The 129,378-nt window shown below is 43.4% G+C and overlaps 5 protein-coding genes across 12 annotated transcripts in view; 2 read left to right on the top strand and 3 right to left on the bottom strand.

The window, feature by feature from the left end:
• Positions 1-23,571: 23,571 nt before the first annotated feature.
• On the bottom strand, positions 23,572-69,141 carry RIMKLB (ribosomal modification protein rimK like family member B). Of its 3 annotated transcripts, none has more exons than XM_050972359.1 (7): positions 68,930-69,141; positions 67,214-67,715; positions 60,891-61,108; positions 36,556-36,786; positions 34,541-34,627; positions 31,433-31,636; positions 23,572-29,973 (listed from the first exon to the last, which is right to left on the bottom strand). In XM_050972359.1, the coding sequence occupies exons 3-7, from the start codon at positions 61,063-61,065 to the stop codon at positions 29,510-29,512; spliced, it is 1,161 nt and encodes a 386-aa protein (XP_050828316.1). In that variant the 5' UTR covers positions 61,066-61,108; positions 67,214-67,715; positions 68,930-69,141; the 3' UTR covers positions 23,572-29,509. The 3 variants fall into 3 exon arrangements, with proteins under 3 accessions (XP_050828316.1, XP_050828309.1, XP_050828313.1); XM_050972352.1 differs by having other exon boundaries at positions 60,891-61,111; positions 68,930-69,139; XM_050972356.1 differs by lacking the exon at positions 68,930-69,141 and adding an exon at positions 68,723-68,808 and having other exon boundaries at positions 60,891-61,111.
• Positions 69,142-82,507: 13,366 nt separating this feature from the next.
• MFAP5 (microfibril associated protein 5) lies at positions 82,508-93,905 on the top strand. The gene is given in 10 exon segments (XM_018908309.3): positions 82,508-82,728; positions 82,730-82,875; positions 83,262-83,324; positions 86,001-86,048; positions 87,333-87,356; positions 89,752-89,787; positions 90,534-90,569; positions 91,338-91,425; positions 92,290-92,363; positions 92,936-93,905. Coding segments are annotated over 10 exon segments (762 nt in total). The 5' UTR covers positions 82,508-82,600; the 3' UTR covers positions 93,055-93,905.
• An 11,021-nt stretch (positions 93,906-104,926) lies between these two features.
• AICDA (activation induced cytidine deaminase) lies at positions 104,927-111,274 on the top strand. 2 transcript variants are annotated; one of them, XM_050974420.1, is made up of 5 exons: positions 104,927-105,047; positions 108,125-108,272; positions 108,945-109,215; positions 109,383-109,498; positions 109,795-111,274. In XM_050974420.1, the coding sequence occupies exons 1-5, from the start codon at positions 105,040-105,042 to the stop codon at positions 109,846-109,848; spliced, it is 597 nt and encodes a 198-aa protein (XP_050830377.1). In that variant the 5' UTR covers positions 104,927-105,039; the 3' UTR covers positions 109,849-111,274. The 2 variants fall into 2 exon arrangements, with proteins under 2 accessions (XP_050830377.1, XP_050830370.1); XM_050974413.1 differs by lacking the exon at positions 104,927-105,047 and having other exon boundaries at positions 108,017-108,272.
• Positions 111,275-114,654: 3,380 nt separating this feature from the next.
• On the bottom strand, positions 114,655-122,624 carry LOC103812486 (C->U-editing enzyme APOBEC-1-like). 3 transcript variants are annotated; one of them, XM_018908308.3, is made up of 5 exons: positions 122,506-122,600; positions 121,083-121,110; positions 120,352-120,740; positions 117,597-117,715; positions 114,655-115,282 (listed from the first exon to the last, which is right to left on the bottom strand). In XM_018908308.3, exons 1-5 carry the CDS (start codon positions 122,525-122,527, stop codon positions 115,256-115,258), a joined length of 585 nt encoding a protein of 194 aa, XP_018763853.1. In that variant the 5' UTR covers positions 122,528-122,600; the 3' UTR covers positions 114,655-115,255. The 3 variants fall into 3 exon arrangements, with proteins under 3 accessions (XP_018763853.1, XP_030090496.1, XP_030090495.1); XM_030234636.2 differs by having other exon boundaries at positions 120,352-120,974; positions 122,506-122,534; XM_030234635.2 differs by lacking the exon at positions 121,083-121,110 and having other exon boundaries at positions 120,352-120,974; positions 122,506-122,624.
• A 6,164-nt stretch (positions 122,625-128,788) lies between these two features.
• LOC103812485 (C->U-editing enzyme APOBEC-1-like) overlaps positions 128,789-129,378 on the bottom strand; it is a 7,839-nt gene continuing 7,249 nt past the window's right edge. For all 3 annotated transcript variants that reach the window (XM_018908305.3, XM_018908307.3, XM_018908306.3), the window contains exon 4: positions 128,789-129,378. This exon is cut by the window's right edge and continues 910 nt beyond it. The gene's annotated coding sequence lies outside the window, so the exon portion shown is untranslated.

Raw genomic sequence — 129,378 nt, 5'->3', positions numbered from 1 at the left:
ATTTTGTAAGCACTGATGGCAGCCTGTACAGTGGGTAGTCAATTGTCCTGGTTAACCAGGTTGGTGTCCACAAAAGCACAGTCGCCACGTAGAGTGCTTGCTGTGAGCAGTCCACAAACTACATCTGAGCCTTATGTGAGACAGCCTGAGCTGAGATGTACAAGGGACTGTCCTAATAATACAGGCAGCTACAGTTCTGTGGCTGGAAATATATCCCAGTGCTATTTAACAGTGCCAATGCAGCCTAAGCTTTCCATACCTGTGTCCCAACATGATGTTACTCAACCAATCAGTTGGGTAAAATCACCTGGCAAAACCAGCAGGATGCACAGAAATGTTCAGCTAACTCGGGAGCCCTGTTCCCAAGGCTCTCCATAGTCTGTTCCCAGGTGGAGCTGGAAAGGCTGATGTGCATCATCAGGGCTGCACATTATGTACAGGATGTTAGTGCTAACTAGTATTGCCTTTGTCTCAAGTGAACATCTCACCGTTCAGTTGATTGAGATAACTGGCCAGAGACTGATCAAGTCAACTCTGAGTTGGTCTAAATCACTGTTAGGCTCCTTGGCAAGAGAGACTAGACACTTTTTATTTTGATGAACACATTCTCCCCATTCTTGTCTCTCTGTGTCCTTCTCAAAGAAAGAGGTCACCTTACTGAGAGTGTCAGTCATAGAATGGGTCAAATTGGAAGGGACCACAGTCTGGTCCAACCTCCCTGCTATAGCTGATTCCTCCCAGAGCACATGTCATCTGGTCAGTTTTCAAATATCTCCAGTGAGGGAGACTCCACAACCTCTCTGGGCAATCTGTTCCAGTGCTCAGTCACCTGAACACTAAAAAGTTCTTCCTCATATTTGTGTGGAATTTCCTGTGCATCAGTTTCTGCCCGTTGCCTCTTTTCCTATTGCTAAACACTTCTGAAAACAGTCTGCCAGGCAAACTTATAGATTTTTTGTCTAAAACCAGACTTTCCTACAAAAAACAAGAGCCAGATCTATCACAAATCACAGCCAGAGAGGTCCTGATGCTGGCAGATTTCTGGCAGGACCTGCACCCACTGGGGCCAGCACTGGGGAGATCTCTCTGACCCTGTCCCACCATGCCCTCTTACTGTGTTTGCCCAGGTGTGCTCTCTAGTCCTTGTTTAGCTTTGGCAAACCTGGCTTTTGGTCACATGAACATACATTTGAAGGATCTGCATCAAAGGCAGTGACTGACAGCTGCACAGGTGTCACAACTCAAAGTCTCTGCAACAGAGAAAGCAAAGCAAGGTTGTGCAGCCTTTCTAGTCCTTCATTTTCTTTCTCTAGATGGACTCCAAGAAGGCCTTTGTGACAGAAGTGTTGAGCCGAGATTCCCATGGGGAGTAAGGGATTTATTCCTCCTGAAAACACACTTCAGCTGGAGCAAAGGACATAGTCCACACTGGCAATGCAAAACCACATAGGAACCTCCTCTCCACAGTTAAAAGCTGAATCAAAAACTGAAAAGGAAGAAGAGAAGTCTCAGTAAAGGTCATACATATGATAAATTGATAACATTGTCCATGGTTCAGAATGAGGTAAAGGACCTTGGAAATCACTCCTGTGTTCTAATATCTTTGAAGAAAAGAAAAAGGCAGTGGTCTCAATGAACTGCATGAGGAGAGTACCAGAGAAGTACCCATGTCCTCAGAGCACTTTGATGGGAGACTGTGCAGAGGGGAGGAAGTCCTCACTTTCTTTGAAGAAGCACATCTGTTGGAGAGCCTGTAGTGCAGAGTAATTCATCAAAGCAACTGAATCACTCTTCATCCTCCTTTAGACGCTTATCACCAGTGTCATACAGGCCTTGGGCCTTCTCTGTTGTCTTCTTTCTAGTCACAAATTTAGTGCTCCTCATCACTGACATTTCCAACTCACCTCTAACCCACACACATGCTCACTCCATAACTGCTGTGTACATTTTCAAACACAATCAGATTTGTTATCCTTGTGTTCTGATAGTGAAGTAAACTTTTGCATTAAGGATATTTCATAGTTCCTGTAAGGTTCATAAAAATCTGCCAGGCCTTAGTATTTCTGCAATCTTACTAGCATCCATAACATAATGGAATCCCTTTAAAGAATCTCTCCACAATGGCAAAGTGGACTGCTGCACCCTCTTTCTGCTGCCTTGACAGCAGATTTGTCCATTGCACCAAAACCAAGCAAGGGATTGAGAACACACCTGGACAAACACAGCAGAAGGAGCAGGAGCTGACTGGGTCAGAAAGCCTGAAGGCAGCATAGTGTAAACTGTTCTATGCCTTTCTCAATGCTTGGCCCCTAGACTAAGATCATTCAAAGAACTGCAAATCTCTTTTCTTTTTCTTTTTATTTTCTTTTTTTTTTCTCCCGGCTTTTAGACTGTAGGCTTTGATTTCTTTAGTTGGAATTCAGTTTGGGCAATTTCAAAATGATGCCCAAGGAATTTTGGAAACTGTCATAAGAAGGTGCTCAAACCACAGGCAAGGCATGGATCTCTACACATGTGAACCCTGAGACCTGCAACTTTGCATACTTCTCACAAAAGGAGCAGTAACAAGAGCACCAGCTAACACTCAGAAAATCCACACATGCCATTGAAAGAGTCTATTCCCTTCTGAACTTCTTGGCCCCACACCAAACCCCTAGCTCTTCCTTCATCTCTTTTACTCACCCCACCAAAGGGAGGAAATCTCAGAGCACTCTGGGAGTGGTGACTTCTCAAACCACAACATCCTGACTTGTCTGGTCATCAAGTAGATTAGCACTCACAGAAGTCGAAAATTGTGTACAAATTGATTAATTGGCTCAGCCAAGCCCACAACAATTTCCAGATCTTAACACAGTGGCTTAGGAATCATCTCTAGATTTAACAAAGAATCAAAACCCAAACCAGACCCTTGTGGTAAAGTCTGGGGTCCTACATAAAGCAAGTTGCACCTTTGAAAACCGTGGTGAGGATTTAACTACTTGTAATGTATCCGTGGGAACATTTGTCAGGTTTCAGGCTAGATTCTTAATTCTGACCAAGCCACTTACTTTCTCAGTTAACTGGCAACTTTGATTACACCCAGTGAACTCCTCAGTGGAAAAAACCTAACAAAACTCATCTTCTGTGGGAAGAGTTCTAGCAAACTGACCTGAGACATTGCAGAGAAGAAACCAGACCCCGGGATAAAGGCCTGCAAGACTAAAGAAAAAAAACAAAAACATGTGATTTTACAGGCTCAGGGTCAGACCTTAGAACCAGTTTTCCATGTTCCTTTGCATTATTCACTACCCTGCTGTAGTGACACCCCACCTGGAGTGCTCCATCCAGTTCTGGGGACACTGGTGCAAAAACTACATTCATCTCCTGGTGCAAGTCCAGAGGAGGCCACCAAGCTGATCAGAGGGCTGGAGCTCCTCTGCTATGGAGACAGGCTGAGAGAGTCAGGATGTCAGGCTCCAGAGAGACCTTAGAGCAGCCTCCCAGTACCTAACTGGAGCTTATAAGAAAGGTGGAGAGAAACTTTTTAGCACGGCCTGGAGTGACAGCACAAGGGGCAAAATTTTAAACTGAAAGAGAGTAGATTTCGTTTGGATATAGGGAATAAGTTATTTACCATGAGGGGGATGAGACACTGTTTTGTTTTAGAATACAATCAAGTAATTACAGTAAAAAAGTTAATAAAGCCCTACACAGTTACTACAATGTCTTAAAGGCAGACTATTGAGTAAGCAAAAGCCAGAAGTGAATGACCAGAAAACACTTTACAGAAGTGTTCAGCCAGTTTTTAACAAGAGAGGTCTGTTCATGCCTCCACAGAATATTTCCCTTTTTTTTTCCTGTTTGTTCACCTGGTTCAAAGTACTGACTAGCCTATTCAAATTGAAAAAGCCTTTGGGGACTGCAAAAGCATGGAAATTTCTTTTGCCCTCTGTATCTGCAAATAGGAACTAGTCGTGAGGAGCTAAGCTCTATGATTTCTGAAACATTGAAGAACACATTGACCAGAAAAAGAGAGAGGGGAAAAAAAATCAATCAGGTAATTATTTTTTGAGAGATAAATCTTGCCTTGTTTAAATTGAATCCATGTAAATGTCAAATATGTTTAGACAAGCTTACTTTCAGTGAATCCAAAACATCTAAGGTAGCTTTATTTAATGACGAATTTTAGGTGCTGAGGGATTTGTGCAGTAATTGAAGTCTAGATTCCATTAAGCTGTACAGGAATGAATTGTGGATTGAAAAAAATATATTTATCTCATTATATTCTTGTCATGAAAAACTACAAAAAGGGAATGCTCTAAAACATTAACCTAGCAGGGTTAATCAAACATGCACAGCCACAGCACACACCTTTGGATAGCAAAAATAGGTTTAAAAAGCAACATTGACAATATTTGTTCAGCATGTACTGGCTCAAAAGAAGATGAAATTGATTAAATAAAGGCTTCTTATTTGTTCATTGAAATCTATTTAATCAAATAATTTATAGCACTTCAATTGGCATCAGTTGACCTCGGAAACATTGCAGCTGTGACTCCAGCTCTCTTCCCAGCACTGAGACCTGCTGTCTGTTGGTGAGGGGCTGGGAACAGAGTCAGAGAAGGAAAGAGGGATGGAGAGAGAGAACTTCAGAGCTTGGACAAAGACAGGAGGAAGTCAGAGTCTAATCAGACAGATCTAACTCTATTTCCTCCTAGAGTCCTTGTCCAGCCCACCAAGACATGCCTTCCTCAGTTATGCCATCTAATTCAGAGGTGTTCCTGCATTCAAAAGGATGCAGTGCCCTTCACTTCAGAAGCAACTTTCCATACTTCCAACATCCTTCTTGAGGTCAAGGAGTCTCTGAAGATCCACAACAAGCCTGTCATTCACACTACCTGGAGAAGAAGTGCAGTGCATGTCCAGTTGGAAACTCCCCTCTCTGAAAATCTTTCCCATTCCTTCATCCTCTATTAATGCCATGAAAAATACAATGAGATCAGACAGCAAGAAGTGCAGCAGCAAAGAAAGGCAGCTAGGGATATCTAAACAAGGAGTGCAAAGGTCACAGCTAGTTACTATGCCTGGAGGAAGAGGAGAACCAACAGCACAAAGAGGTGGAGAGATGCTGTGGGATAGGAGGACAGCTGACTGCATCCAACAACCACCTCCAGGGCTGTCTGAGCTAAGCACAGAGCACAAAAGCTGCATTCAGGACCACTTTTGCCATTGCCCACAGCATCCTGGCTTTGGCCACCACTGCCTCATGCACAAGTTCCCCTCCCACTTCTCCCAGAGAAAAAGTGATCCACAGGGTCAGGATCACAATCCATCCAGAGCCCCTGCTGCAGCACAGGCCAGCACCCAAAGCACCCCCCTGGCTTTGAGGTGTCTTCCTGGGGTGCTGCACTGTGGCTGCAGCTGTAAATAGCCCCTCTGACAGTATGCCCCCACCTCATACACATGATTCCTATGTGCTAACTCCTCTTGAAAACAAAATGGAGGAAAAGAAATACAGACAGACACCAGCTATGGAGAGAGAGCATGACTTACCGAGCGTGAGATTCATCTTGGCCATCCTTACGCAGGTACATCTGAACTCATTCTTTAGGCCTTCTGCGACACCATGGCAGTGACTACCTATTCCTTGTAGGGAAAAACCCATGGGGCAAGTGGAATGAGAGGAGGAGGCTTTCACTATCCCTCTCCTCTGTTTCTGCCTTACAGAGAACAGGAAAGAGAGGGTGAAACTGGAGAGGGAAAATTGTATCTACTCAAGTAGCTCTATCAAAAATTTCTCAGCACAAGACTGTTAGTCGCTTTTCAAAACCCCTGCTACAGTCCCCCAAAAAAGTTATACTAAATCACAAAAATGTCCAACTTCTCCCTCCCTTAGGCCTTTTGGCTGCACTACCCATAGGAGAAAAAAATCTCCTAACTGCTCTTTGTGGTTCCCATACCACATTATATCCATTATATCCACATTATATACGTACACCCACTGGGCACCTACCCTTGTCCTCAGCCCCCTAAGTGAAGAATAATACATGAACACTCAAACCAAGCTGCCAGCCTCCTTCCCTTCCTCTTCCCACGGTATTCCCTGTGCCTTTGCTATGCTTTTGCCATCAGACCTTTCACCCAATATCTATCCAAAGCTGAAAAGCACTTGAGGTAGGAAAAATTCCTGAATATTACCAGGTAGATGCTCTCAGCAGACCCAGCTCTGTCTAAAACTCACCAGCACAGTAGAACAACTCCTGTGCTGTGGCTGCTATTCCCAGTGAGCTTGAAGTGGCAGAAGATCACAGGTATGGGGTTTGGTGGCTCATTTCTGTGAGATTTAACAGACAGCTCAAAGGTACTGATTGCCTCACCTAGGACACATGGCTACAAGACACACAGAGCACAATGTCCTGGGATCTCTCCCAGATACCTTGGTTTGAGGGAAATCAGATTGTCACCAGGAATCAATTCAATCTGGCTTTACAGCCCTGACTTTTCAGGTATGCCAGTGTGATGCTGGAGAAGCCAGGGCACAGTTTGAGTTTTTGTCACTGTTAGGCCCCGCATGGGGCAGGTGGGACAGACTGAAACCTTTTCAGATGCTAATAACTCCCAAAGAGACAGCAAGATAACTGGGAAAGAAATGAGTAAACAGTTAAGCAGCTGGATGAACAGCTCGTTTAGCCAGAGGAAAGCAGTTGCTGGAATGAGGCTGTTCAAAGGGGAGGCTGCAAAAAGTTGAGAGAGAGCAATGGAAACAATTCTCCACTGCTCAGAATGAGCCTTTTCCGAAGATTATCTACAGATTTAAACTTTGGAGGGCCAGCTGCTTGCTGAGATTCAGGTCTTAAAAGTAAAATTCTGTTATATTGATGTATGCAGGTTACTTTCTATTCATCTGCCTTCTAGTAGGTGCTACAGTAGCCTGGAAGTTCCAGGATTCCAACAAAAAGTTGCTTTTATCCCTCTTTTTGCATTCTGAATGTACACATATGCCTAGACCTGTGATTTCCTTTGTGGCTTTTTTTAAGTGTTCTTGCATATTTGCACAGCACCGTAACCTTGAACGACCACTACTGCAATTTTCCAGTCACAAATATTTGGAAATCAAGAGCTTGTTGGAGTTTATAACAAGGAAGCTCCTCTTTCAACACACTTCAGCCATGGCTAATGAACCAATGAACACAAGTTTCAGAGATAAATTATAATTCTATGTATTGACAAGTCCATACCAGCATATTCTGATTTTTCCTGTCCTTGCATGTAGGTAGAGTTATTTCTGGGAAGCACCCCAAGAACCACGAGAAGACTTCAAGAAAGTTCTTAACCCCATTGCAAGGCTGACAGACACAGTCCCCACCAGCTGTTGGATGCTGGTTTGTTTTGTTGGTTTTTGTTTTTTATTTTTAAAAATCTTGCAAATAGATACATGAGACTTTCTCTTAACTTTTTAACTAGTACTGCCTGATTCTCTCAGCTAAACAAAACTGGATGCTCTGAAAATGGTGCTACTCTTCTCACTGGCACCCTAATTCCATACTGTGTGTCTCCAGGCATGTTGTCAAATACCAAGAATGTCTGTCCAGCCTAAATGATCTCTTTTGTTTCAACTTGTGTACAGGGACTTGGAATTCAGGCCCTTAGGACATTAGACTTGCCATGAAGCCACATTTCACTATTTAATTTATTTTAACATGCAAGCAGCTCTGGCAGAATTGCCTGAGGATTTCCAGTTTAAAGTGAGGCAGGACAGTGAGAAACACAGATAAAAGTCAGAATGGCCAGGGAGAGGCAGATAAAGATTATACCTTTTTACAACACTTTTTTTTTTTTTGCCCTGTCATGATTTTACCTTCATAAGAAGAGCATGAATTTCAAGACAGGGAAGCAGAATCACAACTTAGAAACTATATGAAAATTGTTAAGTTCAAGGCAGCAGTAAAATGTTTAGAGTAAAGCTGAACAGGCAGAGTAGGTAAAGCTGAAGGGTGATAGCAAATTCAGGCTGAATGTCAATAAATCCTATTTAGCAATAGGACTTCTCAGCAATAGTGGTAAGAACAATAAAAGCCATTAAGAAAACTGCCCCTTCATTATTTGAGAAGAAGACCCTATACTGAAGTTTTTAAAAAACATTTGAGTTGAAGTGTGGTCCACTCAAAGACCCCTGTGTGTTTTATGACAGGTGCCCAAGACCACATGCCAGGGACAATAGATGGGATGTTTTGCTTGCAGTGTCTCTTTGCACAACTTTTTCCCTGAGCTGCCTTTTCTCATTCTCTAATGTTTTGTCCTTTGCCTATCTGCCTCCACTCCAGATCTCCTTAGGAGGCAAACCTAGCAGGCAACAGGTGGAATAAAGTTTCTGACAAACTGGGATTCCAAGAAACCTCCACTGAGCACTTAACCTCATAGTTTAAGGGAAGAGTCCCACAGTGACTGCAAATAAACTCTGGGAACTTTATATCAATTTCCCAGGGTTGTTCCAGCATATGGAGGAAACTGTGGCCATCTTGTTTTACATGTTCAGTCCCCAGCATCTCCAGGTGCTCTTTGCTCTGAAACTGTTCACAGCCACCGTAATGGCCATAGGGGAGAGTGGAAAGTGCTTAAACTATTGGCTGTTTGCATTGAACAACTTGTCTCCACAAAGTAAGGCACCCAAAAAGGGGAGGAAAAAGGGACCCACAGACCCTTCTAAGAGAGCATTCATATACACTGTGCTGCCATCAGTCATGGGTACAAGACATAGAGTTTCATTGCTGTCATGGTACTTGTAACTGGCATCACAGGTCTTCCCTAGTGATGTCTAAAAGCTGCATATTCCTAAGGACAGGTAATTTCTTGAGTAGTTTTCCTTAATTCAGAGAACCTAAGTCCATTGCTTTTCATTCAAGACTTTGCCTGGAACTAACTATTGATACTTTTACAGTTTAATTTCAGTTGGGACTTAGAAACTACAAAGGCATGCTCAGAAATTGCAGACAACAGACTTGGAAGACAGACAGCTCTGAAGGCAAAGCACTTCTCTGCCTCAAAGCAAAATGAGATCAGCTGCAGACAAATAATGAGATGTTGAATCAATTAACAAGAACAAAAGATGTTTTTGAAGTCGAACAACAACATCAGATAATAAAAACCAAGGGAGCATTTTACTATAGAAATCTTTACTGGGCTTTTAGAATCCTCTTTCTCCTCGTCTATGGCTTAAGCAAAATACCTGGTACTTGGGATTTCTGCCCAGAGCTGGCTCCACTCAAATACTGAAATGTGGATAATCAGGAACTGTTGGGCAGTTTGCTCCCTAGGAAACATCTGCTTTCCGGAGTAAAGGAATGTCACTAATATAGCTGTGCCTTGCAGGCACACATGCCCTCTTTACACAAGGGCTGAGCCCTTACTGTTCCAGAAGGGATTACCTGAGGAGATTCCATGATTGTGGCTGCAACTTTTACTTCTGGGCAAACTTGGGGTTCATTCCACGTGTGCAATAACCATAGGGTGTCTTTGCACACATGTAGAACATGGCAGAAACTGTTTCTTACAAAGGCCAGAAATTACTTGAGAGTCCAGCTTAACTCTAAGCAAAACTGCAGCACCTCATTAAGGTTCCTTCTCCTCACTGTAGCCAGCTGGTTTCAACTGCAGTTACTGGTCCTGGCTTACATTCTCCAGGGCTGCATTTTCCTTGCACCAAACACTTTGAAAGCTTCTGCCTCAAAGTGCAGGCTTTCCCAAGGATGAAGGTAGGGAACTGTAACATTGAATTTCAACAAAATTTCCCAGAGATCCTTCCTTATACCTGGCTCACGTTGGAACTGCAGCTTGGAAACAAGCACAGGCTCTCTCAGAATGTGCAGGAGTTTTAGAGGCTGCTGAAGCCCCTCTGCAGTGCTGACTAACCCACCACTTGTACCATCCCCATGCATCAACTTGGCAAATCCCTTTTTAGCACTCCAAAAGTGAGGAGAGATGTAGCTTCAACAGCAAGAAGCAAACGCCTGTGTTGAGACAGGTATTAGCCTTGTCTGCTCAAAGCCTTCACTTCATTCTCTGCACTAGCACTCAGTAAGTGAAAGGCAGATGATGCTCAGCTGCAGAAGTGCTAAAAGCAGCACCCAGAGGCACACAAAAGGGGTGGATGACTGCAGGACAGCCTGCAAGCAGCGACTGTGAATTGCCAGACTTGGCCACAGAACTCTCTAAGAACCAGAACTAGCAGGACTGAGGCTACAGGGAAAGCAGGGAAATAAATATTGTGAAGTTTATATATACAGCCAGAAGCCAAGAAAGAGAAAATCATTCAAAGGCAGGGGACAAGGAGCATTCAGCCTGGAAACCAGTGGGAACAGGGAAACAATTGTGCTGAACCACCTCTCTGTTCAGCTACAACTTCTCAAGCACCCACAGACACACCAGAGCTGCACACAGAGCAGCTTAGAAATATTTCTGCATCAAGGATAATGTGTACCCAACATATTTTTGTGTCCCACTCCCAAAAAGCAAGGAGTAGAATAAACCTTTCTGTCTTCTCCTAATTTCTTATTTTTCTAGAATGTTAAAGTCACAGGCCAGGTACAAGAAGATGTGTCATGGGATTTTCACTTGCTGAAAACCAGTAATAGATCAGTAAGTCTTGGAATTCAAAAACAAACCTTTTTTTTGTGGATCCCACTTATGGTGATGAGCTACAGCCTGGTCTTGGCAGTGTACTGAGCTGGGATTTCAGCTGAATACTACCCTCCCTACAACTGGCAGGTAATGCTTGCAGCAGCTCTGGAAACTGCTTAGGAGACCATGCAGCAGAAGACTGAGCTTGTTTATGGAATAAGCTATTCCAGCTGGATGTGTCTGCTGGCCTTTGATCCAAATGTTCTGTGCTGTCAAAAGAAGGTATAATCAAAGGACCTGCTAAGGGGTCTCATTTTATTTGAGTCTTAGGGCTTAAATTGTCAATTCACAACGGTGTGACAGTTTTGCTAATTTCAGAATGATTAGGCTCATTGAGAAAACACTCAACTACACGAAACAAACTTAAAAGCAAAGGCATTCCTAAGTCTTGGTCATCGGAAAAGTATGACACCATTTTTTAAGATAAATATGGGATTAAGTTTCGTGGTTCTGAATAGAATACTTTGGAAACTTTGATTTTGACATACAGTTTGTCTTTGCAAGCTGAAATAACAACCACTAAAAAGTCATCTTTGTTAATAAATAATAGACTGAAGAAGAAAATAGTGGTTCAAACAATGGTTTTGTGAAGGGTTGAAAAACCTGAAGTGCTGTAGGGATGAGACACTGGATTTTTATTGCACTGGTAAGTAGCAGGCAGATATTGCTATTGAATGTAACTCTCTCCTACCGTAAAATAAGTTCTAACAATGGCAAACACTCTGAAGCAACTGAATGTGAAGATTGTCTAAAGCACTTTCTTTTTCAGCTTTGAAAAATATTTCCACTTAACTGTTCTGGCACAGAAGAGCTTTGCCGTAGCATTGTCTAGGTATCTGTAAAACAATTTTGTTTTCATAGGTGTCCCTCAGAAATATTCCACACTATGGGCTGAGGAATACCAGTCTTTATGGAACAGTAATTCTGAATTCTGCACCACACTATCATTTTGAGCAGCAGTAATGACTTCTGCTGATTGTGTAGACAGAGCATATAAAACCCAGAGTTCACAGGCTTAAAGTGGCATTGATACCACTGAGCACTGTCTCCTCTACTCCTTTCCTGAACCCCACTTACACTGAGAGGTGATGTGTAACAGCTAAGGAAATCTCTGAATTACCTGCTATTGATATTGAGCTGTTCTGTTAAGAACAAAAGGAAGACAATCTGCATTGTCTTTGGTCAGAAGAAGGCCCACCTTGGAGGAGATAGGTATCTATGGAATACCCAGAGTACTAGAGGTGCTTTAGGATCAAAATACACCTGCAGAGATCATTTGTGGAATAGAGAAGCTGTCTTGCTTAGATGGTCTGCCAACAGCTTGCCCTCCCTGCAGAGATGCATAGCCAGTGAATTTACTGCATCTATGATATTCAGGTCTCAAAACACATCAGCTCTCTAACTTAAATAGTTTCATTCCCTGTGCTTGCTTAATGCTGCCAGATAGTCCAGGCTCTTACACACAGTGCTTTTTTTTTTTTCAGAGAGCCAGCTGTATTCTGGGCTGTACCAAAAGCTGTGTGGGCAGCAGGTTGAGGGAGTAAATTCTCCCTCTCTACTCCACTCTTATGAAACCCCACCTGGAGTGCTGCATCCATCTCTGGTGCCCACAGCATAAGATGGATGTGGACCTGTTGTTCAGAGTCCAGAGAATGCCACAAAGCTGATCAGGGGGCTTGAGAGCCTCTGCTGTGAAGACAGGCCAAGAGAGTTTGGATTGTTCAGCCTGGAGAAGAGGAGGCTCCAGAGAGACCTTAGAGCCCCTTCCAGTACTCAGTGGTGCTACAAGAGAGCGGGAGAGGGACTTTTCACAAGTGATGGCATGCAGTGATAGCACGAGAGGAAATGGTTTTAAACTGAAAGAGATCTGGTTTAGATCAGATATTAGGAAGAAATTATTTAATGTGAGGGTGGTGAGACACTGGAACACAACAAGGATCAGTTTTAAACTGAAAGAGGGTAGATTTAGATTGGATATAAGTAATAAAAACTTTATGATGAAGAACAAGTTTAAATGTTTCTTGGGAGTATGAGAAAGAAGTAGCTTCAGAAGCTTGGTTTTGAGGAAAAAAACCATCAGCAGTATTAACTCCACACCAGCAGAGGGAAACACAGCCTCAAGAAAACTAACTCGCCCTCTAGGGAGATGTTTTACACCGATCACATCCACTGAAAGGGACTGATTTAGCCAGGGATAAATTAAACCCCTTGTGATGCAGTTGGATATGCTGTCTTGTTGCCTATATTTACTAAGTGCACCAACAGAAATGAGTAAAATAGATCTCTGCATTAAGATGTATCTGTTAATATGTGATTCAGACATCTTGGGCTTGATTTTTCCATGTTTGTGTTTCCTACTCTCCATTAAGTTAATGGGTCCAGTGTGCACTTGGCAAAACAAGATCCAAGTCCAGCACAGTTAGAAGTGACTTAGGGATGTTGGAATTCACCTCCTTCACCACAGAAGATGCCATTCAAACACCAGTCCCTGGTAGGTGCCTGTGACAAAACCACAGCTGGAAACAGACACAATTGGCAGCTCTTCTGACACACCAGTGAGAAAAACAAACCCTGCTGGCCCACACCCACTCCATCCAAAAGAAAAGTGCAGGTTTAGGATAGGTTTTATCAGAAGTTCAGTGACAGGGGAGCATTGCTGCCCTGAGGAGGTGTATCCAAAACTCTGGGAGGGATTCCAGAACCAATGGGGAAGATAAGAATTGCAGAAAAACTTCCAAGAGTAGGATTGCATATGAGCATGAATTTCACCTCTCTGAAAGCACCTCACCATTCTGGGCTCGCAACAGCTGCTTCCAAATCCCTCCAGACCAGCTTGCTTCTCATCCTCACTGTTCCAGCTCCTAAGGGTTACATCTGTTAAAGGACACTTCCAGAAACACATAATTAAAAGATGCTGAACTCCTCCAGGCAACCAAAGCAACACATTATGTATGACCTGCTTGCCAACTCTACACAAACAAAACAATGCACCACAGTGTGTTCTGCTCCAAGGCACACTGAATGCAGTGACATTAAACACCAATCATGTGGGCTAAAGGAAAGAGATGGAAATTTAATCAAAAGTTGATGGCTATGACTAGTAATTTTGAAATACTTGGATGCCTTAAAAACTTGTTCAAAAATGGGTCTGCAGCGTCCTCAATGCTAAATTCCTGGGGCTGCATCCTTGCTTTTGTTGCTGGCATCTTCAGCTGCACGTAGCTCACTGGGGGCTCCCTTCATGACAGAAAACTGCACCTAAGCCCAGGCAGGTGGGTCCCTGCTGCCCTTCCTGTCACTGTACAGCTGCTCAAGAACAAACATTTCCACCTGCAAACGTGGCGTGACTCTGGCAGTAATTCCCTATAGGAAGGTGAAAAATAGGATGCATGCAAAGAATAGTGGCCAGCCAACAGACAGAATCTTGTTTGTTTTTCATCTCCTTCCATCCAATGGACTCTACAGCACAATGGATGGCTGTCACTGCACCACAGATGAGTTACAACTCTAGTTACTGACATGCTCTCTTCCTGTGCTCTGTCACATTTGTCATCTGCTTTGGCTATTTGCCTTCCAAAGTAGGCTCATCTTTGGTACAGTCTATAGTAACACATGCTGAATGCCAGCTTCACCTCGATGAGTAACTAAACTTTCAACACAGCTAACTCAGATGGTATAAAAACCAGAAGGGGCTCCACACCAGTGATGCAAAACACAAAGGGACATTAAGCACGGCCCACAAAACTGAGCAGAAAAATGTAATTCTGTGCCCCAACCTGATCCTTCCAGGAGAGGTAACAGATACATAGATATCATTAAAACAACAGCCAGTCTCAAGACTTTAATTTGGTTGCAGGAGAGAAATCTGCAACAGCTAAAAACTGTTGACCTTGGAAATTAAAGCAAAAAAGCCTCCTACCAAATCACAATGCAAAAAAGATGCCTTAGTAGAGCAATGGGAGAAACAGGAATAGAGTTTAGACAGGAAAGCATCAGTAAGAACCTGTCTTATTCTTTTGCTCCTACACCAGTCACCTGCATCTAACCGAGGCTGGACTGCTTGAACATCTCCCACCCAAAGGGACTCCATGACAACTGATGGTATCAGAGCCAGCAATGTTATAACAGAAAGTTGCACACATACCCCTAGCTAAATCTTGAAATTTAGACACTGAAAACACTTTCTTTCTTTCCCTCTACTGGGCCTCCTCTCCTATTTCAAGGGTTGCTTGTTCCAGAGTGAAGTCTCATAACTGGGCTGCAGTTCATTTCCATTCACTGCTCACAAATTCAGCTGTTTTCAAAATACATGAGCTGTAGCTGTTACTAAGACTGGACTAAGACAAGAGATCCCCAATCCAAGACACGAAAGTATTCAGGCTGCAGAGAGCACTTTGAATGATTCCGAGAGCACTTCTTCCCTCAGAGTTTTACCTTGCATATCGAACACCAGAAAGCTGTGCAGAGGGATGTTATAGGGAAGATTAAGCAGATATTTTTCCCTGTAACACAGCACTGTCCACAAGTCTGGAAAGAAGGCACTAGAAAACTGTGGAGATTGGTTTTTTATTGTTCCAAAAGCCCAAGTTCTCCACCCTCCCTCATCCCCACAGAAATGTGACTTCTGGTCCATTACTGACATCACAGCTGGAAGGGATACTGTCCCTTCTTTCCCTGCTTCCTATATCATACTGTTAGGTACAACTGTTGTTACTGCTAAGCTGCTGAGCATGGATGGTTACCAGGAACGCTAGAGAGCAGCCTCCCAGTCTTTTCCCTTGAAAAAATATCGTTGTATCCCTTTTTCTCCTGACTCCTGGGGGCTGTAGGGAAGAAGCAGCAGGTTCTTCCCTAGAGCTGCTATATACGCTCTCCAGGAAGAAAAAGATGAGCAGAACTAGAAGGAAGACTTTTGCCTTCATTAGAAATCTTCAGAAGTGTTGTTATAAAATCTACAAATTATTATTTCAATTAAAATGCTGATAAAAATATGGAGGCGTACTCCATCTCTGACAGAAACTCATGTTAAACATGTGTTTAACATGATTTTGGAGCCCAGTACTACTTACTCAACTCCCTTCCACCCACTGGGAGAGTAGATCCAAAGCAAACATTCAGGAGACCAAGGAGCTTGCCTGAATCTCAGCCTGAGGCATATGCAAAGCACAGAAGAGCACAGCAGCAGTGACCTGGTGATGGCCAATCTCCGTGACCAGCCCATGTCTAGGCTGATGTAGGGGTGAGCTTATCAGCCTGTGCTTATCAGACTGGCCTGTGCACCACCAGCTAAACTAAGGGAGTCAGTGCAGGGGAAAGAAGCACACGGGGGCAGCCTCTCTCCCAAGGATTCCACCCTTGAGGCTTTTGAGGTGACCTGGTCATTGCACTGCACGCTCTCCCTTCTCAACATTACCATTGCAGCAGGGCAGCCTCCAAAGCTGTGTCTGGAAAAATACTGAAGTGATGACAGCATGGGATAAGAGGGTCAGAGAGATGATGATGCAATGTCTGATTCCAAACCTAGATTTTGCAGACCACCTAAAGGTAAATGCACAGTGATAAACAAAGTTGTCTAGACAGGGAAAGAGTGGATTAGAGAAGCAACCAAGGTGATAAGGCAAAATATAAGGAAAATTACCCAGAAAAATAAAAGAAGACAGTGGTCAAGACATAGCTGTCTGTTTACATCATGCACAACTGGGAATGCAGTCCAGACAAGTTACAGAGGTTTTCCAGATCTAATGCTAAACAAAATTACAACCTCTCTCCAAGTCTGGCCTCAACACAAATATACCCCACCCCAAGATCTCAGCACACTAAGCAAAGCAGGGTTTTACAAGTACTCCACTTCTGTAGCTGGCACAACAGCACAACTGCAATTAACAGGAAATGCAGACATGCAAAAGGAACTGTTTACACCTTGATCATCACCAGCACAGGTCAGTACTATCACTACTGAACTATTACTACTCTGTTTTCACTATACTGCACAAGTAATATCAAAATATTGTATCATGGATATCCAATTACTATTTAATTGTTGATACCCAGTACTTAAATTCAAAGAAAGATAAGACAAAGGAAAGCAAAACTTGACAAGACACCAACAGATTCTTGACCACAGCTCTTGAATTGGAACTTTTAAGTGAGGTTCATGAAGAGATGGATTGCAGGACCAATCCCTCTCAACAAAGAGAGAAAAATGAGTGCAAAAGACAGGAACTTTCTGCTCAGTATTGCAATTTGCTAACTTTCCCTCGCTAGTAAGACATTACACAGTGATAAACTTCTTTTAATTTCTATTTTACTTCTAACACATTTAGGGCTGTGAAATACCAAAAGGAAATGTGTAGTAACAGAGCATTTCTCACTCTGAAAAAAGGAGAACACACTCTTAGAGCAATACAAAGAATGGTTATCTGTGATAGACACTGAGTAAGAAATATTCTTAGGCTACCATATGTGCATGTGTGCTTTGGACAAGGATAAAAACATGTCTGGCCAGTTAAGAGCAGAAAAAAGACCAGGGAAAAAAAAAAAAAGAAAAAAAAAGACTACGAAGGCATGAGCAGCAAACTACTTGAGGCAGCAGAACAGAGAACACTGCTGAACACCCACAAAAAAATAAGAGAACTGAAATACATACAGGGCCTGGAAGCAGCTTAGCAAGCTAGGATATATGAAACTAGGAAGGAATTTAGAAACTTCTCAGCTGTTCTACTTTTTAAGCATGAAATATTAAGGCAGAAGAGCACTTAAGGAAGCATCAGCTTATGCATCAGCACACAAACAGGCACTGAACCACAAGAGATGAAATGGCCATTACTGTGCTGGGCAGCCATTTCCACCAGCTTATAGAAATGCCAAAGGAACAGTGTGACACACAGATCTGCAAAAAATCCAACCATAAACTGCAGCTACTGCAGCAAAGGCATAGCTGCAGACAGGCTACCAGCCACATTCCTAGGTACATTCATGTGTAAATTAGAACAAGCACACAGAAAACAGGAATTAAAATTTACATGAAATGAATATCCATGAAAGGAATAGGAAAAATGCCAAGGATAAGAGGTGTTTACTGAAAATGTACCAACTCAGCATCTTGCTTCCCCTTTTTGCTTCATTTTTATAAATTTTGTACAAATTTCAAGTAGGCACATCATGGAAATGTCACCAGTATATGTCTAATTCTTTATAGTGCTTCACTAATAACAAACCAAGAGAGCCAAATGCCAGATCTATAACCCATGGTAAGATAAGCTGTCTTCAGAAACAACAGATAGTAAGAATGTCCATGCCCATCCATGTCTGTAACAAGCCCTGCCACTGTGGCTTCAAAATCCAAAGGCACATTACCTCTGGTAGGTTAACCAAGTTGCTTCTCTTTTCCTCTAGCAGTCACCAAAGTGACCATGCAGTACAGCATGATCAGTATGGTGACTTCACTTTTGAAACTCAGGAGACTTGTATCCTCAGTGACTTAGATGAACTTGTAACATTACTGATAAAACAAACATTACTGATAAAACCCGATGCTAAAGTTTCTAAGGCATTTGGGAAGATTAATCATGTCAATATAAAGCATTTAGAACTCTTAGGAATTAAATCCTGGAGGGCAAAAAAAAGATTAATAAAGTGAAGAATACCCAATAGGTTTTATTCTTCTGGCTTAGACACAGTATCAACAGATTTCTCAAGTTAACCAGCCCTTTTTTTTGGTACCAAAAAGAATCTCACACTCTCATAGATTACAATTCAACTTTTTTATTCAATTCTCCAAGTTAGCGGGACAGGGATCATCACGACTGTTAACACCCCATGTGGACATCACTCCGTTGCACATTCCTGCTGATCCATCCTTTCTTCCCTTCATTGTGAAGGAGGCATTATCAAAAGGCTAAGTGTTCCCATGAGAGGCAAGAGAAGACCTGTGGCTGCTGCAGAAAAACCTAAAGAAATAAATCATTGAAGAAGTTAGTCTTTGCTCTAAAATATGAACATCAAAAATACAAGCAGACATCATAAAAAAACCTCAGTTTCCAGCACCTATCTGGCTTCCCTGATAGCTGCAACACAGACACACCAAGGACTAAGCCATGGGTACCAAACTCCTCTTCTGACCTTGGGAAAGGCCTTTCCAGGTCAAGGAGTGAGGAGCAGTGTGGGCTGTGTTCTGAAGATAAAATCTAGTTCCTGTTACCTTTCCAGTGGATAGAGTTCAATCTCTGCACCTGGTGATCCAGCATCTTCCACACACCTTAGACTCCTGTGGAAATATTTCATGTGGAGGAAAAATTGTGTAAAAGTTTAGCAAAGTCAAACTGCAGACTTTTCCTGCCTAGTTCTCCCACTGATAAAACTTCAGTACTTGCCATCCAGTAAACAACTATTTCCATTTGGGCATGGACAAGCATTCCTACATCACATTACATCTGCACTACCCCTCCCATAAAATGTTGTAAAGGTCAGTGGGCAGGGTAACCGTAACAATTGTGTTATTTGTCACCTTGTGTTGGTTAGATGCATGGGAAAATATACACATAAGCACAGCGAGTTTCCTCCTAAAACTCACAAAATGCAAGTTTCGGGCCTAATGCACAATACCACTGAACAGAAATCATCCAGAGAATAAAGACTACCAGGCAGTGCCCTGCACAGCAGCAGCAAGGAAGGGAAACTGCACACACCCTCTTGGACAAACCACACTTCTTGTAAATGAAATATTTTCATCTTGTAGATGAAATATATACAGCTGCACAGTCAGTGTGACATTCCCATTCCTCATCAAGGCGTAACTGAAACATTCATCTGGACTCCTGGCCTCCCACTGCATTGGTATGACAGAACCAAAAGGGTAACTGCATACAGCTACTGCTTAGGCTTCTTTCTCTGTTTCAGAGCACCTTCCCGTTCAGTACATGTAACACCATGGACAGTTTTCAACTCTTCAGTTTCTCTCTCCCCAAAATGTAACTGTTTTACAACACAGATAAACTAAGCATCAAGGAAGCTCAGCAGTGTCACTGTTTCCAGGAAATCTGCATAGAAGAAATGCATGACGGGCCGAAGACGTAGCAACAACTGGGTTACTGGCTTATCTAACATGGATCTTCCCTCCCTCTCCAACAACAAATGATAATTTGTACATAAGGGATTGCCCTCTGGAATTTAAATTCTGGAAATTAGCATGTGTGCCTGGAAACGTAAAAATGTGATAAATTAATTAATTATTTAATTTTATATATTACAACAGTGAATGAAGTTCACATTGGGCATGAGGAGGCATTTGTTCACAGAAGAGTTGTCTATCATTGGAATAGGCTGCCCAGGGAGGCGATGGAGTTGCCATACCTGGAGGTGTTTAAGAAAAGACGGCATGTGGCACTCAGTGCCATGGTCTACCTGACAAGATGGTATTTGTTCAAAGGCTGGGACTTGATGGCCTCAGAGGTCTGTTCCAACCTAACTGATACTGTGATTCTGTGGAATTAGTTTCTTGCTATTAGAACATTTTATTGAAAAAAATTCCAATGACCTTTGAATAAAACATTTTTTCCCATTCCTGTATTAAAAACCTCAATTATATTGTAATTTGTCTAGTACAAAAATACTTTTTCTTAGCTGTTCTGCTTCCTATAGAAAAGGATAACAGTATTATATAGTAAACTGTCCAAAACCAGTTCCCTCCTTCCAAATAACCAAAAAATATCTATTACTCTAAGACAGAATACTGTACATAGCTGCATACAGCAACCTGCCACCAAATAAAAGAGCAGACACAGAAATTCACATAAATCTTTTATAAGCCCTTCATGCATAGACTTGGCAGAGCTTAATACAGACATATTACTATGCAGACTGTATATTCTAGTAACACTTGTACTGTTTCTAAAGGGAACAAAGGAGGGATGCAGAAATACCTTGAAAATGCCTTGCATGGGTGCAATGTGAATTTTAACTTTTTTATCAGCTTAATCCATCACCTACTATTCAGTCAGCATGAGGAACGTATTCATTTCCTCTTTTCACAAATATCACCCTTTTCCTGCCTGTGAAAGTCTATTACAAGAATGGAAAATAATCTGTCTTCTTCAAATCTCTACCACATCAAAGCTGCAGAAAACAGGATGCTTTGGGGTATGTCACATCTAAAAGAAAAAAAACCAAAACCAGAACTCTTTTGTACTGACAGACACATGGAGAACTGTGGAGGATCTGAAAATGTTCTAAATGCCTTCCTGTTTATAACAAAAAAAAATTCTTTCCTGACCAGTGACTAAGTTACCTTGGTCTCTGCTCATCAAAAAAGCTGACATACATTTATGTGCCTCTCTCTCCTACTATACTGAGAAGCAGCAGTTACAGGCCCATGTCCAGGGCCAGAGGAACACTCTTCTTCCAAATGTTACTGTCATGTAAACTCAGTGCAGTAGCACCTTTAATCTACATGACCACCCATTCAAGTAGGCAGGTGCTACATTTAGTTTGTGCATCAATGGAACTTTCAGCTCCTCTCCCCAAGATCCAGTTCCCAAGGGCCAGTATGCCTAGCATATATTACATGTGGGAAGTCTGGTGAGATTGCTCTTCACAGCAACAGCTGGTGATGCTCAAGATTAGCAAAAGCTGTTTTCCTGTCTCATTTCTATCTCTAATGACAGACTGACATAGGCTTCAGACTCTACTATCAGAAATTATTTCTCTTCATCACATCTCCAGCCTGACTGGATTTAAAACCCTTTCTCTATGAGCTTTGTCTCACATACAAACTTTGCTTGTTATTGTATTTAACAAGATTCCAACCAATTATCTATCCAAAATATTTTCCATTTTGTACATGCAATCGCATTTCACTCTGTAAAAATTCAGTTCCGGGATTTCCAGCCTGTGGTCCACAGAATACTTTGAAAGGCTGTATGATAACTAAGAAGTTAATGAGAAAAGCACACCAGTTGTCCACGGTCCTAAGTGGTACCTGATGTGCACTGGAGACTATTTAGCTGCCTGGATATCAAAATCCAGATCCAGCTTAGCTCCTGTGTATAAGTGTTCTTCCTGATTTTAGTGTGACTACCCCAGGTAACAAGAGAAAATAGAATTTGGAATTTACTGACTAATATTTAGCTGTAAATGAAGTAGAAACATTTATGAAAATACAAAAGCTACTGCTGTATTCTGCGTATTACTATATATTCTGAAACAATTCCTTTTTCCCATGTTTCTCCATATTATCAGCTGATCCAGATACAAACTTCTCCAATGTCAGGCAGTTTATCAGTGCTTCCTGTGCTGCTCTCTCCTCTTACTTTCTTTTCAGAGGAAGCAGTCATTCTACTAGAGAGTCAGTCTTTAATCTCTAGTAGAACTACTTAGCATGGAGATTTTGTAACAGTGGAACATCCTGATGACATCTGCAACAATAAGTATTTATGGTGTCTACATCAGTGGTCTCCAAAGAGGAGCCCACACTCCCCAGGAAGCTTTGCAAGACAATCTGTAAGGCTGCAGGGTGAAAATGTTTTTTTCACCATTAATGAATACAGTTAAGTAAATGTTTCAAAAAATAGTCTTCATTTAATCTTTACCTCATCCTTTTTTTAACTTCTTATAAGTTTACAATGTATGCAGTAATACATGTATGTAACTTGGGAAAACTATTGATTGGACCACATGTTCAAAATGTTTTTTCTGATAGGAATGTGCAATCAAAGAAGTTTCAGAGCCATTGAGAACTGAAGAGATGGCTGAAACTATCAACTCTTAACCACAAATTCAGAAACATTATATAATTTGCAATTACCACTTCCAAAAAGAATTTTAACTGTTGGTGATTTGAACCTTTTTTTGCTACCTTGAGATTTAGGAAATCTCAAAAAATACCACTGTTCTTTATTATCATGGCATTTCTAAGGCATACATATATACACACATTGCTCTTAAGTAGCAACTCTCAGCCTATGAGTCTGATCATTGGCTGATGGTAAGGATGTTTTTTACCTTCATAAAATTCCATATTTTGCAGAATCTTTCTCATTTATTCCTTGGTTTTTAAACTAGGTTACAATAAACATTTCAATGGCACAAATATGAACAGTCTTCTGTGGAGCAGAGAATGACTAGAGAAATATTCCTTTCAGCCTTATTTTCCATTACTCTATATATGTGGTGATTTTGGTGAAGTTTAATTTTTTAAGACAAGTACTGTGCCTTATAAAGGCAGAGGGGAAACTGGAATGTTCAATCAAAGATGAGAATTAGGGCATCAGGTAACCAAACACCAACTGAGAAAGATCAATGTGCCTCTTGTATTACAAGCAGTCTTTTGATGGTCAGAATTTTACTCAGAGGTAAATCAGACTCACCATTCAAAGGGACAGTTCAGGGACTCTGCCTCTCTTCTCCACTCCCCTTACTCCAGTTAGTACTTTGAAATCCATTTCTCCCAGTACTGGAGGTTTCTCAGGTCACAGTCATGAGTGTCTTCTGCTGCTGCTGCTGCCACCTACCAGTTTTATTATTCTGTTGCAGCAGAAGGGCATATAGAAGAAGTTCTGGTTCAGCATGCACATAATCATCATCCCTTGTCTAAGAAGTCATGGCCTATTCAAGTTCTACATTTCCTCATACACTAGGCAAAGCACTGGGCACAACCAAGATCAACACAAGGCTTTGAAAGCCATTCCATCAAGAGGAAGTAGCAAGATCTGTAAAACTACCTTTCAAGCAATATTAAATAATAAAACTTTAAACATTAGAGAATGCAGTAAATTTTGGTAAACTCTCCCCACCAAAGATGAATTGCAGACTCTGCAAAGAACTAGTACTGTATTTCTTTCAAGAAAATCTTCACATAGTATGTATCTAAAATCAGGTTAGAGATGCAAAACTGTGATCCAACAAGAATTAATGAATAAATCTGAGGAAAAGAAATTTTTATTTTTAGACATTATTACAAACCCCAAAAGACACCCAACCACATGCCTGAAAGTGTTACACCCGTGTCCTATAGCAGCTGATGCACAAAAATATACACAAATAAAGGAATAGGCCTGCCCAATGCTGAGACGCAAGAAGTGGGTGTGTCTGAAAGGAAAAAGCATTGGAAACATAAGTATAACAGGTTTGTAAAATTACCTTGCAAGTAAAATTAAAAGACACAAATTATACACTCAATTATACCAGTGAAATCTGATATCACTCCACTGACTTTCACAGAGTGATTCCAGGTTTATCTCAGTGTAATTGAGAGCAAAATTTGGCTCTAAAATTATTCCCTCCCACCTTAATTTGAAGCTACAATTTGTTACATTGCTGGTAAGTTTGCTTTCTTTCAGGAAAATAAAAACTGAGACTATGAAAAATTAACCATTTTACGCTGGTATAGAGCAGTTATTATTGTACACAGAAAAATAATCTGAAACAAGTGCTAATTCTTTACAGATGTCATGGGAAATATAATACTGCATCAGGAAACTTGGAAGCCTGTTTGTAGGCTAATATTCGTCAACTTGGAAGGGTATTCCAATTGTCTGATATTCTACCTCTGTGTAAAATACAAGATTCTCCCCCTTTAATTAAGTAAAAAAATATTAAGTACCCAGTACTTTTACATTGTTTGAGATTAAGGGAGAGAGTTACCAGAGAAGTATAAAATGTACAAGTGCTTTGATACAGCAGTAAGGGCAAGATAAAATGTGTCACCCCATCCTCCACAAACAGAAATCATCAGCTCAACAGTCTTTTTCTGCAGCACACATATTCGTCCATCTGTCCTCTTTACAGGATCCTGCTCTATTGAATTTTAATAGAATTAACATTCTTAGTACTAGTTTTTCATTCCTATCAACTACTTAACTTCTGCAGATATATTTTATGTTCATTTAGCAAATGGAAAGCAACATATCTATCAAAAATCTCAGCTAAAACAGTACACTTGAAGACAATCTAAAACTGATAAAGAGGAAGGGGAATTAATGTCTTACAAAACTATCCCTCATACAGTTGCACGGGGGACTCACTTTTGTCTCACCTCAGCAAAGCACAATGACAGTTTTCTTACAAGACAACAATCATAAGGAGGGAAATAAGGAAGTAAAGCAGGGTTTTCTCTAAATCCAGTTAAAGAAATCATTCAACAAGTATCACCAAAATGAACTGATGGAAAGAAAGGAAGGCAGACAAGTTAGCAAACTTATGAAGGTTAGAGTAAGAGCAGAAAAGTGTCAATTTACCTGACAACAGGTCGGTTTTGGATGTCACCAAACTGCTGCATTTACCATTTTACCCGCTTGCATTACTGGGGGGAAAAGTTTAGGAAGGAACATTCGCAAGGATTTTTCATAAGTTCTCACTCTTGCCATCGGAAAGGGGAGAAGGGGTTTTCTCTGGATTGTTTGACTTTTTTGGCTCCTGAAAAGTTTTGCAAAGAACAGTAACAAAGTGTGAACTGTTAGAACACATGTAAAAAAAGGGAGAATAAGTCACCCAAAGCAGCACAACAGCAAATCCCACCCAAAATCCGCACAGTTAATTTATATCATTGTTTTAAACAAATAAACAAAACAAAAAGTTTCCAACTCCAATTAGAAACATGGGAGGCTTGGAGACTTCCAACAGCAGATCCACCATCAGAATGCTCCAAAAGTCACCCTCAAAGGTTTTAAGAAATAAAACAAAGGAAAAGGCAGCAAACACCTGGTTATAAATACTGCAGTGTTCAGTTTAAAACAATTCCTAAAACAGTGAAAAAATTAAAAATTAAAAAAGACAGTAGCAACAGAAGTTACCTGTCCGAGCACCTACTATTCCATAGAGAGAACAGGAGTGGGTCGTGTGTCTCACACCAGCCATAAAGCCCATAAACCTTCTCAAAAAGAGTGAGCCATGAGAAAGATACTGTACAATCTGTTTTCAAAGTCTCTCTAAGCCCTTATGGTCCCTTATGTATTTAACAGACAGATTTTTGCAATGAGGGAATTTAGCAAGCGTCACTGGTTTCATTTGTTGGATTTTGTAGTCCGGTATAACATCTGAAGAAGTATCTCCTTTGCGTCTGACATACCCAGATGTTCCAGAAGTTATTTCCTGAGTAAATATCACACAGCAAAGATAGCACACGAAGTGGGAGAAAAGGCTTCTAGACTGACCGTCAAGCTCAGAACAAAAAATGTAACAGTCAGTGTAAACATCAAGCATTGACACTGTTTTACAGATAAGGTGTTGTAACATTACAAGAAAAGATTTTATAAAACACATTAAAGCATTAAATACAAAGATTAAGATACAATCCATACATTGACAGCAAGACATCAATTACAAACACAGTAAGCTGAACAGAATAAAATCTCCAGTGTTACAGAGAACAAAATTTCATCAGATGTAGTTTAAGAAACTTATTCTTGCAAACGAGTTTCTAAGTGGCTCTTGTATCGCCATCAGCTGTATTGGCACCACTGTAATCCACCACTATGTTGATCATTTTTTCAGCACATGCTTCCAAACCCACATATGGAGGTAGTGTTAGTGCAACTGTATGGAAATTTAGCATGTGATTTTTCAGCACACGGAACTGAAGAAAATAAAGTGTATAAAGCTGACATCTGTGGAGTTCACCTTCAATGGGAAACACTATCCTGGTTTCCACGGACTAGTTTGTTGGTGTTTTTCCCTTTGAGTAAAAACACAACACCCCCCTTTCATCCCCAGGCCATTCTTTGCATTTCACTGTTTCAGGAGCAATGGGTTAAGTAGGGAGTAAATACATGAGACAAGTGTGCCCATTTGTACAAATGAACCCTCAAGCAAGGTTTTCATGCAGCATCAATACCCGATATCCAAACACATGCACAGGATGTTTCAAATCCTGTCTCCCTCTGTGACCACTATGCATAGACTTATCTCCAACTAGTAATGGAAGCACCAACCAGAGGAGCAACTTATCAGAAGGGAGTCAAACTGCAAATCTCTCAACCTACTTGGTCTTTTTTAAAAAACCCTTTAGTTTACTTCACAAATTTTACAACTGTGAGGTGTAACCTAGACATTCTGAAAGGGTGCTGGAAATGTAAGGTTCCTGTGAGCTACAAGATACTATGGGGACTCAAAAAACCAAGCCAGAATATTTAGTTAACTTTCATCTAAAAGATGTTTCCTGTGATAGAAACACAGAGGCCTTTGTATACCAACTAGCACCTGTTTACTCCCTGCTGTTATTCCACATGTGCTCAATGTATGTCACAGCTAGAAAGGGAAGGATTGATCCTATCAGCCTGTCAAGGAATGCAGGCACCTACCAGTAAAAAGGAAGAGACAAAAAAAGAAAAAAACAACAACAAAAAGAGAGCCACCCTCCACCCAAAATTCCCCTTGGATAAACAAGCAAGGGAAGTAGAGCTCTTGGAAGAGACAGTTTACTGCTCAGTGACTAGAGAATTAGGTTACTTTCATGTTCTGCCATTCTGTAACTCTTCACAGAAATTGAAGACCTTTATATTCTTCAGGTATAACCTGTGCACTTGAAGGCTCAGTTAGAAGGATCTGAAAATACCTTTACTGCTGAAGATCTTTTTTTTGCTGGACCAGCTGGTCCACCCTCCTGCTTAACACCAACAGTCAACCTTTCACTTGATTTTAATAATAATATTTAATTCTACAAAAAAAAAAAAAAAAGCCATTTTATTACATTCCTTTTAAAATAAAAAAACCAAACTGTACAAAGAAGCATGATCAAACCTCCATAAAGTAGGTTAATACTGTTCTGTTTATTGCCTCTTGAAGACTCTCTGCATAGTGTCCGTGAGTTGTGTTTAAGGTCCAAGTGAAGGTAAAACAGCAGAGCAGCAGAGAGGTGAGGAAGGGCCACAGAGGTGGGCAGTGCAGAACCTCAGAGGGTACATGGGACATGCTCCATCAAAGTATCCAGAAAACAGCAGCATTGCACACACACAACCCCCCTCCAAACAAACCTATTTTCACAAGATGATTTTTCAATTGTAAACGTTTTACTTTTTGTTTTTAAAAAAGAGGCTTATCTTTATATATATATTTATATATATATATAGTTCCGGGGCTTTAGGAACCCCAAGAATAAGAGGGGAGTGAAAAGGGAGAAGGAGGAGGAAAAGGAGGAGGAAGACAGGGACTGAAAAATGGACTCAGTATCTGTTTTGGTTATCTGTTTTCCAAACCAGCTCAAGGCTAATGACAAAATGCACAGCCAGAAGGATTAAGGAAAATCAGGAAGTCTGGAAAAAAATTAGGAGCTAAACAGCCAACACCCTCAAAAAAACAAAGCAAAACAATTGTGCACACACAAACACACACGAGTGTGTGCACTCACACCACACACATGTAAGGGCCTAGGATCAATCCCTTAATTGTTTGTGGACATAGGTTATTTTTTTTTCTTTTTTTTTAAACTCTGGCTGAGCTCTCTTTTTTTTTTTTTTTTTTTTTTTCCTTCTTTTTTTTTTTTTTTTTTTTTGCCTTTTTCAAATCTGCCACGTTTTCCAAAGCTAAGAACTGAATATTTCTCCCCAGTTATACTCTTTGGATTTATGCCAACATCAGGTTTTTATGTTCAGTGGGGAAAAAGTAAGCCTGGTAAGTACTGTATGAACTGCAGCTTTATTCTAAAGTTCTTCTGGATGACTAATCACTTTTAACCAGCTCTTCCCTTCTTCACACCTTACCACATTCCTCCCTCCAAAAAAAAGCAAACAAAAACAAACAAACAACCCCCCACCAATGTACAGGCTATAACTCAGTGTTTTCTTAACAAACAGTCTGCGGTGTTTTCACTTTGGCCACTGTTAAAGATGCAGGCATAGAGAAGGGAGTGTTGGACTAGCATGTATTAAAGAAAAAGGAACATTAACATTGCAGATCTCTCTCAGAAAGACTAAAACACTAACAAATACAAGTCAATGCACGTTTGCTTTAAACTAGTGTAATTCTTTTTCACATTTTTAGATTAAACATCATTTTGCATACCAAACATTACAGTGCTGTTTATCTCCTCCAACCATGCAAAAAATAGTTAAAAACGTGCCTCTTCTGCCCACAAATAGAATATGGCCAATTCCCCTATATACCTTCCAAAAATCAGGATTTGAAATGAGAAAAACAGAAGTATCCTCCTTTAAAACCTTTATAAAGGAATTTAGACACAAAGCTGCCACTTAATACCAAGATGGTACAATTTACAGATTTTTACAGAAAGTTCACATTAAGTCAACTGACACTTCTCCCAGCCTCATCATTTGGAAGGCTGTATCCTGCAAGGTCAGAAAGCGATGACTTTAAAAGGATCCTGAACTTACAGCTCCCATCTGCAAGAGTAGGAACAGTAGGTGTCCAGGAATTTTGAAATACTTGGTATTTAACACCTTCAACTCACATAAAGAATTTGAGGCACTCAGCAATTTACAGGATCAAGCCTTACAGAGGTAGAAGAGACTTAACTGGTGCAGTAATTCACAGAAGTTTCTAGAGAGCTGCCAGACAACTTTCTGAAAATCTTCAAGTGTGAATCACGCTTCAATGCTTGCCTGTGAAGACACATGAACTGCAATATATCTGGGGACCAAAGCAGCATCCAAACAGAATTGCTGCTTGGCTATAACTGAGCATCTCCACTGTAAAACTGATGAAGAATGAAGACAATTTAATGTTCTGCAAATGAGCAGGGACAGCAATCACAGCACGTGTGCCTTTTACTTTTGCTTTCTCGACTGACACACCCACCCCCCTTTCCTCATTCCTCTGAGCGTCTCTGATAAACAGCATTGCAAGTTGGTTTAAAAAAAAAAATTTACAAGAGAGAGTTCTGTTGGTCACCTATTTACACGTGGCATCACTCCACAAGGAGCTTGATCTCATTGGCTAGTAGCTGGTTCATGTTGAAGAGAGCCCCCGGGAGCTTGGTGAGCAACTCTCTCTCCGTGGTCTCAGGGTCGCTGTCGACAGAGCTGGAGCTAGCACTCATGTTGTCGACAGCGGCCCCAGCTGGAGGGCCCAGCTCTGGCTCGCTAGTCTCGCTGGCCGTGGACACCACGGAGAGCAAGGACATGCGCCGCGTCAAGCGGCCGGGGGCCAGCAGAGAAGCGGCATAGTCCGCTATGATACCAGCTACATCTAAATTACAAGCCTTGTCAAAGGCAATGAAACCTACATTTGCATTGGCCTCGCAGACGTAGAATGAGCCGTCGTCCTTCATCAGCAGGTCAATGCCGCACACATCCATCCCCAGGATGTTTGACACTTGGACTGCCAACTGCTTGCCTTGTTCGCTCAGCGAGCACATCATTCCTACACCACCTGGAAAAAGTGAAAAGAACTTGCTGTCTGCACTCAGGTCGCAAGGGACTGACATCCTTCTCAACCGGGCCATGCTTTTCGATTGGGAAGCTTCAAAGTCAGCCTGCAAGCACTGCTGATGACTTAGAAAGTGACCTCCTTTCCACAGTGACTACTAATGAACTTGATGCCACACCAGAATTTCAAAGGACTCCGACCTGCCTTTGGCAGGTCAAGATTATGATTTGTTTAAAAACAGTCAAGCAGTGACTTTTTAGCCAAGAAAAAATACACATTTTTATGATCCCAGGATATTAAAAAAATGAACTAACAAACCACCCTTGTTCATTCTAAGGTAGAGGCTTTCCTTACATGTTTGTACGTGATCAGAAGAAATATTTCAGCAAAATTAAACCTAGAGCTCTTGGTAAGACTACAGCTCTAACTGAGGATATAATTGAGAGGAATGGGGATTAAGACATTATCATCTGCTCACATACCTCTCTACTTGCTATCACAGGTTACTGTCTCTAAAGCAAGAATTAGTGAACATTTATGTCTGAACCTCAGCTCGTCAGGTTCACAGTCTATCACCTAAGTATTAACTCACTGAATCTTCATCTATCACAATAGTTAAATTGAAAAATAACCCAAATAATAAGAAACAAACAAAAAAAAGATTAGCAGAAAAATCTTTCAGGCTGTATTCCCCCTGGAAATCTTTCAGGCTGTATTTAAGAAGGAAGTAAAATCTCTTAGGCATTTTAACTAACCAAAACTGCACTATACATGAACACATTTTATCCCATCCCTGCTCAGATTCAGTACAGTTTCAGCCAGGCACATTCAAGCGTCCTTCCTCCTTTTACCCTCAGAAACCCTCAAATCCAACACCCAAACCTATGCAGAATCTCAGTTCTGAGCATGCTACCATCAATGCAGTAACCTCCTCTTTCTCCCAGATATGGTCCTTGCGGGAAGAGGTAGCATGGAGGAACCTGACAGACTTAAGGCAGCACAGAAAATGAACAGTGCAATCCAAGTGATAATTGCCTTCAACAGCTTCCTCACTTAACATTTTCTTCTACTCTCTTGCCAAACAACTGACTCCTCCACCTCTCTTAAGTGTTGCTTTCTGTCTTCCTTCATTTTCTGTTCCTCTCAACAGGATGAAACAAATGATAACATAGCATTAGCATCGAACTGCCACTACCACATCAGTTGCTCCATTTGTGTTCTAGAACTTTCCCCTGTTTGTCATCATCCCATCTATCAAACGCTTTGAGCAAAGATCATCTCTCCTTTTCTGTTTGCTCAACATGCTTCTTACTTAATCCTTACTCTTGTGTTTCCCCTTTAAACCCTCAGCAGCAAGCACAATGAACACAAAATAACACCTGCAGCTTACTTCAATCAGCTTTGTGATTTTTCAACTGGGTTGAAATATTCTGATCAAAACTATGAGCAATGCTTTTCCTACCAAGTGAGCAGTTACTCTGCATCCTCCCATCTGTCGAGCAGCGGAGCATGGTGCCCACCACACGGCCTCCCACTACGATGACGCGCACATCCTTGCCATGGGACTCCTTAACGTATTTTTGAAATAAGTACGGGGCATCGTGACGGATCAAATGGCTTAGGTCTGCCAAATGGTGCTTGTCTCGTGCCAGGAACACAGCTTTACCTGTATGGGGGAAAGAACATCGGGGTGTTGAAAGCAGCTACCCATCTGAGCTGCATCAATGATTCAGCACGAGAAAGTAAAACCTCTGACCGGCACACTGCCCATTCTCAGAGGCCCCATCTGTAGCTTATATCCATTTACAAACTCTTCCATGGACAAGTGTTCCACTGATTCAGTGCGTTTAAGTATTCAAGTACGGACAGAGCTGAGGAGACATGAGTTTAAAAAAAAAGAAAAAGAAAGAAGCAAGGAAAAAGAAAAAAAGCTTTTGATAAAGGAGATGGTCTTGCAGTTTCAACTTCTTTTGGTACAAGTCCTTAGTGAGAGGAAATAAAAGAAAAAAATACTGAAAGAGCAGCCAACATGTAATTAATAACAATTTTGTTCATCCAAGAGGACAGGACCCACAGCCTACAGCTTTGACACACAAGAACCAACAACATGAAACTGCTGAACACTGGGCATCTAAGAACTCTGAAGTCTCTAGTGTGCCACTGCAGAACCACCCACTTCTCTGTTAAGAAGTTCCCAAGAGCTGCTCTTCCCAATACTTAAAAGGGCTCACAACTCCAGAATAAAGTTTGCAGTGGAACAACTACATTCAGAGGAAAACGTTCCACTCCACAGTATCCAAGATAATTTAGCAGAAGATTCCACAAGACATAAAATGAATGGATTAGCCCACAATTGAAAAAAACCCTCTTGACAAATCACTAGGTTTTCTGCAAGAAAACATCAGTAGGACTTGGATTTTTTAACCTAAATGAAGTAACTTCATTCCCTTTTATTTTTAGACCACACCAAAGACTTCTTTGTTCTTTTCCAGTAGTATTCATACTGGTTAAAGTCATCCCTGAACTACTTTCTATCCAATTTCCAGTCTCACAAGATTGCATCTCTTGCCATCTTTACCTACATTTCCCAACTTCTTTTCCCCTTTCTTAAGGGCTCCATGTCATATTAGATTTATGTTTTGCAATAAGGCTGCACACTTTACCTTGAAGCAGAACTGTCATTCAATTCTGTTACGGCACTAACAGAGTACAAACATAAATTGATAAACTGTCCTCCTTAAGTAAGAGAACAGAATTGCAGCAGTAGCAGAACTAGGATAAATAATGTGTAAAGAATTCCACCAAGTGGAATTCTATGCCCTTCTACAGCAGCCTCTGTTTAGATAGGACTTAAGGTCTCCATAACACAGAATACTGCTTGAGGAACATGGAATTTCTCACAACAGAGACATGAGAATGTAAGCTTAAAATTCACAAAAAGAAAAAACCTCCATGTCCTTTCTCCCACTCCAAACTTTAACTCTTCTACAGGCAATTAATAATCCTACAGTACTCCTGAAATGGAAAAGGAAGAATGATGCATGAAGAGGAATCACTTAGTTCTTGCAAATTATCCAGCATCATGACATCTTGGTAAAACCAGGATTGGCCCATTTGCTGCAGCAGCAAACTGCACAGAAAACTGGCCTAGAAGAGTGTCACTTTTACTCATCAACCTCTAACCACATTTGCCTATTTATTTTACATATAATTTGCAAATGGATGCTCTTCAATTAATTTGAAAAAGTTTCCCCAACTCTCTTAATGTGAAAAGATATGTACTTTCCATAAATTTGCATTAAAATGCCTGGAGTTTAAAGTGCTCTTAAGCAAAACTTGTAAACAGATTTACAGGAATCCTGGCTAAAAAAGGGAGAAGAAAATCAATAGCTGAAACTCTACAATTATTTAGTAGATCTTCACTAGAGGCAGTGTTAAGTCAAATCTCCTGTTTCAGATATTCCACAGCTGTCAAAATCACCTTGCTGCAACATCAAACTCCCCACCTTGGCTTTAGAGCTCCACCCACACTCTAAAACCACACTAACAGGTATTGCTGCTATCAGCAGCAGGTCTGATCTTCCTCAGCCCCAGTGTTTTACTCCCTTCCATTACATCAACACAAGCATTTGTGCAAGTGCTAAGTCATGTTAAAAATTAACTGGAGTAAAAATAACCCATCTAGGTCCATTTGACATCAGTTCCTAAATCCATTTACTACATGGTTACAGAAGCACTCATGCCAGCAAAAGAGAAGGATCAGAGCCGCAGAGAGTGAGAGCAAACTGATAGCAGAAGGGAAGAAGTGGTGTCCTCCAGTTATGATTTTGTTTGAAGTAACTCCTGGTTTTGTGCTTTAACTTCAGTTTTAGTCTCTTTATAGCTCTAGTATTTATTCAATTTGTTTTTAAGTATATTAAAAACAGACGAACTTCCGGTGCAAACAACCTCTGAAATTGATTTAAACATGGTTTCCTTTAGTAACCACTATTTAACACTAAATTAAGTTGATGTTTGTTTTATATTCAACACTTAAAACAAAAGACTAGAAACAGAGCAATTTAATCTGAACCTGCAGTAATACCACCGACACTGTCAGAAGCATATTTCTGAAAAACAGAGATTCAGTTTTACAAACAATATGTAAGATTTTAATTAAATCAGAATCCTAATTATAGACAAAGTTGAGTGGAAAGAAGTCACTGAATGAACTGAGATTTCATTTTTTAGGCCTATTTTAAAACATCCCTAAAATCCACGTAGGCTTCTTTCAACTTCACCAAGTCCAGACCTCCCATTATTCCAGTTCAAAGCTTTCCTCATAGAAGTCACCGGTGCACCATAATTTTGAACGTTTTGCCCCCTGCCTTTGCAAGACTGGGTTCTACTATAACCTTTTCCCAGTGCTGCAGCCTATTCAACATTCAGCATTCAATGGTGGTAGAATTTAGATGGATTGGAAAGAAGTCCAACACCTAACAGACCTTCTTAACTGTCATTCCTTGATGAGACAACATCTTGGAGTGCTGCTTAGAATGCTCCTTGCCCTCACCCCTGACCTCACACCCACCTCGATGACCCCGCGTGTTCTTCACCACCATAGGGAACTCCAGCACTTCCGCCTCATCAATCATTTTGGAAAAATTCTCATGACCACCTGGCAAAAAGAAAACCAACAACATTATGTGCCACCAGTCTGACGTGGCCAAGTTTGGGATGTAATTGCCATACACTCCTCCCACCCTTACAGCTTAGATAATGCAGAGAAATCATCAGTTAGGAGGACCTTGGTCATGGAGCACAATCAGACTTTGAAGGTGTTTGTGAGGTGTGGGATACCAAGACCTACTTCCTTTTGAACTGAAGACACAAATTGACAAAGGCCTCTTGATCACAATCCCAAAAGGCTCAATCTGATCTTCCAAATCCAAATGCCCCAATTCTACTATCTTGTTTCAGTTTATCCCTTTTACTTTATCAACTTCCATCTTTTCAAAAGTCTAACAGAAAAACAGCAGACACATGACACTAGGAACAGTTCCATCCAAACTACTAACCAGGAAAGCAACACAGAACATGATGAGAAGGCATAATCCACAGAGCAGTAACAACCTAGACCTTGTCAGTTCACCTCCCCACTTCTGAAGGCTTAAGTCTCCTATATCTCATTCTTTCTATATCCTGAAGTAGTACTTCAACCTTTTAATCTCATTGCATCTCTAAGGACCTTAGAGTGTAGCTTTTACTGGCCATTCACACAATTATGGTTGATACTTCAAGGTTACTTGAGTTCAATTTAAAGAAGGCTGACCACAGCACAAGAAACACAGAAAAGTCAGCAGACAAAGGGACGAGCCCCCTCTAACACATCACGCAGTCAAGTGCAGAAGTCAAGTCAAGACTCAAAGTCACAAAGCCAGCAGCAGCCATCACGACCCTGCCATGGAGTTTAATGCATGCCATGGAGTTACATGTCATCCAACACACCCTGCTTTACTTGGCCAAGACATCTCTCACTGATGACTTGATACTTGTGGTTTAAAAAAACAAAAACAAAAAGAAAAGAAAGTCATGCTTCTGTCAAATCCCAGAGGAAGACACCAACAGAAGTGGGAGGGAGTTATGATCAAACAGGTATGTTCTGCAATTATTAAGCATCATTCATGGTCTCTCCATCCCCCAAAAAATCAAAAACTCATTCCTTTCTCAACAAGTTAGTGCAACCACATGTACAAAGAAAGGGTATGTTTCTTCTCAAATGTGTTTTCATGGTAATTGATGGAAACAGTAACTCATAGTAAATGACAGAAATCCATGGTTTTGTCAATTTTTTTTCTCATTTTGCCATGTTCCCATTATAAAAGCCTATTGATGCAATCACACAAAGGGGAGGAAAGCACTGGTATTCCCAGAAGAAACAGAAGGTTGAGAGGTATCTACAGTTCTTTAACAGATTGTAATTAAAAGCAGAAATAGCATCAGGGTAGCTCAATCAAATGGTTCCTCTAATCTAGCACTCTGTCAGGAACCAGAGATACCAAAGATTCCAGAGGCAGGCACAATAAACTATAATTAACTGTTTTGGCAGGAAACAAAGCCTAAACTACTGTTAAAAGGTGAGCACAAGGGCTCATACTCCTTGCTACTCTTGTCCTTTCACAAAAACTAATGTATTTGCAGACACTTTTATTCATATAGGAGTTTAATCTACTTTCAGGTTGTACCAAAGTCTAGTTTCCTACAGTACTTATGACATTTAGTACTCCAAGCTCTTGTCTGTTGTTTTGGGCAACTGGAAAAGAACAGAAAGTATTATAGCACTAACAGCCAAAGTCAGTTACTAGGAAGGCTGTACTCTTTCAAGTTCAAGTAATTTTTTCAAAGCATCAAAATCTAAACAACAAAGACAAAACCAGAATCTGGGTGTCACGACTTTAACTTCCTTTTTGGTTACTCAACACTTAGCTGTGGAACTGGCCTCATGTTACTTAAATTTCTATGGATTTCCAAAACTTACATCTTTTGCACTGCAAAAGCACAAGCTGTCTAGGCAACTATGCTACCTTTTTGATCCAACAGCCTTACCATATGAAAAAGTGTCTGGAAGAGGCACACCATGGCCAGCAAGTTCTTGAAATGTCCAGAACTTGTTGACACAGTTGAGGATGGCTTGAGGACGATTCATCAACCGACAGCCCATCTTCTCTAGGTGGCGAAGGACTGTGATGTCGCTGTCACTCTGGACCCAAGGTGTTGGCACACGCACAACCACCACTTGTGGGTAAGCAGTAATGAGCTCCCCTTTCACCCGGAGACCTAAAGAAGGAAGAGAGAAAAACATCCCAGTCTTAAGTCATAAGGTCTCCAGGAGAAGGTAAACAGGCACAGAAATACTACACTATCTGTGATCAGAGATACCAGACTTCAACAGTGAGTGTTAAAACAGCACCACTCTCCCTAGCACGCATCTTGTCAGCTGTGCTGTTTAAGAGTGACTCATGTCACTCTTAAATCACTTAAAACTAGGACCAAGCAAAAACCAGACTTTATTAGGGCATACAGTCTTGGGCTCCTTCCCAGGATGATGGACATTTGTTTACAGGTTGACACTCCACCCTTTCTATGGGTGTAAGCTGCACACTACACTCACATCAGCTGTGTCAACAGCTCAGGAGGTTCCTGCCTCCCACCGCTGGTTCTTGCCTACAGGATGCAGTTCATACCTTTCCCAGTCCCAGCTGTATTGATCCCTCTGTTTGTGGCACCACGTTACACAACATATTGCCAAAGTAACAGAGACTAGATACGATCCTTAAAAAAACACAAAAAACCAGCAGTATTTTTAACAGGTCAAGTAATTTCAACAATCTGATTTATATTAAATTAAGTAGTCGGAAATAATTTTATCAGCTAACAGGGAAGCACCCTGTGACAAAGGCAGGAGCTAGAAGGAAAGCCAGCTTTGCCACCAAGATCAATATTTTACTTAATCATGACCTATAGTTTTACAGGCTAATTCTCTGAAAAAGAAACACTGAAAGAGGAGCTGTAGGAATAGGCATATGACAGGATTGGACAGGCAGGCATCAAGCTCAATGGAGATAGTCTGGCATTTGAGGACGGGAAAAGACAAACAAGGTTTGATATTTACTTTATTTGCCTTATGTTCAAAGCAAAAATTTTTAACTTCAGCAAAAAATACTCAGCTCACACTGCTGTCAGCACCTTAAGGGTTTAAAAAAAAAAAAACCAAAAAATTGTGAGCTGAGAAATCACAGTGCATCTGCTTCTTGTGCCTACCAAAGGCCACCTGTAACTTGTAACATCTAACCAAATTTTATTACCTGATTACTGTATTCCAAAGATGCTACATTACAAATACAGACTTTCATCTACTCTGCATGAAGGCACCTATTGCCAAGCCATGTATTTCATTTCAAGGTGCGTAAGAATTAATTTAGGGAGAACTGGGAGGGAGGGGGGAGAGAAGAAGGGGGGTTTCCCCCCCTCTGTACTTCCCTTTTTTCTTTTCTTCTCTCAACCAGGATGTATTTTAGACCTTGCATTAAACATAATGAAGCAACCACCTAACTCCCAAAATGGAAGTTGAAATGTGCTGCCCAGTCCTCAGGAGAACACAGAATCACACTCTGGAAAGGCCAAAACAGAGCCACGTCCAATACAAATCCCTTTTTCCAATCCCCACAGCCATAATTGCACAGAGATGAGCAAACATAAGCAGACGGGTGCTCTGGCTGCTCACCTCATTAGCACCAAGCACTGCCGCATTGCAGCTGACATGACTCGCGTGTTTAAGCAAGCAGGCTCCAGACACACACACACACCCCATTTCAGAGAGGCATCTCAAGCAAGATTAAAAACAAGACACTGCTACAAACCTAAGCAGACTGTGAACAGCACAAAATGGACTACCATCTCCTTTAGCCAGAAAAGGAGTACAGATTCAGCAAGCAGAAGATTTTTTTTTACTTATTAGTCAGATTCCACCTTACACATGTATTTTTCTATTTAGGTCCATGCCCAATTACACCCACTTTTTGCCAATGTAATTGCATGCACATCCTGATCCGCATGCAAGCTGTGCAACAATCATTCTGAAAAGGACTGCATTTTCTACATAGCCCCAAATTGCCACCGTTATCTGTGTTGTGAACCAAAACGACACAGTTTCCAATTCATAATCTCTCAGTCTATTTTGTAGTTTTGCTTTAAAGTCACGCCACATGCTGAAGTTTTGCACCATGGATTCTGAAAAAGAAAAACAGCAGTTTGAGGAGATGTGTTTGTCTCACCTGGAATTCTTCTGAGTACCTGTGTAAGAACTGACTATCAGACTGGTGTAAATTTAGCCAGATCACCATCCCCCCTGAACTGACTTTGGAAGTACAATGATGTTATCAACAGAACAGTCTGAGCTTTTGTTTCAGATTCATTCATGTTCTCTGGTCTGGATACTGTTCTCCCCAGAACAAAATTTCTCTCCTCTTACAGAAGGCAGTTTACAAACAAAAAGAAGAGCTACTAAATGAAATGTATAATTTGAATCACTACTACTGATATGCACCATAAAAATTAGCTGCAGTCTCCCAGCAACACAGTGCTGCAAACAGAAGCAGCTTTATTATAGTAAAAAGGAGAAGCAGATTCTGCCATTTTGGAACAAGCATGCATTCAGCATTCCATCTGAGACCCAGCAGTTAACAATCAGGTTAATGGTCATTATTGCCAAGTGGTTTGATAAAATAATATTTATTCACTGTAATGTGCTGAAAGCAGCAACATAGAAGATACTAATGTGTACAGGTAATTTTTTTCCACAGGACTGATTCATGAATCTAAGAAGAATAAGGGGAAAAAAAGACTACAGAGATGTTACATAGTGATAAAGAGGTAATTTTTAATTTTTTTTTTAATCATAAATGTTGCTGAATTGAAAGAGACCCACAAGGCTCATCATGTCCAACTCCTATCACTGCACAGAACAGCCCAAATAACCACACCACGTACCCAGAAGCATCACCCAAATACTTCTTGAACTCTGTCAGGCTTGGTGTTGTGACCACTTTCCTGGGAGTTCCAGTGCCAAAACACCCTCTGTGTGAAAAAACTTCTAATATTCAAACTAAACCTCCCCTGACTCAGCTTCAGGCCACTCCCTCGAGTCGTGTCACTGGTCAGCACAGAGAAGAGATCCGTGCCTCCTGCTCTGCCTCTCCCCACAAGGAAGACACAGACCATCAAGATCATCCCTCAGCCTCCTCTTCTCCAGGCTGAACAAACCAAGTGACCTTTTTCAGTGTCACACACAAAACTGCACACAGCTGAGATGAACCCTCTTTTCTTTGCAGTTATAGGGTCATCCTGATCCCAAAACAGTAAAGCAGGTTACACTCACTGTTGCCTGTGGACAATGAGCTGACCTCACAAACACAGAGAAGGCAGACACTCAGATCATACAGGAATACATTGACAAATAACAAGTTAATCCATTCATTGACATTTTCAGTGGATGCCCATGACACTGCAGACACAGCAAAGAGACAGCTATACAGTACTCTGAAGTACCAATAATATAAGCCAGGAAAGGAAAATTCAAGCTTATCCAATACAGTGAACTTTCTCATCATACAACAACCATTTTACCAGAGCCCGAGGAACAATTTTTTAGGTTATCACAAAATATTTGGGTATTCTTTGGTTCTATGATGCAAAGACTCATGAGTTGGAGCATCACACAGTAAAAACAGATGTAAACCCTGCTCTTGAACAAGACCTATTCTTTCACTCATTTCCAGCTGTCTTTGTTCTTCCTCTGCAAGCTAAAATTCTCCAAAATGGAACATGGTACGCCTATAACATTAGACACCAATCATCACAGCATTCAGACAAAGTACAAAAGGAATTTTTGCAATGTGAACTGTAATCACCTGAGAATACATCTCACCAGTTACACCATATCCCTCAAAGTCAGAGCCTCAAGTTTCTCACAAAAACAGCTCAAAGTAGCACATGATAGAACTGAGTGGGTAAATGCATGATTATTCATCAGTTGGCCCAGACACTCCTCCTGCTTTTCACTCCCAAAGAACAGCAGGCAAGCTTAAAATGCAAAGCAGCTGGTCTCTGCTAAAAAGGATTATTTTGACCCAAAAGGTAGAAGCCATCACATGACTCTTGAAAACCACAGAAAACAGACAGAGAATTAAACTGTACTAAAGACAGAATAAAGAGTGAGAGATGACTTCTGCTGTTACCTGTGAGATCAGAAGATGTGCATCTACACCTTTAGAAAGTTCCTGAGACACTAACCTCCAGCACAGAAGAACCTATTCACATAGGAAAATACTCAGGATGACAGATGTCTCTCAGATACCTTAGTACAGTTTTAGGGCGGACAAACATACTCTGGGAAAAAAACCACAATGATGGGTGGCTAAAAAGGATCGAGATTTCAAGCAACTGTGTGTGGCTTCTGAACATTTTAATTCACATCCAAGCAATATTTTAAATTGCTTACATTTTTGAAACTCATTATATTCCATTTGCAGCCTACACAAATCCCTTCCAATCTCTACAAGACTCATTCATCAGCAGATTAGTAACTACTGCAAAGCAATAGCTCATGTCCAGTTTGCATGTTACAAACAACTGTACTTTTAGTTGAAACAATGCAAATGCTTTCACAGAAAGAATGTAGTTTCAGAATGTAAGTCTAAGATCTCCAAGACTGTAAGGACATCAGAAGTATTTTCAGATGCTTTATATATCTAGTTATAGCAAACATCAGGCACTTTTAATAAAAGATTAAACCTTAGTAATATTAAATAAATTTATAAAAGACGAAGCTTTTCACTGTGCCTGGAAACAGCTGGTACACTGCCTTGCTGCCCCCATGGAAGCTCATGACCTATCAAATCCATTTCTGATCAAACAGATCAAAAGAGTAGGAATGAGGCACAAAAGGTGCATCTCTCAAATTGACTTCCTATATATATTTCACAGAATTTGTCTGAGAATTGTGTGGCTATAAGAAGTTCCCAAACATGACAACACAGGTAATGTACATGTAATTCCATGTACAACATGGGTAACTAGGAAAAAAATCCTCACTCTGTGGCCTCAGCTGCCACAGGCTGCCATTGTAACTTCAGCGACTCTGTCTCTAGCAAAACCCCCAATAAACACCACCTCTCTGAAATACATAAGTAAAACAAAGCAGGAAAAAAGTGTTTCAGTATTCAGACAGATCCGGTGTGTGGAATACTTCTAACAGACATACCAGCACATAAGTGGTTGGTCATCGTGCATTCAGCACTACAAAAAATGAAATCTGAATCAAATTTCACTAGCATAAAACACACTAGCTCCCACCACATTTCCAACAGGAGCTAGCAGGGTCTGGGAACTTCCAGATATATTACCCAGATTTTTCCTCAGAGATCTGTAGGCTACCCTGAAAGTCTCCAGCTCTCAGAACTTTGTTATACAAATTTATTCATCCACCCATCCATGGAGCTGCTAACGTTTCCCAAATGAACAGTCACTCAGCAAGCAGGCTATAATGAATTCAACTCAGTCAGCTGGGAGAAACAGGCAAGCCTTCTACCACACAAACCTTTCCTCGTATTCTGATGATATTACATCCTGCTACTTTGCTCTTCACAATTCATCAGTTGTTCTCACAGACATCAATGAATTTTTCTACAAGCCTGGACTCACTCCTGCTCTCAAATCAGTGCATTCCTATTTCATTTGTCCTCCCAATATCTGTCACCCACAAGACACTGCATAATATTTGCATTAAATCATTATAAAGTGTTTAATAATTACTTACAGTTTACTTGCAGGGAATTATATGTGTTTCACCCTAATTGCCATGTTAAAGCAAGCTTAAAGCTCAGAAGGGAGATATCCCAAACCTAAATAGCAGATTACTGCAATAACAAGTTCTACATTCCCTCACTAAACTCCATCACAACTAAATCTCTAAAATTTTCAAAACTCAGCATACTTCAAATATATATTCTGCCAAGACTGTGTCAGAACTAAGGAATAATTAACAAAAGTAGAATTAATATTCATGAAATACTACTCTATATCTCAAAAGCTTGCTGCTGTATTAATTTAACTTTATGTATCTATCTTATAACCCAACTATAAACAACATAAAATTTCCAGAAATTGGGTGATAAACTTTTTTTTCCCAACTTCTTTTTTCAAACTTTCTTTGAAAAACATAACTTCATTGAAATATGTAAGTATTTTGAAGCAATTGGCAATTCCTGGGGGTTTTGCCAAAGACAGAGGCAGTCACTGAAGTTAAATTCCTCTTCTGAGAAGTGGCTGCTTGTGGCAGCTGTATGCTAGATAAAGTATCACACTTCAAATGCAATTTTATTTGAACCAGAACTTAACCTCTGAAAGGCAGCTATGCACTGAAATTTTAGAGAACCACAAATTTATTAACACCAAACTGAACTTCCCCCTTTGAAGTTGCACAGGAATTTTTCCTATATCACTTATCACCTGACAGCCACAGTTTATTAGTCTGAACATTAAGTTGTCACAATTCCTCCAAAATGTCACTGCCTGTAAAAGCCTCTTTGGTATCTAGTATTACCAAGCTATTTTTTACTCTATTGTCCACAGAAACAGACTTCTCCAATAGTTCTGCGCTGACTGTTTTAAGTTCAAATTCTCTCCCTTCTTATCCCACTCACTAGTTTTTTCAAACCAAATTAACAAGTGCAAACATTCAACCCTATGTGTTTAATATGACCTCACCCTACGTCTCCACAAAAACTTAACCAGAAAGGCTTTCCCACCAAGATACACTTCCATAGCTAGCAGCATCAAGGAAATCACACAGAGCAGAGACAAAACTGATATCTCTAGAACAGTACTACGCCACTGTATTCTGAAAAAAATGTATTTTGGAAACCAGGAGCTGTAAATTTAACAAGCCCTTATGATGAAACCTTTACCTAAACCCACTGCTCAGCACAGATCACACTTCAAAAAGCAGACATCTGTTTATAAGCCAGACAAGACATTTTAGTTTCTACATGGTTTAGGTGAGGCTTCTTGTATCTCATTAGGACTTTTGTACAATAGTTCCACAAGGCCATCTCAGAACATTCCTGGGTCAAATAAGCATGACTGACAGAGTTTTAGAAGTCTAAAGCATCCTCAGCTGAAAGAATGTCCACTTGGGGCAGGTATCTGTCCTGTATCATCCATCCAGAGCCTACCAACACTGAGAACCTTAGAAATAACAAGTTCTGGAATCCCTTCCCCAACTCAAACACAGGAAGTCATAAACACTAAACAATCCCATCCTAATTCAGTGTTACAGAACAAGAACAGAATCATAAAATCATTAAGGCTGTAAAGTCCAACTAGTAACCCAGAACTGCTAAATATATGTAAACTAACCTTACTGTAAACTAACTCCACTCTTAACTCAGACAGTCTTTCCCATGTTTTACATATGCTGTTTCTGTTCATTCTGAATAGCAGGTGAAGAAAAAAAGTTAAGGATACACCTGAAAAAAAAGGCTGATTGAAAGGATCTTTCCAAAAGCAGAAAGAAATCCCAAGGAAGGTTTCAAGCAACCCATAACAGGTTCTCCTCCCATCTGAGATTAATCAGATTTTTTTTTTCCTGTAGTATCAAAAACTACTAAATACTTTTAAAATGCCTACCATAATGCACCTCATCTCTGCCTGCTACCAAACAATACCTTGTGACACCAGGAGATGATGTTTATTTACTTAAGCAAAGTGCTGAAGAAAAGTGGAGAAGCATCCAATGTGAGTTTCAATTTGTAATGAAGACACAGACCCTTCATATCTGTTTCCCATAACAGAAAAGATACCTAAAAGAATGTCTACACTGTCAAAAATTTTTAATAAATTCTATCCAACTCCCTCTCCTTTCCAATTTTTCCTAAATATATTTAGCCGAGCCTGGATTCTGAGGACTGGAAAGATCCCCTCAGTTTATTGTTTTGACCTGTCACTGCAGTCTAAGGCCTTCCTTGTCAAAACTGCATTCAATTCATGAATTGGAAGCACTTATTTTGGAAACAAATGTATCCTTCTTAAAAGAAGGAATTTAGCTGTCGTGTTTTGGGAAAAAAATTAAAACTGACTCTAAAGCTTGCAGAAATAATATCAATTCCTGTCAATTAGGAGAGTCTGTTGTTTTAATGTGTCAGAGAAAAACTTGTACTTGAACATACAGTATACAACAGTTCAAGTGTCATCCTGAGTACAGTATTTTCCTCCACGAACACCTTCAGTCCCCTAAAAAAGTTGTTCTAGACCAAAAGCTGTAACCCAAAATGTCTTAAGTTTTGACAGATATTAACCATACACAAATCAAGAGAGAGAATGAAGAAATCCATTTTTCCTACACCTCTGTAAGCAAACTAACTGAGCTTGTCTCCTCTTTCTCACTTTAGAGGGTTAAAATATACTGCAATAGCTGTATAATGCCCATAATACAGATATAACACTGCAGTATTATTTTGCACCTGATCTGGATGCAGAGGCTTCCACCTAGTCACAAAAACATGTCAACTAATTAAGATACTTACTTAGTATGCTCCCTAATTAATACACTCCAGAAAATCTATAACTTTCTTGAAAGAAAATGTTCCTCATAATTACACAGTCCTTCCAACCAGTCTAGTCAAATAAAAAAATTATGTATTGGTAGTACCGTACTCACAGATGGCATGCTAAAGCAAGTAGAAGGGACATCCCTCCCACTGTCAGCTTGTTTTGACCTTTGAAGGCAACACATTTGAGAGATCAGCCAATTTACCACTAATCCCTAGACTGTAGGGGTAATTCTGTGTTTACCAATCCCTACAAGCTGGTAAGTACCTTTATAAACATTTCATCTACACTACATATTCTGAAGCTCTCTTGTCTGAAATAATCACATGCTCAATTAACAAAGAAATAAAAACCACTAAGGGTCTACAGCTCTCATCACAAACAAGTCAATGGCAGAGAAGAGAAACAAAAGCTTTTTTACCACTTCAGGTATGATAAGTCTCCTTAGTTCATTTAGCTCTTCCACAGATTACTCAGCCTTTAAATATCTGCAGATTACATTTTTCCTCAAGTTCTTCCATTTTACGGCAACACAATCATGGAATTTCATTACCGAATGCCACTCTTGATCTGTTCTTAGTTACTGAATTGCAATTTATATTCATTCCTAGACTCTGCCTCTAACAAAAAGATTAAAAATTCTGAAAGGAAAAGGTCTGACAGCATGCTATGAACCTTGGAAGACCTAAGCAAGAAAGGGGAAGAAATGAGCACCTCTTTAGAAATTCCTGTGCGGAAGAAAGCACTCACATAAGGTTGTGGTTCTAAGACAATTTTGACTTAAATCCTGTTGCTGCCAACAACAGTTGGCAGTTTTACTCTCCAGCTCCATGCAATCCTATACAATGGCATGTAGTACCACCCACTCCCTATCACTCAAACACAGATCCACTGGTGAGCTGGTAAGCTTCCCTCACCAGCAGGAAACTCTTCTGTTCTTCTGCGGAATTCAATTTCTTGCAGGTGTTGCAAGCTGAACAAGCTCACTGCAGGATCTGATGAATACAGGTGTCAGTTGCAACAGAGAAATCTGGATCACCACAAGGACAGCAAGGATCTCAACAGTTTAAATTGTCAAAATAGTGCTGTTTTGAGATTAGAATTATCTATAGTGGGGTGGGTATTCTTTCTGCATTTACAACTCGATGGTCACTATGCTAGCCCAGCCTCCAGTTTTGTAAAACCAAACCAATCACGCTGATTTCTGCTTCTCCAACTCCTGTCCTATGCAGGTAATACATTCTCCAGTGGCTTCCACTCTCTGAAGTTAAGAAAAATTTGCAGCAAAACTGCTACAAAGGCCCAGTTGCCAGAGTTCTTCGAGCAGGACTAACAATTACAAGCAATAAGACATGCAGTTTACATGTACAGAATCCTTTCTGCCTGAAACCAGTGAACTTATTCAACTCAAAGCATCCACAAAGGGCATGCACTTTCAGAATCCTGCCTCACCTTTAGTCCCAAGCATGTAAGGAGGAGTGCACAAAGAACCATTTCAGTCTTAGGCCAGAATGATCCTGGGAAGATTGACAGAAAAACAAAAGGAAGCAGGATATGAACACGCACATTTCAAAAATTTCCAGTCAATACTAAGTTATTTCTCCTTTCTACCTGCACTTGCCATGACTTCAACCCATAATCCCTCCTCAGTTGGCAGCTGGATAGTTTGCATGCCTGAGGTACTGTGGTGAATGGATAAAGGCTCTTTTAGAAGGACAGACTGTGAATATGAGAAGGGTTTGTGCCCCACACAAAGGAGCAGATCACATGCACGCAGCTCTGCTTTGGAGGGCACAGAGCTAGACAAGAGCCCAGCAACTGATACAGCATGCTAACACATTGTGACCATATATTTGGACCACCCACTCCATGAGGGTGGTCTAACTTTGTAACAGACTGAGAGGCTGCGGCAGCTTCATCCTTGGAGATATTCAAAACCTGACTTCATACACCCCAAGCAACCTGATCTAACTTCAGAGCTGGCTCCAGCTTTCATGTTGGCTGCTGCAACTAGAAGGTTGGTCCAGACGGCTTTTAAAGGTCCCTTTCAAACTCAATTATCCCTGTGCTTCTCTGGGGCCTTCTTCTGCAGTATGCCTGGGCTCTTAAGTTACTTCTTGTTATGCCCAGGTGTAACAGCAGGATGCTTGCTCCACAATGCCCTATTTCATATCTCCAACTAGATACCTGAGTTCACTGAGCAACATCCTGTCTTCCTTTTGCATTATCAAGATCATCTGACAAGTTCTTTTAGTCATTAAAAAATTAAAGATCAAGTTCTTCATGCTAGATGTGGAAAGTGCTTTTATAGGTATGACAGTGGTAGGGGAGAAACAGGACCCAAGGCCTGATTATCTGACAAGGAAACTTGGAAAGAGATCAGAGAAGAAATTTAACATATGGTAAAGGCAAATCCTGTCTGTAAAGTAAAGTAACAAAGTGGGGAAAGAAGTTGTAAGATTTTATTGTTAAACTCTAAAGAAACAACTGAAAATGGGCCTCACACATCATAATTTCATTTTCCTGGTGGATGTAGTCATCCAACAAGACAGGCCTTCACAGAAAGATGCAGGTGCAGAAAGCTGTCAGGGACACAAAGGGTAGTCCTCTTTAGGTCCTGAGTTGAGCTTGAGTCTAGTTTTGTGGAACATAAACTACTTCGAACCTTAAAAGGATTTTTAAGATACACTTACCAAAACTCTGTTTCACTGGGAATAAGAAAAGATGGACTGCACACCAGCCAAAGGAGAGTTAAACTTTTACTCTGAGTCTACAGGATATCCCTGAATGTTGTCTGAGTCAGGGGAACAAAGACACATAGTAACACTAGCAGGAGAACTTGGTATGGCCTCTTCTGTTTTTAACAACAACCTTCATTGAAGAAAAAGGCACGACATAGAAAAGAAAGCTGCCCCACAACACAGAGAGGCAAGATCTGCATGGCTCTGCTCTCTAGAACAGTGTGGTTGGTGCAAGGAATCTGAAGCTCATAAAAAATAATTTCATGATCATAACAACCAGCTGCCTCTGCCACTGCAGGCTCAGCCAGGCTCACTAGTGCTCCCCTCCTACTTCATATTAAGAAAAATCTTAACTCAAAGCAGGGCATCCAGCCTGACCACAGAACTAAGAATGTAGTTCACCCTCTGAGTCTGTTCTTCATCCAGGAACAGAAGGCCCAACACTTCATGTTGATGTCAAAAAGTAATATATTACTTTTTATATATATGAATATATCCTTAACCATGAAGAAAGGCCTGCAAGGCACCTCATAAAATATGAAATATAAACACTGAAAGCAGTGCTGTCAAAAGAATGCAATCTGAATTCCGAGAATGGAATAAGCCAATTTCCAGAGTAGCTGAGTACAATAACAATGGGGACATGCCAATTTACATATTCATGAAACAAGGAAAAGGGAGAACAAGGTACAAGAGCAACTCCCCCAGGTATTTAGGTAAAATTCCTTGGTCTCACTGACAGAATACATATTATCTTCAAGGTAAATTTATCCATGAACTACTATTCAAAGACAAGAGTATTAGGTCACACAAGTAATTAGCTATCATTCCAGCACTCCTGGTTTCCCCTACATCTACATTTTTCAAAACCTGGATAGTAAACAGTGTTGATGCATCCAGCACAGTCCCTATGTGCACACACTTTATTTACAAAGAATGTAGGCATTCAATACTACATTCAAAAGCTACTTTAAGAGAAAACTATTGCAGCCACAAAGCCAAGCACACAAAGGTTAGAAAAAGCCACAACTAAGGATGTCTGTAGCACTGATCTACTACCCCATGCACATACTGTCTTCAATTACAGAAACAAACATTATTTTTCCCTACAGCAGATACCTAACGTGCATAGAAGGTACAGCACTCATTTAACAAGTAGTGACTGAGAATTGTATTTTCTTTTACATTGTTTAGTGAGTAATCCATGGATTGGTATACTGAAGTCCTTGCTTAAAACATGCCACTGTTAATTTCTTCCTGAGTTTTATGTATTGTGCTTATCACAGTAATATCTAAGTCCTTCACAATCATCATTAATTTTGATAACACCATAGGAAATCAGTGACTATTCTACTGATCTCCCATACGGGGGAGGGAAACCCAGAGATAAGTGTTGACAAAGGAATTCTTGATCCCAAGTTTGAGACACCATGATTTCTCAGTTGCTCATGCTGCTCTGATTGACTTCATTTGTGGATCTAAGCATTCAGCTCTTTCACAAAGCTGATCCTAGCATCCAAAGTCTGGGCACTCAGAAAATGCAAAACATGCAATTAAAGGCAATTTCTGAGCAGTTCAATTTAAATCACCAGACTAACATTTTTTTCTTCCAGCAATGTTCTGCTTCAATTGTCACAAATTTTTGTAATCACAAAAAAGGCATCCTACAAATTGTCCTCTCCACCATATAGCAAGTTACATTTCCAAGCAGAACACCATGAACTTTAAGGAGGCTGACAAAAAAGTAGCAAGCAATTAAGTAATTTAAAATGTAGTAGCTGAAAACAAATATACAACAAAGAAGACGAAATTCCAAATATGATTTTGCCAGTTTCTAAGTTTAGGTCATTTGCTGCTGCTACTCATAACAGAATTTTATCTTCATACTTGCAGATAATCAAAAGCAAACTTCATCCCTTGGCATCTAAGTAACACCTGACATGGTGGAATAGCATGTGAGGGTGAGACCAGCTTGCTTTGCCTCAAATTCTCACGCCCCATTCAACATCCCCCCCCATAGCATGATCTCCCTAGACATTCTAGTTAGTTTCCAAACCATGGATTTCTCCTACTGTCGTGTAGTTTCTCTGCCTGCAATTTTGAATACCACTGTAACCACTCACTTGCCTGCTTTGCCTTCAAACTTTTTTTCCCATTTGAGTCTCCTGGTTCAGTTTGCAAGTTTCAACACAAAACCCATGCTCCCACCACTTCCAATCTCCAATTTCCTTCATGAGGAAAGCAACTCCTTATCTAGCAAGAGTTTCTTTGCAATCACTTCCTGTTACTGTTTCTTGTTCCAGCATGCTTGCCAAGTGCCTTCACACCACATTTTTCTTCACTGGCATCTCAGTCCCCAGTCCCGAACCAATTTCAACCATCTTGCCCCCATTATATGTGGATAGACCATTCAGGTCCTTGTGTCAGAGAGAAGAGGTATAACCAATATAAAAGAAGATCCCTACTTTAAATTGTGTCTCCAGACCAGCCTATTTCCTCCACCTCACAGCAGACAGAAGGCCGCAACACCAGAGGATCTTTATTTTCCATAACACACAATTATGTTTCAAATGTTTTAGCTGTGAAGTTTAAACAAGTCTCTAAGATGCTTAAAAGATTGTTTTTTGAAATGGCAACAATTTGGGACAAATTTATGTCTACTTTCACTAGCAAAAGCCACTTCAGCCAAACTGAGTTCCTGTTCCAAGCTTGTCCTTCCAAAAAGATTCTTACAAATTTGGGGTAAAACATTCTTTTTTCCTTGAAATGTCCTCCTTCCACTGCATGACTTGGCAAAAAAAATCACAAGACAGCCTCAAAAAGACATTTAAGATTTAAGACTCAGATGTATTATTAATAAGGAAGGACAAATTCTAAGAAAAAAAATCTGATGCACAGATTTAGCCCACTGTATATTAAGATGGGTGATGTGAGACCTATTCGCAATGTCAAAAAAATCCTCATTCAATGTTTTATCAGACATAAATACACCACTTAAAACAAAATCAGTACTAAAACTCAAGACATCCTTGCCCAAACTAGGTGAAGTAGTAGTTTTGTACCAGTGTCACCTGTCTGGCCAACAGATGAAACTATGTTTTTATTTTGTTTCATACATAAGACAGAAAGCAAAACAATATGGTCTTCTTACTGGAAAGCAAGGAAGAAGGCATTATAAATTAGGACTTGTCATCCTTTTACCATCTTGAGTGTCTCAAATTATACTTTTAAATAAATCCTGACTTTACCAGGAAGTAAGCAAAATGTCAGGAACTCAGCAATTTCAGCAGTTAGGTCAACCATTCAGATGTCAAAGCAAGTAACTTTTATCAGGGGTGGGGAAACCAAAATAATCTGTTCATTAATTCAAGACCTTCACATTACTATCTGGTGCATAACAAGAGCCTTGGAAGAAGCAGCTTGACTTTTCACACTAGATTCACAAAAGGATTCTGGCACTTTTCACAGCCAAATTGGTAGTGAAGATACCCTTTTACCTCATCATTCAAGGACAGTTACTTGGATATGGAACCCAAATACTGACACAATCATCAGACCACAGAGCCTTCCTAAGCTGATCTCTCTCTGTATCATATCACTCTGTGTTACATAAAGCGTGTAGCTATCACGTCAAAGATGAAAATATTCCATCTCTAAGGTCAGGGCACAAACCTGGGAAGAAATATACTTGTACTTACTACTTCAATCAAAGACAGATCCTAAACAAGTCTAACATTGATGCAAATGCCCCAAACTCCAGATTCTATGTACTCACAGCTCTTTTCTCCATGTGATGGATCAGTAAACTCCTGGGAAGGCTCAGCAGAGATAAGAAAACATGATGTGCCTATGAAGCTCTAGGAAAATATGGGAAGTGACTGACTACAACTGCGGCTAAGCAAGTTTTCTTATCACATTATGACTAGAGGGGTGGAGCACCCCTTCCCTAAGGAAAAGTTAAGAGAATTGGGAATATTCAGCCTGGAGAAAACTTTCAGGTGACCTAATTGCAGCCTTTTAGTACCTGAAAGGAGACTACAAGAAAGATGGTGAGTATTTACAAGGGCATGTAGTGACAGGATAAGGGGGAATGGCTTTAAACTGAAAGAGGGTAGGTTTGCTTTAGATGTTAGGAGGCAATTCTTGATTATGAGGTGATGAAGCACTTGCACAGGCTGCCTAGAGAATTTGTGGCTGCCCCATCCCTGGAAGTGTTTAAGGGCAGGTTGGACAGGGCTTTGAGGAGCCTGATCTAGCAGAAGGTATTCCTGTCCATAGCAGGGAGGGTGAAATGAGATGATCTTTAAGGTCCCTTCCAACTCAAACCATTCTATGACAAAAGAGACAGAAAGGTGGCTTTTAAGATAAAGGTTTGTAACACTTAGGAGATTGTTTGACTCTCAGCTGAGTGAATCAATTGCATGTGTAAAGTTTTTCCAGGAGTGCAGCAAGTGCCTGAAAGTCTCCCCAAGGTAACTAACCCAGCATGGGGCAGCATATCCAGGGCTCAGGCCAACCTACAGGATAAAAACAGAATGACTAGCCAAAAAAGTTTTGAAGAGAGCAATGGGCATGAGTTGACTTAAACCCCTGTATGCCTTCCCAGGGACTGGGAATACCCAGTGTTGTGATAGTGAGCATATCAAAAGGACCTGTAATGAGAATCACCTTTGCATTGTGCTCCAACAGCTCTGTCTATGCTGTATTCCTAAACTGCTTGACAAACAACTCATAGCTGTATATTTTGAACAGCTAAAGAGAACACTTACACAGCTTTTTACAAAAGACTTCTTCTTCTGTCCTTGAAAAAACTTCAATTAAAAGGAAATCATCCCCCTCAAAGTTCCCCAGCATTGTATCACCTCAACAAGACAACTGACATGACACCTAGAGGATACTTTCAAATCAAGTTCTTACAACTCAAGGGAAATATTTATTGATCTTCTGACTGCTGTGTTTCCCTACCAGATCTAATTATTCTTTAGACAGAAACTGCCAAGAAACAGGATTTGATAGCATGGATTTTGAGCACATTATTTCATGGGTGTTACATTACAGCTATTATGGTGAACAAAATCTTTGACCCTAATAACTGTGTCAGTGAAGTCCAATCTCTTTCTCACCTAAAAAATCAAGAGCACTGGCATACCTAGTCTTTTTACTTCACACCTTAACAAAATGGACCAAATCACTAGTGTGTCTCTTCCAATATCTGTTCTTCCATGCTTTACTCACAGATGTGACAAGATGGGTAAGAGACACAGTCAGAGTCCCCAGCTCAATACCTGCCCTATACTGAAGTATAGAGCAAGAAAACCTTTCTGTATAATAAGAAAGGTTTCCTACAAGTTAACACAGTTAATTAGTGTAATTCAAGCAGGGTTCCTCTGACAACATAAGCAGAATATCTTTGCTGTCAGGTATTCTACTCAAGTTGTCAGAGCACCTGTAACACATTCTGTTTCAACTTGCTTAACTTTTGACAAATAAAAAGGCATTTTATCACACTTTTAATCCTAAAATGGACAAGATCTTTAGAGAGCTGGAAATCATATAAGCTCTACCATTCAAAGAATAATTATTGTAAGGACACCATTACAGATTTTTATGACATTGTAAACGTTAATTATTTACAATACAAGGAAATAAAAAAATAATTGATCATTTCAGCAGTGACATTCTTTTTGTTGTTGTTCTGCACTTCATTCCACTCTTTCCATACAGTAAAGGGCAGATACAAAAGGAAATTGTAATTCCTAAAACTGATATTTCACCAAAAATCACACATAAGAGTTTATAAAAATAAGAAAATAAAATGACTCATCCATGGACACTGGTATTCCTAGAAGCCCCTATCAATCCAAACACAGGTCTGCACACTGGAAGACCATCTCAATACTGGTTAAGGTTCAGCAGTACCAGTCTCTCTCACATTCACAATCACTGAGAATCAATGTTAATTCACATTGAATTCACACTTATTCATCAATTCACAAATGGAAAACCACCAGACTTGAGAAAAGTGGACAAAGTCAATTGCTTAAAGAACAAGTGGTAAGAGTACTTCTCTGATCACAAATCTGGGAAAGCAAGCATACCCATCAGTTCCACAAAATAAAGTTTTTCACATCAATACTTGGTCTATCTTCTAATCTCTCCCACTCCAACACAGTTTGCCCTTCTGATTTAAGTGCTAAAGAACTATTTGTGCAGCCATGCTGTTTCCTGACTCGGAGAGCTGATGAAGTCTAAAAAAAACACCTGCCACCAAGAACACATTGGTTTAAAACTACATCAGTATGCAGACCCAGTTCACAATACAACTGCTCAGAGAAATGTGCCAGCAAAACTTGCTTACGTGACACAGCACTGGAAGAGGGATTGTTGGAAAAGTGACACAGAAACCCCCAGCCAGTTAAAGACTGTCTTGTGAAATGTTAGGCAAATTTTCATTTCTTGACTAGGATGTATGGAAACACTTCTTTCATCTTGTTTTTGTCCCTTTTTACATTGTTTATCATCCAGATGGTCACTCCTGAGAATTCTTACAATTAAAAATCTGGCAGTGCTTTCTGGCATTTTCAGATATGATGATATGCACGTATGTTCAAGATGATGTGCCCTACAAGTCTCATTTTCCTGGCTGGCCGCTCTAGAACACATGCAAATGACAAACCTCAGACCTTAACACAGCCCTCTGAAATTAACATAATAAAATATCTTCATGCAGAAACATTCCTACCCCTCTACCTTGCCAAGGTGGCTTTGGACTGAGCCCATATCTACAACTTGTGACATACTGAAGAAACAGAACAATTTTGGGAAGATCAAATTCACTGTTAGCCTTTGTTATTTTAGCATCAGTTTAAGATGACAATCATTCACATAAGAATAGAAATCCCTGACAGGAAGGAAGTAAACTGCAAGAACACCCAGGATGGTTACAGAGTATAAATCCTTTCTTTCTATATGCATTGTAAGAAAGTTGTCTTTAGTGTCATAGCTCTGAAAAAAAAAACCAAACCAATTCTTCTTAACATACATGGCAACTGTTGAAAGGCACTTTATTATTGTTAAAATACAATAATAAAGTAAATGTTACTTTTTTTCTAGTAGAGATGTGTTTGTCTTGGGTATGTAACACTGGGGTGTCACATACTAGATTACACCCACTAAACACAGCTACCATTTCAAAATCTCCTCTATATAGTCCATAGCTGCCTAACAGTAATGCTTATGGTTTTAGCATCAATCAGACTGGAAGTGATCAACTTCCACAGTGAAAGAACATCAAAAATGAAGTTTCAAGTGATTCTAAGCCCAGCACTTTCCACAGCACAAAATCCACTTCATGTCTAACCACCTTCCAGTCCTTTGCACACAATGCAGTTCCTTCTCCCGCTCTCACTTGAGTCACAAACCAATTTCCCAACTCTGCAGAGGAAGTAATGGCTGCTCTGGCTGTAGTTAATAGCAGGAAACAGGCCAACTCTGCAGTGCTCAAAAAGGCACCTTGCCAAGGCTGCCTGCTTCTGTTCCATCACTCCCAAAGCCATTGCTGCATGCTGCAGGAAAAGCTCTTACATTAAGGTGCACTGCTGGACTAACAAGTGCCAGGGGACTCCTGAAACAGCCAGAAGGAAGAGAACATGACTATGCTCCCTCTTGTATGATAGAAGACAGTCTTTAGGTGACTTAAGAAAATATTAGGAGTTTTGCTATTTTGATATGGAAACCATTTCATATATGGAAAAGCCCTCTCTTACCATGGATCTAGCTGATTCAAAGTGGTTTTTCTACCATTACATGAAAACACAAAAATTTGTTATCCACCCTTACCTTTTTTCCCCAGCTTTCTATACTTTACAGAAATCTTTCAACTATGCCAATTCCTCCATGTTTATTTCAAATTATGTCTAATCCACTGTGTGAAAAAAAAATCAGAGATCACAACTACTCATTACTAGTTCAAACTAAATAAGAAATGAAGGACAGATCATATGAAACAAAATACTAAAGACTTATACAAGACATTGCCTTCTATTGCAAAGTTCAGGCCCACACTGGAAACCCTAAATCAGATGCCTAAATCAGCACACCAACCTTTACCAAATTAAAAGAATCTATCTTCTAAGTACTTCCTCTGCAGAAAAAATGAAGGTAAGAGATCTGTTCCCAGATGCTACCCATCTGACTTAAGAAAAGTCAGCTGACTGTGCACAATGTATTACTGTTTTAGAATACATGACTATTAAAGCCTTTTTATGCCTCACCTAAGCTGACCATTTGGTTCCACATTCCCAAAGGAAAAGCCAGGTAAGTCATAGGAAAAGTTAATACTTTGTTTTCTACTTAAGTCACTCCAGCATCTTCAACAGTTTACTTTCCTTAAAACTATTTTCCTTCACAGGACAGTATCAGAAAATATGGAGATTCCAAAAATCTACAATAAAGGTATTGGTAAATTGCTGACACAGTGAATTCCAATTTCTGCTGTTCTGGTAGCAAAAAAAAAAATAATGAAAGTATTACTATATATCATTTTAACGAGGGAAGGATCCAAATTTCCCTAACATTTTCTTCACAAAAGAATAGCTCTTAAACCATGCTGTCCTACAGGTAAGGTGTGGAGTCTGTGGGGAAAGGTACTACTCAATTCTAGACACAGGGAAGAAGAAAGAATATTCAGAATGAGGAGACAACCCATGGGTATGTTTTGTCTCTTGTCCACAAAGTCCCCCCTATAGGGTGGGATTTTCCTACCAGCTTCCTTCACCTCCACCTCATCCCACACTACACATCCCTGCTCACAAGCTGTAATTTGTTTAGCTGCAAACTCCTCAAGCCTGTTACATCACTGCATTAGCAAGCTTAGACATATAGCTTAAAAGTACACATTTTGACAGGACTCACTGCTAAGACTTCAAATAAATGTCTAAAACATGTCCTGCAGAGTTTTGTTGCACTACTTGCTATTTGTATTTGTATTTCAAATAAATATAGGAATTGCCAAACTAGATTAGAAAACTAGACATTTCATTTTGTAATCCCTACATCTGGTCAATACCAAATGCCATGCACAAACAAAATAATCCTAAAGCTGACACTATCAGACAACCCAACCACAAGAAAATTCCTGTTTTGAAGTATTTCTGAAGCTATAACTAAATCAACATAAATACATGCCATTCCCTGAAAGAACAACCCCATTCTTTCTTGCCTGTGTACCAGAACTAGGAACTGTGTGACCACAAAAAGGGTTAGTTCAACAATCTATTCCAACAGAAAACTGTTAACTATTTGCTGGAGTTAATCTTCCATTGGGTTGGCCAACTCAACTCACACAAATGCAAGGTCCTCCAAAGTGGCAGACAGAGAAGAAGCTTTTTTTTGAAGTAGCTGAGGTACAACATGAAAGCAAGCCAAGAGAGACGTGAAGTCCTTTACAAGGCAAGCAGCAACAGCAATGCTGGAAAGGGACAAGAGGAGCACAGCTGCTCTACTCAGCAGTAGATTGTCCTAGACTGGGTTCGTTTCAAGAATTTAGCTCTTAAGAAACTTGGGCTACAGCTACACAGAGCAAGTTTAGATCAAACCAGCCCAGTATCACCCTCCACTTTTTTCAACACAAAGATTCTTGTCCATTCCTGTGCAACAATGTTGTGCATGTCTGATTCAGTAACCATCTCAGCACACTCAACCCACCAGAGAAGCAGAAAAAAATAATTTATACAGCTCTACTCTTTCACTTTTTTTTTTCTTAGCTTTTGCCTTGGAAATCTACAGAGTAGTACTACCACTGTGGAAAAGATAAAGGAGTGCATGGCTTGGGTAAGCAGACACCTATTCAAGTAAGTCATAAACCACAGTTAATTTCAAAAAATACTTGTTGAACTTATTTCCAAAAGTGTTTAAGCATAAATCAGTTTAGGAATTTCCTTTTAGACTAAAAAGGAAAAACTTGAATTCTACATCTTTTAACTTGCATTTACAATTACTTCTGGACTCATGCTGTGTTGAGGTATCTAATGTGGATCTTGAGCTGCACACAGGTTCACCATGTGGCTGGTGATAGAGGGACTGTATGGGGTGCTTGGGATTTTGGGTCATTCTGAGTTTCAGCTGTGGAAAAAAAAAGAACTAGCAGGGATTGCTGGTCCTACACTGTTGGTTTGCTTTGGGAATCCAGCCATACTTCCCATCCAGACCTGCAGTACAGCAGAGACCTGCCCCAAGGAGCAGCTGCTGATGAATCCACTGATTAATACAACTCCCCCCTCCTCCCCCTTTCTCTTTGGCCATGGCAAATCTTATCACTTCTGACAGATACAAATTTTGTAAACCTCAGCATCACAAAAGCTTCTGACTTTGGCCTGGGCATCAGTGATACCTGCATGAGTGTGCCCTACTGTTAAGGCACAAGATGTGTGGTTTGTGGAAGGGACAATTTTCACATGTATGTATCCCACGGTTCTGCTCAATTTTCCTAAATTTAGAAGTGCCTTTTCCATTCTACCCCTGTGAAGTAAACAATTTTAAGCTTTTTAATATGCTGAATTTTTGGCCTCTGAAGTCTCCAGCCACGTTCCTGACAGTCAGCAATGCCACAAGAAGAATTACTGACTATCATCTAAGGAAATACCACATTTTTGGGGTTTTAAATAGCACCCTGTAGTATACATCTTGACCCTGTAAATTTAACATTCTTCTAGCAATTTACTTTAGAAATTGTCATGGTTTTAAGGGACCAAAAAAACTCTAATCAAAGTGTGAATATGTGGGAAAAAACCCAACTATTACTTCCTCCAATATCCTGTATTACCTTCAGAGTTTGAGCCTTGAATTGCCAAGCTTTCAAGACAAATAATAATAGAAAAGGAAGCAAAAGCACATGATTAGCCACTGAAGATACATTCTCTTCATTAACTCCTCTATGTCATAGGAAATTTTACTCAACCTGGATCCCTCAAACAACAGCAGATAACAAAAAGAGTACAGAATGCACTACCTCCTGGGTTTTGTTACAGGACATCTTTTCCTAGGCCAACTGAGGTTTTTAAAAAGTAAAATGAATCACAAAGCTTTTGCTTGTGTCCTCTAGCAGAAATCTTTATCAAAGCATGTGCAAAAGCTCTAAAAAAAACACAACTGAAAAATTAAGAGGGAAGATTTTTCATTGGTCTCCAAGAGAAAGAATTGTTTGATACAAGACAATTCTCACCCCTCAGAAAAAAAAAATAAACAAAACAACACAATTAGACAGACTAGACTACTTATAAAAAAAATCTATCCACAATCTCTCAGCATTTTTATCACACTCTTTTTCAAATGGTCAGTTATTTACATCATATTAAATGAACACTTTGTATGAGAATAATTTCCCTTTTTTTGTATTTTGTTCTAGTAATTTTCTTAATTTTTCTTGTTCTTGTACTACACATTCTTCAATATTAGTTTTCCAACTTGCATTACTTTTATCTTTTTCCTTGCAATAGACACAGCACTAGGAGAAATTAGACAGAAGAGAGCAGAAAGGTCCACAATTTACACTTGCCCTGTTTAATTTCCCAAAAATAGACAGAAGACAGAAAAGAAGAAATCACCAAGAAATTAAAACCAGTACTGAAATGCTGAAGGACTAATTATGCATCTCAGAGACTGCAGCTACAGTCCAGGATGTCTGTGTTCCTATCACACACTGTCCAAAGGAAAACACGCTCAGAGCTCAAACTTTCTGACAAGAAGTTACCTTGATCTGAAGACATCCTACAGAATTTCTATCTGTGATAAAAATCATGAGACTCCTCAGATTAAAAGACAAAATAGGTAAACAGAAGTTTAGAAATACCAGAATAAAAAATACTGGATTTACCACGCATGTGTTTTATACTTGATTGATTCATGCCAAAATAGGGTACAAATGCTGACCAAAGTTCTTCCCCAGAGTCAGTTTTATAATTCCCTTCCACATATGAGTTCCCAAAGAGGAACAAGGTATACATGGCAGCGTCTTCTTCATGGCTGACGGTACTTTCATATTTTCTTCCCCCATAGAATTACTCTAAAACAACTTTCAGAAATGTTATTCTTCACTGGGTCTCCAGCAATACATTTTTTGACTGGTAAATGGGGCAGAGGAATGAAAGACTTAAAGGTAAAAAAAAACCCACTGAAATCTCCTTGCTTTAGGAAATCCAAATTAAAAAATGATGAAACAAATAAATTATAAGCATTACACAGCTTGACATTGGTAGTATTAGTATCTTCCCATCACATAAGCTTACTATCTACAGTAATAGATAGTAAGTAATAAGATAGTAATAATCCTTTTACTTAACATTTCTAATTCAACTTAACATTTTACTTTTCCTTTTTAATCACCACATGAAAAAAAAAAGCTAGAAGGAAAACAGAACAGAAGTCTTACCATTTAGTTTTAAACACTGTAAAGTGTAGTAATAGCTCAAATTATTTTATGCACATACTTCTTCAGCACTGTTCTTTTTTGGAATTCACATAACTCCACATCTGTACAGCAGCATGCTTTAGTTACATCACATTAGAACCTCTAGTTCCATGACACTTTGTACTGTTCATTGAAAATTCCTTTTAGATTATTTCTAGTGTTTTCTATTTTGGAGCCAGAACACAAACAGAAGAAAAAAGTCCCTCTGAAACTCTTAAATGAGACCCACAAAGTTCAAGTACTGAAGCAAAAATTAAGCTCCATGATTTCTTATTAATTCAGGGGTCCTATACCTGGACTCACCAAAATGAAACAATCCTCCTCTCTTTTCTGCAGAGTGAAGGCAAAAGTGGTTCTAATGCAAATTAGCAAACTGAATAATTATATTTGATTAACATAATACATTCTAAATAAAAACTGTATGGTGTACATCTACATGATTTAGATGATGAATGGCAGGTAGTCTGGCATACATGGACTTTGCTATTAAATAGTACTGATGCTCCATTTTACAATCTTTTTCCAAGTACCCCTTCAGCACACTCCCAGCCTTAGCTCATTCTCACCAAGATTTCCATCCTCAATGGTCAGCACCACTTCATCCATCACCAAGGCCCGGAAATCCAGCTCCTCTTCACAGCACTTGGCCTTCAGTGCTCTCAGGATCTCCTGCTGAGGGTAATCTTCTCTGATGCGGCGGTCTGTTAAGAACCACAGCCTGGGAGCAACTGAACTGCACATCTTGGACTTGTCTTGCAACCCTCAAGGCCTCCTTCCAATGGAACTGCTAGACAGTGGAGAAGATGAGACTCTGTTAGAGTACACAGGCTCTGACCTTCATGATCCCTGCTCTACTAAGTCCTACTTCCTCTGCACAAGTCATTCCATTTCAGACTGCAACTTCCAACCTCCAAGAAGCAAAATAATATCTACACCTACTCTGCAACCAAAAGTATCAACAAAACAAACAAATCCATTTACATTCTTAAATGCTAGAAATTAGGTCCTGGTCCTCATCCAAGCTTTCTCCTCAAGAAGTACACAAAGATGTAACTGAAAACAATTTGAATGGCCACATCTGAAGGCCAGAATTTCAGCTTCATGATTAGGGAAACTCCTTCTACTGAAATAACTCTGCCCTTCTCCTAGGCACTGCTAAAATACCCAGTGACAGACTTGATTTGTCTCTTTCCCCACATATGGAAGAGTGTGACAAAGTCTTTATGTTAAAAAAGCAGGCCAGAAGAACAGAAATTCATTCCCACAGAATGTTCCAGGTAACTATTTAGGACTGTTTTGCTCTCACAAATATTTCACATCTGCTGTGAGATATACTTAGAAATATATTAAGTAGTATTCAGAACACATAATAATGGAAAAACCAACGGAACAAGGAGCACGGACAAAATGTCAGAACATTAACACACGTAAAATAAAGCAAAATCAAGGCCAGAGTTTCAGTGGTAGCCCTTTCTTGGTTCAAATGATTTTTTTTTTAAATCACCTTTATACATAAACAGCACTAATGAATTCAGGACTGAGAACCAAAAACACAGTTCAAATTGAAGAATTTCAATAGGGTTAGAATGGATAATAGCAAGGTACTGCTCCTTTTGCTTTGGAGGACTTGGACTATTTTTGACTGAATATATTTTTACTGAATTATTTTTAAAGCTGTAAACCAGTTACAGATACAAAAATGGACTATTCCTTTATATTCAAGAAAAACAAGCATGGTGTAGGGAATAGGAATTCTGGAGAAAACCAGAAGAGTTTTCTGTGCCACCTTTCAACTTTCCTATAAAATAAAGATGCCAAAATCATAAATTTCACCAATATAACAGACATGAGTTCCTAGCAGAACAGAACTCTGAGATAGAAACAGGAGTTTTGCCTGGTAGGCATAATGACTGCTGCCAACAGACAACGTAAATACAAAATCACCTTTAGTATATAATTGCTATCACTAGATATTACAAAGAATTTTAGTTTCTGCAGCAGGTCTTAGGACAAAAGGATTGTTTAGTTACAATCATAAGAACCAGCTCGGTTTTTCTAACATTAAAAAACTATTTTTTTTCTACCACAACAACCTTTTTTTAATAAGAAAATAAAATTTTAAGTGGACATTTTTATTCCTGGTACTGAGAACCATAGTAACAACACACAAAGACTGTGATTTTTTTTTCATTGATTTGGTAAATGAGGTGCAACAATAAAACCAAGGACTACAGTTCTTCATACTAACAGACTGGAAAAAGGCAGAAGCTATGGAAACACGATCACAGATCCAGACCAGCCTTTCAATGCAGTCAAGATGTTCAAGGTAAAGCAGGAAAAAGAGTGTTTGCAGAAAAATGGGTGTGGGAGGTTATAAGGAATATCTTTTGATCTCTTCAAGAACATCTTTGTTCTTCAAAGCAGCTTAAAGTGGAAAGGGCAAGATGAGGCTTGGGCTGGCAATGGCTGACATCTCTCAGACCCTGCCCCACTTATGTCTCCCTCAACAATGCATGTCTGGACGGGGTAGTTTACATGGAACTTCCTGGAACAACATCCTGTGCTGGGCAGCGGGACAGCCTGTGTTTCTGGGGCAGGAATGCCCCCGCCGCAGGCCCAGCCCGGGGCCCGGGCACTGCCCCTCAGCGCTGCCATTTGCAGAGGGGCTGGCGAGGCCCAGCAGCGCCACCTGCCGCCCCTGCCGGGCAGCGCCGCTCTGCCCCCGACCCGGACGGGCACATCCCACACAACCGCGGGAGAACGCCGAGGGCATGGAAAAACACACCGCACACGCTTCCTCAGCGTAAAGAGAAAAAGCCATAAATCAGAAACCATCACGTATTTCTGCCTGCTTGGGGTTTTAGTTTGGGTTTTTGTGGTTTCAAGCTTTTTCTCCCTCAGTACTGGTTCTAACACTAATACAAGAAACCAAGTATTTTCTCCCCAGTTTTGCTTTCTTTGCCAATCTGCTTCAAGTTTTCACAAATCTCTTCTCTATGAGGCCCCACCTCCACCCCCTTAAATACACCATCACCTCTCCCTGACTGTCATTTCAGCACTTAATTCCTTAAAAATCAGCCAAGGGTCAGAAAAGAAAGAAAAAAGGTATATCCTTCTCTTTCCTCCACCTTCTACTTTTGAAAGAAATTATCACATTGTCAAGAAGGGCTGTCCATAAATCAAATGAGGATACTAAACCAGCAGGTGTATAAAAATGCCTTGGGTTTGGCTATTCATCTCTCTCCTAATACTACATCTCATTTGCTCAAAATCTGAATGGTTTTATAACTATATATACAAAAGTTCCCATCTTACCATAAGAAAGGCAGACAACAATCTCAAGTCTGCAAGTAATGACTGAGAAGCTCACTTTAGAACAAGCTACAAGCCAGCAGCAGAGACAGAAACTAGCAGTCCTAAATCTTGGATCCTTCACCTCCAACCCAATACCATAATTTTTTTCTACCCAAAATAATTTATTTTTCTAACGTTCTGCTCCTAAAACCAGAATATATTCATCAGTTTTAGCCTCGCCTTATAATCTATTTTGATTGTGTAAGAAATCTCACATAACAAAACTTGCACTTACCCTATTAACCCAAACATCTTAAAAATCCCTTCCACATTATCAAGAAAATGGTTGGTAGGAGGAAAGCTGGCCTTGCAGTCAGATGCACAAAAGCATTATGCTCTGAATTTGGATACTACTGCCAGAACTCTTCCCTGAAAACCAGCTCCACCCATTTCAATCTAAAAGACACATCCTCAGACAATGCTGGGTGTGCAGAGAATACTTCCTAATCCATGAGAGCATCTATTGCAGAGTAACTATGGTATATATAAGGGGAAGAGCAGATGTTTAAACAGCTTCAAGATGGCCACTTCAAATGCACTTTTCACTCAAAGCTACTACAGTCAAAGTAAGTACAGTCTTTCAATAACTACTTCACAGATTTATGAAATTCGAAGGCAAAAAATAATCATAAACTTAACTGCATGTAACAGACTGGGAGAGGAAAAATGGGTGGTATCAAAGTAAAAGGTCTGTAATAAAAATCAAACTGTGTGTCACACCGGCCAAGCAGACCCTGCCACAACTGCTACAGGAATACACTGTGTGGAACAGATTCCTTGCAATTTATAGAGGGAATGGAAGCTCACCTCAACTTTCAGCTGTGGCACCCTTATCCTGCTTAAGCCAGGCCTTACTCCAGCAATCACACAGCAGCTTCCTTCCCTCCCCAGTACATGCAAACCTATTTCCTCCCACATTCCTAAAATCTGCAGTACACCTCTAGCAGCTGCTCTAACAAAAGCACTCACTGTGCTCCTTTTCGACTTTACATCATATATGAATATGTTTTACTGAAATAACAGGGAATTCAGCCAATCAGATCAGCTGTCTAGAGAGATCTGGCAATCTTCTCTGAAGACCACTCTTTTTGCCTTGAAGGTGGTGTTCTCCTCACAAAGAAGATCAGAGACCTCCCTCTCCCTCCAGGAATGGGAGATTGGTCTCCATGGCTCATTTACTTGCTCTCCTGTCTTTAACACCCAAAAGTAGGAGAAAAATAGACTAGTTTCTTTTTCTTTTTCACCACAATGTATTTCCCTCAAGATGAAGCAAGAAACCATTTTTAGGGGATACTGATTAATTTATGTATTATTGATAAATGTGTAAGATAAAAGGTATCTAGTATGCAAAAAAAATCAATATTCTTTTTGTTCACGATGCAACTACTCAATGCTTTTGTAAATTAAAAAGTCTAGGTTGTGTCTTCCCTATGGGAATAATGAATGGAATCCCAGATGTTTATAGCATCAAGGATCAATGTGATCTAGCTATTCCACCTGCTCGATCTGTGATCTGATGTTGCAGCACACTCCCACTGCCTACAGTGGGATCTGGGAAACACCTTAGTGGAACAGTTATTACCAGCAGCCCCTCCCAGAATAGGCCCTTTTTTAGAGCTTGGCTCAGACTCTCTCAGTTACAGCACTGTGCAGATAACACAAACGCCACAGATTTCAGTGTTTAAAAGAGAGGTAAAACCTAACCTTAGCTTTAGCATACTTCTAGGCATGTTTAATCCCTACATCTGAGATACTGACAATAAAAATCTCAGGGAATTGAGAAGGAATGAGCAAAAGACTGACAGTCACAACTGCCATAGGAAAAGGAGAACTAGGAAAAAACATTGCTCCAAGCACTCACCTCACTATGAGTAACATTAACACCACCATTAATGTTTATCCCTTAATACTCATTTTCAGAACAGTGCTATTCAAGCTGGAAAAGGTATTTTGACTTCCTTTTCATCAAATATTAGCTAAGGCCTGAAACTGAGTACACACTTCCAATAAACCAATCATCTCTCCCATTACAGCAGTTTCTAGAATGGCTGGAAGGATGCATATCAAGACAGTGAAGACCTAAGAATGGATGGCAGATGCTTGCAAGTCATTTCCTTCAGGAGACACCTCAAGGCAGATCTGAATTATAAAGTCAATCTTAGATAGCAGACCAGTTAAACAGCTAATGAACAGTTGTCCAGCACATGACCCAGCATGTAATCCATCATACACTGTCATGGAAATCTCTCTCTCATCTTAATGAGAAGAGAGCAGTATCTGAAACATCCCAGAAATAGGACTTTCTATGTCATAGGGAGAGCAGGTCTGCAAACAGTTCACAGCTGTTTCGAGCATAAAGCACAAGTGATTTTTTTTCCACACAAAGATACCAGAATGATGATCATCTAAAGAAAATGTTACGAAATATGTATGGATGATGAATATATCACATGGTGATAGAGAAAAGAACTGACATCTTCAGAAAAATAAATCCAAGATAAGTCAACTCATTCCTGACAATGCTGCTTCATGGTGATGCTTAAGGCCAACATCAAGAAAAATTCCTCTTTTACGTACCAGAAACTAGTTTTCCTAAGATTGTCACATAACTGAGAATCTTTGGAAAGAACACATTTTTAAAAGCTGAAGAATCTGAAAAATTAAAATATTTATTTAAATGCATTTTATATAATATATTGAAAAGCTGCAGCACAATCTGTCCACTGCTGCTGCATTATCATCCACCCTCTACACATGCATCGGAGAACTGAAAGTCTCTGCAGGCAGGTGAACCCCAAGCACACCTCTTTGAAAGCACATCACAGTAGTCACCTCCTTTTCCCTTTGAGATTTGTAGACTGCAACAGCCAAAGGATATGGGAATATATTAATTGTTCCCATTCATTCCCACCCCTGCAGACGGGCAACTGCACTCCACATGATGGCTTTCATCTCCCTGTCTCCACCTTTGCACTGAGTGATGTTCAAGATGCTAGCAGCAATCCTCCCAGGCACAGCTGCCTCTGAAAGACGGACATCCACACACATCCGACCCCCCCCCCCCCCCCCCCCCCCCCCCCGTCTTTCCTCCTCTGTGCTCACGCTCGCAAGTAGAAGGCAAGATTCCTCATTCACACGCCCCACTTCCCCATAACCACCGAATAATCCGTTCCCTTTCGCCCCGCAACATGAGCCCAATACTGGTCAGTATCAGCCATCCTTCTACTTTGGTCTTGGTATTTTTTCCAACAACAGGCTCTCAGCTTTTTCACGCCCCTCCACTGTCCCTGTGCGCACGCACGCCCGTGTGCAAATAAAACACACCATTTCCTCCCACATCAGCTGCTTTTCCACCTGTGCCAGGTTCCCCCGCAGTGTGGTACAATACCCCCTCTCCTCCCCGATCCGTGTGTACACAGCCAGTTTTCCCTCCTCCCTTCCCCCACCCCACAGTCTCCGTGCATGCCTCTCCCAGCGCCTGGAGTGGGGGAAGGGAAACATGCACTGCGTGAATGAATGGGCTGAAGAGACTTACCAGAAATTTGGTGAGGAAGGAGTGGAAGACGAAAAAGACACTAAAGATGGGTGTTTCCTTCAGCGTGCCAAGTGCTGCTTCAGTTCTGGCTCCCTTAAGGAGGTCACGTGTCTTGCTAGGTACCCCTTTTCCTGGATCCTCTACTAACCAAAAAGGGTGGCACGGAAGTCTTCTGGATGCCTCCCTGCACTACACCCCAAAGGAGGGAAGGGTACTACTGAAGCTCCCAAAGCAAGCAAGCAATGATAGCGTTCTCCTGGTCCTGTCAGGCACTGTCTAGCGGATGCCTCTGGGACCAGGGTAGATTTCTGAGGGAGGGAAGGGGGAGTAAATGAATCTTTAAAATAATTCCCAAATTGTTCTCCCCTACGGAGCAGGGAAGGATGGGAAGGAGTAAAATGAGTACTGGTGAAGAGCTGTAGCTTTCTATGTAAAAGAAACTCAATCCTTGTGTCTCTGCTTCCTCAGAACTAAACCCCTAAATGACTGAAGTCACCAACACCTAGGGAGGAAAAAGAAAAAAGAAGAAACATCCCTATTAGACATAAACATACAAAGGTATGAAATAAACTAAATCCCAAAGGAAGAAAAGGTGCTATTCAAAACAATAAGGAAAGTCAAAAGAAAATGGTAACATGAAAATAATTAGGGGAAATGTGCAACTTTAAGTATTTTACACAAATATACTATCACAGAAACCAGTTTTAAGGGGGAAAAGCCCACAAAGCTAAGCAGTTTGTTCTTTTACTTAAGAATGTACGTTCAATGGATAGATAAATCCATGCCTACACGGGAACATATGAGGAAATTAAGTTTCCAAACCTACAAAAACTATTCCTATTTATTTGTGAGCCTTTAAACCTTTAAACCTCTCCCCCAGAATAACCCTTAGGATTCAGATGAGACTGAAGAAAAGTACGTTTCAGTTCAGAAGCGTGTATGCCTATGCATTAGGAGCATGTACACCCATGCATTAAAACCCACTCTGCCACAGAAAATGAACAGCGGTTTATAAACGGTGACAAGAAAAAAAGATAAAAAACAAAAAAACCCAAACCAAAATAACATGTCTAGAGGATGCTTGCTTAAATGATGGAATCAATCCAAGATTAACAGAGTGGCACGCTTGGAACACGGAGCTCCTGGTAAGATCTGAGGCGGTAAAGACACCGATGTGCCACCAGCTCTTTTTTAAACACCGGAAAACAAAAGGGGAGAGGAAACCTAGTTGGGAAGATCTTGCTGCCAGACCCAACGCCAGCCACACACCCCCCTGGCTCCATCACGTGAAGATCAGCCCCCACAGCCACCGCCGATCCCCACGGACCCGTGCGGGGACGCGGCCGCCGAGCGAGCCCGCGGGGCGGCGGCCCCCACCCCGCGTTCGCAGCGCGACCGACCCGCCCGCGGAACGCGGGTCCCGGGCCGGGGGCGCGGCCCCCCGCCCCTCCCGCCCCTCTCCCCTCGCACCACGAGCGGCAGCCGCCGCCGCTCCCCTCCGCCACCCACCTGGGCGCCCCGGCGGGCGCGGCGGGGAGGCGCGGGCAGCTCGCCCCGCTCCGCGCGCGGGGGATGCAGCACAATCACCATGGGCGCAGCGCGGCGGGGCGGGACGGCTGTGAGGGGACGGTCCCAACCACCCCCCCGCCCGCCCCCTCCCCGGGCACGGAGGACCCCACCCCCGCGGGCTCGCGCCCGCTCAGCCCGACATCTCACCCGCCCCGGGCACCGCCGAGCCTGAGGGGACCCGCGGGGCGCCCACCCCCACCCCCTCCGGCACCGGGCCTGGGAAGGAGGGCGCGGGGCGACGAAGGCTCCGGGGAGACGCGCCCCTTCCTCCCCGCCGGCGGCGCGGTCCTAGAGGGAAGCGAGCGACGCGACGCGACGCTCTGCTCGTCCCCCCCCACCACCACCCCGCCTTCCCCCCTCCTCGGTGTCCCTCCTCCCCGCGGCTGAGGCGAGGAGGCCGCGGCTGTTCCCTGCACTGAGCCCCCCGCCCGCCGCCGCCTCCCGCGCTCGCTCCCGCCGCCTCACAGCGAAGCGGCGGCGGTGCCGTAACGGCCGGGCCGGGCTTGGCACGCGCGGGGCGGGCGCGGGGGAGCGCGAGGGCGGCGGCGCCGGGATGCCTCGGACCGGACCGAGCCGAACCGGACTGGACGGGCCCGAACCGGCTCGGCGCGAACCGGCTCGGCCCGAACCGGACCGGCCCGCACCGGATCGGCCCGCACCGAACTGAACTCGTGAGCTGCGGCACTACCGCTGAGATGGCTGAGGGCACTCGTGTCTAACGGCTGAGGCCTCCCACAGAATGGGTCAGGTTGGAAGGGACCACAGTGATCGTCTGGTCCAATCTGCCTGCTCCAGCCGGCCATCCCAGAGCGCATGGCACAGGATTGTGTCCACACAGTTCTCAAATATCCCCCGTGAGGGAGACTCCACAACCTTTCTGAGCAATCTGTTCCAGTGCTTGGTACCTGCTCAGCAAAGAAGTTTTTCCTCATATTCAGGTGGAACTTCCAGTTTCTGCCTATTGGCTCATGACCATCAAGCAGAGCCTAGCTCCATGCTCTTGGAATACCCCCTTTAATTGATTATAGACATTGCTAAGGTCCCCCCCTCTTCTCGAGGCTGAACAGGCCCCACTCTCTCAGCCGTTCCTTGCAAGAGAGCTGCTCTAGTCCCCCCATCATCCTCATCCTCCCACCGACCTGCTCGAGGAGCTTCATGTCTCCTTACTGAGGAACCCAGACTGGACACTGCTCTCCAGATGCAGCCTCACTAAGGCCAAGTAGAGGGGCAGGATCACATCCCATGGCCTGCTGACAAAGCTCTTCCTCATGCTCTTCTTCACACCCATTCCTCCCCTTCTCCCCCACCTGAGACCAGGCTTCGGTCCAGCTCCTACTGCCCTGGCAGACCCCAGCCCAGGTCCTGCCATGCCCACCCAGTTGCTCTGTCCGTCAGTGCAGCAAAACATACAACAGCTGTTGGGCTTGTTGCTGCTGCTGTTGGCATGTGGTGTGCAAAGCCAGACCCCTTGTACTTCGTGTGACAGGTAAAGGTGTGACAGAATCACAGAATCAATTTGGTTGGAAAAGACCTCTGAGATCACCGAGTCCAGCCTTTGACCAAACACCACCATGGCAGTAGATCATGACACTGAGTCCCACATCCAGTCTTTCCTTAAAGACCTCCAGGAGCAATGACTCCACCACCTCCCTGGGCAGATCTTTCCAATATCTCATCACACTTTCAGTGAAGAAGTTATTCCTAATGTCCATCATAAACCTCTCCTGGCACAGCTTTAGCCTATGTCCTCTCACCTTATGTCCTGTGACATGTCCCCCATGCCACACATCATACAGCATCATGTGCCTGACATACCCAGCGTGTAGCCAGGGCTGCACCATCCCTTGCTGCTGTCACTTCTCTAAAGCAATAACTGCTGGCAGCAAACAAACATGACACATCCCCTTTATCAACTGACACACCTTGTTGATCAGTTTCTGTGGCACACCTACTCAGTTTCCTCGGTACCACACCCTTTTCATTCACTATATTGTATCAGCTGTATATTTCACATTTTCCTGTGTGAACTTCTCCTTCACCCAGCTTTCAGAACCTCTAGATGCAACACCCACACTGCACACCAGGGGAACAACACGTGTGTTCCTCAATAACCTGTGTTGCATTTCCAGCTTTGCAAATATGGGATACAGCCACCGGTCATTCCCAAACACCCATCCTACCACAAATGTTCCCATTCAACCTGCTGTCTTCTACCTCTTCAGCATGTGGCAGTGCTCTCCTACCCATCTTAATTCTCTCACCCAAATGACAGTTTTGTTCATTTTTTTTCTACAAACATCTGGGTCCTACTCCCCAAACCTCACATGTGATTCAGTCAGCTCTTCTGAAAACGATTTGCTTAATGAGTATGAGGCAAGGCTGCCTCACAGATGATGTCAGAGGCCAAAATCCCTATTTAACAGACATCATCCAATGCTCTCTCTTCTGCTGTGTTACTTGCCAAGGCTTCTGGCTTCTCACGGCTGCAAGCTGGAGACCACTTCCAAATTCAAGCTCCCCTCCTTCTGACTCTGTACAACAGTATAAGGAAAAAGATACTATCACCCACTTCAAAGCCAACTTGAAAGCACAACTTGAGAGCAGGAGGCAATTGTAGGCAAGTACCAGCAGGGTAAACTAGCAATAGATAATAGATATAGATAAAGAACACCAAAATGCTAGACAGCATTTTTGTTGTTTTGACAGTAGCAAAATACTACTTTTTGTGACAGAATTACTACATTCTGAAGCCTTCTAGAACAGAGTTCCCATGTGCATGAAGTTCGCACTTTCAAAAGTTGTAACTTCAGGCTGTGAGGTGCATGAGGTTTGTTTACACAGAGAATTTGCTAACAAAGAGCTACTGTGGTATCGCTGCTCTGCTGAAGATTGTGCAACAACTGCACATTGCCAGCATGCACATGTATTTCAGAGTGATAATTGCATGCTGGTTTTAAGAGAGCATAAAGCAAAGAGGAAAGAAAAATGTCTGCATTAGGATTTATATAACTACAGTGACACACTAATAGCAGATTTTTTTTTTTATTTTATATTTCAGTAAGCAACCAAGTGGTAAGGCAGGTGCCTCTGCTGCTCAAACATGGTTAGCAGTTTGTGGAAAGAAGAGAATTGCACAGCTGGGGAATTCAGGAATGTAGATTTTTGGCCATACAAATGCATGTTTGGTTATAAGACATCTGAGAGGAAGTCATTCTACAAGTACAGGAAAAACACTCGTTATGGTAACAGTAAGATATTTGATCTCAAACCATTTGGGGTACTTCAGCTGGGTCTTACAATTATTAGTAACAATTTATTCTGCCAACTACCACTTACCTCCATAGAGCTCTCTCAGGCAAAAATGTAGCCCTGTATCCTTTCTATTACTGTTCATTGAGCTGCTGGAATTGTAGGAGTTGAGCTTTGTCACAGGTTGTATACCTTATATCTCTAGAACAATTTCCCATCATCTGGAAAATTAAGTGACTTTGGAATGAGTCATGAGAGTCTTTTGCCCTTTCTTGGAGAGGTAGAACAGAAGAAAGGGTCCATTTATTACTTAGGATGTGCCAATCTAGGATGTGACTACTGCTGCAGAAGCTTTTGAGTTCTTTTTTTAATAAAGAGTTGTCACTGCAACTGAGTTGCATGTAGATGTTATAGTTTCCAAGAATTAGGCAAGACCTTTTTTATTTTTTGTATTTTTTTCTTTTTTTTTTTTTTTATTTTTCTTTTTTTTTTAATTTTTGCCAGTGAAGGCAAGTCTCTCCTGTTATCCATAAATCTATTCTCAGGACAAAATTCTTACTATTTCATTGTGCAATAATGATATTGGACAGTGCCCCCAATGTCAGTGGTCCAGAAAGAATACCAAGCTTCATCCTTTAGGGAAGAATTATAATTGTAGTATCAACAAGGAATGGATGCCTCTGAACACTAACAAATCCTGGCACCTTTCTTTTGAGATTTTTCCCATGCACTCTGAAATGCATAATGTAAGGACTGGTCCAAAGCCTTAACGTATGCAAAATCTGATTTCACGGTTGATTCCATGAAACGTCTTTTGTCACTGAGTTCACTACAACTGCAAACCAGCTGTTTAGTCCTGAAGCCAAAACCTGCAGGATATTATCCCATTATTCACATTGTAAAGTTTCATATACTGTCTCTGGTCGGGTGTGTGACCTTGTGATGCAACAATGATGGAAAGTCCAGCCTGCAAATGCTGCTAAGCCTAATTATTTATACTCATTTTCCTGTGTGCTGACTGTGTGCTCCCCTGTGTCTTCAGTAACTACTCATTTGGTCAGCTGAGTCTCATAGCAATGTTTCTGCTTCCCGCTTGGATGACTGAATGGTAAAAAAAAAATATAAGGCAAGGTATAGGCCTGTGTTCACACATGAATGCTTGGGTTCACATGTGAACACAGATGGTCCAGTGAAGGGAAACAACTTCTGGCCTGTGTTTCAACAGGAAAATGGCCGTATCATTCTTGTTTCATACCATGACTATGCCAAGTGGTGCAAAATCATCTTTCATTTCATACAACCCCAGCTTCTCGTTGGTTCTGCTGTTGCACTAATTCCTGTTCTGAATTAACTACTGTAAGATAGAAAATGGAGAAACTACTGCTAACACAAAGGACTCCCAGCTAAGGGGATCTGCAGAAAGCTCCAGGTTTCACTGACGCAGTCCCACACCATGCCCTCCAGAATGTGGCACCCCAGCTTGCAGGTGAGTTTTGTCGCCCGTGTGCCTGACTCCATGTGGTTCGTCAAACCGAATCCACCCATGTCTCTGCATAAACACAGTCCATTGCCCTACACACACGGGCCTCCCATGCCAGAGGCGGCCCTGCTCCCTACGTACAGCTCCATGCCTTGCTGCCCGTGGCACCGAGTGCCGAGCTGCTCCTCTGCCCCCGCCTTCGGGTGGGGACCAGCCCGGTGGGGTCTGCCTGCCGCTGCTGCCGGCACGGACACACGGAGCGGCAGCAGAGGGGTCGGGGTGGTGAGGCTGCGGCTGCAGCGCGGGAGGGTCCAGCCCCAGGCTCGTCTCCGCTGCCCACCGGCACCCGAGCGCACATCCGCATCCTCCTCGCCCGTGTGCGGGCGCTGGCGGGCGGGGCGCTGCGGGCAGCGGTGGCGGCGCTGGTGGCGGCGGTGCCGAGGAGCCCAGCCCTGCCCGTGGCAGCCGGCTGGGGCCGGCGGCGGCGGCGAGGTCTCTGCGGCCGGGCTGGCTGCCAGCCCCGCCGCGCTGCCAGCGGCAGCGCGGGCCGGGCTCGGGAGCGCCCCGGGGCGGGGAGCGGCGTGGTGGCAGAGGGGCCGGGGCAGCGCGGATGATGCTGCCCGGGTAGCGCCGTTCAGGGACCTCTGAGCCCCTGCTGCGGTGGAGAGCGATCGTGGGCTGGAGGGGCGACCGGTGCCGAACACACTGGCAAGGGGAGGGCGCGACTGCCCGTTTCCTATGCCTGGCAGTGGGAAGAGAGCCAGCGGTCTACTGAGGGGGGAAATAATTATTTTGCTGTTAATACTGGGACAAAATAAGAGTGGCGTGTGCAGGTGGTGGAATAGAAGGAATGGGAACCCCCTTCTTCCCCGCATTTGAGACTAGTCTCAGGCTCAGGGTACAATCCTGACAGAAGAAAAGGGCTTCCAGGGGCATTGAAAGACCTTTCCTGACAGACAGCAAACGTTTGGGGACATAAGGGAGGAGTGCATGCATCTCATTGAATAGGTAACTTTGGAGAAGGTCAGAGGCTCCTGTTATCCTTATTCTGGGCACAGTTTGAGGACTGAGAGACACAAAGAAGCCCAGGCGGGCATAGTTGCACACAGAAACAAAGGGAAGGATGAATAGCAGCTGGTAAGTTTCAAAGACTGGTATATAACCAGCAGCTCCCAGGTCCACAAGACAGGAGTGCATTTCTCCCAAATGATTTGCAGTTCTGCTGCAGGGAAACAGAGAACTGGTACTGAGGAGCTCGACAGAAAGATGAATGTGCTTTCGATGGACACACTCATTTCAAAGGAAAACACTTTCTCTGTATCTCTCTTCTCCCAGTCCCTGTCGTCTGCCTGGCCCCTTCTCCGGCTGTTTTTCCCAGACTGCATTTTTCCTTTTCCATCTTGAGAAAGTTCCTGCCTGTCTGCCTTTGTTTCCTGCTCCTTTACCTCTTTTTGACTCCTGTTTTGCCCTTTTCTGTCTCCTTCTCCATTGTCTTTTGATGAATGCTGTTGCAGTGATGACTTTGGATTTCAGTGCCTGTTGGGAAGGATCTGATGCAACCACAGGATGGCTATATCTCGCAGGCACTTTGCTGCATTAAGTCTGATAAACATCTGCCCTCCGAGCTAAAGAGCTTCAGGCAGCAGGTTAAATGTCCTCGAGTTTATCCCAGTCGTGTTAGTGTTTTCCTCTTGTGTCCGGCAGTTCTATCGCCGGAGTTGATGAGAGCTGGCATTCTGGGGGTTTTCTTCTCTCATTCGTGGGGAGCAGCTTCTTCACTTTTCTTCACCTAACTGATGCCCCCTCTCACCGCTGGCAAGGGTGCTTACACACCCCACTCCTCTCGCCTGCCTTGTGCCGATGGAGCTGATTAGGGGGCGGGCGCCTGCATCTCCAATTCTGGTCTCCCCTCGCAGGGTCCGGCGCCATAATGGGAGCAGTGCTCAGGAGGCTCCCTGCCGTGCCAGGGGACCCTTCCCCTTCCCTTCTCCTGCGCCAGGTGCTAAGGGAGGAGGGGCACAGAGGTGCCTCGCAGGGAGGCCAAAACTAGGTCAGTGTAGCTGGAAACCGCAGCTTGTGCACTGCGATGGGGGGCGGAGAGCCAGCTGTAGCCAGAGGGGGATGAGTGGATGGCGAGGGGAGGATGAGTGGATGGCGGGAGGGGGAAGGGTCTTTCCACGAAGTTGTAGGGCGGGACAGCGTTCTCCGGGCTGCTCGCATGGCTGCCAGCACCCTCGCCCCGCTCCCCATCCTCCCCAGCCCCGCGCCACCGCCGAGCCCCTTCCCTTCCACTGCGCCTGCGAGTGGGCAGGGGAGAGGGAGAGGAAGGGAGGGACGAACGTAATGCTGGAAACGGAGAGATGGAGGAAAAATCTGGGCAATGAATGAGGAACAGATGGAGAAATGTATATTTTTTTAAAAAAGGGAGAGAGAAGAGAAGCGTGAAAGGCAACAAACAATGACAACTCATGTTTCAGCAGCACTTGCAATTGGTTCAGTGGGGAGGAGGTCATCTGCATTCCTCACAGTGCCCAGGCAAAAGGACACATCCCCCTTGCCAAAATCCACAGGGCAATGAAGCTGCTGCAGCCAGACCCTGCAAGCTCCAGCACCAGTAGCTTCGGCCGCACAGATGTACCTCGCTACTGCCCAAAGGTCATCCTGTTACCACCCTTCGGAATGCAATGAAAGCTCGTTTCAGTACAGTTTGCAGCACGCTTTGTTTGACCTTTTGAGTGTTTCTATATCAACACTGCCTCCTCTGTTACAGCTCCAAAGAAATCCAGATTGCCAGAGTTGTGTCCTTTTGTCGTTGCTGTACAACCAAAGCCTTATTTTCTCTAGCTCCGACTTTCTCTCCTCCTCCCTTTCCCTATGTCGTTTCCATTTTCCCCGCCCGTCTCCCCTGCTGCCAGTGCCAGCCTTGCCCCCACTGCCTGGTGCCTCCATCATTCCTGGGCTCACCAATCTCATCGGAGCCGGGCTGCCTGCAGAAACGCACGCTCTCCCAGCCATGCCCTCCCCATCCTCGTTTTCCAATCCCCCTTTCGTCTCTCCTCATCAGCCCCGTTACATCCTTCCTATCCTGACGCTGGCAGCGAGTCTCCTCCCTTCTTCCCTCCCTCTCTCCTTCCCTTCCTTCCTCATCCCTCCCCCTCCTCTCCCTGCAGTGCTTCCCAGCCCTCGCTGCAGTGCAATCCATCACTCCCAGCAAGGTCCTCACACCAGGGGAGGGGGACGCCTGGCTCCCTGTGAGGCAAGGGTGGGTGGGCAGCGAGTGCAACTATCTCCTCCTTTGCTAGGAAGTGAGAAAAGCTCACAGAATACAGACCCTTCTGGAATTGAGACCTCCCATCTGCTTCCAGCTATTTTATTTATTCCTTTACTTATTTAGTCTCTTTGTTTTCAAAGAAAAATATGTTTCTGCCAACATTCCAGTGAGGGCGACTGAAAGGAAACCAAGGAGACAGAGAGAACGCCAGAGTCAGAAAAGCTTAGTTCGGATAGAAAAACCGGGACACAACACTTGGAGAGGGAAAAGGAGAGATAAGGGAGAAAGAAAAGACACGCACAAGAAAAGAAACGACACACGCCTCCAGCCCCTAAAAGTACAAGAAACCTCACACTACCCTCCCGACTCAGCCCTCCCCTCCCCCTCCCCTCCCCCCTCCCCCCTCCACCTACCCCGACCCCTCCCACTCCTCCGCCCGCCCTCCCTCCCTCCCTCATCCAGCCCTCCCTCCCGCCCTCCCTCCCTACCCTACCTCCCAGCCCTCCCTCCCTCCCTCCCCCTCACCTCCCACCCTCCCCCTCCCTCCCGCCCTACCCCCGTCCCTCCCGCCCTCCCGCCCTCCCTCCCTCCCTCCCGCCCTCCTCCTCGGACTCCACTCCCCACTCGTGTGTGCCCACCCGATTACATGTCCGGACAACACGAAAATGTAGCCCAAAACCACCCCCAGCAATTAAATTGGAGAGAAACCTGAGGTGGCAGACATGGCAAGAAAACTCAAGGGTAAATAGTTGAAGGTTTTTTCATAAGAAGATGCATATCAGGGCAGCTGCATTAATGGACAGAGGCAAGAAATTATTAGAATAGTACCAAAGTAGATTTTTCAGTTACCAGTGTTGCCCTTTTACAGGCATGTTGTGAAGGTGCTGTTGATGTTGATATATAGAATGGTCTATATTTGTTGCTGTTTTCATCTGTTTGAAGCTGAGGTGAGCTAAAGCAGTGCAGGCCTTTTACATGTACACATTTCACATCAGGACAGATTTTCATCAACATTGCTTGCCTTGACATCAGTCTGCCATTGAATAGAATAGTGACTACACCTGGGGAAGGTCACAGGAAAATTCAGGTGACCTGGCTGCAGTACCTATAGGAAACCCAGTGAATTATATCAATGTGGTTGCAGTAATGCCCAAAATCTTTGTTCAGATTCCTGTAATGTCAACTGTAGAATAAAATATAAATGAATATTTAAGTCAGACTTTACAGTCCCTATGAAGGTATAGGAAATGGAGGGATGCCAACCTGAAAGTGGTGCTTCCTAATTTCCCCACAATGTAAACCCTCATCAATCTGTCTGCTAACATATATCATTTGCATTTCTTCCACTCAGTACAACTTGTTCTTCTTTCTTAAATCCTTTCAGAAGCAGGGTGAATACTGTCAATGCTGACACAGAGAGCTTCAACAGTTTGAATATTTTGGATGCGGCCAGTTTTAAAAAAGGCTTTGACATCAGATCTTTCAGAAACATTGCAGAATTTAAAGCAAATGGCTTTTAAAGTTGACAGCTTTGCCCCCTTCACCAATGATGTTTAAAAGCTTACAGGGTATGCTATTTTTAAATATAATTAATATCATTTTGCTGGCTTTGGACTGTTAAGGTAGACAAAACCACTAAAATCTGTTCCACCACAGAGGACTACTAAAATATACTAAAATGGTATAAGAGGCTGGACTTTAAGTAAGACAGATACTGTATTGTTTGAAAAGCTCAGCTGTGACTTGATCTGTGCCAGAGCAGCTCTGTGAACCTGTCTGTGTTGGTGTGAGACACAGCTCTACTTCCCAGCAGTGACTTCTTCAGCCAGATCTGGTTACTGCTCCAGGGCATGATTGCTGTGCTGCAACAGGAGGATTAATCCTGCTGGATTTGCTCCAGAGTTTGTGATGTCCAGAAGAGATGGGAGAAGCAGGGGGAGAATCCATCATGTCTTTGCTGGTGTTTTACATGTGTCTGCAGCCTCATCTGTATATAAAATTGGACCAGTTGAATTAAATATGGTGTTTCTATGTGCTCTAGAGTCTGTATGGACACACATAACTGAGCCTTCAGGAGGGGTTTATATGTTTTTAAGCTTAAAGTGTTATGCATCCCCTGAGAGAACAGTTTTGGAAAAAGTTCCCTGAGAAAAGCCATATTTGAGCTCAGCTCCTTGGAGAAAGGAGAGGGTGGAAGAACAGGTGAAACAGCCAGGAGGAATCGACCCTGAGACAGTACAAAAGATCAGACAGAAAGGACATCTGTGATAGCAAGAACTACAGAAAGAGCAGAGAAGGAAACCCCAAAGCACCACCAATGAAGAAGGAAGGCCCTGACAACTCACCATAACCACCTTGGCCATGAGAAGCCTGAAGCACAGGGCCAAATCACTGAGCAAAGAGCAAAGAACTCACTGATTTCCTCTTCTTGTGCCCAGTTCTTCACAATGCTGAACAGATTTGAAGGAGCTGAGCCAGTATTAATTAGAGTTTCATGGACTACCTTAGTGTATTTTGCAAGACTGCCTGCCCTCTAAGCACTGCCTTGTTGATTTGGAAATAAAGGGGTGAAGAATTCCTTATTTTTGTAGATGGGACAACAGAAAACATGACTATGAGTAAAATAGAGACAAATTGTGTGTATAGGCTCCTGTACTTGGCAGTGTTCACTTTTCTACAATGTGATGAAGATGTGAAGCTCCCAAAATTGGGAATAGATGGATCTGCCCTTTACCTCATGTCCCTTCCCACTGATGACCTCAGCAACACCAGTGGAGCAACTGCAGGATGGTGTCAGACCTCAGGTACTAAAGGAGCCCATCAGCAGTGGGGTGCCAAGAAAATTCCTTTCAGCCCCAATTCACATGACTACTAGAGCTGCATTATTGACATGATGCATTCACAGATCTCACAGCAGTTCATTAATTTCTTATCACTTGCATGTAACTTAATGCCCTGTTACCATGAGGATATGTGAGGGCCAGGGAAACAAAGAGGAGAAGTAAAAGTCTCTGAGACCTTTGCCAACAGCATGCCCCAGGATCACTTAAACTGTCTGTTCAGATGCAGTAGTCTACAGTCCTGGTGAAATGCACCAGGAGATTTTAATTTCCAGGAAGGCTGATTTTGTATCTCATCCAAAATATGCTACCATCTCTACAGCATCCCAGATAAACATAATGGAATCAGTACAACTGGAAAGGAAGATAAGGTTTTGCTGAATCACTGTTGCTGCATCTGATCTTAGGTAAACACCTACAGGCACTGGGGTCAGCACTTGAGGGAATATATGTATGGAAGTGTTTCCTCTATGAGTCACCCACGCCATTTACTGTGGCAAACAGTTCTTTTTTGAACAATTCTTCCCACCATACTGTGGCACTGATACCTTTTAAACTTTTAGAAGAAAGAGTGCTTTACCTTGAGTCATCAGCTGTAGATGTCCCCCAAGGTACACTGTGATGTAGGTCAGCAGCATGCAAAGCAGAAAACAGCAACATTACTGAGAAGAGAACGTGCAGAAGTATGTGAAGTATTCGTCTCTCCCAGCCATGAAGGGCATCCAGCAACTTTTGCCAATGTCATGAGTCAAGGAGTGGGGGGGAGGAAATCAAGATAATTTTCTATCACAAAAAACCAAGCTGAACAGTTGCTAATCCAACAGGCAGAAAAAGAGGAGAGCTAAGAGGAGATGCTTCATACCGGATGAAGGCCTGCAGATGCAGCACCACATCTCTTAGAGAATGGGTTTGGACTGCCAGAAGGGGCGGTCGCCTGCCGGAGTGCTGTGGCTCCCTCCGGTGTCCACCGCGAGCAAGAGCAGCAGAACACCTCCAGCTATTTCTCTGCTGCTCGTCTGGTATGTAAAATACTGAACTGCTTCCAGCCAGCAATTCCATCACCAGCAGCATCGCTCCCATCCGCACCAAGCTCTCCAAATGGAGGGGTTTTGCTAGCACAAGGGATCTACCCCCACCAAGCAGCTGAGGGAGAGGGTCTTCCAGTTTCAGAGAAAAATGTAAAGCTCAAAAGCAACCAGCAGAAACCTCACCCAGTACTGGCTGTGGATCCTGTGCTCTGTGGGAAATGGTGGTGCATCAACACATTGGTAGACGAAAACATTTGGCATCAATGAAAATTTCCAAATAAATATGTTGAAAACTCACCAGGCCTTCAGGATGTTTTAGTTAGCCTCTTAAGCAGTAACAGCTCAAATGACAACACAGAGGCACGGAGAAAAACAAAAGCCAAACCAAGGTGTGTGGAAAATTGTCCAAACATACTGCTATGTGGACTTCCAGAAAAAGCCAAGGATCCAAGAGGATTCCTCAAACTCGTGTGTGGCTATAACTTCCATCATATCCTTCTTGAGCATTTCCAATGGACTCAGTTTTAGCCAGTCCCTGAAAGTGGGAATGGTGGTGTCATGCTCCAGTGAAAGAGAGGAATAATGTTTAGGTTCAGAAGGCTGCCCTGGTGACCAGGGAAATGCTTAGTTTCCCCAGCCCCTCTGCACCTCTTCTGGTATGGTCCACCACTTGGCAGGGTCCTCCCAAGACTCCTGCATCCTCCAGGAATCTTGGGAGGACCACAAATAAGAAGGAACAGTCGTTTTCCTCTTGAGCACTGCCAAAAACAATGTTCAGCCACTCTCAGGTAAGAAGAGGTGGCTTCACTTATGTCTTGTGTGGGCAACATGGGTCTGGCATGGCAAGGAGGACATAGTGAACATTTCCTTAGTAACTGTATAAGGCATTGGAGGATTTTATTTTCAGTTTAAAATTAGTTGAGAACAAACGGGGTTACCAAGCTACCAGGATGAGTCTTAGGAGACAGAGTTTCCCTTTATGTCTTTCATTGCTGTATGAGGTAGGGAGTTAGGGTCATTTTCCAGCCTTCTCCTTGGCTCCAGGACTGAGATTGTGTCTTGAACCTCATCCAGTGCCTCCTCAAACCCAGCAGAGTTTTTATAGAAGCAGTAAAGGGAAAAGAAGGCAGTGAAAGCAACAGGAGGAGGTCAGATCCAGGGGCTGTTGGAGGAAGAGTTAGGGGAGGCTGCCTAATCCAGTCTTGTGGGATTGTGGGACTTGTGGGGCTTTCACCTCTGTCAGTCATAAAATGCACCGTGCTTGAAGGCACATGGGAGTCAGGAGGGTGGCAGTGAAGGTCAGGTCTCATTCATCGTATTCCTTCTCAATTTGTGTCTCTCTCATCCTCCTACTTTTTAATATTTTTTCCTTTTTTTTTTTTTTTTTTAATTGCCTGCCTTTCTCAGGCCAGAACAACTGCGGCGCTGCAGAACGGGCCCCTTGGCCGGTACCTGTTCCCATTCCTTGTGCTCCTTGTGCTCCCTGCCCGCTACGAGCCTGTTCCAGTGGGAAGCCCAGTCCCTCTATCCCGCCGGCAAGCGCCAGCGATGCAGCAGGGTGATGTCACCGCTGTCGCTGCCCGCCGATGCCCTCCTGCCAGCCCGCCGGCCCTGGCCCCGCCACCGGCCCCGCTCGGTGCCGCAGGGCGGAGAGCCGCGGGCAGCAGCCGGGCGCGTCCTGCGGGAGAACGGGATGCGGGCTCCGCTGTGTCCCTGTGCCACAGGCAGCCAGGGAAACGGGGAAGGGGACCGGAGCGCTGGGGTGGGGACTGGCGGCAGCTGAGACGGGAAACGTGGCTAGAGGTAGCGGCCTGAGGAGAAGCCGGGCTGCGTAGAAGGGTAGGACGAAACGGGACACCAGTGTGCAACGCAGACCCAGGAATCCATCCCTGGTGCTGGGCCATCCTGGGGGAATGGGAGGAGCCCCTTCGGAGGACAATAAACTCTGGAATGAGGGTGTGGGCTGCTGCTCTTCGCTCCCCCCCTCATTCCACATGCATGATGATACCATATCCCTCCATCTCGCTGGCTTCTTGGTTTTTTTTTTCTTTTTTTTCTTTTTTTTTTTTTTCCTCTTTTCCCAGAATTGTATTTTGAAGACAACCAAAAGGAGAACGTGTTCTGGGTGTGGCTGCATGTGATTTACCCAATAGCTAAAGTGGGGGGGCGCCGAAGGGGAAAAACAGAGCGTCTGCTGCTGAAGGGAGTGGAAGCTGAGGGCTGCAGTAAGTGATGGGGACTCTGTTTTTTGATTAGTGCTCCTCGAAATAGCTGGAAAGTAGAAGAGAATGGAGGAAGAGAACGTGGGGGAAACTTTCCGTTGCATGCTGAGGGTGTGTGTGGAGCAGGGCTTAGCCATCCAAATGGGAAAAGAGATGGGGACTGGAGAAAGGAGGTGCAAAAGAGGAACAAAGCAGGTGGTGTCATAAATTCAATCCAGAATGTTTCAGAAATACCTGGGAAACTGGCCACATAAGAAGGGAGACAGGAGGGAGGCTGGGAAGACCAAATGGTCTTGAGAGGAAAATGGGTACAACAAGCAAAGTTTCTGAGGTGTAGGGGAGGGTATACCAGTTCCTCTCTGAGCTTTCCTCTGATCTCTACTCCACAGGGATGAAGACCTCTGGAACCTGTATACTGTTTTGTGTCTTAACACTCTTCTTGTCTGCAGCTGGTGAGTCCTTATGTCCAGGGGAAGGATTTCTTCCCCATCTGGGCCCCATGGATTTTCCTACACAGAATAATGTGCAATGATCTAAGGACAAAGACAAAGATAAGTAGAGGGGTAGAGAAGGGGGAAGGATGGAACAGGAAAGGCAAGGTGGATGTAGGATTGTAAGGAGAAAATTAGGAACTGGAAACAGTTTCCCATCTGTGACACTCTCCAGTAAGTACTGGGAGTCACAAGAGACAGAGGTCCACAGCTTCTACTGCAGGTATGTTATAGTAAGCAAAACATCCAGATCAAGATGAGAAAGAGGGTGTGCTTTGTGCTTACTGCTGTACCACCTGTGTATGCATGATCTGCAGGGCATTTCCCAGTGCTCTGCAGAATTTGTTCTGTTACAGTTGTGACATGTTTGCTGTCACTAGCAGTTCCTGCTGGAATGACATCATTCCAAGCCACTCAGCTGCTGGGAGGTTTTGTAGTATTTGTACAGCTGTTTAGAGAAACCTCACCTCTGTAGTTCAGACCATTTTCTGCTTTTAGTGGTGGTGGTTATTGTTATTATGTTTTGTGTCTCCATTACTTTGTTTGCTTGGAGATACTTTGGCAAAAATTTAGATTTTTTTTTTTTTTAAAAAAAGCACAACAACACCAACAAAAAAGAATAAAACAAGAGGGTAGCATCAGACATTATAGTCAGAAGACTCAGGTCAGATAGTGAAAGGTTAATTTCAGTGAATGGACAAAACTTTGTCCAGGAAGGACTGTGTGTATCACTTTCAAACTAGGTTATTCTAATACCCTCCTTGATCCTCCCCTCATGCTGAAACCCAATTCTGCTCCAAAGAGCACTTTTTCTTTTAAAGGTGTACAATAAACAATGTCATGTTTATGACTGTGAAGCAGGGAGGTGAGGCACCCAAGAGATGAGCTTATAGGTGAACTACAATTTGTAACAGGAAAAAAAAAAAAAGGTCATGGTTTTTATTGTACATGAAGGAAGCCTGAAAGGAATTTTTCTTACTTTTGAGTATTTTGTTTTAGCACTTCTCGTTGGGTTTGTTTGTTTTAACTTGGAAAATAACAGAAATCACCAGCTGATCTCTCGTTGTTTCTTTTGGGTAAGCTACAGATTTGGTGAGTTAAGGTTGCATTTCTAGATTTCAAGGATGAATTTACTGAAGCTTGGATAAGAAAGTCCAGTTGTTCATAAGGTTTGTTTATTGGGTACCATAGTCATTATAAATTGAAGTGATTGATGGTAGGATAAGAAAATCACCCTTTTTGTGTCCTTACCTCTATACAGAGATTTCACTTCACTTAGGTCCTTTTGTTTTAGAATTGGACTGGTTTTCTATTCAACCCCTAGGGGAAAACAAGATTTGTAATAGCTGACTTTTCAAGGTTAGAAAAGGGGGAGGAGCCACCCTGTCTTTTCTACACATCTCTTCAAATCCAGCACTGCTGGCTTCTGCAATGGTTTCAGGATTTTCATCCTTCCTTTTGCATCAGTAACAAATGAGAAAGTGCTCAACACCGTTTTCTTCCCTACTTGTTACAATTAAGAGATTACCCAGAACAGGGGAAGTTTTGGGCTGTATTAAATTGTGTACTGAAGTTATTATGCATGTCTGGCCCTCCCTGGGTTAATCGCCAGCAGCTGGCAGCTGGGTGGGGAACAGAATATCAGGGTCAAGCAACTCCTGTAATGCTGTAGAGCGGGATTATGTAGGGGTCCCAAGAGACTCTCTGTGGCCTGCAACTAACTGCCCTTGGAATGTGGAAGAACTATGACAAAAACTCCAGACCTGATAGTTTTTACCCACACAGTGCTCCCATTAAGAGCAGAAAGCTGCAGGCTGAGGTCGCAGGACGTAGCAGGATGTACTGATTTTTGGGCTGGTCATGCACACATCCCTGCAGTGCCCCAGATCACTGGCTTTTTCCTGCCAACTCCTTCCTTCATCCCACCCCAGTTATGCAGACATTTCCCTCATCTGTGGCTAGCAGGAAATATTTTCCAATTCCTGGCTGCTCTAAGGAAGCTGCTCTGTCACTCTTTATATTTAAACAAACAAACAGTCTAGCCCAGTTTCAATTCCTTCCATGTAACATGCACAGCCAAGCCTTCATCATTCCCCTTCTCCAGTTCACCCAGAGGCTGAGAGGGGAAAGATTATCTGCTCTGTGCTCCATACCCAGGCTGGATGATTTGCCTAAGGAGCTGCAAAACCTGCAATCTGCTTTTTACTGTACCAATGACTCAATCTGTGCCCCCAAGTGAATAATTTCCATGACTCAGTTTCCTCTTTTATAAAATAGAGATAGGGATTTTGCTCAGCCTCCAGAGCAGGGAGGCCACATCGATATTTTTTTTCAAAATGCATCAAAAGAGATTTCAGGAGGTGAAGTCTGGTAAATCTGGAGGCAATTACTAACTTGTCCCTGTGCCTAGCCATTGCCCCTGGTGGAAGCAGCAGGGACAGGATCAGGACCCGCTGTATCCACGAGCCTTTCAACAGCAAATGCAGTCAGCAGTGGAGGCTGAGGCTGAGTAGAGAGCATTGCTCCCTTCAGCAGAGGGCAGTGGTGTCTCCTGGATAGAATAACATTAACATTTCACAAAGCCTGCAGACCAAAAAAATCTGTCGTTAGTCACGCCCCTCTCTTCTTCTCTTGCAGACTGGTTTCCATGGATGGTCAATGGGCAAGAACCAGAAAGTGCAACTGGTAAGTATTACAGGCATGTTGATGTGCTGAAGATTGCTCATGTGACCCAGTTGTCCTGTGGAGTTACAGCCTGTTTGTGTTCTCTGTTTCTTTGTCTCTGACATTGTGAGCTTACCTTGCAGTGAAGATTAAACAGGTTCTCCAAGACTACCTGCTAAGTGTTACGTGCTCTTTACAAATAATTCTCTAGTGCAGGGGTCCTGAACACTTAGCTGAAGGGTACAAAGTAATGTTCACAGTCAAGGGTTGTAGGAGGTCCACAAAAGCTGGGATGTCTTCACCACGAGATGCTTGGGGAGCTCTACTGCTGCTCAGAAAAATCCTAAGGAGAATGGTGCACAAATGGCATGGTGCTTTAGTAGTGAGGCAATCGAGAAAGGATATGGATTGATCTTCTCACTGGCTGTGTTGTTGGGAGTGAATTGATTTATCCCTCTGGACCTTAATCCATTTTTGCCACATGGTAAGATAAAATGAATGTACATTTTCATCATGCTTCAGCACCCAAAAGGACCACAAGGGCTTCCCTTTTCTTCAAACCTGAAGCCCCTGGCTAAACCTGCAGCCATCTCCCAGCTATGATCCTATGACATGAAACAGCTGCAGTTTCCCAGAAAACTATTCAGAAGCCAGCCCAAAACACGTCCTCCAAGCATCCTTTCCTTAATTCTTTACCTCTCTACCACTACCTCTACTACTACCTCTCTACCAGCTTTGCCATCAATTGCTTTTCAAAGAAACTCATCCACTGATTAATTAATCTGCAGTTAAAGCTAGGTTTTGGAGTTGCCTCCCTCCTTCTCTGCCATGGGTGCCCTCAGCTGTCTGTCCTAGTATTTTGAAGTTTATAATGAATTTCCATTCTCAGAAGGAGGTCAGGTTCTCTGTTCCTGAGTAGATGTAGATTGTTATGGGGATTAAACTGATTAGGAAGGAGGTTTTGACTGTGTGGCAAGACCCCTCAACACCTTCATTTCAGAAGTCTTTCTTTGCCAACAAGATGCCAACAGCAGCTGGATCTGAGAAGTCAAGATATGCCTCCAAAATACACCAAGGGTTGATACAACATGTGCACTAAGAAATCCAGTCCCAGACCAGCCACCAGAAAGGGGAGTGGATATGGGTGGGTTGGGGGTACTGTGTTTGATTATGTGTTTGCTGGGTTGGATCCCACTGTCTCATGAGCCTGTGATGGCAGGAGAGGCAATTCAAGCTGGCTCTGGCTGGCTGTGTAAGGGACCATAAAGTAAAGAAAAGCCTTTTCAAGGACATTCTCTTTTCCAGGTGGAGTTACCCCTGACAGCTCTGGTAAGCACCAGTCTCTTGGCATCTTCATGATTCTTTTTCCCTTTTCACCACTGCTGCCTAGACAGTCACAGAAATTACCCATTATGCCCAGAAACTCCTGACTTCTGATGCGTGGCAGCGTTCTTCCAGCACTTACGGCTGTCTGGGAGTCCTTCTCATGCTCCACGCAGGGAAATGAATTTAGGGTGACTTAATGGTCTGTTCTCCAAGGAAATGCCAATCTCACTTCATGTACCAGGGCTCCCTGAAGATGTTTCCACTGCAGAAAGCCATGAAATTTAAAGCTCACACATCCTTGGCTTCCAGAGAAGGTGGCAGGAACAAACAGACTAAATGATGAGGGTGAGAAATTGGACAGATTCAAACGGGGACACAGGCTGTGTGTGTGCTTGTCTGCTGACTGGTAGCAGATGTGCTTCAGTTCTCAGGAAACAGAAGTGCCAAAAATCCCCTGAAAGTAGTAGAACAAACCCTGAGCATTGTTGGAGTGGGGAAGTGGAAATTTTGTTCTTTCAGTACTCTCTGCCCCACCGTGCCTGTGTCACAGGGGGGCAGCAAAATGTCTGTGAAGGGAAGGGTAGACAGAGGACTGGGAAGATATGCACTTAGAGCCCACAGTGCATGTCCTTAGACAGTGGAGATGGCCCCAGGAGGAGGACACAGAACTGATGGGAGTGTAGTCAATTCCAACAATGGGCAATGGAGGAAAAGAGAGGCTCAAGAAGGAGCCTCCCCACTTTTTCCAGCCCCACTCTGAGTTCAAATCTGTCACCACTGGCCTTGGGGATGGTTTCTCTCTCTGCTGGAGAAGTCTCTCAAATACATTTCTCTGAGGGTGGTGAAGACTAGGCAGGGCAGGGAGAGGGAGAACACATGTGGTCAATGCTATGGGTCAGAGAGAGGCAGCTATTCATGGCTGTTTCTGGGGAGTGGGCTCTGAATGTATGGGAACTCATCTGAGAGTTGTCTAGAACATCAGCTCCACAGTTTGTCCTCTGCCCTGACTCTGCTCATCAGCTTGCTGCAGTACTTGTTTTGAGTCAGACTGCCATGAGACTGAGTCAAGAGGCCAGCTGGAAATGTAATTAGGATAATTGAAAACTGCAGATGAGTCGAGGGGCCAGCTAGGAATATAATTAAGACAGTAAAAGACTACATATTTTGGTTAAGATCTTAAATAAGTTAAAGAGTTAAGTTAGAAATGAGGCTAGCAAGAATCATGAACTCTAGTTAAAGTGTGTCAAAGATATCCAAAACTAAAGCTAGGAGTGACAGGAGATAGATAGATAGATAGATAGATAGATAGATAGATAGATAGATAGATAGATAGATAGATCGATAGATATGATAGATATGATAGATAGATAGATCGATAGATAGATAGATGATAGATAGATAGATAGATAGATAGATAGATAGATAGAGTAATAGATAGATAGATAGATAGCTAGATAGATAGATAGCAGAACCATAAAATAACTGCCTCTAAGATAATCGAACAAGAGAAGCTTTGGACTGTGACCAGCAGGTGAAAAAGTCCTGTCAACTGGACATAGATGAACAGTTCACCGTGAGGAAGATGACTTTCTTCCTTCCATATGCCCACTCCCTTATTTCAAAATCCCACTGACCCAATTAAGAGGATACAATTGCCCAGCCATAAAGATATTCAGCTAATTAAAATATGAAGTAGGTAGGTCATGATTATGTTTTAGGCATCCACAGAAACCATGTGAATATATATAACCTTTCTTAGATAAATAGAGAGCAGGAGTCAGGGACTCCTCCTTGCACATGCCTTTAGAAATTATTCCACATGCAATAAATACCCTTCTTTTCTACTTTAATTAATTGAAGAGTGGTTTGTCCATGCTTCAAGACAACACTGAAGAGGAAAGTGGAAGCACAATGTTGTGTCTACAAAGATGTATGATCTTTGTGGTTGGGATGAGGTGAAAGCAGCTGTGTTCGGCATATGAGGCCTGACAGTCTGTAGGAAGGTAGATAGGACTGTGTCCAGGCCAAACTGGTGGTGACTGACCTATATCTAAATGTTAAAAGATTAAAAGTGAAGCCTTTACAGCAAACTTGGGGCTGTACAGCTTCAAAATGCTTACTATTGGGGGATCAAGCAAAACTCTTCACAACGGATGTGCCACTGGGACCCATCTTGCTCTGCAGCATTCTATCAGCTCTAGCACACCCAGCATATTTGCAGGGAAAGCCTGCATGTACTCTGACAAGTCAGATAATAGCAACACCATGATCAGCATTGTCTATGAACCAGATGTGAGATAGCTGCTAGTCAGGACTGGTAAGCCATCAGCAAAACACTGGCAGGACGGAAAAGACTGTAAACTCAAATTAAGATCTTCCAGTACATCTCTTTTTCCAGGTGCAGCTGCCACACCACCTGCGCTTCTTCCTCCTGGTGAGTTTATTCTTTTTGCAGCCACATGTTGTGGATCCTCCTTCCCTCTCCTCACACAGTCCCTTACATACCTGGAATCCTGCCTTCTCTGACTGCCTCTAAGCCCCACATTCAAAAGATTCAATCTCTTTAACACACATGTTTTGTCTTCTGGCTAACACTATGGCACCTGAGCAGAAGTCCTCTGTAATTGCTCAAAAGAACTGGCATCTGGCAGTCAGTTCTCTGAATCCCTTTCCAGTTTGTTACTGGGTAAATTATAAAATGTTTGCTGTGGTACAGATGGGTTACTTTATCAGAGAGAGTAACAAACCAACCTCTTTTTGACCCCTTGTCATGGACATTAAAAAGCCAGCGGTGTTGGGATGCTGTTTTTTAAAGGTAGGTTCCTTATGAAGGCAGTTACAAAGTCCTTCACCTCTTGACTTGATAAAGGGTAATTACAGCAGCTAGAGAAATTTACCTTTTAAGTCAGAATGTCCTTACACTGTAATTTTGAACAGTAGTGGTAATGCTTATGGGAAAGCTTAGGCAAATTTTTAGCATTGTTGACTGCATAGCTGGCACTAGACTCACACTGGATTTGTACTTTATGGTTTCATATCAGTAACAATGCAATCTTTTTCCACATTAGAAGATACAATGGAAGGCTCTTGAAAGAGTTTTCCAGATATTTGTTTTGATTAAGCTGATTTCTAGGAAGGAATCATGGTAACTAACTAACTTTGCTACCCTCTGTCTTCCAGTTCAGTCTGACAGCGAAGCGACAACGGCTTCATCAGGTGTGTTTTAAGTTTGCTGCCTGCACCCTCTCCCAGACTCACTTTCACCCACCCTGTTAGCTCTCCAGAGAGGTTCTGGCTGGGCACACAGCTCTGTCTCCTGGAAAATTGCTTTAAATTGTTCCTTGAGTTAGAAGTACTGGAGAATGATGGTAGTGGAAGCTGAAGCCTTCTCCTGGATGGCATGCCTGGGTAGGGAAGAGCTGGCAGATCAGCAGACCAGATATGATGGATCAATATTGTGTCAGTGTCAGTGGCCAAGACCTGGCATTTCAGAAGGACATGCCAAATAATCCATAGTAGTGGATAGTAGTAGAAGAATAGTAGTAGAAAATCCATTGTAGTTAGTTACAGGGTTGATTGTCCAGAAAACTAGGAACTAGATTTGTGTCCTGAAATGTGATAATTGCACATCTATTAGAAACCCATGTCTTAAATATGCAACAAAAATTTACATTTTGTTTATATGTGTCTGTCCCCTTTACAACAAGTGTCTTCTGTATTCTGGGTGTCCAGTGGGCTTGGTTTACATTTCACTCAACTTTCCCTTCCTTTTGTCTTGCAAAGCAAGGGGATCAGAAATGGCTGCACTATCTTCCTCTTCTTTAAACCAGCCCCATCTCTCACATGAGAGTGACAGTAGAGGCTGGGGTCCTTCCCTAGAAGCCTGGAGGACTGTACCTAGTGATGAGGTTATATGTGTGCCTGAATGAGTGCACCTGGCCATGATGCTGGGCTGCACCTCTGTGTTTGTGTGTGTGTTCCCAGACTGCCGTGAGGAGAAGTTCCCTTGCACGCGCCTGTACTCTGTTCACAAGCCAGTAAAGCAGTGTATCAGCTACCTCTGTGTTACAAGGTAAGAAACCAGCAGTCCCTAAGAAAAGCACTAGAAACTGCCCAGAAACAGTTCAGTAACTGTTCCTTTTGAAGACTAGAGATTTTCTCTGGGAACCTGTTGGTGAGATGAAGCCTATCCCCAGAGCATTCTTTTACGGTAATTATTTAAAACAGCACAATGGCTGCAGTCTGTGCAGCACTAAGGAGCTGCAATGTGCCCTATATTGTAATCCATATTTAAGGTATTTGGTCATTTATTGGGCCATGACAATGATCAGAGGTATGGAGCACATCTCCAGACAGCCTCAGAGAGCTGGGATTATTCAGCTTGGAGAAGAGAAGGCTCCAGGGAGAACTCATTGCAGCCTGCAGTACCTAAAGGGGGCTTATTAAACAGTGGGAGAGCAACATTTTACACAGGCAAATAATGATAAAACATGGGGGAATGGTTTTAACTGAAAGAAGAGAGATTTAGATTTGTTGTCAGGAAGAAATTCTTTACTCAGAGGTGGTGACGTGCCACTGGCACAGATTGCCCAGGGAAGTTGTCAATGCCCCATCTTTGGAAGTGTTCAAGGCAAGGTCCAGTGTGGGGCCTTGAGCAACCTGATCCAGTGGGTGACATTCCTGCCCAAGGAAGTGAGTTTGGAACTAGGTGATCTTCAAGGTCCCTTCCAACCCAAGCCTTTCTATGATTCTAAGATTTCATTAAGTCCTTACAAAGATTCCTTTGCTATTGAGCAACCTTATTCTTGGCTAAGAAATAACAAAAAAAAATAGGATTTGCCTGCTCACTAGTGGATATACATGTTTATTCCCTGTTCCCCTTCTTTGTTTATTTGTGTCCCTGTGCCTTCTGCTGGTGATCCCGGTGATGCTGCAGTGTGCGTCGCATGTATGTAATAAACAAGGAGGTGTGCACTCGCATTATCTGCAAGGAGAATGAGGTCATGCAAGGTGAGTGGTATCACAGGGCAGCTGCAGCCGTCTGATAGAGTCTCCAAGCTAACTAGCTGGCTTAGACCCTGATCCACATGCAATAGCTTCCCTGGACTTTGAAAGAGTTCTGATGCAATGCAGCCTTGGACATAATACACATGCCATGATTAAAAAAAACTGGGAAGTAGATATTGTGCTACTAAAATATATGATAGCTCTCTATTCCTCGAGCTTGAACATGGTCTAGTAGTCCCAGACACACCCTTACTCAAAGTTGTAGTCCTTTGAGGTTCAAGAGTAAATCTCAGTATTTCTATTCATGAATAGAAGCAGGATCCAGTCTAGATTTTTTATGCAATCTTTGTTGCAGCAAAATACAAGTGGTTTTAACATGTAATGTACATGCATAAAGCCAGAAGGAAATTCATAGAAGCCTAAGGACTTGCTTTGCTTACCTCATGTATATGAGGATTGAGCAGTTTAAACAGTCTCTGATGCAGTAAAGGATGTACCTCTAACTATTCTGCTGGTGAAGAACTTGAAGGAAGCTTTGATTATCTGTCAACCTGTGTGTGTGTGCTTGTCTTCAGATGAGATCTGTCGCCAGCTGGCTGGCCTTCCTCCTCGACGTCTCCGCCGGTCCGGGCAGCCCCTGCCTCTCCCTTGCAGGCAGCTCCTGGAGCAGCAGCACAGGCCTGATGCTCTGTGAGCTACCAACAGTAGGAGAGGAAAAGGAAGAGAGAGAAGAGAAGGCATCATCCACTACCTACAGTCCAAGACAGTGCTTCTTGCTTGTGATTCCCTCATTATTTCCTTGCTTCTATGCCTTCTTCTACATCCTCTTCTTCAGGTGCTGCAGGGCACAGAGTACCCTCTCTGCCAATCTGTCATGGTAGCTGTTGTCATCTTTATAATCTATTACTGATGATAGGGGACTCTCCCCTCTTTTCTCTCACACTCTGCCTGGCAGGCTGTGAGCAGCTCATTTCCCAGAGGTCCTTATAAATGTGCTGCACCTTCTGTTGCTTTGCCCCTGGAAAGAGCCAGAAATGGGGACAGGATGAAGTCCTCCCCAATGGTTCAGATGTCCTAAGCTACATCTCATCTCACCTTCATGCCCTAGGCCTCCTGCCCTAGATTTCTTGCCTGGCATCAGCATGAACTCAGATGTGGTTGGTCAGCCTGAGCCTCTCTGATTCTCCTGAGCCACTGAGTTTGTTGTGTGATAGCACATTCCCCTCCTTGTGTCTGCTGGCCTCAGGGAAGTGACAGAACTGGGAGATGAGCTGTCCTGATCCCAAAGCACCCCTCACTGGGTAGCAACAGATCATTTATAACTACCTCTGGGAAGTTTTTGTCTCAAGCCCATTGCCTCCCTCAAACACATCTCCTACCAAAAGAAAAAAATCTGGATTTAGTATGGCATTATATTTTTCTCAAAAAGATTATGTTGGATCAGACTGCTGCCTCTCCTCTCCTCTCCTCAATCCCTCTCCTCTCCTCTCCTCTCCTCTCCTCTCCTCTCCTCTCCTCTCCTCTCCTCTCCTCTCCTCTCCTCTCCTCTCCCTCTCCTCTCCTCTCCTCTCCTCTCCTCTCCTCTCACTCTCCTCTCCTCTCCTCTCCTCTCCTCTCCTCTCCTCTCCTCCCTCCTCTCCTCTTCCTCTCCTCTCCTCTCCTGTTGCTCCTCTCCTCGTCCTCTCCTTCCTCACTCGCTCTCCTCCCTCCTCGTCCTCTCCTCTCGCGTCGTCGCTTCTCCTCTCCATACTCCTCTCCTCTCCTCTCCTCTCCTCTCGATCGTGACCTACCGTCGCTCCGTCTACTCCTCTCCTCGATCCGCTCCTCTCCGATCGATCCTCGTGAGCTCCAAGTCCTGCTCCTCTCGGTGGCCGTCCTCCTCGTCCTCTCCTCTCCTACTCCTCATCGCTCTCTCTCAGCTCCTCCTCTTCTCGTCCTCTATCCTCTGCCTTCCTCTCCCTCTATCTCCTCTCCTCTCCTCTCCTCCTCACGCTCCATCCTCTCAAGTCCCTCTACCTGCTCCCACTCCTCTCCTCTCCTCTCCTCTCTCCCGCTCCTCCTTCGTTTCCTCTCTCCTCTCCCTCTCCTCTCCCTCTCCTCGTCTCCTCTCTTCCCTCTCGCTCATATCTCCTCTGCCTCTCTCTCTCCTACTCCTCTCCTCCCTCTCCTCTCCCCTGTTCTTGTCCCTCCCTTCCCACTGAAGCCATCTCTTGATGCCCATTCCAGGCAAGTTTCAGGGAGCAGTAATTACAGCTGCCTCCACTCCTAAGGCCAAGAAAGCCCATGAAGAACCTGTGTGACCTGACATTACTGAGACCTTGCAATGAATTATCTTGTCTTGGTGTCCTGTCTTGGTCTGGCTACCTCCACACACTCCAGTTGCTGTACCTGCTTTCAGTCTCCAGTTGAGTTCCTACCTCCTGACCTGGAAGCTCCTGCACAAAGCAGGAAGGAGTTGAAAACTGGAATTGGATGTGGGAACAGAATCATTATCTGGGCTTGCTATTTACCTGGGACCTGGAATTTTCCTGCAGAATCTCTGACTGTGCTGACCTGCACAGAGCCAGGTGCTGATGGGGAAGGTAAACATGTCTGCAGGTATCAGTGCTTATATAGGCCAGCCTGGGCAGGAGAATTCACTGTGGCAGCACTGGATGTCTGGTCTGCTCGAGGACTTTGTTTTCTGCATGTATGGAGAACATTTCTAGGTATATGGGCAGTTTTCATGATGACACCAGGTAGGGCAAGTGGGGTAGAGCAGTCTGAATTGTATTAATCACTCCATGTGACTCTTAGTGGCATGATTCTGTGGGGCACCAGAGGATCAGCAAGACCCTGTCTTTAGGATCTCTGTGTTGTTCCCAAACAGCTGAAAGCCAGTTTGCTAGATTTGGTATTCACTCCCCTCACATCATCTGCTGAACCCTTCAGTCTTCAGGAGCACTGCCCTGTTCCACAGAGCCAGGGTCGCACAATATTGGGGACAGTTTGCTGCAAAGAAGCAGATGTCTGAGAAAAAGAGCAAAAACAACTAGTGTAGGACCATCTTGCCAGGACCTGCATTTCTGCTGTATCCAACAAAAAGCTGGTCACATCCTCTGTGTGGGGGAAGTCACCCTGTGCAGACAGATTCCATATGAAGTCAAAATTAGCCCAAGATGGGCTAAATCTCTCTATATTTATCCAGTGTACAAGAGAAAGAATCCAAATCATGCAGTGACTAGAATTTTTTTTCCCACACAGAGGAGCACTGCACTGCTACTCAGAGGGTGATGCTCCACTCAAGTCCTCCAGGCCCATGAGACTAGGAATGAAGGAGGGATTTCTTTGTACTGAGAGGGTGCACATTTCTGTAGAGAGGAGGGTACTGAGAGCTTGATCTCAAAGACATTCAAGCCACTGGCAGCCACTGGCTTCCATGCCACAGGGATACCTGTGAAAATTGCCTGTGTGGAGGAAGGTAGGATGGAGATGGATCTTGGAAATTGGACTGGGTCAAGTCTGTTCTCTGTATTTAGAGGTGAATATTCATCACTATAGATACATAACTGGGTAACATAGCTACTGTACAGCATATAGAAATTTAACTTTCATATAGGTTGGGAAGTGGTGGGAAGCCTTTCTGTTGCTTGCTTTCAGCAGGGACAGGAAGAGGTGCTCCTGTCCAGGAAAACACTGTTTTAATGCTAGAGTCTATATAATCCATATTAAAAGAAAATTTATTTCCTGCTATTCTTGGCAACTCTCATGTGTTTGGGTTTATTTGTCTCTTGCTGTATTTCCTCCAGATTTGTGGGGAGACTTGATTCCATATCAAATCTATCATTTGGAACCTTTTACTCCCTGCTAGCCTAGTCCTCTGCTGTCACCCTCCTCTCACTCATGAATCACAGCTCATGGGAGTTCCTGGGAACACTTTTTTTCTAGAGAAACATAACATTTTCTCCAGCATTTTGTTTTTTACCATGGATAGCTGTGCTAGATTTTCCTGACAATTGTTAGCTGCTGAACACAGAGATAACTCCTCCCAGCCAGTGAAATTTGTGCTGAGGACACATATTTTTACTATGCACATGCCATGACTTTCTGGTGGAGAATTAACATCTCCAAATAAAATGGCAAGATGACTGAAATAAAAGAAAAGCTGTAATAAATATCATTACATAAGCAGAGAAGAACTCGTTCACTACAACCATTTATCTCAATAATGGGAATATCTGAGAGACCACATTAAAAATTACACATCTAGGTCAAAAGGATTAGGAAAATTTCCTTTTCATTGATTTTCCAACTTTTTCATAATTTCTTCAGGCATTGACTGTACATTATATTTTGGTTGAAAAGATGAAGCACTAAGACGTGGGGGACTCTGAGCAGTGCAAGTGCAATCAGTGCAATCTTCATGTGCAAGCAGTCAAGTCTGCATTTAGATGGTATTTCTAGAACAAAAGTGGCTGTGGGCCAAATTACCCATTAAGCTGCCTCTGAGAGTGCCCCATAGATCTTCAGGACTAAGCCACACAACAGAGATTATTACACAACACTCTACTCTCTTCCTGGCTGAAGCTGTGGTGTCCTGATCTCAGACTGCTGTAGTGGGTACAGCTCAGCCCCAGTGGCTGGAGACACTGCTCCCTCCTACACAGGGCAGAGCCTGCTCTGTCTCATAAACTCAGCCTTTGCAGTGCTCCTGCATTGGCACTTTCCCCTGGCTGTGTGAGCCAAGCACAACATATGCCATCAACTGTTTGTAATTCAGCTTATTCTTCCTTTTCCCTTACACTAGAGTTGGCCCACACTTCATTGGCACTTGTCCCATGCCCAGATTTATCACCCCTGCCACTCCACCCCGAATTGCCAGGATATCTGGACATCACTTTCTCTCGCAAGCCAGGGAAGTGGTTTTAAATACACCTCCAGGGAGGTGTGCTGCTCATGCAGTTGGGCTAGCCACAGAGAAAGCTGACAGAGCCCTGTTTTTAGAAGCATGATTCTGCATTTGTGGCTGATTTTCACAACCTCTCCTGACGTGGAGCAGGAGTTAGATGTCCTGTGGTCACTTCCCGCACAATGGCTATTCCTCCTTCTCTTGCTGTCACAGCTCCCTGGTACCGATCTGTGTGACCAGTTTGAAGGCTGCTGGTTAAAGCCTGTGCTCCAGTGTCTGCTCCCCACTTTGAAGTAGTGTCTCACTGCTGGGCATGTGGAGCTACCAAGCATGGGAAGGCTGTTGGAAGCAGCTGACATGTCACCTAGAAGCTCCTGAAACTTGTTGCCTGAATCCTGTCCGCAAGAACCCACGGTGTGAACAAAGAGCGTTGACATCGGGCATCCCGGCTTGGAAGGATCCCGCAGGGATGTACTGCTGGCTGCCATGTGGGCTTGTCCTTCACAGAGGGGACTGGTCCTTGCCACCCACCCAAAAAGAGCTCCTCTACTTGACAAAGAATAGCTGGGTTGAAACCAAAAGAGACTTTAGCTTTAATTTTTTTTTTAATTGTTTGGGTATTTTTTTTCCTTGAGATATTAAAGTACACAATCTTGTAGTGTTGACCCCTGAGACCACGTGGTGACATTGTTTGACAGTGTACAAATGTCCAGTTATGAACAGCTCCTTGACTGGGGCACAGGAAATCTGAATTCCAGTTCTGAATCTCTTCACTCTCTGCTCTCTGATCTTTAGCACATTGCTTTTTTCTCTCTGTTCCCGCCATCCTTAGAACCTGTTATGCAGCAAGTTGGTATAAACTCCCACAAAACAGAGAGCTGGATTTTAGCCCATTAAAAAAAGTTGTTTAAAAATATGTGGGAAATACCACAAAGGTATTTCATTGTCTACTTTTGTTATCAGTGTAAATTATTTTCTCAAATAAAAACATGTCCAATAATGTGAATTGTGTAAGTTAAAATACAAACAGCATGTGCTTGTTGCTAGTATACTGAGGTATATTTAAAAAGTGAATTTTGAAAAACAGTCCATTCATTTAATGAATAAATTATCTATCAGAAGGCAGTTTAGGGCATTTTACTAAGGTTGCAATTTCCATACAAATACAGCTGGTCACAAATTATCTAAAAGGTGTAATAGAGAAACATATGTAATTCAGTGTGTCTAACTAATAAGACCTGTCAGACATCATCTGCTTAAATATAAGGATAAATGTAGGTTAAGCTGTGCATTTTTTAAAATAAATGTGGATGTTGAGATAGCATATGTTTCCAGTCAAGATCACAGATAAACTTACATTGAAAGTAAACATGCAGAGCTAACTTCAAAGCTGCTCAGATTGCTCAGAGCCTTGTCCAAGTGAATTCTGAAAAATTCATCAGGGGATGGAGAATCCACAACTTGTTCTAATATTGCACCACACTTAAGATGGAGAATAGTTTCCTGGTGTCAGATCAGAAATTCCTTTACTGCATCTTTTGTCACCTGCCTCTGTTCTTTTTGCTGTGCAAACTGGCTGAGCAAACTGGCTCCCCTACAATATTGCTGCAGACATCTGAAGAAAATAACAAGAAGAAACTTTTAATTAATACAAAGCACAAGTTTAATTGCAAAACAAGACATTAAAACTATTGAAATAAATTCTCTTCCTTTAGGGAAATTGTGTTAAAAAATGCAAAACATTACAAAAATCAGTGATTCAATTAAAGGATTTGCAGTCTGTGTCCCTGCAGCAGGCCACTTTTTCTGTGCTCACTCAGCATCTACTACTTGTGCACCACCTTCTCACCCTGAGGTCACTTTCAATTTCTCTGCCTTGGGTTTGGTAGCCTTGGGTTTCACTGTTTTGCCCTTAGCTGGATCTTTGCCTCTTTTGGTCTGTCAGTTTTCGTATCCTGTAGTTATTTCTTGGCCATCTTGACTTTCCTTGGGACTTTCTTCACAGCCAGAGCTAATCAGGGCTCCTTGGCAGTGCCAGCCCAGGGCCAGGTGGGTCTTGGCCTTTGCTGCCGTCTTGGCACCTTCAAAAGCCTTTCTTTTCTGCCTGGTGCAGTGAGTGTAGTTGCTCCTGAGACTCTCTGTGCTGTGGGGATTTTCTCATCAGCCCTGCTTGAGCCCAGCACTATCACACAGCATCCCTTTTGGCTCCACTGTCCTTCAGCTGCTCTCTTTGTAATGTCTGAACTCTTTGTAGCCTCTGCAAACCTCTTTGCCATTTCTGTTCCCTGAGAGTCCCCAGGGGCACTGCTTCACAGTAGATTTTTGCCTCTCCAACCTAAAAGCTTTGCTGGCCTTGTTCCCTGTTCTCCAAATTGCAACGAGACCAAGCTAGCCACCCTTAAATTTGCCTGTGCCTTACCTGTACCTGCACCAAAATTATAGAAGAGAGGAGTTGGTCTGGTGTCCCCATGTTGAGCACAGACTGGGCAAAAGGAAATTACCTGGCTGTGTATGTGAGTGCAAGATCAAGAGATGCTCATGAGGACTTCCAGCCAAGGAAACCTTGTACAACTGCAAGGTACTCAGCACACAACTGACAGCCAAGGAACCATTTCTTACTGAGCTCCCAAGACTTCTGTCTCAGTCTCTCCAACAAAGTACTTCTCCAAAGACAACAGGGAAGTTAAAATCAGGATTTACCACCCAGGCCTCAGGTGCAAGGAGAAGCAGGAGCTGCAGCACTGCACAAACACGAGCTAATCACAGGCAACACTGGTTTGCAAAACCATAACCACAGCTAGAAGGTGAGCCTCATAGTGAGAAACAGCAGCACTAAACCGAGTTTCTCCCTGTGGCTAGCAGATGACTGCAGAGATATGGAGCCAGTGACTTCCACCGAGGAGAAGGAAAATCTGATTTGAAACAAGGTGTGGGGTGCCCAGAGCAGGGAGCTGAGCTGCAGGACAGTGGAGTAACAGTGGAACAGTGCCTGGAGCTCCCTGGGCACGCAGAGGGTGTTCTCCAGGGCAGCAAAGAGTCAGGAGCCACTTGAGATGGGTAGGGCAGGCTGGAGGCTGAAGCTGCAGGCACTGCAATGGGAAGCAGCAGGGTGCCAGCAGCTCTCTGGTAGATGCTTTGCCCCCATCTCTCAGCATGGGGAGGGCAGTTCTGCTTTCATCAGAGAGTCTGTTTCTCTTAGCATAAATGAGGTAAGCTCCCAGCCATGTCATGGCCTCAAGCCAGAGAACACACTAAAGGACATTTAGCATAAGGATGTGGATTTTGGTGGCATTTTTTATATGAATTCATGATGGGGAAGCAGTTCACTAGGTCTCAAACTCCTCAACACAATCTAGCCCCTCTCCTGCCTTCCTGCTGGTGATCCCAGCAGGTGTCAGTCTCTGGTAGCAAGGGCTGGAAGTGCTGTGGCCTAGAGACGTGGTGGAGGGTACTAATACAGGCAGGGAGACAAAATAATTGTGGGGTCACAGGGCCAGAATTAAGGATTATTAGTTCCTGTAAGAAGCCCTGGGCTGGGCTGGCAGAGAGCTGCAGGGCAGGAATGAGAAGCACTCACAGGACTGCGGTTAAAAAATGTACACTCAATTCAATAGTTTCACCCTAATTTGCCTTGTCCCCCAGCACCAAAACAAGCTCAACAGTGAAACAAAAATAAACTGCAGGTCAAGTCTCCAGGTAAAGTTTTGCAGTGCAAGCCTGGAAAGCTGAAGTACTAGTAAAATAACATATAACCTGAATGCACACCCAGAAACCAGATGCCCTCAATTCTGCATCAGTGGCATCACTGGCAGTCCTGCAGCATGCAGCAGTGCAAGTTTTGTAAACTCACCCTCCCACACATCCTGAACTCCTGCCTTTTTTACTTCCCACTTCCCTCTTGTAACCTGGAATCCCTGCTCTTGTCTCTTTTAGATGCAGCCTCCCTGACACTCACCCCACAGTGCTTTGGCTTTGCATTTGCAAACCCCAGCACCACACCATCCCTCTCTGGTGAAGTCCACCCCAGGCAGACCGCACACACATCCTCACAGCTTTTATATCTCTCTATGGTGCTGCACATCCCACAAAAATCACTGCTTTGTAAAGCAATGGCTGAAACCTTCTCCCCAGGCATGGCATCCACTGCTGCATCACAGGAAGAGGTGGCAGCTCTAGGGACAAGGCTCTCTGCCTCATGTCCTAACAGCAAGCTGCTCTACATCTAGTTTGGAGGGGTTTTTTCCACCCAGGACTGGAGTAATGGGAGTAGTGTGCCTGGCAGAGGTGTCTGAGCAAGTGCACTGCCTTTGTGTAGGGTCTGTCATTCTAAGGAGGGTGAGGAATCTTAGTGGAGTGAATGCAGTGCAAGGTGTGTGTAATAAATAAGCATTTTGGTGTATAGTCTCAGGCTTAGTATATGCTGATATTAAGTGAGCACGTTCCATGTGCTTATAATAAATAAGCATAACAGCTTCTTTATCTGCCAGTGCCTAACTGCAAGGAGCTCCACCATTCCCCTGCTCAGCATCTCTGTGCAAGTCAGTGGCTGTGGTGCATCAGCACTTGTGAAGCAGAGAAAGTTTTTCTGTTTGAGGTTTTCTCCTGAGGCCAGGGTGAGCAGGTGTCTGCGTTTCTTGTGCTCAGTGTAAAACCAACCAACTGGTGACAGAGGCGCTACTTTCAAAAGGTGATTTCTGAGCAAAGGGTGAATGGAAAAAATAAATATATATTTATAATGGTATGCACCAACACATGACTTCCTGTTGACTAAACAAGCAACCTCTCCTCTGCTTTGGGGCTAGATAATTTAAATTATTCACTGTATTTTTGCTGTCTAATTTCTTGGTAATTTGCTTTCTGAATCTTTCATAAAAGTAATGGTGGCGTTCCTCCTCTCACCCCACCTTACACCTGACCACTGCTCTTCAGCCAGCACTTTGTTCTCACTCTAAGACAGAAAATAAAGCCTTGAGCACAAGAAACCTGAAGGGATGATGGAACATTCTTCCATGATCCCAAAAACCTGGAGCAGTACCTCTTGCTAGATAACACTGCTGCAAACACAGCAGCACAGGGACCCTCTCCAGCCTTCCCCACCAGCCTTTAACTGACCTGGGCTTTGATCAGAACCAGTGATGGAGACAGCTTCAGTGCTTTCCTCTCCCATCTCCAGAGAGGTTTTCACTGAACAGAAAGGACAGAAAACTGAAGTGGTCAGCATATCCCCTTATGTATCAGCTCCCAGCCTGTGCTTGACATTTGTAACAGATTTACAACCAGGAAGAAAGCTGGACAAGCAACCAGATCAAGGATCAGCAACCTTTGCACAGTTTTCCAACCTACCTTTTTTTTTTTTTTTTTTTTAACCAGAGCAGGGGTGACATCAGCTAATGAGCAAAATCTTGCTGTGACAAGAGAGTGCAGCTCCTGTTTTAGGCAGAACTGCATAGGAACTGAAGGTCCCTCTTGAAATGTCCCCTGGACTTGCTACAAGACACTGAAGCACATCCAGACCAGCAGGTTTCTGCTCTGGGAATTAGAGACAGAGGCAGAGAATCTCTGCCACTGACTGTGCACTTGGACCATGCATGTGAAAGAAGTTACCCATCTAAATGAAGGGCATTAGAAAGCCTCCAGCAGTGCTTAGACTTGAGAGCCTTGACATTAATTATAGTTCATCTGTTTGTTCATCCATTCTTTCTTTTTTATCTCTATGGAGAGCAAAGAAACTCTCAACATGTAGGGGAAAGAGCATGTTTTAAACATGGAAGGACAAATTCCACTTACAGGCAGGACCAGAGAAAGGATCTAGTTATACATTTTATGAGACTTGATATGTAAAAGCTTTGAGAAAATAATTTTACACCAATTAAATTTATGGGGAGGACCAGGCTGGCCATGGAGATATCTCTTGACTCCTTTCAAAGTAGAAAATTTATATAAAATTTTGTGCAATCTTTTGGCTATGAAAATTGAGAACCAGCACAAGAATAAAGGTGAATTTAATTGATTTATTGAATGAAACACAAACAGTTGTGATCTCTAAGAAGCAGATTTCCCAGTGTTTTGCTTTTTGCTTTTGCTTTTCTCTATTTTTTTTTTTTATGTCCTGTGTCACAAATGTGCTCTCTGAATTATTTAAAGAAAATCTAGTATTAAAGTGTGATGTGTTGGTCTGACCTAGGAGATTTGTCACAAGGTGCTACTAGAGAAAAGGCTGAAAGGGGACAGCTGCTTCATTATCCAGAGTGTTCTCTTAAGCTCTGTTAAGCAGGACATGGATTCTCAAGGATTTCAGTCTTTTCTAGCTTTGGTCAAGCACTAGGAGCCAGATCCTCAAGGAAGATAATTGCCACAGCCTTTGAGCAGAGAGTTACAGCTGCCAAAATGTGTGTTCATATGTGTCCTACCCAGGCATTTCCCTGAGGAGTAGGATAGCCCATGCCTGGGCTTTGCAGGAGCGCTTCCCCTTTTCCTGGAGTATGCCATGCTCTGTGCTCTCAAAAACAAGTCCTCTCCAAGCACTGGGCTAGAGAGTCTGCTCTGTTCTGGCAACTCATCTCTCCTTTGCCTGTTTTTGCATATACTGGTTTCACAAAGCCTTAGCATGCTGAAAACCAGTAAAATTAATAAGGAAAGTAAATCAAGCAGAGAAAAAACGAAGAGCTACCCTAGCGTGAGGTAAACAAAAGCCCTGCTCCTCGGCCATGCCCACTTGGGGCAGAAGTGGAGCAGAACATGCCCTGGCTGCCTCCTGGGCACCCTGGCCAGCCCAAGGCACTGCCCCAGCCCCCTCTGCCCTTCAGCCCTGCACAGGGAATGGCTGCCAGGGCAGCAGCAGAGCCTGGGCAGCCCAGAGCACTGCTGGCAGGGCAAAGTGTGTGCATCCTGAGTGCCAGCCTGGCTGTGACAGCGCAGACCTCAGTCACGGGGTCCTGACTGTCACCCTGCCACCGGCAGAGCTCGGTGCTGGGGCCAGCACCACCTGGAACAGCAGGATCAGGCACAGAGTCACTCCCCACTGGTGCTTTGTGTGCAGCTTTGCAGTGCAGGTCTGCCACCACTCCTGGCGTGTTGACAGGGCTCAGACACCCGTGACAATGTTCAGGTGGCAAGCTGAGGCCAGCCTCTCCCCACTGAGCCCTGGGAGATGAGTCCCTCTCACTCTCATCTTTAGCTTCGGTGCTGCTCCATGCAGCTGCCAGGTCTTTCATGGGGTCACAGAGGAGCAGGGAAAGTCTGCCCAGAAACTGCTGTTCCCTGAGCTCCTTCCAGCAGAATGGCTCCAGGCTGCTGCACAGAGCTGTGGTGGAGCAGGGCAGGGTCACCACCATCCCTGCACAGCTGCGTGATGGGGAGCCGGGAGGGATGGTGTGGTTTTGCCCACATTCACACTAGTGGTACACAAGCTCTCAGGCCCCCCTCTAACCACTAGACAATGTTTCCTGCCTTGTCATGCTATTGATATTATTTCAGAATAATTTTGCAGGTGGGGGGGGCGGGAGGCAGTGCAGTGGGGGGTGGTGACCAATGGGCGCTGAGCATCTTTCAGAACTGATGCCCCTTTGCATCTCAACACTTTTCTCTTGCGCTCCTGCAGCTCCAGAGACCCTTCTAACTCCTCCCTCAACCACACCCCGATGAAAGCCAGCAGGGAGTAGATAGGGGTGACTGGGGAGGGGACACCCAGGCCAGTCCACATTTCTGTACATCAGGTCAGAGGGCTGCACAGACAGAGTCTGAGAGACAACCTGTCTGTAATCGCATCACCTGAGAGAGACCCTGGGAGTCATGGACAGGTAAAAGGAGTGCCTCTAGTTTCTCACTCCTAGAGAGATGAGAGTCAGAATTAACTTGCTTTCCCTCTGGTGTTGACCATCCCTTTCCCTTTCCCCATCTGACCCACTGATCCAACTCCCTCTCTGTCCTACTCTTGCAACTCGCATCTCTGTGTCTCTGTTTTTCTTTCTCTTTGACTGTCTGCCACCTGTGCACTTTTCCCTTTTTGTCATTTCTTTCTTGCGGCTACTCTCTGTTCCTTTCATTGTTTTTCTTTTCTAGAAACAAAGGATGATAACAGAAGGATGAACAGTCAGATGCTATCTGCCACTTAAGCCCCTCAATCCTCTACTTGCACTGCAATTAGTCTGTGAGCTTATTATGGCTAATCACTCTCCACAATGGCATCCTATGCACACTCTCAGGGGGCTTCACTCTGATTTCATGAATCTTTATTTGAGGAGGAGATCTCTGTTCAGGCTGCTTCCTCAGTGCCCAGGTGTAGTCACAGTTCCTGTGTCCTTGCTGCTTTCCCTTAAGCTGTGCTATAGCCATAGGAGTTGCAAGTGGATCCAGCAGTTTACACCTAGCCAGGCATCTGCTCAGTTGCTCCACACAACATCTGTTCATTCATTATTCTCTTTGCACCAGCCATATTCTGAAATCCTCCCTGGGAAAAAAAACCAAAAAAACCCTGGGATGGTGAACTCCAGAGGAAAGGGAGAAAAAGAGATGATGTTAATGAACATTTCTAGTTGAACAAATGTCTTCTGTGATTCAAATTGTCTTCAATTTGTTCTGAAACTGAAAAATATTCTAAGTGATCGTAATTTTATTTTTCTGTGGTTTGGGGTCATTTCTTGTTCTCCACTCTTATTTGCATCCACATGCGGCTCTGCAGGGTCAAAAACATTGACTAGAGAAAATTTGAATGAGATGAGAAAAGGGACAATTATAAGAAGAATCAGAAACATTTTGAAAGCAAATGATTTTGCCCAAAACTTAAAAAAAAATCGAAAATGGAAAGTCTGTTTTCCCTTATATTTTTGGTGAGATAAAAAGCATTTTTCCATACAGGTTTTAATGAAACATCAGCATAACTGTAATTGTTTTTCACTTGGCTAATATGTTTCTTCAGCAAGCAATTGCCTTGTGCACAAGGCTCTGCTCTGTTTTCTGCAGTTGTGGCACACCCCAGGTAAGTGCTTTGCAAGCCTCTGACCTATCACACCTGTGCAATTTTCTGGGTTATCCTTTCTGGACAACCTGAGGATCTGTCACCACGGAACAGATCCCCTCTCCAGCATCTCTGTTCCAGGGCACAGTCTTTTCCATACCCCTGCAATAACACATCTAAGGCTTAAAAACCTGTGGTGAAGCACTGGTTGATAATTTTATGGGGAGAGCAATGTGTGTGTGAGTGTGTGTGTTAGGAATATACACAGGTGTTCATTTGTAAGTCTTAGCACAAAGGCAGGGAAATAGGGTGAATCCAAGGTGCTAAGGAGTGAGTCAGTTCCAAGAGTGAGAAAGATGGTGAAGAAGATACAGTGGGTATGGGAAACAGGCACACACCATGAACAGCCAGAGAAAGGGGTGACAGAATGCAGTGGGATCAGCTCGTGCTCTGCTCCTGACACAACCTGCAAGCCCAATAGAGCAGGACTGCTTACAGGACAGACCTCCAGGAACAGCCTCAGACTGTTGCTGGGCTTAATGAGATACTTAATGGGGATGCTTTACCCTCCTGAATGTGTGCAGTCTTCTCCATGGACCTTCTTCTAACAGAAGACATGCTCGAATGTGATGTGCTTCTGCAGGCTGGGGGAGGCAGGGCAGGAAAGAGTCCTTTGCCTGTCTGTGGGACAATCTGGGGAGCAAGGCTGCCTGAGGGAGAAGGTTGTGATGCAGGTGAGGAGCAGTAGGGAGTGTCACACAATCTCTGCCCATCACTAGGTAGCAAAAGGCAAGAGGATGTGCATGACTGTATGAATGAGTGCCTGCGATGCAGTGGCCGTGTGTCAGGGTGCACGAGGAACAGAAGATCCTGGGGGGCAGAGAGGATGCCTGTTTGCTGGTCATTAAGTGCTCTGCAGTGCCCAAGCTTTATGGTGACATTAGCAAACAGGTGAAGGGTGTGTACATGTGCCTAGACTCTCCGATTTAAATTCCTAACAAACCCAAATTCCCCTTTTCTACACTTCACTGGAGATCCTCTGGGGAAAAGCCCACTCAATATCTCTTAAACTTACCCCGTCTTTGTGCTGAACATCAGCCTAACAGTGGGAAAAGATGACAAAGGACATGATTATTTTTAACCTATTCACTTCTGTTTTGCATTGCTGCGGGGGAGGTGAGTATCTCACCTCAATGAACCCAGCTGCCTGTGTCCCTCCACTTGGCAGTGAGGCTGTCAGAAATGGCTCATGAGTACCTTACACCCTCCCTGTGCTCCTGCTGCCTTTCCCCAGCGTGGTCCCTGGGCAGTCTTGATGTCTGTCTGCTGTGGAAATGGTACTTGTGTCTGGGGAGGTGTCAGCATGCCTACCATTTATATATTCCATGAGCTACTGGATGGCATCTTTCCCTGGTCCTGCACACCATCAACTCTGCTCTTCTTTTAGGTAGTGATTGGAAGGTATTCAGTCCATTCTTCTCTGGAGAGATTCTGATCTGGTCCATCCCTTGCCCCAGTGAATTTTCTGGGTTTCATAAAGCAAAAATAACATCTCTTGATGGCTGAACTCCACACCCTCTCATCTTCACAGGTCTTCTCAGATGCCTTCATCCTCCTCCCTCACTGGTGTCCATGCTCTGGATATTTTCAGATATTTTCACACTCTGCCCAGCCATAGTTGCTGTTTGACTAATCACTATTAATTCACACACCATTTCCACTCACAAGGTCACCTGCTTCATCCCCAGAGTCACGTCTGCATCCTTTCCCTAGAACATTTCATGCAAATTACCAACACTCTTCTCGTACAGAGAGGCTTGGATGTGAAGAGGATATTTTTGGTGCTGAGCCCTCAACAGAGACAGGGTAAACTACTGGCTACATGAGTAACTCTAAGTTCTCTCTTGTCTTCTCCTGCAGCATCCTCATGCAAAGGAGACTCTTCCTCTACAACTTCAGGAACCTGCGCAAGGCCAAGGGCCGGCGTGAGACCTACCTGTGCTATGTGGTGAAGCGCCGGGACAGCGCGACCTCCTGCTCCCTGGATTTTGGATACCTGCGCAACCAGGTGGGGGGAGAACACCGTGCCAGCCTGTTCTGGAGCCCGCAGCTCCAGTTTGCCTGGGGCAGCAGGGAGCAGAGGGCTGCGACAGCAGCACAGGCACACCTGGGCACTGCGCTGGTACAGGCACACCTGGCTGCTGTGCTGGTACAGGCACACCTGGCTGCTGTGCTGGTACAGGCACACCTGGGCGCTGTGCTGGTACAGGCACACCTGGGCGCTGTGCTGGTACAGGCACACCTGGCTGCTGTGCTGGAGCAGGCACACCTGAACACTGTGCTGGTACAGGCACACCTTCCTGCTGTGCTGGTACAGGCACACCTGGGCACTGCACTGGTGCACACCGTTTGAGTGATGCAGCCTCTGGGCAAAGCTGTACTTTGTGCTATCCTGGAGCAAGTTACAAGCGAGACACCCACGCTCCCTGCTGCTTTTCCAGTCTCCCTACCTTCCTGCTTACCTCCCGCCCATCCCGTTCGTACATCCCTCCACATCAGTGCCCACCAGCGCTTCCCTAGCCCTGAAGTACTACCGTGCCTTGTCCCTGTGTGTGCCGACCCAAGAGCACTCCCCGCACCTCATTTCTCCTCCCTCACACCCCATCCACGCCAGCCCTGCCTCCCTGCCCCTCTCACACCCTGCTGACGCCTCGCCCCGGTCTCTCCCGGTTTCCCGAAGATGGGCTGCCACGTGGAGGTGCTCTTCCTGCGCTACATCGCAGCCTGGGACCTGGACCCGGGACGCTGCTACCGAATCACCTGGTTCACCTCCTGGAGCCCCTGCTACGACTGCGCCCAGCACATCGCCAGCTTCCTGCGCTCCTACCCCAACCTGAGCCTCCGCATCTTCATGGCCCGCCTCTACTTCTGCGAGGAGCGCAAGGCAGAGCCCGAGGGGCTGAGGCGCCTGCACAAGGCGGGGGCACAGATTGCCATCATGACCTTCAAAGGTGAGCTGTGCAGGCAGGAAAGAGATGATGGAGAACCAAGGGGTGTTGGGGAGACACAGGAGAGGGGGAGAAGGTCGGGCAAAGAGCCAGGGAAGATGATGTAGAGCCTGATGATTTAGTGATCAGCGTCCTGTTGAGCACCTGCAACTCCCCTGTATCTTGCACAGATTACTTCTACTGCTGGAACACATTTGTGGAGAACAGGGAACAGGCATTCAAAGGCTGGGAAGGGCTGCATGAAAACTCTGTCCATCTTGCCAGGAAGCTTCGACGAATCCTCCTGGTAAGGGACAATTCTCCTTCTGCTTCCAGTGCTTCTTCCCTCAGCTTATTCCTCTCTTCCTCACTGTAATTCCTCTCTGCTCTTGCTGCTCATCCCTGCTATCTGCCATTTCATTCACTCATGTGTCTTCATCTTCCACATCCCTTATGCCTCTTCCCCCAACTTTTTCCATCTCTTCTCTCCATGTTAACTTCCCCTTCTTCCACCTCTCATCCCATCTCCTGCCATTCCTTCCTCATATTCGTGGGTTCCTGCTCACTTGACAACTGACCTACCATTTCTGTTTTGTCCTGCAGCCACTGTACGAAGTAGATGATTTACGAGATGCTTTTAAAATTCTGGGACTTTGAAGTGAAAGTCATCAGCAATCAGAAGACTTCACAAACACTTGCTCTTTGATTTCCAACTCTCTCCCTTATGACAGATCTTCCTCCTCTTCCCTCCTTACATCACTCTCCCTTCCAGCCCTGTGTCTAGAGATAAAACTATCCTTACTTCTTATTTCCAAGGAGAATTAGGCTGATCTTGTGAAGACACCTGCCCCAGGCTCACACCTTATCCATTGCTAACTGGGAATAGCCAGGACTGCAGTGACATTGCCAGAGAGTGATTTGCCTCCCCTCAGTCCCTGCAGAGCTAATCCAGGTGATCCACTAAATGGAGCTCTGGGTTTAGCCTTGCCCAGGTGGGAGCAGACAGCCTGAAAAGCTGTTTGTGTGACTGTGTTCCCACTGGCACTGGCACTGCACTGACCTGCACATTTCATGAAGGCTTCAGGGAGCACATTTTTTGGCTCATAGAGCTGCACTACACTCAGCTGCTCTGTGTCCTCCCCTGTGAAATGGTTTATTTGTCCTTCTGGATGTTGGTAGGAAGTGAAAACCATCACGACTGAAGCGGTGCAGCCTATGTATTAACAGCAAAGTTGGCCAGCTACTGGAAAGCTCAGCTGAGAGTGTTGAAGTGAGTCCTTGACAGCCCAGGTAGCTCAGCTTGGAAACCTCACATGAAGCCAGCAGGTCTCTCTGAGAGGATTGTGTGCAGAGCACCACAGCTCTCCCTGTGTGGAGTGCTCTTCATCCTCTGAGCATTTCCCCAAAGACCAGACATGTAATGTGCTCCCTCCCCAGCCAGCTGCCTCTGCTGGAGGCACCTTTACAGACCCACAGTCTTCTGTTTTTCCACGTGTTTTACTGTCCATAATGTGGCCAGCAATGTCTAGCTGGTGACTGTACTGAGAGCTGGCCAGAAAAAAAATCCTGACATGCGCAAAGCTCTTTGGCCTGCAAATAGATATCTTCTGTAGGGGCAAAAATCAAACCTCCCTCCTGCCTGGCAATCACTCTCTTTCCACTAGAGGACCCCATTAGCTCCTGATCTGGTGGACACACTCTTTACAAGCTGTAGATACAGGTTCACAGTACATGCCTGCTCACCACCACCTTCCCACCCCCTGAATTACAGCTGGATTGCCCTCTCCAGTCCAGCCTCTTCAGGCTGGGACAAGGCTAAGTGTGTCCCACGCTCTGGGTGTGCCCTGTCATTTCCTTCACGTCGGCTGCAAGTTCTCTGCTCCATCCTGTTCCCCTTCCTGGGTGAGGCTGGAGGCTCTTCAGGACACCTCTCCTGGTGCTAGGACAGCAGAGAGCCCTGCTCCTACAGGGCCTCCTCCTGCTGGCAGAGGTCACAACCAGGTGCCTCACAAGATTCCTACAACTTCAGGCTCCCAAGGCACTCTCAGCTTGGGGAATTTTGACTAGGAATAGCAATGACAGTCCTTTGCAAAGCATTAATTTGCAAGCATGGTGTTGTATATTTGTTTCATATGGTGCATATTATTTATATAAATAAAGGTCTTACAAACAAGCATCTGGTTTTGTGGGTTTTTTGGTATCATGGGTGAAGGAGGTAAATTGGACACAAAGGATTGGCATGTCATTTTTCTGATTTCTGGAGGTGCAACCTGGAAATATTAAACTGTCTTCATACTTCTACTTGTAGCTTTGAAGTTATTGACAATGTCACCCAGCAGATCAAGGCAGATAAATTGTTTGGATACTTTGGAAATACTACCAAAAATCTCTGAAGCTATTTGAGATGCTTCTTTCGTTGATGGCCAGCCTTTTGTGCCCATTCATGAGTCATAATTGACCACACTGGACATAAAAGGGCTGACCTAAAATGCTTCACAAGAAGCAGAAGCAAAGAAGTATAAAGAATCTTCATCTTTCAATTTTTGATATCTTCATTTTTCAATTTTTGGCCTGTACAACAGCATTGTCCTTCTCAGTGAAATTGTTAGAAAAAATTAACATTTTCTTAAAAAGGGGTTGAGATACCAGCTTTTGCTTAAATTCTGACTGACACTGCATTGAAGATACTTGTTGAAAAATGACAACAGGTGACATTGTACAGGAGGAGAAAAAATGTAATGAGTAAATACAAAGAATCATGAAATATGTTAAGAATACATCCTATGTTTAGATTCTTCTGAACACAAATCTGATTAAATTCAGAGTGGACTCTAGAGTTAATCCATGTGAATCAGCTAGAGGAATTTAGTTCTTTTGCTCACAAGATTGTTTTAACTGCACTTTTTCTGTTCACAAATACCAATTCATATTGTTTGTTACAAGATATTCTTTAATTTGTCTTTCTAAATTAATTCAGCCTCAAATGCTTTAGGTGTCTCTGCCAAGAAAAACTCCCTGGAGGGTGACTGTTATGCAGTAACATTACTTTATTAACCCAAGATATTTTTCTTGCTTTGGAGACTGTTTGTATAATGAACATTTCACTACTGATTATATATTTTTGAGAACCACTTATCTTTACAGCCTTATGGAGATTGTGGGTGAGCTTTTCTAGGTGTCTCTCTCCTTCACAAGCACCTGGGCAAAAGCTAAGCTCTCAAGGGGACTGTGGCAAATATACCTCCAGTGCCAACTGCCTGAGCTGTGGGAAATGGGGGCTTGGGATTTCTGGGAGAGCATTTCCTCCCTAAGCTGTGGGGAACAGCCAGACCAGGGGCTTTGGTGCTCGCTGAAAACCTCAGCCTTGCTTGATCAACACTCCATGGTTTGCAGCAATGTACAAGGCACAGGCACATCCAGGTGGCTGTGGAGTCCTTGATAAGAGAGGAAACAGGGAAAACGGGATGGCAGCTGGTGTGGACAGCTGGGCATGGCTGCCATCCCCTGGTGCACGGGGTGTCTGCCACCCTGCTGAGGGTGCTGCCTTGCAGGGATGTTGATCCATGCTGCACACAGCTCCCAAAGCCTGTCTCTGAACAGCCCCCAGAACGTGTCCACAGAAGAGCAGGACACTGACATCATTCCCACAGCTGCACACAGCATTCCTCCAGGTCAATACACGGTGTCCTTGGACTTTGCAGTAATGAGAAACAGATTACCACGGAACAATGCAGAGCACACTCCAGACCCTTGCAAACACAAGCATGGCTTCTCCCTCCTTTTATCTTCCTCTGTTGCGTGCTGGTACTTGGAAATCAGCACAGAAAGGGGTTTCAGGGTCATGGAATCTCCCTGGCTACTTGTCCCTTCAGGGGGTTTCCAGTCTACATGTATTTGTGTCCAGCATTGTCTTCGAGTACGTTTTTCTACTCTCCCTGGTGCTGACCCCTTAGCGTTCCTATGAGCAGAAATGTCATTATTTCATCACATATGTATTAAATATTCACAGTGATGGAAGTCAGATTTGGTTCACAGAAGAAACATGAAGGGATTTGGCAGAGAAGAGACCCTGGTTCAGACAAGGTGAGCAGTGAGGAGCAGAGCCCCTGCTGGGGAAGGACCAAGTGGGTTGCTGCAAGAGCAGAGGTCATAGCAGATGGGGAGGCACCAAAGGGTGGCAAATTAGAAGGCTGAAGGTTGCCTTTGGCTTTTAAGCCTCTCATACACTTCTGTCTTGGGCAGGTTTCCCCTCAGGCTTCCAAACCCACATCAGATATGGTTAAAACCCTGTTGCTGTTGCTGCTGCTGCACCCAAGTTCCAGCACAGGGAGGGTGTTGATGTCTCCCCACTATAATCTTACCATGAATTCACACTTAAGAACTATCCCACTCTACCAGCTGGCACACTGTTCTTACCAGTCCAGAGGGCCAGGAGAAGATGAGAGCAGACCAGCTGCCTTCTGTGGTTACCTTTAAAGGCTACCAGTGTGGTAGACCCACCTCTAGGCTTCACATGCCAGTAGGGGCACAGCAGAGATACAGCAGATTGCAAATTCACTCTGGCAGATAAAACTAGTGTGAAAAACTTCACTGGGCCGACTTGGAACTGGCAAGCTTCCAAACAGACCAGAGAAAATTTGTCCTCCTGCCTTCAGTGGAAAGGGCTGAGCCCTGGGCATGAATGGTTATGGACCCTGCTGTACTAAGCTGCATGTTGACCAAGTGATTTGATTGCTCCCTAAGGAAACAAGGAGTAAACACCATAATGTCCAGAAAGAGAGCATGTGACATCCAATATGAGGCCCTGGACAGGGGCAAGAAACCCTTTAGCTGCCCTATACATTGTTTGGAGTTGTTTTATTCCTATAAGGTAAGAGACACTCCCCAGCCAGCTGTGCTCAGCCTTAGATACACTCCCACACTGCGGGGACTGGAGCTGCTTCCTCAGCCTGCAGCTTTTCTGGCTGTCTCAATAGTCTGCTAAACATCTGGAGATTTTTGTGTGGCCAAAGGATGCTATAAGCATACATAAACTGGAAGAGATAGGCACAGTTCCCACCAGCCCCTGCCTTGTTCTTCAAGTTATCATTTGTGCATGTTGTGGATCCCAGCATCAGCACATTCCCCAGTGGGATCACATAGTGGGCATCTGCTTGAAGAGGTTGGGAATCATGACACATGGAGCTCCCCACATGATTCATTCAGATAATCTACATTATTTGCTGTTCAAATTCAAAACTGCTGCAAGACCCAACACACCTGTGTCTTCTTTTTGCCATCTTCCAGTAGAGAGAGCTCAGAGCTTTCAATATCTCCTACTTCACCATTCCACTCAGTGTTTCCAGCTGGAAAAGCAGAGACTTTTTACTTTGTTTCCCCAGTTTGCAATGAGCACCTATGTCTCCAGAATGTGGAATTACAAGGGAAAGATGTCCACCAAGGAGCTGAACAAGAAAAGCAAAGTTTCCACAATGTTGACATCTTCCCTTTTATTACACCGGTTTTACAGTCATAAATAAAGTTTACACTCATAAAAAAACCTTAAAATGAAGTATTATTACAGTATTGCATAAAAACTTTATTAGTATGAAAAATATTCTGAAATATACACATGTGGCCATAAAAGTGATCTTCATAAGAAATTCTGAGAGCAAGAATGCATGGCTGGTTACTTCTTTAGAACAGATCAGAGCATGAAAAATGTTACATGAGGACACTTGCCTCAAGAGGACACTTGCAGAATCTGATTGCAGAATCTGGAGATGTGGAAGGCCTGATTATGGAGCATGGTCTCCATCCCCCACTGGGCTCTCAAAAAGGTCTGTAAAGACCAGAGTGTCCTGGGTGCCTGGCTGCATCATCCAAGCTTCCTGATGGCTTCTCATGTGCTCCTTCTGCTCTGTTCAATACTTAGCAATGCCCAGACAGTGATAAGAGTCTTCTCTGGTGGCAGCAAGAAACTTAGCAAGGCTGCAGAAGAAAAGGCTGCCAGAGACTGGCTTTCCTGGTCTTGTATTGATGCACAAACTGAGCTTGAAAGAAAGGTGGTGAGGCTCGTTAGCATTCAGTTTGCCAGAAATGGAGGAAGCCCCTAGGAGGAAGAAAAAAAAAAAAAAAGCTAAAAATTTGATACCAAAATCTTAAGCTGTCTCTTCAGCATGAGAGAGAATTTGAAAATAAAGCATCTGCTCCAACAGATCACTCTGATCCTCCTTTAGTGTATTAAGTAATCTGCCTCAAGATACATTTTTCCAGACAACAGGGTAGCACCTCATAATTTACTGTGCCATGTACAGCACTCCTAGAAATACAGACCATTTAGAAACAGAAACATTTAAAAGGTGGCAACTGGCATAGCTGAATGCAGGGGAAGTGGAGTTGGATCCTGTGGAAAGGCAGAATTTTGGGGTGTTGGAAAGCCCCCCTCCAGAGATCTCTGGTAGCACACCATGTTTGCAGCACGGCTCACTCCAGGGCTGGATCTGGCAGCTCAGAGGGAAGTTCTCAGTGTCTCCAGGGATAGAGATGACAGCCTCTCCAGTTCCAGTACAGCACCATTGTCAGGGCAGGCTTTTCCCTTCCATCCTGCTGGCATTTCCCTCACTGCAGCTTGTGTGTGTCACCTTGTTTTCTCTCTGTGCATCACTGAGGAGAGTTTGGCTATGTCTTTACTGCCTTTATGTAGTGGAAAACTGCACTTTTGCACTAGGCTCCCACTTAGCCCCCTTCCCTATAGGTCAAGGAAAACCTGTTCACTCAGCCTCTCCTCGTAGGGCAAGTGTCCCCATCCCCTGCCCTTTGCAGTGGGACTTCACCAAATCCCCACTGTTTTTCTTCTGCCCAGGAGGCCAGGGCTTGATGCAGCAGTGAGTATTTCTCTGGAGCACGTGCCTGGAACTCACTCACCTCATTACACCCCTGCATAATTAGTAAAACAGGGCAGGATGTTCAAAGGGGCTGAGCACACAGACATTCCCATTCCTTCTGTGGAAGGCTGGTGGTTAGAACTACTGATGGTGGGCCCTGTTCACATTCATTCATTTGAGGGGTGGCTTGTGTTTAGCTGAGACAGCAGAGCAGTAAAGCAAGTGCCTGACTTCCAGCAGCCTTCCCAGCCAGCAGGACTCTGCAGAAATGACCAAGGTTGCCTTGCTGGGACAGGCAATTTGTTAGCTGGCTCTTTAAAACCAAGGCCTGAAGGGCAGATTCCCCTTGTACAGCAGGGGAGCTGTGCAGAGTCAGCAGCAGTTTGTCAGCACTGAGGAGAATTTCACAGCCAGCTCTGCTCAGCTCCCGGCAGGCATCGCACCGAGCGCTGGGTCGTGCGTAAGCTGCTAAATTATTTAATCATCTCAGGTATTAGGAGACTCAGAAAGGCTGAAAGCCAAGGGGAAAACATCTCCTAAACCATTGCATTGCATAAAGCACCTTGTTAGATCAGCTGGTTGACTGGATATTGCTACTGACTGTGTATCCTGTCACCTGGATGTCTTACTCAGGCAAGAAATGGAAAGGTCAGGTCTTAAGGTACTGAAAGTCCTGTGTAATGGTTGGGGTGGATGGAGCTGAAATGAAGTGAATGTGTACATTTTCCTCAGCCAGAAATAAAACAAGGCAATCAGAGCATCCTACAAACAGCTTAGGTTTGTGTCTGTGGCTCCAAGGTCCTGCCAGCAGTTTTGTGCATCCCTTCCTCCACCTCCTGCCATCCATTCTGCACAGAGGGACCAGTTTAAGCAAGAACTGGCTTGCCCCACAAAGGGTGGCTGAGCCCCACATTTTACTCCAGTCCTGGTCTTCTCTCCTGTTCAGTAGACCACTTCCTCTTTCTGAGCAGGATATCAGGCTTACAAATAACTTCTGCAGTTGTATGGATTGCAAGACAAATGGAAAGCAGACCTCGGTCATATTATACTCTAATTTGTAAACTCTGATCCTGAAGGTAAATCCATCCATCTGGGCTTTTGAACGTGCTCAGAACTTAACTGAAATCCATGGCCCTGTCCTGAGGCAAAAAGAGAATACTTGAATCATGAATACAGAGCTGAAGGAGCTTCTGGGGTCAAATGGCTCTGGTAAGCTGCAAGCTAATGAACTGGTAGCTGATTCATGCAAAGGGTTGAAATAAGGTGCCCTTTCCTTAGTTAAAATCTGAGAGTAGTGCTAAATCTCTTCTCTTCTCTGCTCCTGGCCAAAAAGGCACAATGTAGCAGCATAATCCTTTGGCAATCTCCTGCCTGCTTGGCTCTCTGCTTATGCAGCTTCAAGCCCATGCTTATTTTTCCTACTGGCATTAACACCATTGCTGGGATCACTCAAATCTCCTTTTCCTTGGATTTTTTTTTTTTTTTTTTTTTTTTTGCATTTATTTTTGCTCTTGGTGTTTTTTTCAGGAGTCTACTTACCAAAAAGATGTGTAAGAGTTCTATGCTATTCAGAACGAAGTATAAAATGAAGTTCTGGGGCCAATAATTATCTTCTCCAGGCTGGTGTGCAACAAAATTTCTCCAGCAGTAGCTGTAATCTAAGAAGACAGATACCCAGTCACTCTTGATGAAAGGATGCCCAGTTCTTTCTTCATTGACATGTCAGTGAGTCATTTGTTTCCCAGTAAGAATACAGTAAAAGACAAAGATATTCATACAAGGTGTGCACAAATAACTACACAAACAAGTTAGTGGAAAGGGGAACCAAAACTCTACAGAGTAGCAATATGTCTAAAAATGAATTGCCAGAGAGAGAAATTGATCACTGTGGTGGCTTGGGTAACCCTTATCACAAATAGCATGCTCTGGCATAAAGCCAAGAGAGAAGGAATCAGCAAGTGGCAGGAGTGAAAAGGGAAGTGGGACATGCAGTCAGAGCTGGCCAGGCTCTCCTTTTGGCAGCCTTGTGCTTGAGAACACAGCTTTGGTAAGACAAGTGGCTTCAATCACAAATCTGCCTGACATATCCCAATGATCAGGGGAAAGCTGGAGTGAGCACTCTCACATTTAGCAGTTTCATACTGATCTTAGTGTTGCTAGGATGGCCAGAGCGTCTGTCAGTGCCCTGGTGCTATAATCCCAGAGCCAGAGCCCCCAGTACAAGTAATGTCCTTCAAGATTACATTTGACCTGGTGGGTTTCATAGCTCCACACTCCAGTGGTAAATATCCACACAGGTGTGTGTGAAACACTGAGCTGTGTTTCGTGTCAGGTACACACAGGCAGCGTGTGCATTTGTGATTGTGATATGTGTGGAAACCCACCATGGGACAGTTATAGAGATGAATTCTAATAAAAACTGAGAAAAGCAAAGCATGGAAGAAGGCCTTTGAACCTACCCTTTGTGTGCAATTAACCTTTATAAGCCTTGAGTTGATTTAGGAGCATTTGAATTAAAGCTTTAAGGATGTTCTTTTTTTGACAGGAACTTTCTTCTTGTAGCTAAGCCTTAAAGAGTTTTGCAATAATAACCTTTTGAACTATAATTTTAGAATATTGCTTGTAGTAAGGATCTTTGAAACTATAGCTTTAGAATATATAAAAAGGAAACATGCAGCTTGAGAAAGGAAGATGAACATCAAATCAAGGATTAATAGTTTCACCTAAGGGAAGCTGGACATCACTGTAATGAGATTTATGGTCCTTGCAATCAAAAGGTGGACCCACATCTGGAGAGCTGGACCTCACCAGCTGGGAGACCTCTTCTTCCTTCTTTTGAAAACTGAACCACCACCACCTGGGATACTCCTTTTTCTGGGCTACATTCTGAGAAAAACTACATCACAACGATGTATAGAATTGTGACGTGAAAATTTGAACAGAAACTGCTGATGAGTAAAAACTGGGAATAGAAACTGCTGAGAAAGCTTCTGAGTACCCTTATAAATACCTGTAAACCCCAACTATCAGTGTGCAGTTGGAGGGAAAACTTCCCCCACTGTACCCAGTGCTGTGTTGCTCATACTTTACCATAGTAATTAATAAAAATTGATTGCTGCTTGAATATTGGCCTAGTCAAGCTTCTTATTTATAACAGTGTGTGAGGTTCACCTCTTCAAATATACATTCCTTTTTGTGACCTGCTTGTCTGGACTGTTTTTACAGCCAAACATCACCAGGCAAGCAAGATACATACACAAAAAGACAAAACACATCTTCTGTGATGCATCATCTGAAAGTGTCCTTTAGATAAATTTCCTTCTCTTCTCAAGCTACCAAGGGAAACCAATGACTTGATGCAGCTGGCAAGCTGATCTGCATGTGTATTCTAGGAGGGACAGGATTTTACACTGCATATAAAGGAGATGTGAATAGCTAGAGAAACCTCCAGCCCTTCATCTTCAGATTTGGCAAGAGGAAATGACCATGCCAGTCCTGCTGCTGTACAGGACTGGGGAAGAAATAAGGCAGAAGAGAGTGACATTTTTGCACTCACTAATCTTTCCTGTAATATGTAATGTAAAATAATTCATGCTTAGAGGGCAAATGTATTTTTAAAAAGTGTAAAATAAATTAAACATCCAACGAGCCTCTGACCACAGACAGCCCATAGACAGATTACCACACCAAAATTGCGAAACTCCTGGTGGCAACAGGAAAAGAATGCCTCGTTAACAAGTAAAAAAGGACGTGGCTGGTGCAGAGATGGGCTTCACCACCCGGGAACACCCAAGGACCATCAGTACTTGATAAGTATCATCAATCAAGATAACCTAAGTCAAAAACATACATCTGAATACCCGACTTCTTCTGAGTGATCAGCGTCCACCACCACCCAAGAAACAGCGATTGTCCAGCCCTGCACAGTGAAAGAAACTTCATCCATATGCGAGGTGACAAAAGAAATCGGGACACCTCTGCCTCAGGCATAAAAACCAGTACAAAACAGCCCCGCTGGAAATGGCCCTGGTGAACAGAGGGAGATCCGGTGGGATACAGGTCGGATCTAGGTTCACCCAGCGCCGATCCCGGGCTCGACGCTGTCCCTTTGGCTGTGGCTTTTGAGGACCGTGTTTTCAGTCGCGAAAATGAAATCTTTCGCATTTACTAATTTGGCTTTCTCGTTGATCATTTATGACACTCCCAAAGCCAGCCATCACCTCTGTTACCAACTAAGAGTGCTCAAAATCCCAGAACTTTCAATCCACACTTAGACAAAGAGCAGCTGGGTTACCTTCAGGACTCATGATACGTAGAGTGACTCTATTCACCATCAGGGTGCGGAGACCTTGTCGGTTCCGGAAATCGAGGTGCCTGAACAGCTTGGCTGCATATATTACCAAGGTCACGTTAGGGTGTGACCTCAGGAACTCCAGAATCCTTCTGGAGCAGTTTCCACAGGGACTAGTTGAAAGGAACCAGGTGATGGAGCAAGGAGTTTGTGTCCTGTCATTGAAGTGATTTTCCAGGAAGTTGACTTCAGCGTGTTGTTCACGGTTGTTCGAGCACCAGTTCCTCCAGATGGAACCACTTCTCCACCTGATTTCATACAGCAGGTACACCACCCGTCCATTTTCTCCAGGCAAATAATTTCTTTGGAAGTCTCTTGCCTGCATCTTCCACCTGAAGAAGAGTACCAGCAGTACTGTGATCCCAGCACTTCAATGATGTTTGGACTCCCACTCCCAGCTTTTCCCATCAGAAATGAGCAGCTTGAGGAAAGTTGCCATTTAGCGATCTAGAACTGGAATTTGATGAAAGCTTCAGAACACCCCCAGCATCTCCTCGAGAACTGTTGGGTGGGTAAGCAACCTCATTGCCACTCAGAGATCAGCACCAGTCAAAGCAGCAAGGCAACTGGAAAAGGAAGATTGAAGAAAGGGATAGTAAGAATAAAACAAGGCAAAAGGCTGTCTCTGGAAATTGCTAAGTAGCTCAGGCAGCAGTGAGTGACATATCTCTTACCCTTGGTTGTTCTCTCTGGATGAGGGACCTGTGTAGAAAAGATTTGTGAGCTGCTGAGGAGAGCGAGTCAGAAAACAAAATTTCCTCTACACTTTCTGTCCAGACCCTTTTCAGTGCTGTACACTCCCTGTCAAATCTCTTTTTTCTAAAAGGGGTCAATAAGTAATCACAGCACAGCAGGATAGGCACTCTGGGATGCAGGAGGTGTGGACTCCTACCTGGAAGCTGAACTTGATGGTTGTTTAAACTATTTTGTACATGAATCCTTGCTCAGTTTAGCACATTATGGTTGATTGTGTAAACACTCAAGTTTAAATTCCCTGATTTCAGCAATACTGCATCTGTTTCTCCCTGACTAATCAAAGAGCAGAATCAAATGTTTTATCCCTTTAAATCTTTCAAACCACTTCAATGAGACAGGCAAAGCTTGAGCCATTTTCTCATTGGAACTCATAATCTTGGCAATCAAGACAAAAACATTTCCACAACCAACTTCCCACCTTTACTTAATCTGTAACTTTCTAAAAAACTAAAAAAAAAAAAAAAAAAATCAGTGCCAAGGAAAAAAATATCAGTACAGAAAGGAGGGTAACAAATACATACAGGGTGGCAACCTTATGACAAAATGTGTATAATCAGACCTGCCTGATTATACACATTTGATCTTCCACAGTGGCAAGCAACTTTGACCCCATGACTTATTCATCCCTTCCCAGCTGAGGGTCTAGAGGAAAAGAGTAGCAGGTGATCAAGGCTACTTCTTTATTTTGTAAAAATCCACCAAGAGGAAAATTAAGGATCCAGGAACTGTCATTTTATTTGATAAAATATTTTTAATTTTTTAAATTGTTTTTATGAATTATACATAATATAATAAATATTTATTTTAAAATTTACTTAGAATTAAGATACTAGAGGTATTTTTCTGCAGCTTCTCTCTTGAAGATGAGAAATTCTGAATGATACAGAGTAAAATTACATTTTAACACGAAGAAAATAGTTTTCCACATCAGCAGAGACATGATCAACTACTCGCACAGCCTTATTGCCCCGATTCTTTAAGAAGAATATTCTAGTTACTTATCACAATGAAAAAAAAAAATAGATGAATACATAAGCTAACTAAAGTGCTCCATTCTTAAATGCCTTTGAGATCTCTTTTCAAAGTAAAAGTTCTTTTGGATTTTGAATTCTTCCTGCCATACCAAGGTTAACAAAAATTTATTAATAGTTTGAAGCTGCACCCAAGACTCAAGATACAGTAATGTATTCAAAGGCATAGAACACAAATCCACATCTGTCTCCTATGTTTCCTGGTGCCAACAAAACACATTTGTGTCTACACCCCAGTCCTGTAGATACAACTACAGCAAATAACTTGATTATGGAGAAATAGGCCTGCCTTTCACATAAATGTACTTACCTCTGGCACTGACAGAGGCCATGGGTATTTCTGGATTGTGTATTGCTTCCTGGGAGACTGTTGTGCCTTTATAAGCCTTACATTAGTTTCAGTTTCTATTCCTGAATAAGAATACTGGTCTTTGGGGCTTATTCATGCTGCTGATTAGCTGAGCATTTCCTTATGGTGACTTTCTTCACACTGTCTTGCACTATCCAGCTGGCTGAAGCTGAAAGCAAGCCCCTGGCAGCAAAGAACTGCAAATGGGGGTGATCCCACTCAGAAACTGATCTGTCCTTGAGTGCAAGGTTACCTTCCAGAAACTGGAATTAACAGGTGAGCCACTTTTTGCAGTGCAGACAGAAATTATATTTCTTTTTAAACTCTGGCCCCAGAACAGAATAGCAAATCTTTTCCAGTCACCCCAATGTGACGAGAGAGAAAAGCACCTCCACAAATGGCATCAAGCCACATAGCTGTGGCATGGCAGGGCACTTTTCTGATGCCCAGATGCCACGAGGATATTGAGCAGAGCCCAGTGGAAAGAGGTAACCAGAAGACATCCTGTGCAGAACCCGTGAGTCTGTGGAACTCCAGCAGGTGATGGTGATTACCATTTCCCTTGGTGGGACTTCTCCCATGGAGCTCCAAGGACAGCTGACACCCCCTTGAGCCTGAGTCCTCACGTAATCAAGGAAGGCACTCCATGTGGCCAGTGACTGGGCAGCTGCTCTCAGGCTGACTCAAGGCAAGCTTCCCACCATCCAGGAGAGTTTGGCAGTGGACGCCTTGTTGTGAGGGAACATCCGGATATTTTTGAAATATCACAACTGAGAAGATCTCTGTACTCATGTGGACACTGAGAGCAAGACCTGAGCCATCTGTGGAGTGTCTGCAGAAGCCATTGGTCATGATATCAGTTCACTGATGCACATGGAAGAGGCATTTTCCAGTGCCTTGAGAAACCTGCTCAGCATTATGAACTGGGCATCACCTTACTGCGATCAGTTCTGTAACCCTCACAAGATGCAGCAAAAGAATATTTCCCATTTAATCTGAAAAATTACTGAAGCAATGCTGGTTCTGGTGAGAAGCTTTCCTCTGACACACCCAAAACTGGCTGGCAGAGGAAAGGAATCACAAAAGAATTCTTCACATGCCTTAGGTACAATAAGTCTCAGTCACTCTGTCACTCACAGTTTTTTCTGGTTTTGTGACAAAATTATTTTTGGCCTGATGCACAATGTAGAGATTGCCTTCCTTGGTGCCAAGCCGGATGTGGGACTTTAAAGGGAGTGATTTATTTGTATTCTTTGCAGCAAGCTCTCAGTAGTCTGTTGTTAAAAAGTGCTCCGTTTTCCACCAGGGCAGACAAAAACCTGGAAGTGTACATGAATGGTGAAGTTCAGAGGGATTAGGGATTCAGGCACTGGCAGGAGACTCTGTCAAGGAGAAGAGTGGTTGTGGCAGGTCATCAGGCAGTGCCAACACAGAGTCTGCCCTCGGGGCCTCTTCTGCTGCAAGGTCACCCCTCACTTCTCAGCACAGAATTGTTCCCTGGTGGTTGCATTATTTCCTACCATAGAAGAGTGAAGGGGAGCAACTCAAACACTCAAGAGATTGTTGAAACAAAACCATGATGGCTAATATGTTTTTGAGTTCATGGGCGTGATTCTCAGTGAGAGAGGAATGCTTTGGTGCTGTAGTACTCCCTTCACTGCCCTGTCCTCACAGGACATATTTACAAATAAGCAGGGGTGAATTAGGCTTAGAGGGGATTAGTCTGATTAGTCTGCAAAGACTGGCTTGATTAGCAGCAGTAGCTCCTGACAGAAAACCAGCAACGTGCCACAGAAAGTGGAGAAGGAAAAATGTCCAAGCAAGGAAACAGCAATGCAACAGTTTCAGGTGTCTCCAGGAAGCTGACTGTGCTGTATGAGATGGTGGAAAGCCAAACTGAGAAAAAAAAAATTTTGAAATATTGCTCTGTTAGCCTAATGTGGGAAGACTAATCCCTTCTCAATTCAGTAGTTGCTTTGACCCTAATAAAATCAGGAAGACATGGTTCCCACACAAGTGAGTTTTCATACTTCTGGAAGAACTTGCACATTCTCTCTGTGGGGACCATGCTTCAGTGAGTCAAGAGGAGGATGAAGACCTTCATAAGGATCATACAACTAGGTGAAACCTGTTCTTTGGTTTTTATGAGCAGCCGGCAGTATCCCAGTATCCCTTTAAATTGCTACATTCCTGTGGCAAGGGTTATCTCTATAGGTGGAGTCTCATATTACTCAGCTGTGGTAAAAATTTTTATTCTACTTCTCATGCAGTCAGTTATGTCCCCTTACAGAAACTGCTTAAGGTAATGTAAGAGATAAATGCAGAGGTGGTTCATGATGCTGAGCTGTTGGTAACATCTGAATACATCTCAACCACTCCAGGAAAAGGATTTTTTTTTTTTTTTTAAATAACCACCACCCTCATATGTGTGCCCCATGAACCTGAATGCATTTTGGAGGAACATACACAGCAAAGGGTACATAGAATGGTGGACAGACACTTAACTCAGCCTTCCTTAAACACCAGGCTCCTTAGACCTTCATGAGAATATTCCCTTTGATGGCAGTAGAGACATGCTGTATGCATATGACCAGATTCTCCAGGGAAAATAATCAAAAAATGTCACAGTTTCTTCAGAACTTTTTACAAAGGGCCTCCAGGATGCACACTGGGTGACAGAGAGGTGGACAGAGCATCAGGGAGCTGGGTCACTTCAGATGTGTCACAGGAAAGAGATTGCAGCAAAACAGGTCTGCAGCATGACCATTATACTCCCTTTTCTCAAGCATCTTTTAGCTTATCTGACACTCAAAACCCAGGATGTGCATCTGGTAACAAATTTGGGCTGAGACAGAGTCCTAGAAATAGAAATATATGGAAGAAATTTAGGAAGATGGACAGGTTAGAGAAGAAAGAGGAGCGCAGAAGGAAAGTTAAATCAGGCATCAAAGAAGACAAAAAGGGACAAAGCTTGAATCAGCTCAAATCCTAATTTGCAAATCTCTGAGGATTTTGCAGGTACCTAGCTTTTTATTCTCTAGCTGGATGATCTATTGGAAGGAGGTGAGAATCACCAAGTGGAAGTCTGCAAGCAAAGAGAAAGGTTAAATTTAAATGTGACAAAAGCCTGGGGCTTATGCCACAGAGGCTTAAGTCTCAGCCTCCACTAACAGGCTTCCTCCTGGACTTAATTTGAAATGGTAAATCCTGTGTTAGTTCAAGTGTTCTGCTGCTGACAATTTGACAGTAAAAGGAAAATCCTCTGTGTGTTTACTTGGATTTAATGGAGTTTTCTCAGTAGGTATCTATATTTTTTTTTTTTTTATGGAAAGAAAAACCTCACAGAGCCTTTTGAGACTTATTCTGTGACCTCCACTATGTATGAACCTATAAGTATGAGCTCACACTCATGAAGATGCTTCCAGATATGTGTATGCACAATAATGCAATAATACATATAAAAACAAGCTTGTAGATACACAAATACACCTCCTTGGCAGCATATTACTTTGCAACTCTGATAAGCACACCCACCCATGACTCTTTTATCTCTCCAGTACCTTTGCTTTCATTTTCTCTGCAGTCTGCACAGCGTCACCACGCTTTACTGAGACTCTCGCTCAGCCTCCATGTGTGGAAACCGAAACAGAAGAGATTAAGATAACTGGTGGCACCCTGCCACTGCTGGGTGAGCTTTATGAGGCTGACCCTGAACAGTGAAGCGGAATGGCAGCCAGCCACAGGGATGTGCAGGCAGAGCTCTGATGCAGGCAAAGTGAAAAATAATTGGCCGGTGGGAAGGGCTTATCTGCATGCCTACTTGGGTAACAAAACATCCTGATATCCTTGTAATAGAATTCTTTCACGTTAACTGATGAGGTTGTAGGAATTTCCCAGCTCATTGAAGATACTTCATGAGGAGTCAGTGTGAAAAGAAAAAGCTGCAAGTAAACATACCTTGTTTTACTTATCTATTTTGTAAAGTTTTTCTACTCTAAGCAGTCCTTCTACAATCTTCTCACACTACTTTGAGACACAGAAGTTCTATATATTTATCTTTCTGATTTTGCTTCATTTCTGCGTCTTTGCTTTAATGCACACACTTTGTTAAAGCACGAAGCAGAACAATAAGTACCCCAAACCCTGTGGGGATTAGTGCCCATGCCCTGCTTGAGAGCCTGAGTCAGTCATCACACAACTGGCAGAGCTTTGCATATGAGGGGGGACCACATAACCAGGTGGACTTCACTTGAGAGAAAGCAATCATTTTCTGTGGAGAGTGTTCAGAGCAGCTCTAGGAACTTGCAGCTCTGAGATTTTCTCTTCCAAGCACTCAGGGATAGCTCAATGACAACAATATGTGGCTAAACTGTCTCCTGGAAATTCACCTGGGAAATGTAGCTGTCATGGGAGGGAAAACCTCCATCAAAAGCAGAAAATATCTACCAGGAGCAGGCATTACAACCATTGAGCTCCATCAAGGATGGGGTTAATTTTCTTCTTTGCAGTCCATACTAAACATATCAGCTCCTGGGCAGTGTGTCAGTGGAAGTCACAAGTGAGGGTGATCAAGATAACCAATTTTTTTTTTTTAAAGTCCTCAGGACCCAAGAGGCACAGACCATAATAATTGTTTTGTTCTTTTTTTAATTGTGAAAACAATTTGGGGTTCTTTGCTCCTGACCTTGGAATGTCACAAGCTTCCTTTGGACAAAAGCTGGTTGTGATGTGAACGGGGCTGAGCGTGGCAAGACAAAGCCAACAGGAGAGTGTAAACAAAGACTAAGGAAAATGAGCCTTGGCACAGACAGGGCATCAACAACCACCCCCAAAGCTGCTGGGAAGGTTATACTCTGATATCCTTTGTTTGGCAGCCTGAGCCAACAACTCATTAGATTGGAGACTGGAAGGGAAACACTTGGTCCACTTTATAAATTTTGTTCAGCAGTTTCACATCATCTGTGTTTCTCTTTCCTATCCCCCCTTAACAACTTGTGTGATCAGTCTTCTCTGCCTCTTTAAAAACATCTTAAAATATCAAGGAGTTTCCAATGGATACATCTAGTGGCCCAGTTCCAGGATGGACTTGCAAATTAAAAAAATTCCTTTCTTCTTTTAGCTATCTGAGTGGAGATGCTGAAATGCCACAACCATGGGTACTGTAATTATCATTCCACAGTCACACCTCTTGGTGGAGGGAGGATTTGCTTGAGCACTTGTGGATTTTTGAAGCTACATTTTAAAATCAAGTGTTGCTGTTGGTTACACGTTAAAGCTCCCCCTGAAACAGTGGGAAATCCTCTAGGGTAGCCCAGTCTTTCTAATGCAGACCAGTGTTCCAGTGATTAATGATGAGACATCATTGCAGCAAGAACTGACACTTACTGTGATCAGCTGAACAGTTTAAACCAATGACAAGTGCTTATTTCCATGGCTAACTATAAGCTTCTGGAATTTTCTGCTCCAGTAAACTGTGAGTGCAGATGGTAGGACAGGGTGAAACTAGGTCCATGTACGGACACTAGAGGTGAGACGCAGGGTTCCCAAACGCAGTCACTGTGGGTGTTGAGGTGGTGGGACAGGTCATGACAGACCACAGCTGGTGGCCAGGACTGCCTGCTCTCTCTCTGTGAAATCCAAGCCCTCCTTCACTGCTGGGTACAGTGCCTGCACGGTGCTTTCTGCCCTGATGGGGCATTTTCTGTGGCTTTAAGTTCACTTCTGTTCTATCTTATAGGACAGCAAGTCTCCAGAAAGGCTCCTTTCGGCATCCTGCCCACCTCTTGCCAGATGATGGGTCCTGGGACCCCAGGAGCCCAGTGCTGGAAGACCACAGCTGAGGGGATGATAAGCCCAGAGGCAACTTTGAACTGGTTCAAGAGTTGCTGCCCCAGATGGATGAGCACAATCCTACAGGGCCTGACCGGATTCATCCCAAGGCACTGAAGGAGCTGACCAGTATCATTGCAGGACCTTGCAGTTTTCCAGTGGTCTTGGGAGTCTGGAAAGGTTCCAGGCCAAGTGGGAGACAACAGTGCTGTTCCAGTGTTTCAAGAATGGTAAGAAGGAAGACCCTGGTAATTACACCCTGCCAGTCTGACTTCAGTGCCTGGTAAAGTTATGGAGAAGGTTATTCTGAGAGACAATTATCAGGTCCTGAGAGAGATGTCTGGACCACCTCCTCGGAGGTAGCCAACATTTGGAATAGCCTTGGGCTAAATTAAGGCAAAACAACACCAAGGAATCAATTAGGAAGTTTTATTTATAGGCTGCAGCAATTAAAACTGTATGATGGGTTCAACAGTCAGTAGCAGCAACAATTTAAACCTTTCTGAACAGCCTGCAGATTTAACCTTTCTGAACAACACGTGGCAACAACAATCTCTGGGCAGCCTGTGGCAGCAGGGAGTTCAACTTTTAAGCAGAGGGAGAAAGGAGGAAGGAAAGACAGAAAAAACAGAGGCAGTGCAAAACAGACCTGGCCTTGTCCAGATTCTAAATACAGAAAGGTGAATACATGTTTTACCAAAAAAAATGATATCATATTGCTACTAGCACTTGGTTAGTGAGGCTCAAGGCCCCTTGTCCAGGCCTCAGCACTTCACCTCCAGGATAAAATGTCCAGCACACAGGGAGGTAAGTCCATAGGGCTCTGGGTGAGCAGCTGGCTGATGGCTCAAAAACTTACAGCCAGTGGTGACCTGCCACCACTGGGGCTCCCTGGGGCTCATTGTTACAGCCAGTGATCTTCAACGTTCTTATAAATCATCTGAGTGGGGGAATCAAATGTAGGGACCAAAATTAAGTAATCTTGCCAATGATACTAAACCAGGA

Source organism: Serinus canaria, chromosome 1 (assembly GCF_022539315.1).
Source record: "Serinus canaria isolate serCan28SL12 chromosome 1, serCan2020, whole genome shotgun sequence".
Classification (NCBI taxonomy): domain Eukaryota; kingdom Metazoa; phylum Chordata; class Aves; order Passeriformes; family Fringillidae; genus Serinus; species Serinus canaria.
Note: the sequence above shows the minus strand (reverse complement) of the source record. Positions and strands in the feature narration are given on the sequence as shown.

Coding starts and splice junctions, on each gene's coding strand:
- RIMKLB (XM_050972359.1), bottom strand. CDS start 61,065: ATGTGCAGTTCAGTTGCTCCCAGGCTGTGGTTCTTAACAGACCGCCGC. Junction 36,787..60,890: donor CATTGAGGATGGAAATCTTG/GTGAGAATGAGC, acceptor TTCCTTCTTTAG/GTCTCCGGGTGAAAGGGGAG. Junction 31,637..34,540: donor GAACACGCGGGGTCATCGAG/GTGGGTGTGAGG, acceptor TCCCCCATACAG/GTAAAGCTGTGTTCCTGGCA.
- LOC103812486 (XM_018908308.3), bottom strand. CDS start 122,527: ATGGCCTCTGTCAGTGCCAGAG. Junction 117,716..120,351: donor ACGTATCATGAGTCCTGAAG/GTAACCCAGCTG, acceptor CTGTCTTCTTAG/ATTACAGCTACTGCTGGAGA. Junction 115,283..117,596: donor AACTCTTACACATCTTTTTG/GTAAGTAGACTC, acceptor TCTTCCTCCTAG/GGGCTTCCTCCATTTCTGGC.
- AICDA (XM_050974413.1), top strand. CDS start 108,087: ATGAGTAACTCTAAGTTCTCTCTTGTCTTCTCCTGCAGCATCCTCATG. Junction 108,273..108,944: donor TTGGATACCTGCGCAACCAG/GTGGGGGGAGAA, acceptor GGTTTCCCGAAG/ATGGGCTGCCACGTGGAGGT. Junction 109,216..109,382: donor TGCCATCATGACCTTCAAAG/GTGAGCTGTGCA, acceptor TATCTTGCACAG/ATTACTTCTACTGCTGGAAC.